Raw genomic sequence first — 144,179 nt, 5'->3', positions numbered from 1 at the left:
ATGTTATAGTCAATGTATGATTCATTGGACCATCTACCAAGAGTACTAAGTACCTCCCAGGCGAGAGTCTCTAGACTACGCCCGCTGGTGCAGAGATCAACAAGCACTTCCCTCGAAGGGCTGGCACAGCCCAGAGAACACAACCTATACCCAACTAATTATAAGAATAATAGGGCACAAGGAGAGAAGCACTTTAACATGGACAAGGCCTGGAGGCATGAGGTGTGATGAGGAGCAGTGAATACGTCTATGTGGCTGGAATGCAGGGTGTGTGCTGGGAGATCTGGGAGTTACATTTGGTCTATTGGAACTGGAAGCTGTATATCAGTTCTGTATCGAAACTGGGAGTTATATTTGGTCTACATTATTTTCCTGCAGGACAAGGGTTTCTGGCCCCCAGAGAGAGTGAGTACCTTGCCTATCATGAGATCGATACTCAAATCCAGCTAACCCAAATGTCAAAACCAGCGCAGTGGCTCCCACCACCTCCTTCTACCTCTCCATGTTACCTGTACTACCAAGATGTGGCCTGTCCACCTCCAAGCTCTTCGAGGAAGGACGTTAGTCTTAGGAATCTTTGCGTCACATCCCTGACAGGGCAACACATATTCCTCATAATTATTGGGGAGAAATGTGTGCTCCCTGCACTCCATGTACGATTTAAGCACACCACCGAGTCTCCTTGCACTTAGGCTGGCTCAGGTCAGAGCCTCCCCTCCTCACTGCAGAGGGGATCCGTCCGCCCCCACACTTGCAAATCTCTGAATACACTCCTCATTCCTGTTGAGTTCCAATAGGACTAAATTCTTATAGAGGAGCAGTGGATCACGCGCCTCTGAATTGGTGCGTTCGCCTTCTCTGAAGAATGCACTTTGAAGAAGCGCTGGTGCGCTGGGGGTGGACTGTGGAGTACTGAGTTATGAGTCAGACGTGATAGAGTTTTCCCAGCACCCAGGACTGGGTCCCACCCGAGCTGAGCCTATTGGGGAGGATGCCAGAGCCGGTCACACACATGCCCAGGGGTGGTCCAGGAGATATCACAGTTCTGGGTGTCGTCCGCTCTCTAGGGAGGCGTGGCCACACTCTTGGTTCTGTGTACCCCATACTCAGCCTTTCCTCAAACACAGTACAGTCATCATCACCCCTGAAGCCTGGCATGACACCCCACATCCAGTCTAAATGCTCTGTTCTGAGGGGCCCAGGCCCTGATGTGTTGCACAGAAGGGCCAGGCACACAGGGCTAGCCAGGGGTTAGGGTTTGCCCCAGCATACACGGATGCAGCCAGCATAGGCAGGGAAGAAAGGTCCCATGAGGAAGAGAGGCCAGGGCAGAGCAGGAGGCACCCAAGGCAACTGTCCAGAGTTGTCCCAGCAGAGCCTCATTGGGGGGTGACATCAGGTGCCAGTGCTGGGTGCTTGCTGTGGGCCAGGCTCTGGGCTGGAAGCACGTGTTTAAACCGAGTCCGGGTCACATTTGTCTTTAGGAACTTCCTGATAAAATATCCTCCACAGGAAGGTCCAGCTGGACCCTGTTCACAACCCACAGTGGGGTGCAGTTTACGTGAAGACCAGGACCCATAGCAGGTCTAAAGAACACAGACCCAGCTCCCTCATTTCCCAAGTGAGGAACTGAACAGAGGTTGTGCAAGAAAGGCTGGAGCCGGGTCAGACCCCAGGGCCCGCCATTCCATACTAGCAACACACAATAACTGTGGGACAGTCCACACTGCGAGGAAGCTGGGGTTACGGACCAGGGAGGATATCAAAAGAGCTCCTATGGCCTCACCAAGCTGTGCGGGCATCTGGAAAGAATTGCGGTCTCAGCTGGAAACGGTGTTTAGAGCAACAATTCCCGGAACATCTCCCTTTCTAAATAGCACATCATAGCGGTTCCAGTCTGATTTCAAGGTCTGAAATTTGTTGAAATTCACACTCACTTCGGAAGAAGGAAAAAATATTGTGGGAGGGAGCAAACTGTGCAGGGAAGTGCAGGCTGTCCCCAGACCATCCAAACAGCGAGTGCAGGGGCACGTCCAGTCTTCCCAGGAAAGGCAGCAGGGGCAGGTGAGGGTTTGTGAAAGGGCCTCCATGCAAGCCCAGCCCTCCCCAGAGGGCCCACGTGTAAACACAAACCCCGTGCACTGGGTCTTCGCGCCTTTGGGTAAGGAAAGGTGGCTTATATTCCCTTTTTCCATCCTGGGCAAGGCAGAGAAAGTAGCAGCTCTGGAGTCAGAGAAGCTTCCAGCCTTGAGGCTTCGATGTCACCAAAAGAAAACCCTATAGAGATTCAGAAGACAGTGTTAAATGGGTTTTTACTTTTCCTAATGAGCCATCTGTCTCTGGTAGAACACACAGGCTCACGTCTCTGCTTTCTCCTTGTTTGTCTCCTGAGGTCCCCAAAGTCTATAAGAGAGAAACCCCACTGAATTTCTCTCTCCTCCTTCAGAAACCAGCACCACCTCATCCTCCCCTGTGACTGACACCTTCAGGAAGATCATCTGGGGGAGAGAAGGAAGCCGGTCCCTGTCCACTAGTGACTCTTGTTTTGCAATTTGTGGACATGGTTTAACGCTCCCAGGTTTGCCAGGTACGGTCGCTCATGCCTGTAATCCTAGCACTTTGGGAGGCTGAGGTAGGCAGATCACCTGAGGTCAGGAGTTTGAGACCAGCCTGGTCAACATGGTGACATCCTGTCTCTACTAAAAATACAAAATTAGCTGGGTGTGGTGGCGCATGCCTGTAATCTCAACTCCTCAGGAGGCTGGGGCAGGAGACTCGCTTGAACCTGGGAGGCGGAGGTTGCAGTGATCTGAGATTGCACCTTTGCACTCCAGCCTGGGCAAAAAGAGCAAGACTATCTCAATAAAAAAGCTCTCAGGGTTTCTGTCTCTAACCTCAATTTTAGCAAGTACCAGCCACAGTGGGGGGAGAATCATGCTCTGTTTCACTCTCCCCTAGTGGATATCTCAGCATCCCAAAGGGAAGGACCCTTTGCTTACCCCACCTTAGAGAGTGAGAAGGAGCATGTGTAAATGGGAATGGCAGGCCCCCACCTCACAACACACATCCTCCTTTCTCCTCTGTGCGCCTCTGCATTGGGGCGGGCACTTCAGAGTTCTTCAGTATACTTCTCTAGGTGTTGACATTTCTACGCTTCCACCCGCATGCCCATACACGTGTGCATGCATGCGTGCGTGCACACACACACACAGACACACACACACACACACACACACACAAACACACACGGTGGGCACTCTTCTCTCCTCCCACATTGCTCCCAGGAGTCATGTATTCATCTTGGACATGTCTGAGTCCCAAACTTTTGACCCTAATATCTGCTGGAGAAAATATATTGTGTGCCAATGTGGGCATGGATGCGGCCCGAGGCTGTGTGTCTCAAAACCTCACTCCCCAACTTCTTTGTCTCCCTTCCTAGGAGGGCATGCAAACACCTCTTTGGCCCTGGTTGGAACACCTCTGCATGCTCCGGGCCTTGTGCTGCCATCAGCGGCCCAGGCTGGGCTTGGCCCCGTCTCCAGTCCTCTCAAGGGTGAGATGCGGTTGTGTGAGTTGCCCTCACACCTCTGGCTGTGGTCTCCACTTGCACTTAATACCCTGTCGAGGATTCTGATGGGGCTACTGTAGAAAATTATGGCTTTTACAGTCAGCCCCTAAGCTATGTCTAGCTGGTACTCCTAAATTTTGTAGTCATATTCAGGTCAGGCCTCTGCTACTGCCATTGAACCCCAATGTCAAGGTGGTGGACTTAAATCAGAAAAATAGATGCAACCATCCTACACTTCATGCTGTTTCTTTTTTTTCTGATTCTCAATAGCCTTGGCTTTCTTCTCTTCTAGTAAATTAACTGAAATAAATCCAGGCATCCCCAGGGAGCTCCAGCCACCCAGGATTTGCTAGTGGGAGCTGGATGAAAGCATTTTCCACCAACACGGTGTGAGTCTTGTCTCCCTCTTATTCCATTATTTCCTCTCCACTGATTTACATAAAGATGTTTTTAATCTCTTCATAAGACGGATTTTATTTTTATTCTCATTTTCTTATTCTCTCTTAGACTCAGGTCAAACAGTTACCACATGTTTTCTTATCACATCACATCACATTCTACCCCATCAAAGACCTAAAGGAAAGCCCTCGGTTAGTCAAGGCCTCCATGCTCCCTTGCCCTGTGCAACCCTATAGGGTCCCTGCGTGGTTCACATTCTGTGTTTTTGTCCAGGGCCCCGTTCTTGCACATTTCCCTAGTGTGTCCCATCCGTGGTTGAGTTCTTCCTCCCTGGCACCTGTTCTCAGCTTCCCTCCCTGGGACCAGCACCTATTCCCGTGCCGTTCATGGGCTGTCCGTCTTAGGCCGGTGTGTGGTGTGTGGTAGCGCGGTGGGATAAGATCTTGTGTCAGCAGGGACTCTCCCATCAACCTCCTCTGTTATATATTTACAATACATCTTTCTTTCCTCTAAAGGAACAGCCCAACTTTATTAGGGTGTGCAGTTGTGTGAGGTCCCTAAGCTAAATCTCACCTATCATGTAAGCTCTCATGGCCCATTGTGACTCCACCTCTCTGCCCGAACCATGCATTCTCAAAGCAATGCCCTCTGCAGGAGAGAGATCCTGGTCTTCACCACAGTCCCCTCCTGTTGAAAGCAGCGGCTCTTGTTGGTGCCATTGAGCAATGCTGGGAAGTTCCTCAGCTCCATTGAACTCTAGGGGACACTGAGGAACTGCAGCTTACCATCTCAGACGGCAATTCCCAAAATGTTCTGATTCAGTTCCTGCAAAGTCGTTGGCAATTAGCAGAGAGAAAATATCACTGTTGGACAGTCAGAAACCCTCAAAACCCCTACAGTGATGTTAACCTGCCCTCTTCTTATCAAATCACAGAGAGTTCTTCCCTGGGCCTGAGATTTAGTTTTTCTCTGGTCTCCATTTCTGTTTCCCATCCATTGCAACCCCCAGGATATTTTTACTTATCTGTCTCTGGAAAAGGTTGGACAGCCTACTTCCAGTTTTCTCCTTGGTGAAACTAGAGGGAGAAGTTTGCTATTCCAGATCCTTTAGAGTAAGTACTGTGTAAAGTAAAGGAATCTTTCTCATGACTATCAAAAGCTTCCTCTGTCCTACCCTGGGAATTATTTGTTATTTCTGTGTCTTTTCCCTGCTTTTCTCTCAGTTAAGAGCTTATGGAGAGAGAAAAATCTTACCCTACTCTTAAGTATAGATTTCAATCCAAGCTCCACCACCTCCTAGATCTGAGAATTACATAACATAGGAAATGAGAACACTCCAGATTTTGCCACTCCACAGTGCAAATTAGGTCCCATTGACATGGATACCACATTCTGAGAGCTCTGAGGCACTCCCTGTTTCTGCAGGACCTTCGGCCCTTTGAGGCTTCCCCTCAGGCATGCATGGAGCAGTCTTAGTGCTGGGGTGCTGTGGAGCTGCCCATCTCTACCCTGCAGGCCACACCTTCAGCCTCTGTGAAGCCGCCTGACCCTGACCTCTCTCAGCACCATGGGAAGACCCCGCCTCCCTCTCCTCTATTCCTAGTGTTCTCCACAGGAATTCAACAAATGTTTTTGAAGCTTTTGACAACATCGTGCTCAGGGTGCATATAGTAGGAGGCGCCAAGGCACAAGGAGTGCCTCTGACTCTGTCTGTGTCCCCTGTCAGTGCCACAGCCTAGGCCTGTAGTCCTGTCCAGCACTCACTGTCCCCCATCCTCTCCGGCCTGCCTCCCCATGCTGGACCCACACATGCCTGTGTTTAAGTGCTGTCAGAATTCAAGTTTGCCCTCCAAGGCCCATTTCTGTTTCACTTTGGTTCCTTCAGCATGGAGTGAGGGTCAGGCCATTGTGCCCTTCCTGAGGTCACCTGAGGCTTAGTTCTTGAATCACAAGAGTATTCAAAGCTTGTCCTTTGGCAATAATTGAAATATATTTCCAGGTTCAAAATGGTTTTTTCCACCCAAATACTATCAGTGCTATGCTCACAAAAAGAAAACAGAATAAACAACAGTAACCAAAAATGGTAAGTAAAACAAAAATCATATGCAGCCTCATATAGAAGAAGGTAAACCATGTTTACCTTACTTGAAAGAGCAAGGAACTTATTACCTATGTTTAAAAATAATTAAAAAACAATGTGGAGGAGGGATCCAAGATGGTCGAATAGGAGCAGCTCAGGATTGCAGCTCCCAGTGAAAGCGCAGAGGGTGAGTGGATGCCACATTTCCACATGGATTTTTATTGCCCACAGACCAGGAGATTTCCAGGTGGAGGAGCCCCATGGGTCACCAGAGTGGCTGGTTTGGCTGGTGCAGCTGTTTTGGCTGGCGGGGCTGTTATGCCAGCACTCCGGGGCGGTGGTTCTCCATACAAAATACACAGGTCTGAGCATCATTTTAGCTGGTGATTAGAGCTCCAAGAAAGTAGAGTTGCCCATTCATCTGATTAAAAAGGGGACTAAAACAAGGAACCAGGCCGGGAGATTCCCGGGCAAAAAAGCGCCATGAATCTCAGTGCTGCTGTTTCTGCCAGCGCAGTGGGTCACTGCATAAGAAATCACACATATCCCGGCACCTTTTCAACAGGGTACTGGAACACCTGGGAGGGAGTTGACCGTCCAAATAAAAAAAAGGCTCTGAGGCAGGGAGCCAGGTGATCAGGCTCGGCTGGTCCCATCCCCACAAAAAAAACAGCAATTGGAAATGCTCTGGGTTGAGAGTTTGATGGCAAGCACAGCTGAACTCCCAGAAGGTCCAGCTCTGTTTGGTAGGGGCATCCACCACTATGGAGGTAGTCTGCCATTGCTGAGGCAGCCCACCATTGCCAAGGCAGCCCGTCATTACAGAGAGAGTCCACCATTAGAGGTGGGCCACTATTGCTGAGGAAGTTCAAACTACATCTGTATAAACAAGACTGCAGGGAGGTTCACGCGGTAGCTGGGCAGAACCCACAGCAGCTCAGCAAAGCCTCTGCAGGCAGACAGTGACTAGGCTACATCCTGACTGGGCAGGGCAGCCCTGAAAAAAAGGCAGCAGCACAATGGAAACTCATAAATAAAGCCCTAACTCCCCGGGACAGAGCACCTGGGGAAAAAAAAGGCGGGGGGGGGGGTTCATGAGTTCTGCTGCAGCAGACTTAAACGTACCTACCCAGCAGCTCTAAATGAACAATGGAGCTCACAGCTCCGCACTTGAGCTCCTATAAAGAACAGACTGTCTTCTCAAGCAGCTCTCTGACATCTGTATATCCAGAGTCACCTCATAAAGGAGAGCTCAGACTGACATTTGGTGGGTATCCTTCTGGGACAAAGATAGCAGAAGAAGAAACTGGCAGCAAACCTTACTGTTCTGCAGCCGCTGAAGGTGATCCCCAGGCAAGCAGGGCCTGGAGTGAACTTTAGCAGTCCTACAGCAGAGGGGCCTGACTGTTAGAAGGAAAACTAAGAAACAGAAAGAAATAACTTCATCATCAACAAACTGGAAATGCACTCAGAGAAAGTCAATCTGAAAGTCAACAACTACAAAGATGACAGGTGGATAAATACACAAAGACGGGAAGAAACCAGTGCAAAAAGGATGAAAACACCTGAAACCAGGACACTTCTCCTCCTACAAGGAATCACAACTCCTCACCAGCGAGGGAAGAAGGCTGGATGGAGAATGAATGTGATGAATTCACAGAATCAGGCTTCAGAAGGTGGGTAATAAGAAACTTCTTTGTGCTAAAAGAACATGTTCTAACCCAATGCAAAGAAACTAAGAACTTCGAAAAAAGATTTGATGAAATGCTAATGAGAATAGACAACTTAGAGAGGAATATAAGTGAACTGATGGAGCTGAAAAACACAACACGACAACTTCGAAAAGCATACACAAGTTTCAACAGCCAAATTGACAAAGCAGAAGAAAAATCAGAGGTTGAAGATTAACTCAATGAAATAAAAAGAGAAGGCAAGAACAGAGAAAAAAGGGTAAAAAGGAATAAACAGTCTCCAAGAAATATGGGACTATGTGAGAGACCTAACTGACGTTTGATAGGTGTACCTGAATGTGTCAGAGAGAATGAATCCAAGCTGGAAAACACTCTTCAGCATATTATTCAGGAAAACTTCCCCAACCTAGCAAGGCAGGTCAATATTCAATTCCAGGAAATACAGAGAACACCACAAAGATATTCCTCAAGAAGAGCGACCCCAAGACACATAATAGTCAGATTCACTAGGGTTGAAATGAAGGAGAAAATGCTAAGGGCAGCCAGAGAGAAAGGTCAGGTTACCAACAAAGGGAAGCCCATCAGACTCACAGCAGAAACCCTACAAGCCAGAAGAGAGCGGGGGCCAATATTCGACATCCTTAAAGAAAAGAACTTTCAACCCAGAATTTCATATCCAGCCAAACTAAGCTTCATAAGTGAAGGAAAAATAAAATCCTTTATGAACAAGCAAGTACCCAGAGATTTCATCACAGCCAGGCCTGCTTTACAAGAGCTCCTAAAAGAGGCACTAAACATAGAAAGGAATAACCAGTACCAGCCACTCCAAAAACATACCAAATGGTAAAGAGCATCAACACAATGAAGAAACTGCATCAACTAATGGGCAAAACAGCCAGTTAGCATCAAAATGGCAATATCAAATTCACACATAACAATATTAACCCTAAATGTAAATGGGCTAAATGCCCCAATTGAAAGACACAGACTGGTAAATTGGATAAAAAGCCAAAACCCATCAGTGTGCTGTACCCAGGAAACCAATCTCACATGTAAGAATACACAAAGGCTCAAAATAAAGGGGTGGAGGAAGATTTACCAAGCAAATGGGGAGAAAAAAAAAAGCAGGAGTTGCATTCTCATCTCTGATAAAATAGACTTTAAAGCAACAAAGATCAAAAGAGACAAAGAAGGACATTACATAATGGTAAAAGGATCAATGCAACAAGAAGAGCTAACAATCCTAAACATATATGCACCCAATACAGGAGCACCCAGATACATAAGGAAAGTTCTTAATGACTTACAAAGAGACTTAGGCTCCCACACAATAGTAGTGGGAGACTTTAACACCCCATTGTCAATATTAGGTAGATCAACAGACAGAAAATTAACGAGGATATCCAAGACTTGAACTCAGACCTGGACCAAGCAAACCTAATAGACATTTACAGAACTCTCCACCCCAAATCCACAGATTATACATTCTTCTCAGCACCACATAGCACCTACTTTAAAATTGACCACATAATTGGAAGTAAATCACTCCTCAGCAAATGCAAAAGAATGGAAATCATAACATACAGTCTCTCAGACCATAGGGCAATCAATTTAGAACTCAGAATTCAGAAACTAACTCAGAACTGCAAAGCTCCATGGAAACTGAACAACTGGCTCTCGAATGTTGACTGGATAAACAATGAAATGAAGGCAGAAATAAAGATGTTCTTTGAAACCAACAGGAACGAAGACACAAACATACCAGAATGTCTAGGACACATTTAAAGCAGTCTCTAGAGGAAAATATATAGCAATAAATACCCACAGGAGAAGCAAGGACAGATTGAAAATTGACATCCTATCATCAAAATTGAAAAAACTAGAGGAGCAAGATCAAAAAAACTCAAAACCTAGCAGAAGACAGGAAATAACTAAGATCAGAGCAGAACTGAAGGAGATAGATACATAAAAAACCCTTCAAAAAATCAATAAATCCAGGAGCTGGGTTTTCAAAAAGATCAACATTCCAATGGAGAAACATTCCATGTTCATGTTAGGAAGGATCAATATCATGAAAATGGCCATACTGCCCAAAGTAATTTACAGAATCAGTGCTATCCCCATCAAGCTACATGTGACCTTCAGAGAACTGGAAAAAACCATCTTAAACTTCATAGGGAACCAAAAGAGAGCCCGCATAGCCAAGACAATCCTAAGCAAAAAGAACAAAGCAGGAGGCATCACATTACTGGACTTCAAACCATACCACAAGGCTACAGTAATCAAAACAGCATAGTACTGGTACCAAAACAGAGATATAGACCAACGGAACAGAACAGAGGCCTTGGAGGCAACACAACATATCTACAACCATTCAATCTTTGACAAACCTGACAAAAACAAGCAATGGGGAAAGGATTCCCTGTTTAATAAATGGTGTTGGGAAAACTGGCTAGCCATGTGCAGAAAGCAGAAACTGGACCCCTTTCTGACACCTTACACTAAAATGAACTCCAGATGGATTAAAGACTTAAACATAAGACCTAACACCATAAAAACCCTAGAAGAAAATCTAGGCAAAACCATTCAGAACATAGACATAGGCAAGGATTTATGACCAAAACACCAAAAGCATTGGTGACAAAAGCCGAAATAGACACATGGGACCTAATCAAACTCCATAGCTTCTGCATGGCAAAAGAAACGATCATTAGAGTGAATTGGCAACCAACAGAAGGGGAAAAAAAATTTTGCAATCTACCCATCTGTCAAAGGGCTGATATCCGGAATTTACAAAGAACTAAAACAGGTTCACCAGAAGAAAACAAGCCCATTCAAAAGTGGGTGAAGGATATGAACAGACACTTTACAAAGGAAGACATACATAAGGCCAAGAAACATGAAGAAATGCTCATCATCACTGGTCATTAGAGAAACGCAAATCAAAACTACATTGAGATACCATCTCATGCTAGCTAGAATGGCAATCATTAAAAAATCTGGAGACAACAGATGCTGGAGAGGATGTGGAGAAATAGGAACACTTTTACACTGTTGGTGGAAGTGAAAATTAGTTCAACCATTGTGGAAGACAATGTGGTGATTCCTCAAGGACCTAGAAATAGAAATTTCATTTAACCCAGCAATCCCATTACTGGGTATATAGCCAAAGGATTATAAATCGTTCTACTACAAGTACACATGCACACGAATGTTCATTGCAGCACTGTTTACAATAGCAAAGACTTGGAACCAACCCAAATGCTCATCAATAATAGACTGGACAGGGGAAATGTGGCACCTATACACCGTGGAATATTATGCAACCATAAAAATCAATGATTTCGTGTCCTTTGTAGGGACATGGGTGAACCTGGAAACCATCATTCTCAGCAAACTGATACAAGAACAGAAAATGAAACACCGCATGTCCTCACTCATAAATGGGTGTTGAACAATGAGAACACATGGACACAGGGAGGGGTGCATCACACACTGAGGTCTTTTGGGTGAAAAGAGGGGAGGGACAGCAGGGGGTGGGGAGTTAGGGGGAGATAGCATGGGGAGAAATGCCAGATATAAGGGAAGGGGAAGAAGGCAGCAAATCACACTGCCATGTTTATACCTACACAACAATCTTGCATATTCTTCACATGTACCCCCAAACCTTATATGCAATTTAAAAAAAATGCATATGTGGAAAAATGCAAATTTCTACTCATTAGAGGAGACCTCTGCAACTACCCAAGAGACACAAACTTGGTGTCCTTTATTCCATCAGAATGTCATCAGAACATGGCAGGAAAAGGAAAAAAGAAGAAGCTTTAAACAACTAGCAATAAATCGTGGCATTTCTGTTCCATGTGTTAGAAGTGCAGCTCCCCAGACCCTCCAAACCCAGGCTAAGCCTGCCAGCCCTCCCTCCAGTGCATGAGGTCTCTGTGGAAGAGGAAAGCTAAGAGCAGCTGTCAAAAAAAGATCACTAATTTACTTATTTGACATCTTCTTCCATAACAACAAAAATAAGCCTCGTGGCAGAGAAGGAGTGACTGGGAGGATGAACTCACAATGCAAGGATGTAATGAGCCATGCTCACTCACCAGGCCGTCAGCAGGGCTGTGTGCAGCGGGGAGGAAGGGATACTGAGTGCCAAACTGGTGTTGCGTAGGCTTCATTTGATCATTTGAAAAATAAAGAGCTTTGCTGAAAAACAAAAACAACATATTGTTTTAATTGAGACAAACCTTTTTCCCATTTTTCCTCTGCAATTGTAATGCTTTGTGTGCTTAAATGCCAGTGTTTGTTATTTTTCCTACACTTGAAAAATGACGTCTGGAGAACAATCATGTTCTCAATACTTAATGTAGAATTATTATCAAATTAAGTTGAAACAGGTTTTCACCAGCTTCATTTTATCTTCAGTAACAATAATCTTTTCCCCTTTGTTGTCTGGTTGAGGATGGATAAAAATTATGTGGTGTCTCATGGAGAACAGCAGAACTTGGGGGCTGTGAAGAGAACAGGGAAAATGTCCTCAGAGGAAGGGAAAATATTGAGAGGAGCCCCTTCTGAAAAGAAAGTCACCATGAGTTAAACAATATTAACCACCTGCACAAAAGATTGTGCCATGATGGGAATAATGCTAGCATCCACAAAATCTCTCCAGGGAAAGCAAAATGCATATAAAATAATAAATGTATACTTTACAAGGCATGGTTTAAAAATGCTTTCAGAGTTTTTAGATCATTTAATCCTCATAACATTCTCAGAGGTTGGCAATATTCTTTCCTTTTTTAAACAGAGGACAAAGAGTAAGAGGACAATTGTTTATCCATCAGGCAAGCTGGAGCTTGCACACAGATTTTGCCCTTTATTTGTTTGATCTCTCTACATCCTTCCAAATGAGAATTTCAATAATGACCTCACTGGACTGCTGTGAAATAAGTAAAGCAATTAAAACAACGCCCAGAACCTAATGCGCACACACACACACACACACACACACACACACACACACACACACACATGGCTATTTTTATAATAGATATGGAGAAAACTGAAGCCCAGAAGGTTAATTTAACTGGATCTAAACTATACTGAAAATAAGTTGCCAATGCAAGTGGTGTCTTTATTAAGGCTGAAGTCTGAGACCTTCTCAATATGTCAGTTACAACTTTCAAAAGAGTGGCTATGAAGAAATAGCAATATTACATATGCTTCGGTTATCCTTCCCAAATATAGTAAAAGTATGAAAAGATGAATGTGTAGGTGCAGCTATTCACTCTGGTACTATTTGTAGCAGAAAAAAAAGTGGACCGAACACTTATGGCTGCCATGTAATTGACAGAATAAACTTTGATTCAGTTACACAATGGAGTAATCTGAAACAACACCAAGAAATTAGGAATGACTCAACATATTGTTATTGTGTAGAAGTGAACCAAGAGAAAGGGGTGCTGTGGTGTGGCTACGGTTGTTTGTCTGCAGCAAATATGTAGAAGATTTATCCCAGTGTGGTGGTTCTGGGAGATGGGACAATGAAGCTACATTCTCACAAACCCATTGTAAGCTGAAATGCATTTAACACCGTGATAAACCTATTGTAAAGTTAAAAAAAAAATTCTGGCTGGCCACAGTTGATCATGCCTGTAATTCCAGCAGTTTGGGAGGGGTCAGGAATTCAAGACCAGCCTGACCAGCCTGGAGAAACCCTGTCTCTACCAAAAATACAAAATTAGTGAGGTGTGGTGGTACATACCTATAATTCCAGCTACTTGGGAGGCTGAGGCAGGAGAATTGCTTGAACCTGGGAGGCAGAGGTTGCAGTGAGCCAAGACTACACCATTGCACTCCAGCCTGGGCAAAAAGAGTGAAACTCCTTTTCAAAAAAAAAACAAAAACAAACAAACAAACAAAAAACTAAGCCAAATCATCATAAGTCCAGGGGCTTACTGATTTGTGATGGTGTTACATCCCAATAAACTCATTATAAAGTAAAATAAAAATCTTAAATTGAGTCATTGTAAGTCAGGGACAAGATTTCCACTTTGGGGAAGATGGAAGAGATATGCTTTTCTATACTGTATGTGCTAAATACAAATAAAAGCACTCAGTGTTATATACAAAATAAATATTAGATGACTCTGAAGGGTAGAAAAAAGGAAGACTAGAAGGAAACTTGGGAACCAAGGATTATGTCATTGTTAGCTCCATGGATTTTCTTTTTGTCTTGTATCTTTCAAACATAGAACTGAAAAGGTCAACTACCTATAGATACTGGTATTCACAGACAAAAAGAACCCAAACAAAAGTCTGTTCTCCTGAGTCTGAAGATCATGCAAAGAGCAGCCTAGCAAGACAGAAGAACACCCGGGAGAAAACTCTGGTCCCACTCACACTTAACCAGCAAAGTCCAGGTGAGTTCCAACTTCACTAGTTTGTAAGGAGGCATACAACAAGCCTATTGGTGTGGTGTCAGAGAATGCCCAGTGGGAAGCCAAGACTTTCATTCCTACCAGACAATAAAGAGTCCCCTCTCCTCCTGCCTACTGTCAGTGGAGACCCTAGGGTAAACCTGGACTTCTATCACCACCTCTTGGTAATAAGACATCTTTCCCCTCCTTAATGGGGTGGCATCAGAGGAGGCCTCTTGGGAAGTCTGGCTTCTCACCACTCTTTTGTGGTAATGAGGCTGTACCACCTGTGGTATCAGTGGAATCCTAGACGGGGAATATAATTTCTATTCATGCCCATCAATTAAGAGAAGCTTTCCTTCCACCTTGAGTGCCAGTGAATGAAAGTGGGGAAACGAGACTTTGAACTCCATCTGACCATAATGACACAGTGTCAGAAAAAGACAGCTGAAACAGAAGGCCTCAATAAGCTGCAGAGTTGCAAATCATAATGCAAAAAATTAAACAGTTTTAACTTAAAAAATTACTAATTATACCAAAACTTAGATTTTAAACTGAATGAAAAATCAATAGAAGGCAAAATAGGGATGAGAAATATTTTAAAATAGTCATCATAAAAATGCTTTAATGAACAATTATGAACACGTTTGGAACAAACAAAATAAGAGTAAGTCTTGGTCTCAACAAAAAAAGAAAAATTCAGGCCAATATCCATGATGAACACAGATGCAAAAATCTTGAATGAAATACTGGCAAACCAATTGCAACAGCACATCAAACAGAACCAAAGACAAAAACCACATGATTATCTCAACAGATGCAGAGAAGGCCTTTGACAAAATTCAATAGCCCCCATGCTAAAAACTCTCAATAAACTAGGTATCAGTGGAACATATCTCAAAATAATAAAAGCTATTTATGACAAACACACAACCAATATCATACTGAATGGGAAAAAACTGGCAGCATTCCCTTTGAAATCAGGCTGTAGACAAGGATGCCCTCTCTCACCACTCCTATTCAATATAGTACTGGAAGTTCTAGCCAAAGTAATCAAGCAAGAAAAAGAAATAAAGGGTATTCAAATAGGAAAGGAGGAAGTCAAATTTTCTCTATTTGCAGACGACATGATTGTATGTTTACAAGACCACATTGCCTCAGCCCCAAATCTCCTGAAACTGATAAGCAACTTCAGCAAAGTCTCAGGATACAAAATCAATGTGCAAAAATCACAAGCATTCTTAGACCCCAACAACAGACTTAAAGAGAGCCAAATCAAGAACGAACTGCCATTCACAATTGCTACAAAGAGAATAAAATACCTAGGAATACAACTAACAAAGGATGTAAAGGACCTCTTCAAGGAGAACTACAAATTACTGCTCAAGGAAATAAGAGAGGCACAAACAGATGGAAAAACATTCCATGCTCATGGTTAGGAAGAATCAATACCATGAAAATGGCCATATTGCCCAAAGTAATTTACAGATTCAATGCTATCCCCATCAAGCTACCTATGACTCTCTTCACAGACCTGGAAAAAACCACCTTAAACTTCAAATGGAATCACAAGAGAGCCCACATAGCCAAGACAATCCTAAGCAAAAAGAACAAACCTGGAGGCATCATGCTATCTGACTTCAAACTATACTACAAGGCTACAGTAATCAAAACAGCATGATACTGGTATCAAAACAGAGAATAGACCAATGGAACAGAACAGAGGCCTCAGAAGCAATGCTACACATCTACAACCATCTGATTTTTGACAAACCTGACAAAAATAAGCAATGGGGAAAGGACTCCATGTTTAATAAATGGTATTGGGAAAATTGGCTAGCAATGTGCAGAAAGCAGAAACTGGTCCCCTTCCTGTCACCTTACAGTAAAATTAACTCCAGATGGATTAAAGATTTAAACAAAAAACCTAACACCATAAAAACACTAGAAGAAAACGTAGGCAAAACAGAAATGTCCATCCAGGACATAGGCATAGGCAAGGACTTCATGACTAAAACACCAAAAGGAATAGCAACAAAAGCCAAAATAGACAAATGGGATCTAACTAAAATTCAAAGCTTCTGTACAGCAAAAGGAACCATTATTAGAGTGAATTGGCAACCAACAGAATGGGAAAAAAATCTTTGCAGTCTACCCATCTGACAAAGGGCTAATATCCAGAATCTACAAAGAACTAAAATAGATATACAAGAAAAAACAAGCCTATTCAAAAGTGGGTGAAGGATATGAAAAGATAATTTTTAAAAGAAGACATATGAGGCCAACAAATATATGAAAAAATACTCATCATCACTGGTCATTAGAGAAATGCAATTCAAAACCACATTGAGATACCACCTCATGCCAGTTAAAATGGTGATCATTAAAAAATCTGGAGACAATAGATGCTGGAGGGGATGTAGAGAAACAGGAATACTTCTACACTGTTGGTAGGAGTGTAAATTAGTTCAACCATTGTGGAAGACAGTGTGGCGATTTCTCAAGCATCTATAAATGGAAATTCCATTTGATTCAGCAATCCCATTACTAGGTATGTACCCAAAGAACTATAAATTATTCTACTATAAAGACACATGCACATGTTCATAGCAGCACTGTTTACAATAGCAAAGACCTGGAACCAACCCAAATGCCCATCGATGATAGACTGGACAAAGAAAATGTGGCACATATACACCATGGAATACTACACAGCCATAAAAAAGCGACAAGTTTGTGTCCTTTGTAGGAACTTGGATGAATTTGGAGACCATTATTTTCAGCAAACTGACACAAGAACAGAAAACCAAACACCACATGTTCTCACTCATAGGCGGATGTTGAACAATGGAACACGTGGACTTAGGGAAAAGAGCATCACACACTGGGGGCAGTTGGGGAGGGCTGGAGGAGGGGCAGCGTGGGGTGGGAAGGGTGGGGAGGGATAACATGGGGAGAAATGCTGGATATAGTATGTACCTATGCAGCAACCCTGCATGACCTGCACATATACCCCAGAACCTAAAGCAAATAAATAAATAAATAAATAAATAAAAAATTAAAAATAGAAAAAAGAAATCAGGCAAGAAAGTAGAGAGAAGAATTAAATATTTAAAGTGTTGAGGGGAAAGATCTTAACAACCTAGAATTCTGTACTCTGCAAAATTATTCTTCGAAAGTAAAGGAAAAATAAAGACCTTCAATAACAACAGCCAAAAAAAAAAAAAAAGGAAAAAGAAAATATCATTCAGAATTAAGGGAAATAGAGATATTCTTAGGCAAAACAAACAAACAAACAAACAAACAAACAGACAGAAAATGCTCCACGTTTGTTACCAGCAGATCCAGCCTAAAAGAATGACTAAAGGAAGTTCTCAAAACTGAAAGAAAAAAGGGACCTCAGTATATCAGGGAGAATTAACACATAAGAAAAAATATGTAGATAATTATAACAATTTTTCTTCTACTCATGAGGTCTCTACATTATGATCGATGGTTGAAACAAAAAGTATAATACTATCTGATGTGGTTCTGTGTAGAGAAATACTTATTAGGGTTATAAATGGGAGAGGATAAAGAGGCATAAAGGAAGATAAAATTTGCATATTTCACTTGAATTGATAAAATATGAAACCAGTAAACTCTTACATATGTTAAGTGTAATACCTATAACAACCAGTAAAACAGCTACACAAAGATATGCACTCACAGACACGATAGAGATATCAAAATGGAATTCTAAAAAGTATTCAAGAAATCCACAGGAGGGCAGAAAAATAAAGAAGCAAAATAAACAGAGAAAACAAACAGAAAACAAAAAAATAAAATGGCAGACTTAAACCTTATAACATATCAATAACTATACTAAATGTAAATGGTCTAAACACATCAATTAAGACAGAGACTGGGAAAGTGCATTAAAATATATCACCTAACTGGATTCTGTGTTTAAGAAACTCATTTCACATGAAATGATACAGGCAAATTTAAAGTCCATAGTCCATGACTGATGATGTTTTAACTTAACAGTTTTTCTGCTTTACAATGAGTTTATCAGGGTATTAAATTTCAACTTGCAATGCTTTTGACTTATGAAGTGTTAATTGGGAAACAGCCCCATCATAAGTCAAGAAAACATCTGTAAAATAATTTTCAAAAACATGCTAATATTAACCAAGAGAAAACAGAAATGATTTATTGATATATAGATATCAGGCAAACTTCAGAGCAGAGAAAATTACAACACATAGAAATCGACATTGTGTAGTGATAAAAATGTCAATCCACCAGAAGATGTAACAATCCGAAAGTGTATGCAACAAAAAACAGAGCTGCAAAATACGTGCAGCGAAAGCTGATGTGTGCAGCAAAAGCTGATAGAACTCAAAGGATAAATACACAAATCTACAATTATACTTAGAATCTTCCACACCCTTCTCTCAACAATTGATAAGACTGCTAAATAAAAAATTAGGTATAATATAAAAAACTTATCAACACCATTAACCAACAGAATCTATATGACATATATGGAACATGCCACCCAAAAACAACAGAACACACGTTGTTTTCAAGGACCTACCTAGGACAAATACATATATTCATATATGCCACACCTGGGCAATAAAACCTATCTAAATACATTTTTTGTTTTAGCTTTTATTACTGGTGTTGAAACCTGGTCTTATTGTTTTGCTCAGGCTGGTCTTGAACTCCTGGCCTTAGGCAATCCTCCTGGCTTGGCCTCCCAAAGTGCTGGGATTACAGGCAACTGGCCATGAGTACATTTTTTTGAAACTGAACTTATACAGATATTGTTTTCTGATTCCAATGAAGTCAAATTAGAAGTCATTTTTTTAAAATTATGAGAACATTTCTAAATAGTTGGAAATAAAAAAACACACTTTTAAATAATACATAAAGAAGAAGTCTCAAGAAAAATTTTAGAAGTATATATTTAGTTGAATGAAAATGTGAATACAACATCTCAAAATTTGTGAGGCACAGCTGAAACAATGTTGCAATAGAAATGTATAGCACTAAAGGCAACATTTAAAAAGAGAAAAAGTCTCAAGTCAATAATCTAATCTTATACATCAAAGACCTAGAAATACAAGATCAGTATAAACTAAAAGCCAGTGGGAGGGAAAAAATATACTAAAGGTAAGAGTAAAAATTATAAAAATGGAAAACAGGAAAATAGTAGAGAATGTAATGAATTAAAGAGCTGGTTCTTTTAAAGATCAGTAAAATTGACAATCCTCTAATAAGACTGGCAAAGAAAAAAGAGAGAAGACAAATTACCAGTATCAGTAATGAATCAAGAATATCACTGCAGACTCCACATACAAAGGAAAGATAATATGGAAGTGTCATAAAAAAACACTTTGTCTAAATTAGAAAACTTAGATGAAATGAACCAATTCCTTTAAAAGAACAGACTATTATAGCTCATTGAATAGAAAATAAGTTGAGCCTTGAAACTAAAGAAAATTAAATTCAAAAGTAAAATTCTACCCCACCCCCCAAATCTCTAAACCCAGATGGTTTTATTGGATAATTGCACAAAACATTTAAAGAATTGACACCAATTCGGTATAGTTTGTTCCAAGAAAATAGAGGATAAGACATCCTTCCCAACTCGGTTATTGAAGATAGCATAACTTGAATACAAAAACAAGGCATATAGCACTAAAGGAAAGAAACAGACCAATATTTCTCATGAATACCAACAAAATCATTAACAAAATGCTAACACAGAAAATCTGGCAATATATGCAAAGAACTATACACTATGACCAACCCAGAGTTTATTAAGCCCAGAGTTTACTCCAGGGATGCCAGGTTAGTTTAATATTAGAATATCAATCAATGTAATCCATGATATTAACAAGCTAAAGTAGAAAAATTAGATGATTATATCAATTAATGCAGAAAACTTAAGTGAAAATATGTAACACTTGTTCATATAAAAATTATCAATAAACTAGGAATACAGGAGACCTTTCTCAACTTGAAAGTGAGAATCTGCACAAAAAACATACAGCTAGCACCATACTTAATGGTGAAAGACTAACTACTACCTCTGTAACTATGGGAACAAGGCAGGAATGTTCCATCTCACTACTCTTATTCAACATAGTGCTGGAAGTTCTGGTAGTGAAATATGGCAAGCAGAGAAAGTAAAAGAAATACAGATTGGAAATAAATAAAATGCATTACTATTTTCAGACAGCATGATTTTTTTTACAGGGAAAATCTCCAGAAATCTACCATAAAACTTTTAGAAGTAATAAATGAGTTCAACAAGGTCACAAGATACAAGATAAATATGCAAAAATTAACAATTAGTATTTGTAAATCAAAACTTAAAATATATTACCATATAAAATTGCTCAAAAAATAAATACTCAGGTATAAATCCAACAAAATACATAGTTTTTATGCTGAAAACTACAAATCTCTGATGAAATAAATCAAAGAATATCTAAATAAATGAACAGCTATATTAAGTTCTTAAATTGAAAGATCTTACCAGAAAAAAATCTCAGTTTTTGCTAAATTAGTATGCAGATTTAACATTATTCTTATTAAAACCACAACAAGAGTTTTAGAGATAAGAAAAGCTATTCTACTAATTATTTGGAAAGGCAGAGAAACTATAGTAGCTGAAATAATTTTGAAATTGAAGAATAAAGCAGGAGGAATGTGCCTACCTGTCTACTTTCAAGATTTATATAGCTCACATAGTCAAGACCCTGTGGCATTTGCAGAGAAACAAACATACAGGTTAATGGAATAGATCAGGTAGCCAAGAAATGTATCACCACAAATATACTCAACTAATTTTTGACAAAAGGTCAAAAGCAATTCAATGGAGAAAAGATAATCTTTTTAATAAATGCTGCTGGAGCAAAAAGGTAAAACCTCAACATACACCTCAGACCTTACACACAAAATAACTCAAAATGGATTGTAGACTTAAATATAAAATGTGCTAAGCTATAAAACTTAAAAAAAAAAAAGTGACAAAACAGAGGACTGGAGAAAATCTTCAGGATCTGATACTATGCATGGAATTGGCACCGAAAATACAATCTATAAAAGAAATGAAATTTATTAAAATGAAAAACCTTTTCTCTGTGAAAGACTTTGTTTAGATTATGAACAGACAAGCTGTAAACATATTTGCATATCACATGCCAATAAAGGACTAGTGTCTGAACTCTGAAAATTCAACAGTAAAAAAGCAAACAATCTTTTTATACCAGATCAAGTATAAAAAATTAACACCAAGACAAAAGCCAAATTAACACCAAGACAAAAGCCAAATTGCAGGGTCTTTATTGCCGGTGGCCACAGAGGATTCACGTCTCTCCAACCCGTGGCCCCGAGTTCAGTGGGAGCAGGATTTTTAAATTGAAAAACCACATCCTGGTTTTAGGACCAAGAGGGTGAGGGGATGCAGGACAAGCAACTTTACAGCAAGCTAGCTGTTTTTATTTACAGAAGCCAAGGTCAGCAGTTATGGAAAGGAAAACGGAGCAGCAAAGAGTTATTAAAAAGGAAATGGGGCAGCAGTTACAATTTATTTTTGGGAAATAACAGGTTTTCTTGGTGCTTGCAAGGTACAGGGTTTAAGATGGCGTTGCTTAAGTTCTAACTCTGGGTTAGCTATGGCACAAGCTGATTAGAAAATTAGCAGAAGACATGAACATTTTAATAAAAAACATGAACAGATGAAAAATAAGCAAATGAAAAGATAATCATTGCTAACCACATTAGGGAGATTATTCAGGTAAAAAACTAACAAAGAAACTCTGGACTTAAACTCAACACTTTACCAACTGGACCTGATAGACATCTACATGACACTCCATCCAGCAACCACAGAATATACATACATTCTTCTCATCTGCACATGGAACGTATTCTAAGATTGGCCACATGCTCAGTCATGAAGTACATCTCAATAACTTCAGAAAAACTGAAATCATACCATGCACACTCTCATATCACAGTGTAATGAAAATAGAAATTAATATCAAGATTTTTCAAAACTATTTAAATACATGGAAATTCAATAACTTGCTCCTGAATAAGTCCTGAGTGAACACTGAAATTAAAGCAAAATCATAAAACAATTTGAAGTTAATGAAAGTAGGGATACAATTTGGTAAAATCTCTGGGAGGCAGCCAAAACAGTTTTAGGAGAAAAGTTTATAACCCTAAATGCCTTCATCAGGAAGTTAGAAGGATGTCAAATTAACAATCTAACATGGCACCCAAAAAAGCCAGTGGAGAAAAGAACAAACCAACTCCAAAGCTAGCATAAGAACAGACATAACTAAAATTAGAGAAGAACTAAACAAAACTGAGATGAAAAAAATTTATACAGAAGATCAATGAAACTGAGATTTGGTGTCTTGAAAAAATAAACAAGATTGATATGCCACTAGCTAAATTAACAAAAAAGGGCAAACATCCAAATAAGAGCAATCAGAAATAATGAAGATGACATTACAACTGATTCTAGAGAAATACAAAAGGTCCTTGGAGAATACTATGAAGAACTGTATGCACACTAATTAGAAAATCTAGAGGAAATGAATAAATTCCTGGAACCATACAATCTCCCAAGATTGAATCAGGACAAGATTGAAAACCTATATAGACCAATATTGAGCTCTGAAATTAAAACTTTCCAACCAAACAAGCCCTAGACCAGGTAGACTCACAGCTGAATTTTGCTAGATGTACCAAGAAGAACTGGTAGCAATCCTGCTGAAACTATTCCCAAAAAATTGAGGAGGAGGGACTCTACCCTAAGTCATTCTACATGATCCTAATACCAAAATCTGGCAGATACACAACAAAGAAAGAAAACCGTTAAGCCAATATACCTCTTAAACATATATGCAAAAATTCTCAACAAAATACTAGCAAACTTGATCCAGCAACACATCAAAAGTTAATTTACCATGACCAAGTGGGCTTTATTCCTGAGGTGAAAAGTTAGTTCAACTTATGTAAGTCAATAAATGTGATATACCACATAAACATGGATAAAACAAAAACCATATTATCTCAATAGATTCAGGGAAAGCTTTTGATAAAATCCAACATCACTTCATGATTAAAAAAAAAAACCTCAACAGATTAGGCATTGAAAGAGTGTACCTCAAAATAATAAGAGCCATCTATGACAAACCCACTGCCAACATCATACTGAATGAATGAAAGCTGGAACCATTCCCCTTGAGACCTGAAACAAGGTAAGGATGCTCACTCTCAGCACTCCTATTCAATATAGTACTGGAAGTCCTAACTGGAGCAATTAGGTAAGATAAATAAATAAAAGTCATCCAAACAGAAAAAAAAAAGAAGAAGAAGAAGAAGTCAAAACATCTCTCTTCACTGATGATATAACTCTATTCTTGGAGAAATCCTGAGGATTCTGCCGAAAGGTTGCTAGAACTGATCAATGGTTTTAGCAAGGATTCATAAAAAAAAAATAAAAAAATCAGTGTAAAAAAATTAGTAACATTTCTATACACCAATATCACCCAGGCTGAGAGTCAAATCAAGAACACAATTTCATTTACAATAGCCACACACACACACACACACACACACACACACACACTAAATTTCTAGGAGTACAGTTAATCAAAGAAGTAAAAGATTTCTGCAAGAAGAACTAAAAAAAAAACAGTGCAACACTGCTGAAAGAAATCAGAGATGTCACAAATAAATGGGAAGCTATCCCATGCTTATGGATTGGAAAAATCATTATTATTAAAATTACCTTCCTTCCCAAAGCAATTTACAGATTCAATGCTATTCCTGTCAAACTACCAATGCCATTCTTCACAGAACTAGATAAAAACTATTCTAAAATTCATATGCAACAAAAAACAGAGCCTGAATCGCCAAAACTATCTTAAGCAAAAAAGAACAAAGCCAGAGGCATCACACTACCCAACTTCAAATTTATACTATAAGTCTATAGTAATGTAAATGGCATGATACTGGTATAAAACCATACACATAGACCAATGGAACAAAATAGAAAACTTAGAAATAAGGCTGCACATCTACAACCATCTGATCTTCAACAAGGCTAACAAAAACAGGCAATAGGGCTAGAACTTCATATTCAATAAATAGTGCCGGAATTCCTGGCTAGGCAGCTATACCTTTACCCTTCATTACAAAAATTAACTCAAGATAGATTAAAGATTTAATTATAAGATTTCAAACTATAAAACTCGTAGAAGAAAACCTAGGAAGTACCCTTCTTGACATTGGCCTTAGCAAAGAATTTGTAGCAAAGTCGCCAAAATGATTGCAACAAAAACAAAAATTAACAAGTGGGACCCAATTAAACTAAACAGCTTCTTCACAGCAAAAGAGTAAACAAACAACCTACAGAATAAGGAGAAAATATTCACAAACTATGCACCCAAAAAAGGTCTAATATCCAGAATCTACAAGAAACTTGAATCAACAAGCAAAAAGCAAATAACCCCATTAAAAAATAAGAAAAAGGCATGAAAAGACACATCTCGAAAGAAGACACACACATGGTGAAAAAACATATGAAAAAAAGAATGCTGATCATCACCTATCATCAGAGAAATGAGTCAAAACCACAAAGGGATACCAGTCAGAATGGCTATTACTGAAACTTCAAAAAGACAACAGATGGTACTGAGGCTGTAGAGAAAAGCAAATACTTCTGCTTGGTTGGTAGGAATGAAAATTAGTTCATTCACTGTGAAAAAGCATTTCAAAGATTTCTCAAAGAAGTTAAAGCAGAGGTACCATTCGGTCCAGGAATTCATTGTTGGATATATAGCCAAAGTAATATAGATTATTATACCAAAAAGACACATGCACTTGCATGTTCATTGCAGCATTATTAATAATAGCAAAGTCACGGAATCAACTTAGGTGCCCATGAATGGTGGATTGAATGAAAAAAATATGGTACATATACACCAGAAAATACTACACAGACATAAAAAAGAATGAAATCATGTCCTTTACATCAACATGGATGGAGCTGAAGGCCATAATCCTAAATGAACGAACACAGGAATGAAAAGCCAAATACGGCATGTTCTCACCTATAAGTGAGAGCTAAACATTGAACACACATGGATATAAATGTGGTAATAATAGACACTGTGGATAACTAAGCGAGAAGGGAAGAAAGGGGCTGTGTGTTGAAAAACTGCCTATTGGGTACAATGCTCATTACCTGGCTCCAATATATCCATGTAAGAATTCTACATGTGAATGCTCTGTATCTGAAATAAAAGCTGAAACATTTTTTAAAGATATGAAAATGAAAATCACAGGGTTATTATGCCACTCCTATCAGAATGCTAAAATGAAAAATAATGGCAACACCAAATGTCAGTAAGGATGCAGAGAAATCAGATTATTACACATTGCTTGTGAGGATATTAACGTAAAACTATGCTGGAAAGCAGTTTCACAGTTTTATTATGAAATTAAACATGCAACCATGATACAACCCGGAAACTGCACTCCTGGGCATTTATCCAGAGAAATGGAAATTTATATTCATGCAAAACTTGTATATGAATTTTCATAGAACCTTTGTTCCTAATAGGCAAAAAAAAACCCTGGAAATAGTCCAGGTGCCCTTCAATGGGTGAATGGTTAACAAAGTGTGGTATATCCATACCATGGAATACTACTCACCAACAAAAAGAAATCTACTAGTGATACATGTAAAATTTGGATTTATCTTAAGAGAATTATGACAAATGGAAAAAGTAAATCCGAAAACATTACTGTATGAATCCATTTGTATAATATTCTTGAAATGACAAAATTTTAGGTGTGGAGACAGGTTAACGATTCCCAGGGACAAAGAAGGAGTGGGAGCAGGAGGAACACATAAAACAGTTGTGTGAGGCATCCTTGTGGTGATGGAACCCTTCTGAATCCATGCCAGTATTCTGGTTGTGATATTGTAGTGTATTTCACTGTAATTTACATGCTGTGTGGTATTGTAAATTACAGTTCCATATTGCACATATTGCACTGCACTGTATACCAGTTGTGATTTGCAAGATGTTACCTTTTGAAGAGCCTAGAGAAAGGGTACACAGGATTTCTCTGTATTATTTCTTTCTTTCTCTTTTATTTATTTATTTTTTGAAAGAAAGAAAGAGAAAGAGAAAAGGGGAGAGAGAACAGGAGTCTTGCTCTATTGCCCAGGCTGGAATGCAATCTAAAAATAAAAAAAGAGGCATTAAAAACCTCTTTTATGCCGATAATTGTGCTTAACAGTGGAGACAGGAAGGAATAAGGGAAGAAAATAACAAACAAACAGCCAACCAATATTTCATTTAAGTCTGTGAAATGCTATGCAAATGCTGAAGAGTAATTTATTTTCAATTATATGGTCACTTTCAAAATAGGTGTAATATGATACTGAGAAAAACGTATGTTCTGTGGGCCTGGGGTGAAGAATTCTATAAATATTCACTGAGTTTACTTGTTCCAGGTCTGAGTTCAAATCATAGATGTCCTTGTTAGTTTTCTAGCTCGTTGATCCATCGAATATTAACAATGTGGTGTCAAAGTCTCCCAATATTATTGTGCGGGAGTCTAAGTCTCTTTATAAGTTATTAAGAACTTGCCTTGTGTATCTGGGTGTTCCTATATTGGGTGCATATATATTTATGATCATTGACTCCTGTTGTTGCATTGATCCTTTTACCATTATGTAATGTCCTTCTTTGTTTCTTTTAGTCTTTGTTACTATTAAAGTCTATTTTGTCACAGACGAAAGTTATAACTCCTGTTTTCTTTTTTTTTCCCCCTCCATTTGATTGGTAAGTCTTCCACCAACCCTTTGTTTTGAGTCTTTGTGTGTCCTTGCTTATGAGATGGATCTGGAATCTGGATACAGTGAATGGATGGGTTTTGACTTTTGATACAATTTGCCTGTCTGTGTCTTTAATCCATTTAAATTTAGGATTAATATTGATATTTGTGAGTTTAATATTGTTGTTTAATGCTAGCTGGCTATTTTGCCCATTAGTTGATATAGATTCTTCATTATGGAGATACTCTTTACCTTTTGGTAAGTTTTTGGGATGACTGATACTGGTTGTTCCTTTCTGTGTATAGTGCTTCTTTCAGAAGCTCTTGTAAAGCAGGCCTGGTGGTGATGAAATCTCTGAGTGCTTGCTTGTTTGTGAAAAATTTTATTTTTCCTTCATTTATGAAGCTTAATTTGGCTGGATATGATTCTGGGTTGAAAATTCTTTTCTTTGAGGATATTGAATATTGACTCCCACTGTCTTCTAGTTTGTAGGGTTTCAGCTGAGAGATCTGCTGTGAGTCTGATAGGCTTCCTTTTATGGGTAACCTGACCTTTTTCTCTAGCTGCCCTTAGAATTTTCTCCTTTATTTCAACCAGGGTGAATTTAACAATTATGTGTCTTGGGGTTGCTCTGCTTGAGGAATATCTTTGTGGTATCCTCTGTATTACCTGAAGTTGAGTATTTTCCTGCCTTACTAGATTAGGAAAGTTTTCCTGAATAATATCCTGAAGAATATTTTCCAGTTTGGATTCATTCTCTTCATGACATTCAGGTACACCTATCAAACATAAATTAGGTCTTTTCACATAGTCCCATATTTCTTGGAGACTTTGCTCATTCCTTTTTACTCTTTCTTCTCTAACCTTGTCTTCTTGTTTCATTTCATTAAGTTGGTCTTCGACCTCTGATATCCTTTCTTCTGCTTGATCAATTCCACTGCTAAAACCTGTGCATACTTTGTGGAGTTCTCGTATTGTATTCTTCAGTTCCATTAATTCACTTATATTCCTCTCTAGATTGTCTATTCTCATTAGGATTTTGTCAAACCTTTTTTCAAGGTTCTTAGTTTCTTTACATTGGGCTAGAACATGTTCTTTTAACTCACAGAAGTTTCTTATTATTCACCTTCTGAAGCCTAAATCTGTTAATGAAACACACTCGTTCTCTATTGGGCCTTGTTCCCTGAAAGGACACCACACTATCAGACAAATTTTTGTTGCTTACAGACCAGGAGATTTCCAGTGGAGAAGCCCCATGAGTCGCCAGTGCGACTCTTGTGGCCAGCGCAGTGGTTTTGCAGGTGCCCTGGCACGGCAGTTCTTGGTGCAGAGTAAACTGGACTGGGTCCCCTTTTGGTTGACGTTTGGAGCTCCAGGAAGGCAGAGTCGCCTATTAAGCTGATTGAAGAAGGGACTCAAGAAGGAAGCCAGACCAGAGATTCCTGGGCAGAAAAGCACCACGAATCTTAACGCCACTGTTTTGGCTGGCACGGATGGACCCACATTACCACCAGCCACTCACAGCAGAAGCACAGGCACAGACTGGATGGGGAGCCCCATTTCTGTTTGCCACCCAGTGGCAGTGGGCTGCTCTTTCTGCTGGAGGTAGTGGCAGGTGAAGACTGGGTGCAGAGTACCATCTTTCACATACCCATCCACTAGTGGCATAAGCAGAGACAGAGCAAGGAGCACTCTCTTCTGTCACCTGTGCAGTGACAGCAGGAGCCCTGCTCCCTACCACTACCAGTTCCACCAGAGGAACCAGCAAGCCTAGAATCTCCTATTTAGCAGTAGAAAGTGACCCAGATGGCTGGGCACCTTGGCTCACACCTGTAATCCCAGCACTTTGAGAGGCTGAGATGGGTAGATCACTTGAAACCAGGAGTTCGAGACCACCCTCGCCAACATGGTGAAACCCCATCTCTACTAAAAATACAAATACAAGCACATGCCTGTAGTCTCAGCTACTTGGGAGGCTGAGGCAGGAGAATCGCTTGAACCTGGGAGGTGGAGGTTGCAACGAACCGAGATCATGCCACTGCACAAAGCCAGACTCCATCTAAAAAAAAAAAAAAAAAAAGAGAGAGAGAAAGTGACCCAGACTTGGTCTCCCTCGATCTCCCAATCTTCTACCTGCAGAAGATAGCAATCTATTCCTAGTGTCTCCTGGCCCTTTGCCCTTTGCAGAGGGTTAGCTAGGCTTAGGATCTTCTGACTTCCATCTGCAGTGACAGAATGCATCCTGAATGGGCACTTTCCTCCCTCCGGTAGTGGCACCAGCAGAGATCAGGCAGAAAGCCATTAGCATAAGAAGAACCAGAGAGTAGGTCCAAGGAAAGGACACCTATCCTGCAGGACTGGCTTTCCCCAACTCCTGTCTAGCAGCACTGGAGGCCCAGGGAAGCACCTTCCATGCCTACAAGCAATGCCATAGTGGTCAAGTGAGATTTCCACCAGCCCAGAGGGCAGACTGAGAAGCCCAGAGGGCAGACTGCAGGAATTGCTCTCTGCTTTGGTTACCTGGTGACTTCTATACTCAACAAAGCAACACCAGATCCGGGGAAGTGCCCTCTGCTCCCATCCCATAGAAGCCTCCATGAAGAATCAAGCAGTAGCCCCACTGGTGCCAGATGAACAAAGCAGACCAGAATAGGAGTGGAAGAGCTCTAAAAGTCAAATTGTAGCCACAACTTCAGTGTGCTAAAACTAAGCAGGGAACCTGACTGCTAAAATAGAAGATTTAAATGAGATTCAGAATTTCCCCTCATAAACCCCAAAATGTCTAGTGTACAACAGAGAATCATTCATCTTGCTAAGAACCAGGAAAACTCATCTTGAATGGGAAATGACAATCAAATAATATTAATACTGAGATGAACCAGATGGTGAAATTATCTAAGATTTAAAGCAGCCATGATCAATTGCTTCAATGATCAATTGCAAATTCTTTTGAAAGAAATGCAAAAAATAGAAAATTTTAGCAAACAAATGGAAGTTATTTTAAAATAAACAAATAGAAGTTATAGAACTGAAAATACAATAACCAAAACAAAAAAAATGTTGATAGATGGGCTCAAATGTAAAGTGGAAGTGACAGAGGTTGGAATCAGCAAATTTTAGGACATATTGACAGAATCTGCTCAATTTGAAAAAGAGAGAGAAAATAGGCTGGAAAAAATAACGAGCCTCAGGGACTTGGAAAACAGTAACGAAAGGGTTAGCTTCAGTTTATTGGGATTAAAAGAGTATTCAACAAAATAATAGATACAACTTCTTAATTTGGCAAAATACATAAACTTATAAATTCACAAATCTTAGCGTATCCCCAATAGGATGATAAATGCAAATAAATCTATGCCAAGACACATAACAACACTACAATTAAGTTTCTGAAAACCAAAGACAAAGGGAAAAAACCTTCAAGGCAACCAGACGAAAGTGGTGAATTACTCATAGGGGAACATCAATTCCAGTGACAGTGGACTTCTCATTTAAAACCATTTATATAAGAAGGAATTGGCACAGCATGTTAAAGCACTGAAATAATAGAACTGAACACTTTAAATTTTTTATTTGGCAAAAGTCTTTTTTAGGAATGAAGAAGAAATATAGCCATTATCAATCAAGGAAAATCAAGAGAATTTGTTCCCTCCTGGACTACCCATAAAGAATGTCTACAGGGAGTTCTGTGAACTTTAGACAGCTGAAAAAGCTTAGATAACAGAAAAAGCTTTGGAATTTCAGAAAAGAAATAAGAACAATGGAATGGGTAAAATTATCTTAAATATAGTAGACATTGTTTTCCTCATGAATCTTTAAAATCATAATTAAAGATTGAAGCAAACACAAAATGACAGCAATCATCTTATGTGGTGCTCAGAATGTGAAGAAGAATTACGTACAACACTTATATATAAAATGTGGATAATTTAGAGGGACCTGGATGGAAGTGAGTTATCTATACTTTATTCAAAGTGGTGAGACATAAATAATGGTAGTATGTGGTACAATATTAAACAATATTATAATACTTAAAGTAGGCAATAAGAAAAGTACACAAAGACATATACTCAAACTGGTGTGAATAAATTTATCAAATTCTAAAACATGGTACAGTAATCCACAAAAAGGCAAAAAGGGAGAAAGGAGGGGTGAACAATAGAACAATCAGAAAACGAATGATAAAATGACAGAATCAGACCTAAACCAAGTGATGATTACTTTAAATGTTATTCATCAAAACACTCCAATCAAAATACAGATATTGGCATAGTAGATTAAAATAACATGAACCAACTATGCACTGTCTACAAGAAACTCACATCAAACACAACATAGGTAGATTGAAACTGAAGGACTACAAAAGATATATCATGCAAATATTAACTTGAAAAAGCAGGCATGCATACATTTTATCAGATAAAGTAGACTCATAGCAAAGAAAGGAATTTGGAACAAGGAGAGACATTACATAACGATATCTCTGTCACTCCACGAAGAAGACATAGGGAACCTGACTGTGTATTCATCTAATAGCAGCACTTCAAAGTATATGAAGCAAAAACTCATAAAGCTTACAGGAGAAATCGGCAAATCAACAGTGAAAATTAGGGGCTTCAACATCAACCTATTCAAAATTAATAAAACAGTGAGACAGAAATTCAGAAAAGAAAACATGTAGATGATCTAAATGGCGTAATCTGCCAACAGTATCTATATCGATCCATAAGAATATTTTGTCCAATAGCAACAGAATATGCATTGCTTTCAAGGACCTTGGAAGATTAACCAGGATCTGCCATATCATTTGTCATTAAAGACAACTGAAAAGGCCAAGCGCAGTGGCTCACACCTGTAATCCCAGCACTGAGACCAAGGCAGGCAGTTCACCTGAGGTCAGGAGTTTGAGACCAGCCTGACCAACATGGAGAAACCCTGTCTCTACTAAAAAATACAAAATTAGCCAGGTGTGGTGGTACATCCCTGTAAACCCAGCAACTTGGGAGGCTGAGACAGAAAAATCGCTTGAACCCAGGGGGTGGAGGTTGTGGCAATCTGAGATCGTGCCACTGCACTACAGCCTGGGCAACAAGAGCAAAACTTGATAAAAAATATATTAAAAAAAAAAAAACAAAAATAAATAAAAATAAAAAAAGAAGAAGAAAGAAAAAGAAAAACGAAAAAAAAGTAAATAATTAAAGTCATAGAGTATCTTTCTCTCCTTCTTCAAACTTGATCGTTTCAATTGTCCTCTATTCAAGCTCATTGAATCTTTTCTCTGCCTGCCAGGTATTAGTTTGAACTCCACTAGTAAATTTTTCATTCCAGTTAATGAAATTTCCAGAATTTCTATTTGATTCTTTACATTGTTCATCTTTACTGATACTGTCATTTTGTTTGTATGTTGTCTTTTTAGTTTACCTAAGTTTTTGGCTTGTGCTTTACTTTAGCTCTTTAAATATATTTAAGATAGTTGACTTAACATCTTTTAGTAAATATAATATCTGGGTTTCCTTGGGGGTCATTTATATCAATTCATTTACTTTTTCTCTGAAGGGCCCATACTCAGTTCTTTTCTGAGCATGTGTCCAGTCCTAGGCATTCATATTGCACTTTCTTTCCTTCCAGTATGTTATTGCCCTTCCACTTATTTCTACAAGAGACCTCTTTCTCTGCCTCCTTTGTTCTCAATTTTTATGTTTGCCTCCTGCCCCATATACTGTCTCCTGCCATAGGTGGGCACAGATAGCATATTCTTTCAATCTTTCTACAGACACTGACACTGCCAGGGAGGCTGCTCCAGGCTAAAGGGAGGACAAAGAAAAAGACAACTTCTGTCTTCATTCCTCCGGGAACCACCAGGTGGGTCAAAGGGCACAATCACAGTATACTAAGACCTGGATAGCTCCCTGGCACCAGCAAGCCATATCAGAATCAAATAAAGTTTCTGAGAATTTAACAAAAATAAAAAATTTACTAAAGAGTTTTAACCATATGTTTGTGCAGTCAGAAGAAAGAATCAGTGAAGTTGAAGATAGGGCAATTGCAATGATTAAATCTGAAGAACAAAAAGAAAAGAGAATAAGAAAAAGTAAACAGAACCTAAAGGAACTGTGGGACACTACCAAGTTGACCAACATGAAAAGTATAGAAATTAAAGAAGAAGAGATAAACAGAGAGAAAAAAGTATTTTACAAAAACAATAGTCAAAACTTTCTTAATTTGATGAAATAAATTAATCTATAGATCCCAAAAGATCAATTAATCTCAGGTTGAATAAACTTAAAAAGAGCCACATTAACATAAATCATAATGAAACTGCCAGAAGACAAAAGCAACAATAATCCTGAAAACATTAGGAAAGAAGTGATTTTGTTCATATGTTGTCTTTCTAGTTTAGGAGAAAGCATTAAGAGAGAAGTGATTTGTTGTTTACAAGGGATCTTATATGATTTGGATGCCTATTCCTTCCTGACCTCATTTTGAATCATGGTCACCACTGTTGGAGGTGGGGCCTACTGGGAGGTATTTGTGTCATGAGGGAGGATCCTTCATGAATGCTTGATGTCATCCCCACAGCAATGAGCTCATGTGAGATATGGTTGTTAAAGTGGCTGGGACCTCTATCCTCCTTCTTGCTACCTTTGCCAACATGTGACATGCCAACTCCCCTTCCCTTCTGCCATGAATAAAAGCTTCCTGAGGCACTCACCAGAAGCAAATGCCTGTGCCATGCTTCTTGTATAGTCTGCAGAACCATGAGCCAAAATAAACTGCTTAAAAAAAAATACTCAGCCTCAGGTATTTCTTTATAACAGTACAAGGCAGATTAATATGGGATCCTTAGTGAGAGTTTAATTTATCATCAGAAACCATGGAGGCCAGAATGCAGTAGAATAAAACACTTGAAGTGCTAAAATTAAAAAAAAATGCAGAATGATATATATAGTCAAACCACTTGTTTTATTTCATACATAATTAAAAATGAATAAATAAAAATAATCTAAATATATGTTAATGGACAAACAATAACTAAATATATAATTTATGACAATACTGAAAAGGATTGGTAAAGAGCTGTGTAGATTGTTAAAAATGTAGGATGTTAATTTGAATCTCCATGTTAACTCCTAGGAAAATACCCTAACAAGTATATACAAAAGGAAATGAGAAGAGAATGAAAGTGGTACCCTGCAAAAAATCAAACACAAAAAAGGCAGTAATGGAAAATCCAAAAAAATGTATAAACATACAAAAAACAATTAGCAAATGGCAGAAATAAGTCCTTTCTTATCAGTAATTACTTTAAATATAAATAGATTAAATTTCCAATAAAAGACATAGATAGGCTGAGTGGATAAAGAAAACAGAACCCAACTAGTCTTCAAGAGACTTGCTTTAGATTTAAGCACTCTAATAGGCTAAACAAGAAAGATGAAAAAGGATATTTTATGCAAATAGTAACCAAAAGAGAGCAGCAGTGGCTACACTTTAATCATAGGGATCATAGGGACAGATCCCTCATGAATAGTTTAACTCATTTTAGAAAGTGTTGTTTAATTTTTATGTATTTATGAACTTTCCAGTTTTATCTTCAGTATTCATTTCTGGCTTTATTCCACTTTGGTTTAAGAAGATACCTTGTGTTGTTTCAATCTTTTAAAGTTCCTTAAGACTTGTTTTGTAGCCTAAAATGTAGTCTATTTTGAAGAATGATTCATGTGCACTTGAAAAAAATGTGTGTTTTCCTGTTGTTGGGTGGAGGGTTCTTTGTTTATGTTAGGTTTAGTCTATATGTTCTGTCCACTATTGGAAACCTTGGTGACAAGTGAGTTCTCTCTGTTAGTTCTCATGAGATCTGGATGTTTAAAAGATTCTGGAACATCCCCCTTCTCTCTCTTGCTTCCTCTCTCACCATATGACACGCCTGCTCCCACTTTGCCTTCTGCCATGCCTAAAAGCTTCCTGAGGCCTCCCCAGAAACCAAGCAGCTGCCGGAACCATGCTTCCTACATAGCCTGAAGAACCATGAGCCAATTAAACTTCATTTCTTTTCAAATTAACCAATCTCAGGTATTTCTTTACAGCAACAGAAAAATGATCTAATATGACAGAATTTAAGGTAGAAATAAATACTTCTACAGTAATAGTTGGAGGCTTTACCACATGGCCTCCGATGTGGACAGAACATATAGACTAAACCTAACATAAATGAAGAACCCTCAACCAACAACAGGAAAATACACATTCAAGTGCACATAAATCATTCTTCAAAATAGACTATATTGTAGGCTACAAAACAAATCTTAATGAACTTTAAAAGATTGAAACAACACAAGGTATCTTCTTGAACCAAAGTAGAATAAAGCTAGAAATGAATAAAAGAAGTAAAACTAGAAAGTTCACAAATATATAAAATTAAACACCACATTCAAAAATTAGTTAAAGAAATCACAGGAGAAATTAAAAAATACTTAAAGACAAATCAAAATGAAAGCACAACATATCAGAAAATATAGGATGCAATAAAAGCAGTGATGAGGGGAAATTTATTGCTATAAATGGCTACTTTAAAAAGAAGAAAAATCACAAATCAATAGCATTACTTTACATTTTAGGGAACTAGAGAAATAAGAATAAGTTAAATCCAAAGCTAGTAGGAGGGAAATAATAGTGATGAAGTAGAGATAAATGAATACAGATAGAAAAATAATAGAGAAAAACAATTAAATTAAAAACTAGTTCTTTGAAAAAATTAACAAAATTTGCAAGCCTACAACCAGAATGAATAAAACGAAAGAAAGAAGTCACAAATAAATAAAATCAGGAGTAAAATTGGAGCTATTACTACTGGCCTAATAGTAACAAAAAGGATTATAATGGCAGACTGTGAACAAACGTGCACCCACAAACTTGAAGACCTAGATTAAACTGATAAATTCCTAGAAACAAATTGTCAAAACTGACTCCAGAAAAACAGAAAATCTGAACAGATCTACACAAGAGATTGAATCACTAATCAAAAGCTTCCTAAAAAAGAAAATTCCAGGACAAGATGGTTTTATTGGTGAATTCTACCAAATATCTCAAAGAAATACACCAATCTTTCTCAAACTCTTAAAAAAATGAGATAGGAAAGAACACATCTTGACTAATTCTATGAGCCCACTACAATCTTCATACCAAAGCCAGATGAAGACATCACAGCCAAAGAGAACTACAGGCCAATATTTCTTATGAATACAGAATAAAAAATCCTCAGCAAAATTCTAGCCAATCAACTCCAACAGCATATTATACACCATGACTAAGTTGAATTTATCCCAGGAATGGAAGGATGGTTTGACATAAGAAAGTAAATCAATGTGATATACTACATTAATAGAACAAACAACAACCAAAAGGATCATCTCAATTGATGCAGAAAAAAAAAAACTTTAATAAAATCCAACACTCTTTCATAATAAAAACACAGAAAACTAGGAATAGAAAAATCATCTCAGCATGATAAAGGTCATTTTAAAAGAACCCACAGCTAGTATTATATGTAATGGTAAAAGTCTGAAAGTTTTCTTCCTAAGAGCTAAAAGAAAAAAAGGATGTCTCTTTTTTGCACTGCCATTCAACATTTTACTGGAAGTTCTAGTCAGAGCAATTGGTCAAGAAAAAGAAATAAAAAGCTTGCATATTTGATAAAAAGAGGTAAAACTATTTCTGTTCACAAATGATATGATTTATATGTAGAAAATTCCAGAAAAAAAAACACACATACACAGCCAATAGAACTAAAATTAATTCAGCAAAGTTGCAGAGTACAAAATCAATAAACGAACATTAGTTGTGCTTCTGTACATTAGCCATAAACAATATGAAAATAAAATTAAGAAAACAGTTCTATTTGCAACAGCATAAAAAGAGTATAATATCTAGAAATAAATTTAACCAAAGAGATGAAAGATTTGTATGCTGACAACTAGAAACTATTTCCATAGGAAATAAAAGAAGGCCTAACGGACTTTAATTATTGGTTTGAATGTGGTAATGTTGCTTTCAATTGCTTTGCATTGAAAATTTAAAGGCTTGATGCTACATGGTAGGTTGCTGTATTATAGCTTAAGGCCTTAAATATGTTGTCATTGGCAGTAATTGATTTTAAAATTGTTGTGTGAAACAATCATTTATAATTTGGGGATTGCATAAACATTCCTTCCCTGTGGAGAAATATTTGCATACTGAAAAATCAGGTCTAAATGAAAGTGCCATTCTGAATTAATGATAAAAAAATAAAAAAAACAAATGCAAAGCCATCTTATGTTTGTGGATTAGAAAATTTAATCTTTTGGTTGGGCACAGTGGCTTATGCTTGTAATCCCAGTACTTTGGGGAGGCCAAGGTGGGTAGATTGCCTGAGATCAGGTGTTCACAACCAGCCTGACCAACATGGCAAAACCCTATCTCTACTAAAAATACAAAAATTAGCCAGGAGAGGTGGCATGTGCCCATAATCCCAACTGCTAGGGAGGCTGAGGAGAAGAAAAAAAGAAGAGCAAATTTGGAGGACTCACACTTCCAATTTCAAAACTTCCTACAAAGCTACAGTAATCAAATCAATGTGTAATATGCTCTAAGGATAGACATAGACTAATGGGATAGAATTAAGGTCTAGAAAAAACCCCATACCTTTATGGCCAATCGATTTTCTACAAAGGTCCCAAGATGATTAAATGGTGGAAAGAATAGTCTCTTTAATAAGTGGTGCTAAAACAACTGGATATTCATATGCCAAAATAAGTGAATTTGAATTCCTACCTCACACTGTACATAAAATTACCTAACAACGGAACAATTGCCTAAATAGAAGAGCCAAACTCACAAAACTCTTAGAAGAAAACATCAGGGTAAATCTTCATAACCAGGGATTTGGCAATATAATTTTAGACACAACACCAAAATCACAGGCAACAAAAGAAAAAAATAGGTAAATCAACTTCAAAACATTGAAAAAGTTTATCACCTAAGACATTATTTTAAAAGCTAATAGGTAGTCCATAGAATGGGTGTAAATATTTGCAAATCATGTATCTAATATGGATCTAATACCCAGAATATAGAAAGAATTCTTACTACTCAACAACAAAAACACAACAACGCAGTTTAACAATGGGCAAAAGACACAAAAAAGATATAAATGGCCAGCAAGTTCATGAAAATACACTCGACATAGTTACTAACTAGGCAAATGCTAGCCAAAGCCACAATGAAGTAGCACTTTATACTCAGGACGATGGCTATAAAAAGAAGAATGATAAATATTAAGTGTTGGAAAGAATGTAAAGGAATTGTAACGATTTTACATTACTTTTGGGATTGTAAAATGGTTAAGCTACTATAGAAAACAGTCAGCAATTCCTCAAAAAGTTAAACAGGGATTACCATATGATCTAGTTATTTCACTCCAAGGTATATGCTCAAAAGAATTGAAACTGGTCTTTAATAAAAAAAAAAATGCATGTATCTATATATTAATTGCAGAACTATCTATAGTAGGCCAACAGTGAATGCTGCCCAAAAGCCCATTAACAGATGAATGGATAAACTAATTAGTATATCCATGTAATGGAATACTATCAAGCTGCAAAAATGAATGAAGTACTGATGCATGCCACCATGTTGGTGAATCTCAAAAATATTGTGCAAGTAAGAAGTCAGACACAAAATATCACTTAGTGAATACCTTTTATGTGACATGATTAAATTAGATGAATCTAATTTCATTAGAACACAGGTGGTTTCTAAGGGATGGGGGTGGAACTGTTAATGGGGAAGGGGTTTCCTGTGGGATGTAGAAATGTTTTGGAACAACACAGAGGTGGTGGTTGCACAATATTGACCCTAAATTATTCCCTTAAAATGATTGATTTTATGTTATATGAATTTCACTTCAATAAAGAAAAAAATAAGTTAAAAAAATTCAAATTGATCTAATTAGAAAAGGGTAAAAAATGTAAATGAATATTTTAATAAAAATACAAATGGTAAACTAACACATGAAAAGATATTCAACATAATCAGCCACTAGTAAAAATGCAAATTAAAACCAAAATGATATATTACTACTTGTCTATCAGAATGACTGAAACAAAAAATAATAATTAAAAAATCCTTATGCAGATGAGAAGAAACTATATCGCCCACGCATTCCTGGTGGGAATGTAAAATGGTACAGACACTCTGAAAAAACTTGTCAGTATCTCACAAAACTAAACACACACTCACCGTGCTACTCAGCAATTGTACTTGTGGGCATTTGTTCTAGAGAAATGAAAAATTTGTCCACACAAAAACCTGTACTCAATTGTCCACAGCAACTTTACTCATAATAGCAAACACTGGAGATATCCCAAATATCTTTCAGTGGGGTGATGCCTGAACAAGCCATGATCAGTATATATCATGGAATATTCATCATCTATAAAATGGAAACAACTACGGATACACATTACAACACCTTAGATGGATCCCAAGAGAACTATTCTGAAAGGCAAAGCCAAGCTCAAGTGGTTGCATACGTCATGATTTTCTTTAGATAACATTCTTGAAAAAAATTCTAGAAATAGAAAATATCAAAATAACCTATTGGTTGTCAAGAGTTAGGCGTAGGGGGTGGGGAGAGAGGAGAGATGAATGTGGCTGTAAAGTGGTAGCCAGCACAGGGTAGCCCTATGGTGATGGAACGATTCTGTGTCCTGATTTTTGTGGTGGTTACACAAATCTATATATAAGGTAAAACAACAAAAGCTATACACACACATGCAGGTGCTTATAAAACTGATGAAATATGACTGTTTTCTTGATTGTACCAATATCAATGTCCCAATTAGTACAATGCACTATGATCATGCAAAACATTGCCACTGGTTGAGGCTGGGGAAAGGTTGCAGGGGACCTTGCTATGCATTTTTTTAAATAGCCTGTGAATCTATTATTTCAAAATAAAACCTTTTTTCGAACCTTGTATTAACAGTTCTATATCTTGGCCAGGTGCAGTGGCTCACCCCGGTAATCCCAGCACTTTGGGAGGCTGAGGCAGGGGGATTGCCTGAGCTCAGGAGCTCAAGACCAGCCTGGGCAACTGTGAAACCGGGTCTCTACTAAAATACAAAAAATTAGTTTGGCGTGGCAGCGTGTGCCTGTAGTCCCAGCTTCTTGGGAGGCCGAGGCAGGAGAATTGCAAGAATCCAGGAGGTGGAGATTGCAGTGAGCTGAGATTGTGCCACTACCCTCTAGCCTGGCAACAGAGTGAGACTTCGTCTCAAAAACAAACAAACAAACAAAAAACAGTTCTATATCTTAATGGAAGCATCTGTGAATTATGACATGTTTTATGATTACATACACACTTACACACAGGTGTACTGACAAGTTCTTTCCACTGGAAAGAAAGGCCTCTTAACAACTATCATGCCAGGAGCAAGGAGCACTCTTGCACCCAGGCTGCAGCCTCACCGTCTCACAGGAAAGGAAACTGGTCACAGGCAATAAGCAAGTCCTGGTTTGGGGCAGGAAGAGCCCAGAACGCAATTCAGCTCTCAAAGGCTACTTGGGTTGTGTCAAAAGAATTCAGAAACTAACCTCAAGAATCTCTGAATGGCCAAAGAAGGAAAACTTTGAGGTTCAGTAAGAACAATAACTGCAATGGATTGAAACACATCAAATAGGTCAATAATCCATGATGTCTCTCAGCACCCATATCTTGGTTTTTAAATAGCAATCTCCAATAACAGAGGTCAAAGCTTCTTTCAGACAATGGCAGGTCCTAGGTCTGGGGCCAGTTAAATGCAAGATGAGACTGGAGTATTTTTACAGTGCCCCAAAGCAGGAAAGAGCTCAAATAACAAGAGGAGGCATGTGTGTCGACAAGGCGTAGAAACCAAGTTGAAAGAAAATCCGGGGGCCCAGTCTGAAACAATATGAGCAACAAAGCAAATAACAGAGTGCTGAATTATAACCCAAAATACAAAATAAATATCTCTGGATCCACAAGGATATAAGTAAATGATTAAATAAATAAATACATCGAGAAAAGAGACCAATCTTATTACAGAGTAATTCTAAATAATTCATGCAGACGATCCTTTTCCAAAAGAAGCAGCTTAATCCTCCCCCTACTGTACTCTAGAATGAGGGCTGGATTTAGCTTCCAGCAAGTGGAATATTAAGTGAGAGGTAACTTTACAGTGGAGACCGCAGGAAAACATGACCAAGTGATCAAGGTTCACATCACTAGTAACAGCATGATGATATGACAAGAGCACTTTGCCCATGCAATATTTTTTTTCCCCCAAACCCACAACATCAATGTAATAATAAGAAAAAACATCAGACAAACCCATACTGAGTGCTATCCTACAAAATACCTGACTAGTACTTTTAAAACTGCCAAGGCCATGGAAAACAAGGAAAGACTGAGAAATCATAACAGCCCAGAGAATAAGATACGTGACAACTTTACTAATTTGCTAGGGCTACTATAAAAAGTACCAGAAGCTGGGTGGCTTAACCAACAGAAGTTTATTTCCCTACAATTCTGAAGTCTGGAACCCAAGGTCAAGATGTCAGCAGGGTTGGTTTCTTCTGAGGACTCTCTCCTTGGCTTGCAAACAGCCACTTTCTCCCTGTGTCTTCACAGGGTCTTCCCTCTGGGTGTGTCTGTGTCCTAATCTCTTCTTATAAGGATGCCAATCATATTGAATTAGGACCTAATGGCCTTATTTTAACTTAATCACCATTTTAAAGATCTATCTCAAATACATTCTGAGGCACTGCAGGTTAGGACAGTGACATGAATTTTAGGGGGACCTCATTCAGCCCATAACGACTACTAAAAGTCACATGATGGTGGTATGCTAGATTAGATTCGGGAATAGAAAAAGATCACTAGTGGGAAGAATAATGAAATCTGAATAAAGTCTGGAGTTCAGGCAATAGTCCCGTACTAATGTTGGTTTCCTGCATTAATTAGTTTTGACAAATGGACCATGGTTATCTAAGATATTGAACACAGGAGAAGCCATGTGTGCTTTCTGAAACTATACTATCTTGGCAAGTTTTCTGTAAATCAAATTTATTCCAAAATGAGAAGTTTATTTAAGAAATTTGAAAACTCTTCTCTTTCTGCATAAATTTATGTTGCTCCGTAGTTAAACACTGTTATGTATGGACTTTGAAACACTTTGCTGGCTCAAAACATGTTGGTAATTGCACGGGGGAGGCTGGGGAAAGGATGGCAAGAATTTTACATGAGGCTCCCAGAGTGAGTCATGGACCCTTACTGACATAGAAAAAAAGCACGTTCTAAAATCTCACAGTCCTTTACTTTTGCTCACTAGTCCTCAAAAGGACTGTGAGTGCTACACTAAATAAAGATTGTCGAGGTCAAAATAGCTGTACTTTCTACTGTCCTCCTTTTTCAACTCCATTTCTTCCTTTAAAAAGAAAAAATAGCACAGTGCTTACCAACAGGTGTAGAATCAGAATGACTGTACTCAAGTCTTAGCCATGGGAGCCTAGGCAAGCTGTTTAGTCTCTCAAAGCCTCAGTTTCCTCATTTGTAAAATGGAATAGCTTCACTAATTTTAAAGATTTATTGATGGAATTAAATAAGGACATTTATGCAAAGTATTGTGCTTAAGTTGGCACTGTACTTAACTTATTATTTCAAAATAATTATTTTAGATGTTTGATGGCTTCCTTTGATTCTGGCATGTGATTGATCTTCATCATATATTTACTGGTACCAACAAGTGCCCTGACAGTTCCTTGAAACTTAATTTTTACCAGGTCTCCTTTCATACACAGTATCTTACTTATTCTACAACAACCAACCACAAAAGATAAACATCATTAGCCCTACAATACAAAAGAGGGAATGGAGACTCGGAGATTAGGCGGCTTGTCCAAGGTGACAGACTTGGTGTGCCTGAGACAGGCTCTCTGTTTACTCACTCTTCCTCTTTCTGGGCACATATTTCCCAGCTGTCCTTGAAGATAATTTGGGGCTATGTAAAAGGGGTCTGGACATTGGGATGTGGGCGGAAGTGATGTACGCTACCTCCCAGGCTGGCTGTAAAACCCACTGCATAATCCTACAACCTACCTTTTTCCTTTCTATGCCAACTCTGGAGGCCATGAGTTGAAGACAGCATCATAAGGAATGTTCCTGAGCTCTGAGCCATCATTTGAAGATAAGCTGCCTAGGAGAGCTGCCTGACCCAAATCTAGCTGTGACATAAACAAAACATAAGCGTTTACATTTATTTATTTGGATTTCAAGGCTGGGCCTCCCAGCTCTGTCATCTCCTCCACGGCTTCCCAGCGGACGAGCCCACTGGCTCCTCCACAGAAACACCCTCCCTTCCACTCATCTGCTCATGCCTCCCACTTTGTGTGGTCTGCTCTTTCTTGACAGAGAAGGTCCAATCAGTCGCATGCCTGCTTGCCAAAACCCTGCTTATCTTCTAATAGGGTCTTATCTATGCTTATGTTTTCATATTTTTCAAGTTATTAATGCATATTGCCATTGAATTTTAATACCCACATGACAAATATTTATAATAGAAGTATCCATGGTAAGAGGGAAAATTAAAACATAAGAAAATGAAAATATTATCTTTTCCATTTCAGTCGCCCTTTTTCAATAACTCCAGTGAGCATGCGCCTGACATTCATGACCTTGTGAAGTTTTCATCCATTGTCCTGTCACTGGGCCTGAGACCAACATAACACAACAGAAGTGATGTTGTGCCAGTTCTGAGGATGGCAGTGATTTGTCTGCTAGCTTCTCCTTCCTCAGCCTTGGGACACTCCTGCTGGGGACTCAGCCATCATGCCCTGAGGTAGCCCAGGCAGCCGCAAGGAGAACGAAGGGCCCCAGCTGAGAGTTCCTGATGAGCTCAGATGACTTTCGGACCCAGCTACTTGGAACAAAAGAGCCATCAGATTTGCCCACAGAATGGCAAGATACCATCAAATGGTATTTTAAGCTATTAAGTTGGTTTGCTACCCAGCAATAGATAATGGAAATATTCTCCTACAGGGCACTCCTATCAAGCCCCAGTGCTTATAACTGGCACTGAGGTCTTTCTCTGCACCATGCCATTGCACATTATCAATACTGCCATATTATAGTTATTTCTTTTTTTTTAAATGGTACTTTGGGCTCTGGGGTACAGGTGCACATCCTGCATCCTGCAGGATTGTTACGTAAGTACATACATGCCACATCTCCCCGCCTTACCATCACTTACATTAGGCATTCCTCCTGGTGTTATCTCTCCCCATCTGCCCTGTCCCCGGCTATCCTTCCCCTCCCCTCCGCTCCACTTCCCCACCTAGCCCAGTGAATATTATTCCCTTCCCTGTGCCCAAGTGTTCTCATTGTTCATCACCCACCTATGAGTGAAAACATGCAGTGTTTGATTTTCTGTTCTTGTGTCAGTTTGCTGAGAATGATGGTTCCTGGATTCATCCATGTCTCTACAAAGGACACAAACTCATCATTTTTTATGGCTGCATAGTATTCCATGGTGTATATGTGCCACATTTTCCTTGTCCAATCTATCATCTATGGGCATTTGGGTTGATTCCAGGTCTTTGCTTTTGTAAACAGCACTGCAACGAACATACATGTGCATGTGTCTTTATAATAGAACTATTTATAATCCTTTGGGTATATACCTAGTAATGGGATTGCTGGGTCAAATGAAATTTCTATTTCTAGATCCTTGAAGAATCATCACACTGTCTTCCATAATGGTTGAACTAATGTACACTCCTTTTTCTCCACATCCTCTCCAGCATCTGTTGTCTCCAGGTTTTTTAATGATCGCCATTCTAACTGGTGTGAGATGGTATCTCATTGTGGTTTTGATTTTCATTTCTCTAATGACCAGTGATAATAAGCATTTTTTCATATGTTTGTTGGCCTCATAAATGTCTTCTTTTGAAAAATGTCTGTTCATATCCTTGACCCACTTTTGAATCGGTTTGTTTGTTTTTTTTTCTTGTAAATCTGCTTTATTTCTTTGTAGATTTTGGATATGTCCTTTGTCAGATGGGTAGATTGCAAAAAATTTTTCCTATTCTGTGGGTTGCCGGTTCACTCTAATGATTGTTTCTTTTACTGTGCAGAAGCTCTGGAGTTTAATTAGATCCCATTTGTCTATTTTGACTCCTGTTGCCAATGCTTTTGGTGTTTTAGTCATGAAGTCCTTGCCTACGCCTATATCCTGAATGGTTTTGCCTGGGTTTTCTTCTAGCCTTTTTATGGTGTTAGGTCTTATGTTTAAGTCTTTAATCCATCTGGAGTTAATTTTAGTGTAAGGTGTAAGGAAGGGGTCCAGTTTCAACTTCCTGCATATGGCTAGCCAGTTTTCCCAGCACCATTTATTAAACAGGCGATCCCTTCCCCATTGCTTGTTTTTGTAAGGTTTGTCAATGATCAGATGGTTGTAGATGTGTGGCGTTGCTTCCAAGGCCTCTGTTCTGTTCCATTGATCTATATCTCTGTTTGGGTATCAGTACCATGCTGTTTTGGTTACTGTAGCCTTGTAGTATAGTTTGAAGTCAGGTAGCATGATGCCTCCAGCTTTATTCTTTTTACTTAGGGTTGTCTTGGCTATGTGGGCTCTCTTTTGCTTCCATATGAAGTTTAAGGTGTTTTTTTCAGATCTGTGAAGAAGGTTAATGGTACCTTGATGGGGATAGCATTGAATCTATAAATTACTTTGGGCAATATGGCCATTTTCACAATATTGATTCTTCCTAACCACGAGCATGGAATGTTTTTCCATGTTTATGTCTTTTCTTATTTCCTTTAGCAGTGGTTTGTAGTTCTCTTTGAAGAGATCTTTTACAGCCTTTGTTAGTTGTATTCCTAGGTATTTTATTCTCTTTGTAGCAATTGTAAATGGGAGTTTGCTCATGATTTGGCTCTCTGTTTGCCTGTTGTTGGTGTATAGAAATGGTTGTGATTTCTGCACATCGATTTTGTATCCTGAGACTTTTCCGAAGTTACTTATTAGCTTGAGGAGGTTTTGGTAGACAAAGGGATGTGTTATCTACCTCACCTCTGTCACAAAACATGAGCTGCCAAAAGCAGGACTTCTAGATACCAGATGCACTATAAATATGTGTAAGAATTCTAAGTCAGGCTGCTTGGGTCGAATTTGGGCTTTACCATTTACTAGCCATATAGTCTTGTCATTTAACGTCTCTTCACTTCCATTTTTCCTGGTTTGTAAAATGCGTCATTACAAGAATGAAATGAGTTACTATATGCAAAGCACTTAGATCAGTAACTAGCACAAAAGAAACAGTAAACATGAGTGCTATCGTTTCCCCTATCATTCAGCTCAGTGTCCGATACATTGTAAGGACCCAGTGAGTTCTGAATACAGAAATAGATGATGGCTGTGAAGGTGCGTGCAGTGGACTCAGGATGCCTTTTGTGCTCCTCCTATTGAGAGGGGCTCTCTGCTGCCTCCATTGAGCCCAGCCTGGCCTGTGACTGCTATGTCAGATGGAGGAAGGTGTAAGTAACACAGTACCAGTTCTGGAAGACTGAAGCCACTGCATAACATGTCCAACTATACTGTTGGAGAGGGAGAGGAATATGGCCAGACCCACCCTTCCATCTGCCTCTTCCAAGGTACCACGCATGTGAGGAAAGGCATCTGGAACCCTTGAGCCTCTCCGGCCACCAGCTGAGGGCCAAGTGAACCCAGTCTATGTGATATAAAGTAGATTCGACATGTAAGCTCTGAGCAAATTTTTGATGCGCAACATCACAAGATGTAATAAAGTGGTTGTTACCTTAAGCCCAAGTTTCTAGGAAGCTTGTTATGGAACAGCAGCTCTCTTGGGCACACTACTTCCTTTTTCAGTGACCCCAGGAGCCTGCTGTGGGGGTCCACAGCGCATGGACCAGTGCAGAGGAGGTGTGGCTGTGCTCATGTGTTCCTCTAGCAGGTGCCACCGGGGACTGATGATGATGATCTCCATGATCTGTAGCTCAGGGTCTGCTGATGAGAAGTCACACCTCCAATGGCATCAGAGCCTATGAGCTGTTCATCCATAAGTTGCTATAGGAAAAAACCCTGTGCAAGCAAGCCTGAAGGGCACTCTGCCCACAGCAATCACGCCCTACAGGACCTTCTGCCAGTGGTCCTCAGGGCCATCTGTGTTTGCAGCCCAGCCTGCTCTGGCTTCCCCAGAGTTGGTCATGCCACAAACCATGTTGTCTGTGCTGTGGCCTTTGAAGGAGCTGCTGCTGGAGGCCAGCTGCATTCTCACTTGGTCACTCCGCTGCCTGAAGGACTCACTTGGTCACTCCGCTGCCTTGGAAGGGAGTGTAAAGGGGATGAGGACAAGGGCTAACAGGGTGCCCAGAGCACTTAAGAACAGATGGAGACGGGGGAGACAGAATCAATCACAGTATCCAGTGAGCTGTCGCTGACAGCCGATTCTCCTGCTTCACTCAAACAGGCTTTCAAATCTTACTTTATGGGATTCTGTGGTCTGCAATACTTCATAAATCTCCAGGAACATTTCAGACTCCCGCTCTGTGTTTCATTCACACATCCTGACAGTTCCTGCTCAAGTAAGGAGTTGGGTTCAGACAGTGGCCTCAGCCTGGCTGGTCCCCTGTGCTCTGAGGCATAAATCCATCAATAGCCATGTGGGACTATGTCCCTTCCCCGAGCTCTGAGACTTGTGTACAGGGTTAAGGCCTAATATGATCAAAACTCTGGGAATGTTTAATGACACCAACACTTTCCAAAAGCATGAGAAGAGGGTTATGTTCCAGATTTTCCCCTTGCATCTTTAAGATAAACATTGGTTGCAATGATAATGGTAAAGAAATGGACATTTTCTTGGCTCTCATTCAAAGTTTGGTATTCATACAAGCAGGCCTAAGACAAAAGGCCTAGCTGGAGACATTGTTAGACAATGCAGGTTCTTGAAGCTGGCATCAAGCTGAGGTCCAGGGTGCAGGTAGGGTGGGTAGAGATGGCTCTGGGATAGGTAAACACAGCCTGCGCCCCTACCACCTGCTGCCACCCCCTGGAGGACATGTGCCTTCCATGGACTCATCTTATCCTGCCAGCTGCTTCCTTCCGAAATCCCTGAGACAGAGGACGTCTGTTTTCGCTCACGGGCACAGGGTCAGAAGGTAAGTAGCTGCCCCCACCCCCACCTGTATGTGCTGGATTCAGGAAGACGGGCTCTGTGGACAAGAGAAAGCTGCAAACAGATAGGCTGGAGGTGTTAGGTGCCTTCAGACTCCCAGACATCTATGTGAAAGTTTTCCTGGGACTCATGGGACATTTATTTTCTTCTTGCTTCTCTTGATGACCCAGAAAGACTACAGTGAATCCCTGGTGAGCTTTAAATAAAAGCCGCTCTGACCCTTCACTTTCTCTTCGTGTTTCTTTCCAACCTCTGCCCTGGGCTGGAAATCCTAAACATGGCAGCACAAGGGCTCCTCTGCTCCAGTGTGGAATGACCAATGCTTCTTTTCATGTGATCTTTAAATAACATGGAATATGCTTAGAGATTCGGTCTTATTTTTAGTGAAATGAATCTGTTTCTAAAGGTAGAATGTCAGATGCTGTAGTAGTCCATCTGAAGATGTGTTGAAACTTCAAATCACTTAAAAAGACAGCTTGTATTCTAAGTAGAGATTGGCCCTGCTCTCCTCCCTCACATAGTCACATGTACTATTTCCTTATTTCCTAGAAGCCAGGTTCCTCCAGCAAGGCGTCATTGTGACTTCCCCCAGAAGACATCGAATTCACGGCTACCCTCACCTTTGTCCTGTCAATGTCTGGTCTTTCCTCTCAGTTACAGCATGGGGCTGGGGTTCCAGTTCCCAACTGTATGGCCTGGAGCACCTTGTATAACTTGTCTGTTCCTCAGTTTCCCCATTTGTAAAATGAGTCCAATAAGAGCACGTGTCTTCAAGACTCATTGTGATGGTGAAATGAGAAAATGCTCTAAACGGGGTCAATAGTGCCGCCACAGCAGATGCATGTGACTGATGTCAGTTCCTGACTCACGGTGGAACATGCCAGATAGACATGTCACCCTCTGGAGTCACAATCCTCACCCAGATGATCATCCAGTGTTAACTCTATCCTGCGGGAGCACGGTTTCCCAAACTGTGTTCCGCAGAATACCGCTGAGCCCCAAAAGGCTCCCCCTTCATCATGTTATATGCCAGGCAGGTACGCACGCCCTAGCTGGTGTTACACCATCAATGTTCAAAACAGTGCATTTCATCCCCTTCCTGAAAAAGTCTGCAGTAAAGACTGCTGAGCTTGGTTTAAACTTGTATTTCTAACTTTTAACGTCCCATAGAACATGTTCTGTGAAACAACTGCTATGATCATAGAGAACGTTAATTTTGTTAAAAGCAGAGATTGACAAATATCACTTCATGGGCTTTGCTTCACGTGCCTAGGCAGCTCACCCTCCAATACTTGCAGTGCCGGAGACTCACTGCTTTCTAAGCGGACGATGCTTCCCACAGGTGGTGATGTCCTTGGAATGCTCTTCGCGTTCAGCAGCCTCTCTGTAGCCTCCACTCGGTGATCCTAATTCCACACAATTGGTCCTCACTGCAGACGCCTTCTCTCTCTTCCACGTTCATACAGCCACCAGGATCCCTCAAGCCCTAGCCAAGTCAAAACAAAATTATGTGAGTAAACTCCCACCACCACTTTCATGGGTCTCTAGTTTGGGGGGCTGGTGTTTCGGTTGGTTGGTTGGTTCCATTTGTCAGTTTGTCACTCAGAACTCATGTGACATGAGTTTTAGTCCCCTGACCCATCCCAGTCACTCTCTTAGATAACATTCCAGTGGATCTGTATCCTCAAGTGTGTGATTTGAGCTATTGCCTCCTCTGTCCTGAATCCCATCATTTTGTGAATGCAATTTTGATGTGATGGATGCAGTTGCAACAGCAGTGTCACAGCTGTTACATATCAAACTGAGCTCTCTACAACCATCTAATACTCCAAGTCATAGGGAGCCACCAAGGCAGATTTCTCCTACTGTATTCTTCCATGAGTGAGCACAGTGAAAATCCATGGCTTTAGGGAAAATCACTGTTAAGTTCTACCTTGCTCTCCAAGGTAAAGTGTAACACACTAGTCAAAAAAGAAAAAAAGTACAAAAAAGAATTTCAGAAATATGCTCTCATTTGTGTAAAAAAAAATTAGAGATGCCTATACATATATACATTTATATATTTGTATTTGCATATGCATAAAAATAGAAGGGTACACAAGACACTGATATAATAGTTCTCCCTCATCCATGAGGGATATGTTTCAAAAACAAACCCTGTATACATTATGTTTTTTTCTATATAGAGAGACCTAAGATAAATTGCATTTATTTTAGAGTGAGATTTACTAACTTACTTACTTACATTAGTAAATAATCTCTTACTTAATCTCAGTAAGAGACTGGCAATAATAATCAATAATAAAATAGAACAATTATACCAACATACTGTAATAAAGTTCATAGGAATGTGTTCTCTTTCTCTCTTTCTCTCTTTAAGTTATCTGATTATACTGTACCTGCCTTTTTTCTTGCGCTGATGTGCAATATAGAGGAAGTGGGTGGGATGCGTGATGTAGGCATTGTAATGCAGTGTTAGTGGACTATTGACCTGACAAGTTATCCGAAGGAGAATTATCTGCCTCAGATGATCCTGGATCTTTGTGCTGTGAGCATGTTGATGACTGGGTGCCAGGAGCAGACAACATCAGAGACCAACAGCAGGGCGCGTCTACAGCGTGGAGACGCTGGATGAAAGGATGATTCAGGTCCCAGGTTGACAGAGCAGTACAGCGAGAAATTTCATCACACTACTCAGAACGGTGTGCAATTTAGAACTTATGAATTTCTTATTTCTGGAATGTTCCATTTAATATTTTTAGACCTCAGTTGACCCGGATAACTGAAACTGTGGAATGTGAAACTGCGGATAAGGCAGGACTACTACTGCAATTGCTGCCTCAGGCAAGTACGATTAGGGAATCTGGGATTAGATGATATTGTGTCACTTTAATACTATTAGAATATGGCTAAGTGCACAGATTTCTTTTTCGGCAAAAAGAGAACTAGAAAAAAATATTCCATTTGTTGGTGTCACCCCATCAGTCCTGCCTATCAACTTTGCTTCCTTCCCATGCACAGCTTGATGAGCTTGCCTTCTCAACCTTCCTGCAGCCCTTTTTCTTTTACAGCAGATGTTCAACAAAGGCGTCCGGAGAGTGCGTTGTGGAGAAGGGAGTGTGACTCCTCCATGCCCACCCTTACTAGGGCTGCAGCCTCACCTCATGGACTCTGTTGCCCACTAAGCAGATTACTTTATTTCCTGATTTGCATTTCACTCAGGATCCTTTCAGTTCAGGAAATATTAAACACTGACTCCAGCTAAGGGCCATTTGGGTACAAAATGTCACCTTACTTGCAAAACACAACAGGTAAAATCTGTATTTGGAAAGAAGCAGCATTTGGGGAGAGATCCTAGCGGCATGGCCTAACTCAGGGGTACCTGAGACGGGTATGCCAGACGGCTGCCAAACCCCAGGCAGCGTGAGCTTACCACTCAGTGCTCATCTAGTGGCAGGGGGCCACTTTCCTCTCCAGCCTTCCCTACACCCTTCAAATCTCCTACACTGCTCCCAACTCTATAATAGATTAATCTTCCTATTCTCAGCAAGTGGCATTGAGCCCAGTGGCCACAGGTTTATGAGCACTGAGGGAATCAGTGAATATTCTCTAGCATGGATCATTCCATATTATTTCTGCCTTGGAGATGGTCCACGATTGGCTCCCAAATCCAGCCCCATTAGGCTCATCCATTCCACAGCTTCGATGTAATAATCTCCAAAGAACTCCCCTGAGACGGGTTTGCTATGCATTCACTCCTAATTACCCTCAGCATCACAGGACACGTTATACGGGGTAACGTAAAGTCCTGCACTGGAAACACTCATCACATAGACAAAATTTATACCAAAATGTTGCTGCAACACTGGTGTTATTTGAAAGTAGGAGACTTGGTAGAATTTAGTGAGAGTGAGGCTATATATAACTTGTTTGGATGGAGTTAACCTCTGAGCAGACTTCCTTGGGGACCTGTTGCATTTATCACACACCAAAGCTATTAATGCCATGGCAGATTGTTGTAATGTAGCACACACATGCTGTCATCATCTTGCAATAACACAAAACCAAGATGTTAACTTGGACTAGTGTGGACCATTCATTTTGACAGTTCCAGCTCAGTGCCCACCGAATTTGCAGTGCAAATCCACATATTATTTCTAGATTTGATTCACATTTGCAACTACGTGAGCCCAAATATCCATGAGAAAACTGAAAAGCTCCATTAAAAATCTTGCTTTATCTAAATAGCCAGATGTTTGACTTTGTCTAGCAAAAGCATGTCAAATTTTCACTACTTTTTTCTTAGTATTTAACCTCTACTTGGAAGCCTACAGCTTTATGTAAGACCACTGGCTGTTCACAGCTCAGACTTGAAGTTTAAACTTGAAAATGACCAGTAGACATCTCCAAGGCTTGTGAAACTACACCTTTCTTAGAGAAATTTTCATGAACCTAGATATGAGTTGGACATGGCTACCTGGAGGAGCAGAGCTAAGCAGCCTCAGGGGTGTGAGATTCAGGTTCATTGTGAGATCTCAGCAACACGTGTGGGCTATTCCTAAACACTGTGTGACAAAGCCTTATTTTCAGATGATTTTTAACGCTAACCCTGTGCCCGACACATAGAAGGTCATGCAGGAAAACTCCAGGCTGGCGTAGCTGGCCAGTTGGTCAGATTCTGTTCCTCTAACACCGCGTGATGATGAGGAAGTGCTGCCTCCAAATTCTACTTCCATGATGCAACCTCACTACCCAGGAGACCAACCATTTCTCCAAGGTGAGCCTTCGCTCCACGCCCCTCCATGTCCTACCACCTCCCCGCATTGTGCTCTGGTCTACAGTTGCCTACACCACCTTACCTGGAATCCTTTCTTCACAATGGACCTTACTTGCTCCATCTGTAAAATGGGGAAGCATTTACATAGGTTTTTCTAAAAACTCCAACTGACTGCTTCATATGGTTTGGCTGTGTCCCCACCAAAATCTCATCTTGAATTGTAGTGCCCATAATTCCCACATGTTGTGGGAGGAACCTGGTGGGAGATAATTGAATCATGGGGGCGGTTCTCCCCATACTGTTCTCGTGGTAGTGAATAAGTCTCATGAGATCTAATGGTTTCGTGAGGCATTTTCCCTTTTTCTCGGTTCTCATTCTCTCTCTTGCCTGCTGCCATGTAAGATGTGCCTTTTGCCTTCCACCATGATTGTGAGGCCTCCTCAGTCACATGGAACTGTGAGTCCCATCAAACCTCTTATTCTTTATAAATTACCCAGTCTTGGGTATGTCTTCATGATAACAAACTAATACACTGCTTATGTAAGAGGCTCAGCCTTGCACATGGTTGAGTCCTAAGTAAAATGCCCATTGGTGCCCTTTATGGGCCAATTCAAATCAAATCAGAAGTCAGGCTGAGTCTCTAGCTGTGTAACCCTGAGCAAATTAGAAGCCTACTACATAGGATGTTTAAGTGAGTTAGTCATGTAAGCGCCTTAGACAATGTCTGGCACCTAGGAAACGCTTGCTAAATGTTAGTCATTTGGATTACTATACAGTAAAGTACTCTCCAAGGAAACCTTGCTCTCTCTCCTTTGCCATGGATCCCTCACCAGCAGTGTTAGTCTGGCAGGCTGACTAGTTCTTCTGGGATGACATCATTTGGCACCTATCTGTATCTTGTTTCCTGGGTGGTTTTTTTTTTTTTTTTTTTTTCACTTTGAGAAAAATCCATCCCTTACCTTTCCAGTAGGCACCCAGATGTATTTGAGAACCTCATTGACAGCTGATGGACTGTTGCTACCCACTCTGGGTGACCAGCATGGGGGTGGGGATTTTCCGAAGGTACTGAGGGAAGGCAGACCCAGACAGTTGCAGTGCAGAGTGAAAGGCCGGGCATGGGGAAGGCTTAGCATGTGGTGCCAAGCCCCCCATTCACTGGGGCTGTGCCCAGGCAAACCTCATTTCCTCAGGAATGTGGTCTCTGTGGGATGACTGTAACAAGGTACCGTCGTCCCTGCCCCAACAAGGTCGATGGGTGAGAAGACATCCTCAAAAGTGCCACTAAACTGCGAGCCTTCTCAATCTGTGATTATTTGGGGTTTTTCCCATTTTTTTGAGTTACAAGTAATGTATTGGTTGATATAGAAATCATTTTCTAAGTTGCCAGGGAAACAGTCTCATTTACTTTTGTTATTCTTTTTTTCTGATTTATTTATTTTTTAATTAACAAAAAGTTGTACATGTTTATTATGTACAACATAGTATTTTGAAATATATTATACATTGTGGAATGGCTGAATTGAATGAATTAACATAAGCTTTACTTACTGTGGTGATAATACTACTCTCAGGAATTTTCAAGAATACAGTGCATTATTAACTATAGTCACAGTGTACACAACAGAGCTCTTGAACTTAGTCCTTGTATCCAGTGAAAATCCTCCTTCCCCATCCCAACCCCTGGCAGCCACCATTCTACTCTCCACTTCTTTGAGTTTTCACTCATGTTTAAAATTGAAATACAGTTACATATTTATATTCCATAAGTCCACCCTGGCCATGCACAGTAGCCCACCAGGACACTGTGAACTAACGCCTGCAGTGAAGTGGAAGAAACAGCTCACTTAGAAGAAGCTGAGCCGTCCACAGGAGTAGAAAGGCCTGTAAAGAGTTTGAGGCTATTCTGTGCTTTGACATGACAAATGCCTCTATCTCTGAGCTATGAGGAGAAAGGGGGACCACCATGCTGGCCTGCTGAGACCCCTGCATGTGCACCCCTCCTTGCCTAGGGAGTCCTGGCTGTCTCCACCCTCGAGGAACCTGCTTTGGCTGGACAGTGAGCTCCCTGTGCAGGCACCAGAGCACCCATCACTTTCTAATCACTTGTTTTCTCCTGCCGAATCCCAGGTCTGCTGTCTTTACCATGCTGAATATTAATGAGAGAAAGAAGAAATGCTAAAAGTCTTGGAGCTCTTTTCTTGTGGAGCCTCAGCCCAGCAGAAACGCCAATGGGAAGCTAGGAAAATAGCCCTTGGGGGTGGTTATGTGGTCTCCTCTCAGCCTGATCATGCCCAGGGCCCCCATCATCCTTATGATCCCTGAGGGCAGGTGAGGCAGGGGAGCCCAGCCCCCACCATGCACCGCTCCCCACCAGGTCACCCAGAACCCAGCCCCCATCATGCACCCCTCCCCACCAGGTCACCCAGAGCCCAGCCCCCACCATGCACCCCTCCCCACCAGGTCACCCAGAGCCCAGCCCCCACCATGTACCCCTCCCCATCAGGTCACCCAGAGCCCAGCCCCCACCATGCATCCCTCCCCACCAGGTCACCCGGAGCTCAGCCCCCACCATGCACCCCTCCCCACCAGGTCACCCGGAGCCCAGCACCCACCATGCACCCCTCCCCATCAGGTCACCCGGAGCCCAGCCCCCACCATGCACCCCTCCCCACCAGGTCACCCAGAACCCAGCCCCCACCATGCACCCTTCCCCACCAGGTCACCCAGAACCCAGCCCCCACCATGCACCCCTCTCCACCAGGTCACCCAGACCTTCCTCTCTCCCCACTAATTCCTGCTTCTCACGGTTTCTAAATCCCACCCAGGGCAGCATTTCTCTCTCACTCCCAGCACCTATGACCCGGGTCGCTCACACCACCTCCTCTCTAACTGGGACCACAGTCTTGGATTTAGTGTCTGAGCCCCCATGGGCCCCTTACTCATGCCGCCACCAGATCTCCATCCTATGACCGCTTTTCATGGAGGCAGAGGTGCCTGGGCTGCTCCCTAATTGAGGCTGAACCCCTGATAAGGCCAGAGAGCCCCAGGTCCCCTCTGGGTGGCACCATCTCAATCCACCCCAGAGGCAGCCTGAGTGCCCACTGCACAGGTCACTGCTGCTGGGTGCCCAGCTGGGGGCCTCTCCCCCCATCCGCACGTCACCTCTGCATCCTCTGAGGTCTGCCCCATGCCACCTTCTCCAGAAAGCCTTCCGTACCTCCCCTGCTTGTATGCTTCCTCTATTAACCTCTCAGCGCTCAGTTCATAGCTCATCGGATCCCCTTCTCAACTGTGCAGTAATTATTTCTGACCCCGTCTTACCTTCTCAGAGATACGGAACACTTTTTGAGGTCGAGGACTGAGACTTTCTATTATGATCCCTCACTTCATCCCTTCAGTGAGAGGTAATCCTGCATCAGCTGCCTTCACCCCAGCCCACACAGGCTGACCTCTCATTAAAGGGATGTTTCTACTGGGCGCAGTGGCTCAAGCCTGTAATCCCAGCACTTTGGGAGGCCGAGGCGGGTGGATCACAAGGTCAAGAGATCGAGACCATCCTGGTCAACATAGCGAAACCCCGTCTCTACTAAAAATACAAAAAATTAGCTGAGCATGGTTGTGCGTGCCTGTAACCCCAGCTACTCAGGAGGCTGAGACAGGAGAATTGCCTGAACCCAGGAGGCGGAGGTTGCAGTGAGCCGAGATCGCGCCATTGCACTCCAGACTGGGTAACAAGAGCAAAACTCCGGCTCAAAAAAAAAAAAAAAAAAGAAAGAAAGAAAGAAAAAAAAGGGATGTTTCAAAAGGGATGGGGCAGAATATGAAACATCAGCTGTCTCAGCAGGCTTGGAATACTGATGATGGTACTTACAGGAAAAAAACAAGACACATTTCCACAGGATGTCACTTCTCACCAGGTAACTAACTCCTCTGGGGTGTCCTTCCCCTAGCTCTACAGTGTTGAGATCTTGAGCTTCCACTTCGTCCCAGACACCAGCAGGGGGTGGTAGGCATCTCAACCAGCCATGGTTTCCCATGTATCTGGGCCAAGAATGTCCCTATTCTTGGCTGCATGAGTCCAGAGCTAGTGACAGTGACCAGATGCTGTGTAATAGGGAACTCGGCTGCAGACAAACCCTTATATCAGCCTCCTGTGGCTCCAGGGCTGACCCTGCCTTTCTCCTCACCAGATGACACCTGCCACTGTCCCTTGCTTACACTCAAATCAGACAGAGAAATCTCCAGCCTGGTTTCTCTGGTCCTGGTTGGTCAGTGCTAACCACACGGGAGGTTCACGTGGTGGGAATCGACCCTTCTGGAGGAGAAAAAGCAGACAGCCAGAGAGGAAGCCAGAGGGCAGGCCCGAGGGACAGGCCTGGGAAAGGCTGGAAGAGGTGCAAGCATGGGCAGCCAGGAGCATTGCCCAGGCACGTGTGGGGAAGAGGGATAGAGTCCAACAGAGCCCTTGAAGAAAATGTCAAGAAACCACAGCCTGCACATCCTCTCCTTCCTCACTCCCCTGCCCTTGTTCTCTGGGAAGAACACTTAGCTCTTATCTTTCGGGGTTTCCTCTGACTCTCCTCATTACTTCCTTGACTTCTTCTTGACAGTGGTTCCTGTCTCGCCTCCTGCAGCCTGCCCCGCTTCCCTTTTCTGTATCAGGGCTCCTCCTCAGTCACAACATCCATCATGCTCCTCTGCGGTTGTCAGCTCCCGTATCCCTTGCCCACTGGACTGCGAGCTCATTGCAGTTGTTCATGTCTGCCTCCTCAATGTCAGCTGTGCCTGGTTCATGCTGGCCTTTGCAGAGGGCTCACAAGCAAACAGAATGCATCTCTCCAGCTCCCTTCCCTGCTTCACTGATGCCCTAGCCCATGCCCATGTCATCTCCTGCCCATGGGGCTCCCTTAGTCTTTAATCTCCCCAACTCTTCTCCCAGCCTTCACCCCAGCTGATGTAGCCTTACCCCTTACCCCTCTCCCAAAGGAGGTTTCAAAAGAAACAGCATTCAAATCCCAGGTCTACCATTTGCCAGCCGGGTGACGTTTATAGTATTTCAAGTTTCTTGGCTCATGTGCCCCACATCCCTAATAGATGTGATATGAAGATTATGAAAGTGAGACAAGACATCACTTAAGGGCTGGGTGCTGAATCCTCTGTTCCATAACATGGAAAGTTAAATAAAACTGTAAGGCCCTCACTTCTGTTTCATGAGGAAGGAGAACAGAGCAGTCCTGAGCTGTATGCACCTGCCTTCTCCTCTACTAGATGCCGGGTGTCGGAAGGACAGAGATGAGATGCTATGGCTTTTCCAACTCCAGATGCCAAGCTCAGTCATGGCTTCCAGGAGCCACTGGGTAGGTGTTTGTGGAGGGGACAAATGAATCAACAGCAAAGCATGTACTTTAAGCCTTGGACATAGCATGCATCACATATTATAAGGCTTCAATACCTTAAGTGGGATTTTCCCATCTGGCCTTTCCCCTCACATGCTCTCCTGGGATGTCCCCTCTTGCCCCACTCTGGGCACAGATACAAGAGCCTCACCAACATCAGAGATCTTTGGTCTCCCAGGCCCCAGCCCTCTGCCGACACAGTGGAAGTGTAAAGGTAGTGGGGGCTTGTGGAAATGCTTTCACATGAACCCTCAAGCAGCTGCTGTCTGTAAGGGAAGCTCCCCAAAGAGGTTAACTGTGACCTGCACCCTGTCATGTAGGGGTAGCCTGTAACCATGCGAGGGTCGGGAGAGAAGACTAAAAGGGGAGGTATTAGGACTCAAAGCGGAAGACAACTCGGTGGGAAGATAAAAGAAGAACAATTCAGAAGGCAAAGCACAGAAACCTGGAGAGATGGGACAGCCCCCATCTGAAGCCCTGAAGCTTGAGGGCAAAAAAAAAAAAAGGTGGGAGCAAGCAGGTTGTGCAGAAAATAAGCCTGCGCATCCACCAGCACATGTGGATGTCACTCAAGTGATTTGGAAAGACAGGCTCCCAGGCATGGGCATCCCAAGCCCAGGTTCAGGGTCAGTGCCCAGTCTGGCTGCCCCTCCACTGAACTGAAGCCAGGGTCTGCTGCCTCCGTGGCTCCGATCTCCTTTTCAGAGCCCGGCCCTTCACCATAAGCCTCCTCCTAAGCCCCTCAGTTTACTGCAAGAACATGGCCACTCTGCCTATGTGAGCTATTGCAGCCACCCCATGGCTCAACCTCTAAGTACAACTTCTTGTCCTGTTGGGCTTCACCCCTGGCCTGTCTGCCCATGGCCCAAGGAAATACTTCTCCACTTGCACCCCTGATTCAAGCTAGCTGTGAATTGGAGGTCAGAAATCATTGCGTCATTCCCACCCAGTTTAACTGAGCCTCTGTGCCACAGTAGACATTGACCTAAGCATGTTACAAGCCATTTGAGCCAGATCCCATCAGTCTCCTCATCTCGCAGATCAGCCATGAGCACAGGGGGGAAGTGAGAGACCCAGGGGTCCCCAGGGGGCTGACTCCACAACTCGCACTCACCACTGCACTATACCACCCAGATCCAAGCCCCAGGAGCCTCCCTGCTGTCCTCGTGCCTTACCTATGGCTTTGTCTAGGACTTTACTGTTCCCAGAGCAACACTAATGCCACCCCAGAGATAAAATCAGTCTCAAAAGGGACAGGAGATAAGGCCAGGCCTAACCCCTACCCCTGACTCTGTCAAGGGCAGTGTGGCCAACCCAAGGTTCAGGGTCACATTGGTGTAGGTGGGTAATGTAACCATGCTCTCTTCCTAGGTGTTTTAGAAAGAAGCGGGACTCAGGCATATCACTTTTCTTTATTGCAAAGCCAGACCTGATCCTCAATATCCAGTAGAAGGCTGACCTTGCTGGTAGTTCACTTAAGACTGGGCATCCTAGGGAAGTGACATGGAAGGTGACCATGGAGGCCAGAGGTCTGCATTTTCATAAATGCAGGGAGTGAATTTCCCTCAAATTTTGCCCCATTCCTAGGTGGCAATTTTTCTCTCCCAACTTTGCAGGGCTGGAGGGCAGGGTGTGCCACCTGGACCCCTCCATGGCCAAAGGAAAGTAACAAGGTACAGTGAAGCCGTGTGGGACTGAGCTCAGAGTTGGTGGAGGTGAGAAGCATGACCTACATTCTTCTCTTTTTTGTGGAAAGACTTCTTGTCCTCTTCATCTTCTTAATTGCCACTCCCTCTGCGTTCCACAATTTCTACCTCCCCTCGGTCTCTTTTTTTTTTTTAAATAGAGACTTTCAAAAGTCTTCATATTAGATTCACATGCAGTCAAAGAAGCAATACAGAGAGGTCTCAAGAACTGTTGACCCAGTTTTCCCCAATGGTAACATTTTGCAAAACTATATAACTATGTAAAGTTGCATAACTGTATAACAACATCACAACCATGATACTGACATTGACACACTCCTAACTTTGCTGAGATTTCACCAGTTTTCCCTTATACTCATGTATGTGTGGATTTCGTTCTATACGGTTTTATCACATGTGTAGGTTTGCTTATCCATAGCTACAGTCAAGATGCAGAATAGTTCCATCACCATGAGAAACTTGATGTGGCACTTTTATAAGCACACTTACATCTTTTCCCATTCCATCGCTATCCACAGGCAACTCCCAATCATTTTTTCATGCCTACGATTTTATCCCTCTATTGTGTCATCCCTGTAATTGCATCACTGCAAGAATGACATACAAATGGAATCATATGGTATGCAAGTTTCTGGGATTGACTTTCCTTATCCAGCATAATTTTCATAAAAGCAGGAAAGTCTTTGCATATATCGGTAGTTCTTTCCTTTTATGGCTGAGTAGTATTTCATGGTATGGATGTACCACAGTTTGTTTAGTCATTCACCCCTCGAGAAGTCTGAGTTCTTTCCAGTTTTTTACTATTATAAATAAAGCCGCTATGTACATTCTTGTAAAACTTTTTGCATGCACATAAATTTCCACTGCTGTGGGATAAATGCCCAAGAGGGTAATTGCTGAGTTGTACAGTGATTTCATATTGAGTTTTATTGGAAACTACCAAACTGTTTCTCAGAGAGGTCGAACCATTTTACATTCCCACAAGTAATGTTAAGAGTGATGTAGTTCCTCCAACTATTCACCAGCATTTGGTGTTATCAACATCAGTATATTTTTTATTTTAGACATTCTTATAGGTGTGTGATATCTTACCATGGCTCTAATTTGTATTTCTTTGAAGGCTAATCTTTTAATGTGATTATTTGTATACCCTCTTCAGTGAAATGTCTGTTTGCATATTTTGCCCTCTTTCTAATCAGATTATGAGTACTTTTTGAGTTTGGAGAGTTTCTTTTTTATATATTCTAGATATTAGTTCTTTATCAGATATGTGGTTTGCAAACATTTTCCCCAATCCGTAGCTTGTCTTTTTATCCTCAAAAAGAAAAAAAAAATTGTGTTGGAAAAGTTTAATGTGTACATTTTTAAAAAGATTTCTCCTTTTATGAGTTTTGCACTTGGTGCCAAGTCTAGGAACTGAAGATTTTCTCCTGTATTTTATTTTATTTCAAAAAGTTTTATAGTTTTGCATTTCACATGCAAAACCTGGTCTGATTTTGAGTTAATTCTTGTGGAAACTGAGGTTTAGGTAAATGTTCACATGTAACTGCAGATTTGTCTATTTTTCTTTTCAACTCTATCCATTGTTGCTTCATGTATTTTGAGGGTATGTTGTTCAGTGTTTAGGTTTGTAATATCTTTCTGGTAGATATCTCTTATCACTATGTATTACTGGAACTTTTCTTGTTTTCAAAGTCTATTTTATCAGATATTAATATAGCCACATTTACTTTTTATTAATATTTGCATAGAATATTTTTTCATCATTCACTTTATCTGCATATGTCATTTGAAATTTAAGCAAGTTGTTTCAAAACAGCATTTTCTTGGGCAATGCCTTTAATTTGTTCCATCAATCTCTGTCTTTTGATTGGTGTTTTTAGAGATTTGTATTCATGCTAATTATTGTTAAGTTAGCAATGAAGTCTTCTATCATTTTAACAATTATTTTCTGTTTGCTTCTTCTGGTCCTATGTTTTAATTCCTTGCTTTCCTGCAAGTCACTTTAATATTTTTCAGGGTTCAATTTTTATTTATTTGTAATGGATTTTGACTCTATCTCTTTATATAATTTTCAGAATGGTTGCTTGAGTATTGCAATATACATATGTGACTTATCATAGTCTACTGATAACAACATGTTACCACTTCAAGTGAAATATGGATATTTCACTTCCATTTAGGTTGCTTTACGCAACCTACTTTAAAATACCATTTTCTTAACCCTACTTTAAAATACCATTTTCTTAACTATCAGATGATGTCACAATCTTTCTTTTAATAATCAAATATGATTTATAAAACTCATGTAAAATAGAATAACTTCTTGTATTTCTGCTCTTTTCATTTTGCCTTCTTCCTAATGCTACAAGATTTTCTTATCATTTACTTGTTTGAAGAATTTCTTAGATCAATTTTAATGAGTAGTACTGCTAATGGCAAATTCTCTTAGTTGTACCTGAAAATTTCATCCTCAAGGATAGTTTAGCTGGACATAGAATTGCCAGCTTAAAGGCATTTGCTTGTTTTCTGAACTATAGACATGCTGTGCCCTTTTCAGATAAAAACACTCCACATATGAGGAATAGAAGTGAACTTCCTGATCAGGGAAATCTATGAAAAACCCTTAGCTAATCTTATGTGTAATGACAAAAGACTAAATGCTTTTACTCTAAAATTAGGAAAAAGGCAAGAATGTCCACTGATACCACTCTTATTCTACATACTTCTGGAAGTTGTGGACATTAGAATAAGTCAAAGAAAGAAAGTAAGAGAAATAGATTGGAAAATAAATAAATAAAACTTTTTCTATTTTCAGATGTCATGATTGTTCACATGGAAAATTCCAAAAAATCTACTGAAAAAACCTCTAGAACTAATAAATGAGTTCCTTAAGGTTTCAGGATACAAAATTAATATACAAATATTAATTGTATTTCTATCTACCAGCAATAAAAATATCTGAAAATCATATTAAGAATACAATCAATTTTATAATAGCATTAAAAGATAAAATAATTCCAAATAAATTTAATCAAGGTATGAAAGACTTGTACAACTACAAACTACAAAACATTGCTGAAAGAAATTATAGACCTAAGTGAATAAAAAGGCATTCTGTTTTCTTGGATTGGAAGACTTAATGTTGGTAAATGGCATGTATTCAATGCTATTCTTATCAAAACCTAACATTTTCAAAATTTTCGCATAAATAAGCAAATTTATTCTTATTCTCTAATTCATCTGGAAATACAAGGGATCCATGACAGCCAAAACAATCCTGAGAAACAGCAATTTTGGAAAATTCACTTTTCTGTTCTCCTATTTCAAAACTTACTAAAATGCCATATTGGCATAAGGATAAACATATGAGTCAATAGAATAGAACTAAGAGTGCAGAAATAAATTCTCACATTTACTGCCAATTGATATTTCACAAGGGCAGCAAAACCACTTGGAGGGAAAAAAGTGATCTTTTCAACAAACAGTGCTGGGACAACTGTAGGTTCACCCGCAAAACAATAACATTGGATACTTACTTCACACCTTATACAAAATGTAACCCAAAATGAATGAAATACCTACATGTAAGAGCAAAAACTAAAAAAAACTGTTACAAGAAGACACAGGTATAAATAATTATGACTTTGGATCAGACAATGATTTTCTAAATATTGCACCAAAAAACAAGCAGTCAGAGTAAAAATGAATAAACTGTACTTCATCAAAATAAAAATTGTGTTCCAGAGAACACTACCAAGAAAGGATAAGAAAATTCTTATAAAAGAAAAAATACTTGTTAATCAGATATCTGACAAAGAATTTGTATACAGTATATATAAAGAGCACTTCCAACTCAAAAATAAAAAGAACAATAATTCAATTAAAATAGTCAAAGGATTTGAGTAGATATTTCTCCAAAGCAAATATATAGATCATCAATAAACACATTAAAGTTCAACATCATTAATCATTAGAGAATTGCATATCAAAACCAAAATGAGATATTGCTTCACCAATTAGGTGAAAACTGTAATAATAAAAGAGATAGACATTAAAAAGCACGCATTAGGAAAACCATAGTAATAAAAGAGATAGACAATAAAAAGCACTGAAGAGGATCTGAAGAAACTGGAAGCTTTATCCATCACTGGTGGAAATGTAAGTTGTATAGTCACTTAAGAAAAAACAGTTTGGCGATTCCTCAGAATGCTAAACATAGAGTTACGTATAAGCCAGAAATTCAACTCCCAAATTTATACCCCAAAGAATTGAAAATATATGTTTACATAGGAATTTTTACATGAATGGTCATAGCTGTGTTATTTATAATAGCTAAAAAGTGGAAAAAAACAAATATTCATCAAGCAATGAACAAACAAATGTGATACTTCCAGACAATGAAATATTATTCAGTCACATCAAGAAATAAAATGTCAACAAGCTACCACAGGAATGAACATTGAAACATTACACTAAGTGATAGGTAAGAATACAGATAAAAATGATATGTAATTCTATTTATACAATATGTCCTTTATGTGTAAATACATAGAGACAAAAAGTAGATTAGTGATTGCCAGAAAGTGGGAGGAGGGGAAAATGTTGGTGGGCGGATGACTGCTAAAGAGTAGGCGGTTTCTTTTCTTCACACTGAAAATGTTCTGGAATTAAATAGTTGTGATGGTGATGGTGAACAACCTCATAGGTATATTAACTACTGAATTGTATACTTTGAAAGATTAAAATTTTCTGGCAAGTAAATTATATTTCGATTTAAAATAAAAAAATAAACATTTAAAGTAATTAAAATGTTACTTTATTCTGATCTCTGTTGTTTCAAATGAGAAATACACTGTCATTACAATTACCCTCTGGATAAAGTGTTATTTGTCTCTGACTGCTTTGAAGATTTTTGTTTTTGTTTTAATTTTCTGAAGTTTAATTAGGATGCATATGGCATGGATTTATTTGGTTTATCTTATTTTTTTGTTTGCTCAGTGCTGTAGACAATGATTGTCCCATGAAAATGTATATGCTGAAACCTAACCCCCAATGTGATTTTTGGAGGTGGGGCTTTGGGAGCTGTCTTACTCCATCTGTGCTGCTATGACAGACTGCGTGGGACTGGATAATTTATAAGGAACAGAAATTTATCTCTCACAGTTCTAGGCCCTGGTACCTCTAGAGGGAGAAGAGTGTCACCCCCACAGGGCCAAAAATTTTCCCAGGCATACCACCAATTGTGGGCATTTTCCTCTTGCCAATGCCACCTGGCAAGGCCTCTCAGCGAAGGAGGGAAGTCTCAGGCCCCAGAGGGCAGGGAGGAGAGCTCTCCCCCTTGCTGCTTATTGTTAGTGGAGCCCCAACTGATTACCATGCAGGTAATCTTGTCATAGGAACTCTTCTTCAGTCTAGGTAGGAAAAAGCCCAGTTGGGTGACTTCTGTTGCTGGGTGGGATGGAAAACACTGGGTTTGAATCTTTTCCTTCTGTAGAGTGGAAAACCTAAGACATCCTTCTACTGTGCTCTTTACAGTCTGAATTCAGCTTGCCATCTTCTTACTACCTCTTAAAATTCCACTTTGTTGCCTGCTGTGTTATTTCCAAAGTCTGGAGTCATAGTTCATGAGGAGGGGCAGGGAGAGATGAATCCATACCAAAATACAAGTACTCTCCTCGGTCTTGTCCATTTCCTCCTTTTCATCCATGACTCTTTTTTGTTCTCTTTAGAAATATAATTCACTTACTGTAAAATATAGTATTTTAAGGTCTTCTGTGCAGTGTTTTTTTCATATAGTCACTAGATCCTGCGACTAACACCACTATTAAATTTAAAATAATTTTTCATCACCAAAAAAAGAAACACCCACTAGTAGTCACTCATTCTCACTCTTCATTCCTGTCTCCCCCTACCCCCTGGCAATCACATTAATCTATGTTCTGTCCCTACAGATTTGCCTATTCTGGGCATTTTACATACAATAAATTATATAATAAATTATTTTTTTCACTTTGCATAATGTTTTCAAGATTTGTGTCATAGCATGTATTGTTACTTAATTCTTTTTATGACTGAATAGTACTCCATTAACTAGATTTACCACTTTTGTTTCTCCATTCATCCCTTGATAGGTATTGAAGTTATTCAAACTTATTTTTTTCTAATTTCTCTTATAATTCCTTCCTTGACACATTCATTTAGGAATATGTTGGTTGATATTAACATATTTGAGGATTTCTTTTTTTCTGTTATTCATTCTAATTTCATTCCAATAAGACTGAAAAAACACTTTGTATAATTTCAAGCCTTTTAAACTTATTATGATTTATTTTGTGGCCTAGAATATGGCCTATTCTGGAGGATAAATTACATCCTCTTAAGACAAACATTCTATTGTTGTTGGGTTGTTTTACCTTTAGTTTGGTTAGATTTTTCTTCATGTACTTTGGGTCTCTGTTGTTAAGTACATATATATTCATAATCGTTACGTTTTCCTGATGCCTTAACCCTGATGTCATTATAAAATGTCCCTCTTTGTCTCTAGGGACAATTTTTATCTTAAAGCTCTTTTTTGTTTACTTTCTGTATGCTATATTTTCCCCTTTTAACATGTGTATCTTTGAATATAAAGCATGTCTCTTGTAGACAGTATACAGTTGGATCATTATAAAGTCCATTCTTCTGTCTTTTAATTGGAGTAACTAATTACTAATAAAGTAGGATTTATATTGGCCATTTTGCTTTTTGTTTTATCTATGCCTTATATCTTTTTTTCTCAATTTCTCAATTTCCTGCCTTTTTTGTATTAAATAGAGATTCTCTACTGCATTTTTTATTCTCTTATTTCTTTTACTGCACTTTTCTGAGTTATTTTCTCAGTCATTGTCCTGTAGATTACAAGCACCTTAACTTAAACAAACTAGTTTAAATTACACTAAGTTAATTTCATGTGTCCTAATATTTTATTTCACAATAATTTTTTTCTCTCCTGTTCCTTTGTATTAGTTTCATAAAAATATTAATATATCTTTATATAACTCTATCAGCATAATTTAATAATTACCTTTCATGCAGTTTTCTAAGACAAGTAAAGAAAAATGTATTAGCAAATAAAAATGTTTGTACTATGTTTTTTAATATACAATTAGTTGTACCTTCACTAGTGTTCCTTGTTCCTCTATGCAGATTTGAATTACTGTTCAGACTTCTTTTATTTTAGCTTGAAGGACTCCAAATAGTATTTATCTTGGGTAGGTCTGCTAGCAACAGATTATTGCCATTTTTGTCTGTATGGAATTCTTTATATTTTTCTTTCATTCATACACACACACACACACACACACACACACACACATGCACATACTTTATTGCACTTTAGGTTCTGGGGTACATGTGCAGATCATGCAGGATTGTTGCTTAGGTACATACATGACAATGTGGTTTGTTGCCTCCATCACCCTATCACGTATATCTGGTATTTCTCCCCATGTTGGCCCTCCCCAACCTCCCTACCTCCCACTGTCCCTCCCTTATTCCCCCACAACAGACCCCAGGGTGTGATGCTCCCCTCCATATGTCCATGTGTTCTTATTATTCAGCATCTGCCTATGAGTGAGAGCATGAGGTGCTTGATTTTCTGTTCTTGTGTCAGTTTGCTGAGAATGATGGTTTCCAGATTCATCCATGTCCCTACAAAGGACATGCAATCATTGTTTTTTATGGCTACATAGTATTCCATGGTGTACATGTGCCACATTTTCCTTGTCCAGTCTATCATTAATGGGCATTTGTGTTGGTTCCAGGTCTTTGCTATTGTAAGCAGTGCCTCAGTGAACATACATAGGCATTTGTCTTTATAGTAGAATGATTTATAATCCTTTGGATATATACCCAGTAATGGAATTGCTGAGTCAAATGGAATTTTTATTTCTAGGTCCTTGAGGAATCACCACACTGTCTTCCACAATGGTGTAACTAATTTACACTCCCATCAGCAGTGTAAAAGTGTTCCTTTTTCTTGACATCCTCTCCAGCATCTGTTGTCCCCAGATTTTTTAATGATCGCCACTCTAACTGGCATGAGATGGTGTCTCAATGTGGTTTTCATTTGCATTTCTCTAATGACCAGTGACTTGAATGTTGGTCTGCCTTGCTAGGTTGGGAAATTCTCCTGGATAATATCCTGAAGAGTGTTTTCCAGCTTGGATTCATTCTCTCCATCATATTCAGTTACACCTATCAAACATAGATTAGGTCTTTTCACATAATCCCACATTTCTTGAAGCTTTTGTTCATTTTTTTTTACACTTTTTTCTCTAATCTTGCCTTCTCGTTTTATTTCATTGAGTTCATCTTCAATCTCTGATATCTTTTCTTCTGCTTGGTTGATTCAGCTGCTGAAGTTTGTGTATGATTCGTGAAGTTCTCATGTTGTGTTTTTCAGCTCCATCAATTCATTTATATTCTTCTCTAAGCTGTCTATTCCCATTAACATTTTGTCAAACGTTTTTTCAAGGTTCTTAGTTTCTTTGCATTGGGTTAGAACATGTTCTTTTAGCTCAGAGAAGTTTGTTATTACTCACCTTCTGAAGCCTGTTTCTGTCAATTCATCAGACTAATTCTCCATCCAGCTTTCTTCTCTTGCTAGAGGAGTTGTGATCCCTTGGAGGAGGACAGGCATTTTGGTTTTTGGTGTCTTCATTCTTTTTCCATTGGTTTCTTCCCATATTTGTGGATTTATCCACCTGTGATATTTGTAGTTAGTAACTTTTGGATGGAGTCTCTGAGTGGATATCGTTTTTGTTGATGTTGAAGTTATTTCTTTGTTTTTTTAGTTTTCCTCCTGGGTCCAGCTGCACTTGCTGTGAAACTGTCAATCCAGAGCATTTCAGATTGCTAGTCTTTGTGTGGGTGGGACCCGCCAAGCCAGATGACCTGGCTCCCTGTTTCAGCTGCCTTTTTTTCAGTTGAATGGACAGCTCTATCTCCCAGGCATTCCAGGTACCAGTTGAAACGGCCACCCAGATTTTTGTAAGTTTTTGTGCAGAGACCCACTGTGCTGGCTGAAACAGCCATGAGGAAACCCATAGCGATTTTCAGCTCAAGAATCTCCTGGTCTGTGGGCAGTAAAATCTCATTTGGAAATGCAGTGATCACTCCCCTTTTGCTTTGTTCTCACTGGGAACCACACTCCAGAACTGTTCCTATTTGGTCATCTTGGATCTGTGTTCTCTCTTTCTTAAAGGAGATTTAGCTAGGTATAGAATTCCTGTCTGACAGGTTTTTTCTTTTAGTATTCCAAAGATGTCATCCTGCCATTTTCTGGGCTCTGTGGTTTCTGATGAGAAGTCAACTGCCAGTCTTTTTCAATGTTCCTTGTACTGGATTAATTCCTTTTTTCTTGCTGCCTTAAGAATTTTTTTATGTCTTTGACTTTCATCAGTTTGACTATGGTATGTCCATGTGTGGATCCTTTGGAGTTTATTCCACTTGGGAGTTCACTGAGCTTTGTGAATACGTAGATTAATGTTTTTCATCAAACTTAAGAAGTTTTCAGACATTATTTTATCAAATATTTTTTCTGCCTCTTTCTTTTCTCATTCCTTCTGGAAGTAATGTGGCAGTATTATATGTATGCTGATACGCTTGCTGAGGTTCTGTTCACTTTTTTTCCCATTATTTTTTCTTTCTGCTACTCAAAGTGGATTTATCATTAAGTTAACTGATTCTTTTGCCAGCTCAAATCTGTTGATGAATTTCTCTAATAACTTCAAGTCAAGTCCAAAATTTTGGAGGCCAAAGCAGGAGAATCACTTGAGGCTAGGAGTTTGAGACCAGACTGGGCAACATAATAAGAACTTGTCTCCACCAAATAAATAAATAAATAAAAATTAGGCATGCGAGCATATGCCTGTAGTCCCAGCTACTCAGGAGGCTGAGGTGGGATTGCTTGAGCCCAGGAGTTTTAAGCTACAGTGATCCATGATCACATTGTTGTCCTTCAGCCCAGGCAACCAAGTGAAAGTTGGGAAAAAAAGAAAATAAAAGAAAACAAGGAAAGGAAGAAAGGAAGGAAGGATGGGAGGGAGGGAGGGAAAAAAGGAAGGAGAGAAAAGAAAGAAAGAAAGAGAAAGAAGAAAAAAGAATGAAAGAAAGAGAGAGGGAGGGAAAGAAGGAAGGAAAGAGTTCATGGAAATGCATATTATGAAAAACTGTATGTGGATTTTATTTTTGGCATTAAAATAAACTCATGCTAATTTGTTAGAACATGCCTAGTGTACTGTGAGGCACTGAGAAGAATTCACTGTGGGTTTGAAAAGAGCCCCTGTCAAGGCAACATGAATTCTGTTAAAACTGAAGCAGGAAAAAAACGTCAAATTGATGGTGAAGCTTGGGTGAAAGCAGAGTGGAATTATTGATGCATTACTTATGGGGACAATGCCCTGAAGAAATGAACAATTTAAAAATGAGTAACTCATTTTAAGAAACAGTGGGCCGGGTATGGTGACTCACGCCTATAATGCCAGCACTTTGGGAGGCTGAGGCAGGTGGATCACGAGGTCAGGAGTTTGAGACCAGCCTGACCAACATGGTGAAATCCTGTCTCTATGAAAAATACAAAAATTAGCTGGATGTGGTCATGCACTGCTGTAATCCCAGCTAATCAGGAGGCTGAGGCAGGAGAATCACTTGAACCCGGGAGGCAGAAGTTGCAGTGAGCCGAGATTGCGCCATTGCACTCCAGCCTGGGTGACAGAACAAGGCTGTCAAAAAAAAGGAAAAAAAAAAAAAAGAAAGAAAGAAAGAAAGAAAGAAGCAGTAAGGTAATGTAGAAAATGAAGCCTATAACAACAAACCATCCACATCAATTTGTGAGGAAATAATTCATTTTGTTCATTCCCTAATTGAAGATGATTGGTGATTAACAGCACTAACAGTAGTCAACGCCATAGACATCTCTATTGGTTCAGCTTATACAATTCTGAGTGGAAAATTAAAGTTCAGCGAACTTTCCACTCTTGGGTGCCAAAATTGGTTCACCCAGATCAGCTGCAGACAAGAGCAAAACTTTCCGTGGAAATTTTAAACAAGTGAATCACGACTTTTTCAGTACAATCCCGAAGACAAAGCACAATCAAAGCAATGCCCATCCGAAGGTGGGATGAGCCAGTTAAAGCAAAAGTGGATTAGTCAAGAGCAAAGGTCATGGCAACAGTTTAGGGGGATGCTCAAGGCATTTTGCTTGCTGACTTTCAGGAGGGACAAAGAACGATAACATCTGCTGATTAAGAGTGTGTTTTGAAAAGGTTAGCAACAGCTGCAGGAGAAAATGCCCAGGAAAGCTTCAGCAGAGAGGTCTTTTCCACCACGATGGTGGTCCTGCTCATTTCTCTTATCAAACAAGGGCAATTTTGTGAGAGCTTCAGTGGAAAATCATTAGACATCCATCTTCAATCCTGACTTGGCACTTTCTGACTTCTTTTCATTTCCTAATCTTAAAAATCTGTAAAGCGCAATCCATTTTTCTTCAGTTAATAATGTAAAAAACACTACATGAACATGGTTAAATTCCCGGGACCCTCAGTTCTTTAGGGATGGACAAAATGGCTGGTATCATCACTTGTAAGAGTGTCTTAAACTTCATGGTGCTTCTGTTGAGAAATAAAGTTTATATTTTTTGTTTTATATTTTAATTCCATTTTTCCACAAACTTTTGGAAGGTCTTGCACGTGTGTGGGTGTGTGTTTATGTGTATATGTATAAATTTATCTCTCTTTATTGATATTCTCTATTTGGTAAGACATCCATGTCATACTTTCTTTTGATATTTTGGACACGGTAGGTGAATATAAATATTTATATTATATAAATATTTATTCACAACATAGAAGTATTTGCATTTATATTATAAATGTTTATCTTTGAGCATATATATAAAAATTGATTTAAAGTTTTTGTATAGTAAATCCAGAAGCTGCCTTCTCAAGGATATTTTCTCTTGCTTGCTTTTGTTCCTACACATGTGTCACACTTTCTTATTTCTTTGCATGTCTCATAATTTTTTGGTTGAAAGATTGACATGTGAGTTGACATTATGTATAATAACAACTGTGATATGAGACTCTGTCCCCAAAAGTTACTTTTTGTTACTGGTTTATTGTTACTGTTTTTCCTCGTTGCTAATTACTGCTTTAGTGAATTTTCTGGACTAAATTTGTAGATTCTATATTCCCTGTGGTGTGTGGCTATGAAGTTTTTGTTACTTTTTTAAAGTCCTTCTTGCTATTTTGGATTCCTAGGGTCATACCTGGGTCAGTATAATTTATTGGTCAGCCAGTGATTGGGGGCGAAATTTTCTGAAATGCCTTGCCTGCATGTCTTTCACCCTTTGCCAAGGAGATTTGTGTACGAGAAGACAAATCTTCACACTTCAGGCATTTTTCAATGTAGCATTAGCTTCCATTTCCTCCTTGTGCAGGGCCTTGTGATCAGCCAAAGGTAAGACACTGGCAACCTCTCCTTTCCAGATCCTTCCTATGCATGTGTACAGCCTTGGGGATGTGTATAGCCTGTTAGATCTCCAGGACTATGCCAGAACTTTTCAGTTTCCTGGGGTAGTCTAGTTGTCCAGGATTTCCTTTTCATTTCCCAGTTGGACTCTTGTTTGCCCTAAATAAAATCACAGGCTTAGGCAGCTAAGATGTTGCCAGCAGCTTGCTGTTGGTTCATCCCTTGCTGGGAATAGGTTTCCTCCCTTCCCCACTGCCCACCCCCACCACCCCCACCGCTTCCCCAGCTGAGCTGAGCTGAGCTCTGATTTCAATCAAACAGTCACCATACTCAGAACAGAGATTTACCAGGGAGTTGTAGGTTCCTTTAACAAAATATTGACTGCCCTATGGGGAATGCTTCTCTCAAGGATTGTTCCTCCCCCACCCATCTGTTCACAGTTCCGTCTTAGGACGTGCTTTGGAACTGTCTTAGGACTTTTCTTCTCACTGGACCTTGTTTCTGGATTCACTTGTCTACTCCCATTTGTGGGTCATACATGTGCTGATAACTTTGAAATGTACATCTCCCTCCCAGTGCTCTCGGAATTCAAACTGGAAAGCTCCACTTAAATGTTCCTTTGGAAACAAAACCAATGTGTTCTGAAGCTGGACTCATTCTCTTCCCTGCCCTGCTCCTCCAAATAACCTGCCCTCTTGTCTCTTGTAAGAAGGACAGGGAGCCCTTTCACAAGATAGCCCCAGCAGGGTCCACCTGCAAATTGCCCTCCCACAGCATTGCACCCCACATCCACACAGTCCAGAGTCCAAGCAGCTCTGCTCCCTAAATTCTCTCCCATGTTTCTTTTCCTCTCTACATCCCTCTTGCTGCCTCAGCCTAGGCAACTCACCCCAACTTCCCAGGTCAAGGTTGAGACCCCCGCACACGCTCCTGTAATGCCCGGTAATTAAACCACTCAGAGTCCTTTCCAGGCTGAATTCTACTTGCCCTTTGCTGACCCACCTGTCACCCCAGAAGATAATCTCCAGGAAAGGGCCAGGTCTTCTTTGTCCTCATCCCTGTGGCTACAGAGCTTGGTAGGTACTCAAAAAGTATATGCTGCATAAGTACGTATTTGTGGCAGCAACTTCAAATTCTAATGATGCTCAGGTGAAACTGCATGTTTGGGTTATCCAGGGTGAAAAAATGGATGAGAGCTAATAAAAACAATGAGTGATGCTGAAAATGCTTCGACACTAATCAGACGTGCACTCCCGGAGGAGTCTCACCATTCGCGTGTGGAGGAAGGAGACGTGAAAACACCGTGAGAAGCTTGGCAATCGTTCATTCTGTAGAGTAACTGTGACTCAGGTGTAATTTAAGGAAGATGTGACTAGACAGTTCAAGACCACCATATTTCTGAACTCTAAATCCTTGTTACTTGGCTGGAAACCCCAGAGTGAGTTGACTTCAATTTTTTTGAGGTTAGAAATGTGTTTCTTCCAGTTACTGGCAGGTCAAAGTATTTCTTTGTAAGATTTAAGCAAACTCTGCCTTAACTATAGCCAAAACAACAGATAACGTTGACCACTAGGAACTTTGTTTTTGAATTTAAATTGAAGTCATTGGACAATCAAATATTTAAAAGGCAAACACCTTTAGAAAGTATCTATCTCCAAACCTGTAAATTGCAGACAGACTCTCCCACAGCTTGTGTCCTGGGCTGGCCTTCTGTTGAGGCCTGGGAGTGATGCACGTATGTATCCCACTGTACTGAGTTGAACAGTGCCCCACAGACACACCAAAAATTCATGTCCAGCTTCAGAAATGGAACTTCATCCTTACCTTTGAAGATTCTGGGTATCCCACCTCTAGATATATCTCCTCTTCTATAACCAGAAGACCAATATGAAAGGAAGAAAACTCCGTAGAAATGCTGGCTGTGGGCAGGCGCCACTGCGAGGCACTCTCTCCTTGGAGTCCTAAGGGACCAGACAGTCCTCTCTGCACACAGTTGTCATCCAGCGTGCAGGCAGGTGAAGTAAATTTGGCCACTCAGTCACTCCCACGTAGTATCTTAAATCCAGAGAAAATGACGCAAATGTTTAGGAACACTTGAAAATATATTCAAGACAGCTGAAGGCTCAGGAATGGCTTCCAAAAACAATGGAAACCATGGCTTATCTGAGGTGCTTTTCCTGTCGTCTGACCTCCCTTGGTTCCAAGCCTTGCTCACCAGCCTTCCCGAGTTGTGGGAGTATCTCTGTACACATTCACCACATCCTTTTGCTGCTTAAACTTGCAGCTACAGCTCTGTTCCCGTGCTCTCTCACAGTGGACAGTCCATTGCCATATGGCAGCTCCCAGCTGACTCATCCTGAGCTCCAGCTCCCAGCTGCAGCCCTGGACCAGGCTCAGAGTCAGCACTAGGAAATCTCTATTGACTAAATCAAGCCTTGGGATAAAAATAAGAAAAATCTTGGGACTTAGGCCTAGGGGATTTGGAAGAAAGCTTCCCGGTTTCAGGAACTCTGCCTGTCAGGAGAGACGCCATTGTGTCTATTCTTTGGATTATCTGGCATGAAGCAAGAAACACGAGTCACTTGTCTCTCTCCTCAGTAATGCTGAACAGCTGCTCTGAAGTGAGCACCAGATGAAGTGCCCATAACCCCCTTTTCTAAATTAAATGTAATAAAGATGACTTTCCCTTTCATAAAGCATGGTTAGGAAACATGCCAAGGGATCCTCGTCTTCTTCCTGCTCTCTGGCAACTCTCTGGCATTGGAGATGAGGCAAAGCAAGGGCAAATGCTCTCTGGGGACACCAGCCCCAGTCCAGAAGGCTGCCACTCACTCCCCTCTGAGCTTCGAGGTCAGTGTCTGTGGAGCGTGAAGCTCTCTGCTCCTCTGCAGAGGCAGGCTGGTCTCGTCCTGCCTGTTAATCCTTCCACAGGCATTCACGGAGGGCTCTTTCTGGGAATCTGCAGTCTAATGCATGAGGCAGACATAAGAACACATTCACCCAGCAGATGGCCAAGGCTTCTGTCTGATGCTTGCACTGAATGGTGGGGAAAAGAGGGGCACAGTGGAGGTGTTAGAGGGGTTTGGGGAAGATGCATGCCAGAGGTGTGCCTGGGGCCGGGACCGATGTCAGATTGGGGTTTGCCATTTGGAAATACTGGGTAGATGATGCAGACTGAAAAACCACATGAGTCAATGCATGATGGCCTGGAGGTGCAAGAAGGAATTTGAAGGGGGTGCCTTGCAGTGAGCCTTCCGGGAGGGCCAGAAGTGGGCCTTCGTTCCTGGTGGGATCTGGAGGACCAAGGCTGGGTCCTCACTGGGAAACACTGGAAAGCAGACAACACAGAGCCATGACCCTTCCCGGTGATTTCCCACAAGCCTGGGCACAGGCTCTTTCTTCCTTCACAGGGCCTGGCTGGATGAGTGGATGCTCCGAGAGGGACTCACCAGGTGTTGTAGCTTCCAGCTGGCCACACGGCTCTGTCCATTCATTCATCCAACATTCATTGAGCACCTATGACATACTGTGCCAAGCATGGGTTGTCCAAAAGTAACTGATACATTTCTTTTACAGAAATGTGATTAAACACTATGTAACCAGTAAAAGAGATGCAGAAAGAACATTTAATGCTTTGGAGAAGGAATATATTCTATAGGAAAAAAGCATGTTACAGATATGTTAGACATAGAATAATGTTATTTTCGATAAAAGCAAAACTTTCTGCTATAACGATATAGAGGCTGGAAGGACACGTGGGTAATACAGATACACATACTCACATATACACACAGACATATATTCTCTGAAGGTGGTGGAATTACAGGTGACGTAATTTATTCTTTATTACTCTTTATTTTCCAGATTTTCTACAATGTACATGTATCACTTTGCAACCTGGAAAATAATTGAAAATTTGAAAATACAACAAAAATACAGCCCTTGAGCCCATAGAGCTCATCATGGGACAGTGCAAGACTCGGTTACATAGAAGTGGGCTGATGGCAGATGCAGAGAGACTCTCAATTGTGTTAAAAATCTGTGATTTTGGCACCCGGTCACCCTGTTTAGTTTTAGCCCCAGGAACTGGCCTATTTTGTGGGCTGTGGTTCCAAAGGCAATTGAATTTTCAAAGCTTTTGCGCTGGCATTGTGGTCTGCTGATTCACACAGTGCCCCAGGGCTGCCCTTGGGCCTGCTGGTGTCACCTGAGGAGGGAGGGGGATTTTCCCCGTGGAGCACCTCTCTCTCCTGATGGGTAGGAGACTTTGAGGCCCAAGAGGGCCAGGGGTTTCTATAGCCAGATGCTTGTTGTGATGGAGTCTCTTTAACAGTGACTCCCAGCTTCCCTGGTGTCTCTGCTGGGAAAGAGTCTCAGCCCCATGGGGACAAACGGGCTTCCCAGGCCATGCCACTTATTGTGAGGGGTCCATCTTGTCCGTGCTACCTGGCCCAGCAAACCTCTCTGTGGAGGAGGAGGGTCTCAGGCGCACTGGTGTCAGGGAGGAGACCTCTTTCCTTCACTGTTTGTTGGCATCTGGGTCCCAGTTGATCACCGAGCAGGCCACACTGTCATAGGAACTCTCCGCCGCTGCAGGATGAAAAGCACCTAGATGGGTGCCTTCTGTTGCTGGGTGGGAGATGACAAACGCCCGATGTGGATCTTGTTCTTCTGCTGGGCAGAGGACCTGATATCTTCTACCACTCTTTCTCCCTCCAGTCCTGGGGTCTCCCGCAGTTCTTCTGACCGCTTTTCAGAATGCACTTGGCTGCCCGTCGTGTAATTTCCAGAGCCTGTTGCTGTGCTAGGGCAGACAGCAGGGAAAATGGGTCTATCTACACCATCTTCTCTGGCCAGAAGCGTTCTCCTCAATCTTCTTCAGGTCCTCCTTTTTCTCCATATACTCCTTTTACAAACTTTACATTCAAATGGAATTCATTTTCTATAAGACCCAGCCATTTGGCCAGGCGCGGTAGCTCACGCCTATAATCCCAACACTTTAGGAGGCTGAGGCAGGTGGATCACCTGAGGTCAGGAGCTTGATCATCCTGGCCAACATAGTGAAACCCTGTCTCTACTAGAAATACAAAAATTAGCTAAGCTTGGTGGAGATTATGCCTGAAATCCCAGCTACCTGGGAGGCAGACAGGAGAATTGCTTGAACCTGAGAGGCCGACGTTGCAGTGAGCCGAGATTGCGCCATTGCACTCCAGCCTGAGCAACAAGAGTGAAACTCCGTCCCCTCCCCGACAAAAAAAAAAAAAAAAAAAGATTCAGCCATTTAAGGTGTACAGTCATTGGTTTTTAACAGTCACCAGACTATGCAACCAACACCATTATTCATTTCCAGAATATTTTCATCACCCCGCAAAAGATTCCCTGTATCCATTAGCAGTCCCTGGCCCTCATTCTTCTTCCCTCAATCCCTGGCAATTACCAATCTTTCTGTCTGTATAGATTTCCTTTTCCTGGACATTACACAGGAATGGAATCATACAGTATGTGGTCTTTTATGACTGACTTCTGTCGCTTTGCATAATATCCTCAAGGTCTCTTCCATGCTGTACCACGTATCAGTACTTCATTCTTTTTATGGCCAAGCATATTCCGTGAAATGAATATGCCCCTTTTTATATATCCCTTCATCACTTGATGAATGATTTAGACCATTTCCACTTTTTGGATCTTATGAATAACGCTGCTCTGAGCACTTAAGCAAGTGTTTATGTGATATATATTTTAATTTCTCTTGAATATTTGCCTAGTAAGGAAATTTCTGGCTCATATGGAATGAAGTCCTGAGACATGCTACAACATGGATGAGCTTTATAAATATTGTATTAATTTGGGAGGCTGAGGTGGGTGGATCTCTTGAGGTTGGGAGTTTGAGACCAGCCTGACCAACATGGAGAAACCCTATCTCTCCTAAAAATACAAAATTAGCCAGGTGTGGTGGCACATGCTGGTGATCCCAGTTACTCGAGAGGCTGAAGCTGGAGCATCGCCTGAACCTCGTGGGAGGCAGAGGTTGCAGTGAGCTGAGATTGCGCCATTGCACTCCAGCTTGGGCAACAAGAACAAAACTCCATCTCAAAAATAAATAAATAGGCCAGGTACAGTGGCTCACGCTTGTAATCCCGGCACTTTGGGAGGCCAAGGCAAGTGGATCACAAGGTCAGGAGATCGAGACCAGCCTGACCAACATGGTGAAATTCCATCTCTACTAAAAAAAAATACAAAAATTAGCCAGATGTGGTGGTGGGCGCCTGCAGTCCCAGCTACTGGGGAGGCTGAGGCAGGAGAATCACTTGAACCTGGGAAGTGGAGGTTGCAGTAAGCTGAGATCGTGCCACTGCACTGTAGCTTAGCGACAGAGTAAGACTCTATCATAAATAAATAAATAAATAAATAAATAAATAAATAAATAAATAGTATATTAAGTGAAAGGAGCCAACCACAACGGCCCATGTGGTGTATGATTCCATTTCAGAAGTGTCTGCAGCAGGCAAATTCATAGAGAGAGAAAATGGCTGCCTGGGGAATGGAGCCAAATGGGCACAGATGGTTCCACAAATCTGTGTATATATAGAACCCACTGAATTTTGTACTTTAAATAGGTTACTTGTGTGGTATGTGAATTATGTCTCAATAAGGCTGTTATTTTAAAAGAACAGGTGGGAGGGAGAGAGCCCTGTTGGGAGGAGGCCGGCCCTGGCCCGCTTCCCTTCCCCCAGGGCGACTTGTTTTTGTTCCGAAAAGCTCAGGCCTTTCTGCCTCTCTGACCAGGCTGTAAATCACAGGCCCTGGAATGGCTCTGTAAACTCATGCCCCACAGGCCTCAGGGCTGCTGCCCTTCCAGAGATGAGCTGTGATTCCTGCTATATTGATCCGCAGATGTCGTCTGGGGATTGAGTTGCTTGGAACTTTTGTATCTGCTCTGTAAATGTGTTAGTCTTCGGTTCTGTTCCCCAGCCCGGGATTCCTAGTGACCCCAATCTTCCTGTTGTAAATGTCAGAGATGATAAACTGGGGACCAATCTCCTGGAGGAAATGGGGGAAATCCTACCTCTGAAAGGAGGAAAGCAGGACCGGACAGCCTCCGGGGAGCTCACCGGGCCTGCTGTCTGCACAGGTGCACCAGCATGGGGAGAAGGTCGGCAAGAACGGAGACTGGACTGGGGGCTTGCTTTCTAAAGTCTCCTCCCCGAGGGTTGGCACCCACTGCAGACAGACGCAGCAGAGAGAAGTGAACGATTTTATTATGAGTTAAAGACTCAGAATAAAAGAGATGTCTGCCTCCTTTACAGAGAGATGCTTGTCACGTTGAACTGATGTGAAGCCCGCCCCAGGGGTGGGGGGAGAGTGGGGTTTCAGGAGTCACAGATCCTACGGATTTGGGGGCTGGCCCATGACACCACAGCCTCTTTAGGTGCAACATATCAGCAATGCACACTCTCTTTATATGTCAGCTTAAATGAAGCCATTCATAAAATAACTTGGCTACAGTAGATCAAAATTCATAGTAATGATTCTCATTTCAAATGGAAATGGTTTGAAGCCGCACGACCCTTTGAATTTATCTGGCCAGCTCCGCAGAGAGGCAGAGGAGGAAATGTCCTGGGAGATATTTTGGAATCTTCAAAGTGCTGGAGAAATACGGACATTATGCCTTCTACTTTTGGGAATTTCTTATTCGGGAGCCCACCTGAAGATACACAGGAGAGGACCAAGGACTGCTGCTGGCCTTGCATCCTGCAGAGGGAAACAGACCGGCCCTGCAGGCTGTGCCCACTTCCCTTGGCCCTGACTCGGTACAAGCCCCACATTCAGACCCCTGCTTTCCCAGGAGTCACCCTCAAAGGCAGAATGCACCAGCTTTCCTAGTCCTCTCGGGCCTCTCTCATTTGGTGAGGTTGGAAGGAGAAAGGCCAGCATCAAAGGATGCAGAGAGAGGCCGGGCGCAGTGGCTCACGCCTGTAATCCCAGCACTTTGGGAGGCTGAGGCCGGTGGATCAGGAGGTCAGGAGTCTGAGACCAGCCTGGCCAACATAGTAAAAACCCATCTCTACTAAAAATAGAAAAAGTAGCCAGGTGTGATGGCATGTGCCTGTAGTCCCAACTACTCAAGAGACTGAGGTAGGAGAATCACTTGAATCCAGGAGGCAGAGGTTGCAGTGAGCCCAGACCACATCATTGCACTCCAGCCTGGGTGACAGAGTGAGTCCCTATCTCAAAAAAAAAAAAAAAAAAAAAAAAAAAAAAAAAATGATGCAGAGAGAGAAACTGAGCCTCAGAGGTGTTTGGGTCCACACTAGGTCTTACATGATGTTGCGTCACAAAGGTTACTTTGGTGGCTCGTCATAGAGGCCCAGCTTCCCCAGCCCCAGTGCTGAAGCCATTACCCAAGCTGCCCTGAGGCTCTAGACACTTCCTGCCCCAACTCTCTGCCCAGGCTGCAAGTCCCAGCCCCCTCGGCTCTCCACAATGTTGCCCAAGGTCTGGGTGCTACTCCATGAGTCAGGCTCCCAGTGATCCAGAGGGCTCAACCTGCCCACTGAGGGAGCCTTAACATCCCAAGGCTGATGAAGACTGATCACATTCCCTGAGTGCTGCAGCGTCCCAGCTGTGCAGTAAGTGAGAAATCTGCAGGAAGGAAAGAAAAGTCCCAGCAATCATAACGTGCTCCTGGACACGTGGGGATGCTCTTCCTTTCCACAAAGAAGGAAACTACCATCACTTTTTTGGAAACACACATCTCTTTTAACTTCCTACTTTTGATAGCAATGTAAAGATAGATAATTTCCCTACTAAAGGGGGAAAGCACGCAAGTATGATGATAAGGGAACAGCAACCCTCCGCCCCTTAGCTGAGGACATGGAGGCTGCAGTGGAGCTGAGGGCACCCACATGGGGCTGCTTCTCATGTCTGCATCATCGTCTTCACACTGGAGGGTGTGCCTGGTTTTGTAAGATGTTCTGATTCTTCAAGAAAACCTGGAAATGTGAACTTTTATATATCACCTCCCAGTTGTCATATTGTTTTCTCCTGAAACTCCATGGAGACCAAGTGTACAAAATGCACTGGTGGCCAAATTTGCCTTCCAAGTTTAGATATCTTCTGCCTTCTGTTTTATATTGCATAGACTGTAAACCTTTCCCTGGGAAGGTCACACTGCCTCTCAGATAATAGGCTGACATATCCCCCTGCAAACATGGCCCAAGACCTCTCTGTCTCTCTTCTCCCTACCCTGAGGAGCAGCCACATAAATATACACTGATTGTTTTTTATGATACAATAATAATGGGTTAACTGATCACGCTCCTCTGCATTTTTGGCTTTATGATAAGGAAATCAAAACTCCTCATCCCCAAAGACTCAAGAATGGTTTAATAAATTTTGTTCAAATGACCTGCCCCATTAAGTTGGCAACATAGCTTTCTTAACAGACACAGGTACTATTTAATGGGAAGTTTAAGCTCAGTTTCTGAGAATCCCAAGTTTAGGGGCTTACATCTTAATATAAACAGGCTGTAAGCATTTGACTAAGACAGGTAAAGTAATGACAAATCATGATGCAATGAAAATTAATCAGAGAAGAATAGTTTTTTGAATTTTCTGGAAAAGCCAGCTAATCCTGGAGGAAATGACATCACTCCACAGCCACGCAGCCTCAGTCCACATGGAGCCCCGCAGATGCACCGGGATCCCAGGTTCTGCGTTCATCACCTGCTCCAAACACTGTTGGTGCCCATGATCCGTGGGGAAGCCCTGGCCAGCTCGCTTGGTTTTCTACCCAAATCCTCCTGTCTAACTGACAGCTACTCTTCTTCTGGCTCACCAAAGAGCTCCATTCTTCGAGTTCTCCTTGGCGCTCCTGCACAACCATATTTTTTCCTCCTTGTTCACATCATCACAGAATTCATTTTTTAAAAGACAAATTGAGGAAATGAGGACTGGCAAAACCGAATCTGAACACATTCATTGCTGCTTTCTTCAGTCCATCCTCCACCTAGCAGCCAGAGTGATCCAGTTAAAATTGGAAGACTCCTCTGAGCTGCTGCTCAGATCCTGCAGTGGCTCCCTATTTCTCTGATGAAAGCCAAAGTCCTTCAAATGGCCTTGGCAAGTTTATGTTGTGCCCCACCCACCATTCCCTGACTCCTGTCTGTGGCCTCACCGCCTGCTCTCTCCCTCCCTCACACGCTCCGTCAGCCACGCTGGCCCTCATGCATGCCAGGCCTGCCCTTTGCACCTGCTGCCCCTGTGCCTGGACCCTTCCTCAGACAACCACATGGCTGGCTTCCTTGCTTGGTTTAGGTCTTCACTCAAACGCCACCTCGCTGAGGCCTTCTGCGGCCACACTGCCTAAAACTTCAGTTCAGCGCCACCCTATACCTCCTCCTTCACGCATCTTCCCCTCCACCCCTGCAATCTGGTGTGCCATGTGTTTTACATATTACCTCGTTTGTTGACTGCATCCTTGCCTGCCTGTAATGTCCCTGAGAGCAAAGATTTTGGTCTTTGTGCCTGACTCATTAGGTAGGCTGTTCATAAATGTTACGTTTTTATTTCTTTTTTCAAAACTAACAGATACTGAGTAGAAAAGTTTTCAACCCTGGCCAGGAGACGCTAAAGGAGCTGGCAGTGGAGAGAGACCTGCTCCCATGTCCTTCGCTCTGTGGGCCTCACTTGCCATCTCTGAGCCTTGGCCCTCTGTGAAATGGGCACAAGGATAACTACCTGTCTTAAGTCACAGGGCATTTGTGAAAGGCCATTGAAAGAACAATTCTAAAGGGCCTTGCAAAAGCTAACAGGCTCTGTCGCTGGGTTTCTCAAACCTGGCATTGTGAGCTTTCAGGGCCAGCCCCTTCTTGGCTGTGAGGAGCTCTCGGGGGCTATGCTGTGATCGGAGGAGGTTAGCAGCAGCTGGGCTCCAGTACACTGGGCACCAGTATCAACCCCCTGAGCTGTGACAACCCACCGTGCCTGAAGACACTCCCAGATGTCCCTGGGGCAGGGGCACAATTGCCCCTAACTGAGGATCACTGCTCCCCAATAGTCTGTTGCTTTCAGTAGGAACTATCATATTCACAATTTAATTCTTTAACTAGTTGGTCTGGTTTTCACTGAAACTCAAAATTCATGTTGACAGCATCTTTGATTATTTAGGTCTTATTCCCGTGACAGTGGACTAGAAATTCTCCTGCATCAGGCAGCCCGCATACGGCTCAGGCCCTCACATCAGTTGTCCTCCTCCACCTGGAGGGAAGTCCAACATTTTAAGAGTTTGCATGGCAATTCCAGAGCTTCCCATGGGATCCCCAGAGAGCCGGGGAGTCTCTAAAGGTGTATCCATGGGTAAGTGATTGGGCAGGAAACACTTCCACTCCCTAGGAGCCACCAGAGCCCACGTCCACCAAGAAGCACTCCAAGGCCTCTGCGGGAGGCAGCTGTGCACTTAGCTAGTGACCCGGTGGCCACAGCCAACCTAATCTCAGCGGGAGCTGTGGGAAGAAAACATACCATAGGCTGCTGCACCTCCCTGGGGGCCCTCGACAAGTGTGCATCAGGCTTAGGGTGATCACTGGGTCCCACATTTAACTCACCGCCCTCAAATGTGCAGAGATCTTTTGGATGCTTGTTTAAATTTTCCCACAACTGCTTAGTCTTCCACACAAATCCTGTCGGCTGGGGATTGGAATTAGGGAGCAAGGGAAGGCAACTATGGTTCCCAGCGAGCACATGACCATTTGTTTTTGACTTGAATTATCCCTTTTGATGAACAGTCAGTTCCAAGTACAGCTGTCCATTGGGTTGTCGCTGCCTCCCTCTTTCTCCAGATAGGGATCTGGGTGTAAGCCCTGGGCACAGGGGAAGCAGCAGCCCATCCATGGTCAGTGTGCAGCCCTCTTGCTGGTCTGTGAGGCCTGCCTGGGCTGTGGTCCAGACACAGAGGCAGTGATGCTCCCAGCGGCTCTCACAGCAGGGAGGTACCATCCACTGCCGCTGCTGCTGGCCCCACCTCCCCTCTGGCTCCTGCAGCTATCGGTGCTCCCCTCTTCCAGACCCCAGATTGCGTCCGGTTCACATTGCATTTTGCATGCTCTTATGTGACAAGTGGGAGCTCCTGGGCCCCATGCATGCTTGGCGTAGGGCCAGGAGGATGGCTCAGACCTGATCATTAGACACCTCTCAGTGCTCCCAGCCTGTACTGAGGCTGACACGGAGCCAAGGCAGAGCTTCTCTCATGAACCTGGAGCCTGGTTTACTCGTCAAGGGATCATCATGCCAGGCACTGCTGCAGGCACAGGGGATCCAGTAGCACACAAAACAAATTCCCCTGCCCCATGGGAGCAAGAAGGCACTAAGTCAACAGTACAATCCACTGCACACCCGAGGGTGATAGGTGCTGTCAAGGAAAGCATGTCCCTGAAGGGTGATGGAGGTTGTTGGGGAAGGAGCGTGCTGTTTTAAATACACTGTGAGGGAAGCTTTCTCAATACAGTGATATTTGAAAATATTTGCATGGAGACTTAAAATTGAAAAGAGGTGAGCCGTGAGAATATCTGGTAGAAGAATCTTTTAGTCAAAGGGACCAGCTCATGCAACAGTCCTGAGGCAAGAATGTCTCATCTGCTTGCAAAACAACGTAAAGGCCAAGTGGTCAGAGTTAGAGAAGGCTTCAGAAGCATCCAGGCAGATGTGAGTGGCTGCCTTCCCTTGGTGCGAATAGCCTCCCTGCCTGCTCCTGACTATGCCCTAAGTGAAGGCCAGCCCCTCCGTGATGTAGGCTACGGAGCCAGAGGCGGCTTCCCTGTCTTCCCTCTGCATCCTGTTCCTTCCTCATCAGCTCCTGGCCCAGGCCCAGGGTAGGCAGGGTACGGCCTTTTGTTCCTCTTTCAGTCTGGTTGGAGAACTCTCTCCCTTTATGGCCCCAACCCTCTCTCTCTGCAGTATGACTTGCAGTAACATTCTATGATCAGAGCCTTGGAAAACCGAAGTCTTTATTGTCTAAATCTGGTAGATTGGGAGTTTTAAAACCCCCTCTTTCTTCTTTAAAAAGCCATTTTCTCTGCTGACCAACAAGAAACCTTTGTGAGAACAAGAAAGTGCTTCTCTCAGAGGATGCAGTGATACACCAGGACACACCACTTGGCAAGCCAGTTCCAGGCTGAATTGCTGTTCCTTCCCTGGGACCTCAACAAAAATTCCATGGCCTGCCCCTGGGCGAAGGCCTAGCTGGCCGTCAAGACTAATGCACCCCTAAATACTTGAGAAAGTTACCTTTGAGACTAACATTGTTCAATGGCCTATGTGTTCTAGAGATACCAGTGCTAAACTTTCCTGGGAGGACACACCTCACGCATGGCCCTGGACGGGTAAGACACCTGGAGAATGAGATTTAAGTGGGAAATGAAAATATTATTCCCATTACCAGTCAACATTTCCAGAAGAGCTCACAGAGTCCATTTCATCCTCAGAATAACTTTCTCCCTTCTCTCTTTCCTCATGACCAGGCCCAATGCAGACATGTGTAGCCTGGTCCCAGCAGCCAGCGCTGGACAGGAAAACAGACATGGTGGAGAACAGGTACACGTGGAGAGCACTTGACCCAGGACCGGGCAGAGGAAGGCAGCATGAAGAGAGGATCGAGGCAAAACTAGTCGACATCTTATAAAACTGGCATCAGTGTATATCATGAATCAGGAAGGGTCTGAGGTGTGAGATTTTACCCTGTTTACGCAGTAACAAGTTAGCCTATCACAGTTTCCTGGATGATGGCAAAATATATGAGACTCCTGGGTCAGAGACAAAAGACTTCATTACTTACAATACAGCAAGAAGCATCACATTAGAATCCATTCTTTTTGCGCGCCCCCCCCCCACCCCCGACAAAATTCCATCAAGAGGATATGGAGGGGACTGGGCAGATACTGCATATTCAGTGAGTTTGCTTCACAGCTGAGAAGCAGAGTTCAGAGAGAGTGAGTATTTTATAGTATGTAGGAGGCACACCTGCCTAACCTTTGCTCCAGAGGGAGACTTTATTTTTATTTCACTAGACAGCAAACAAGCTTGCCCTTTGCTCGGTAGGGGGTATACTATCTTCCAGGCTGCTCTCTCTATAAATATCCTGGAAACGGCAGTCTGGGACAAAAGCAGCCAATACCTCTGTGAGGAGAAACAGGAAAGGCACTTAGAGAATTGTATTCCAATGTGGTAGGTCAGAACTCAGTCAGAGATACTGGAAGTTCAGGAACTGGCCACTGTCACCCCAGAGCTCCTGTTCTTGGTGGGAAAGAGTGAAAATTACAAAGCTGAAGACTGTACTTGTGTCAACAAAAGAGGAGCTTCTGGCCTTTCTGTCTCTGATATTGACTCAAAACTAAACAAAAGTGTACTCAAATAACAAAACGGTCAGGCCCCTCGAGCATGCTTCCCCACTGGGCACTTCTGTAAGAAGTCTTTGGCCCCCCGGCTGGCGGGGACAGCAAGCAGCTCTATCCATCACTGCCAGGCGGCTCTTGGCAGCAGCCAGCACAGCGGGGCCTCTGGAGCCCTATCTTCAGGCAGGGACCCGTAATTAGGTGCTTAGATTCAAATCAACATTTAAAACAGCCTTGGGGAAGTTTTCCTTATGCTAGGAGATCAAGTAAGCTACCGTCAATAAAATCACATGAACTGAAACTGCACACAGGGATGTTTGTAAATTCTCCTGCAAATAGAATTATTTTGACAAGAAAATTTAGTTTGTTTTTCTGACTACTTCCTCTGCTCATAGAAGAATATTGCATAGTCACTAACTCATTTACTTTAATTAATGAAGTTTATTAGAAAAATCATTGTTGAGCATTTGCTGGGTTGGTCTTGACTGAGTGCTGAAAATCCACAGACTGGTAAGTGACCCTTCATTTCCCCCAGAAGCTCACAGACCTCCCAGCAATGAAGCCGCTTGAAGCAGCAATCATGGAGGCCAGCAGACAGCACCAGAGTCCTGGGTGGGAGTCCGCATCTGACTCACAGATATGGGGCACTGATCACAGCACTCAGTGTGGGAAGGAAGAATCCCTTCATCCTTTCTCATCGCCCCTTACTGCCTCTTCCTTCTCGACTTCTAATTGTGCTGTGTTCTACAAATACCCAGTTGCAGAAATTGTTAGGATGCATTGATCAGAAATGTGAAAATCCAGAATACTTGGCAGAGTGCTGAACAAAGGTTGGGCAAGGTGGTCAGATAACCCTACTCTAGTTTATGATGGCTCAAGAAATTAGACATCAAATGCATAAATGAATGATCATGTAAAAGTAAATTCTTGCAACACTTGAAAAAGAAAAGGTGAACTTCACACGCTGGTATGGCTGTTAGCAAAAACCAAAAAATAACAAGTACTGGTGAGGATGGGGAGAAACTGGAACCCTTGTGTGTTGCTGGCGGGAATGTGGAATGCAGCGCCTGCTGTGGAAAACAGTGTGCTGGTTCCTCAAAAAACTAAAAACAGAATGACCATACAATCCCGCAGCTCCACTTCTGGGTATAGACCCAAAAGAATGAGAAGCAATCAAGGACTTGACAGATATTTGCACACACATGTTCAGAGCAGCAGTGTTAATAAAGCCAAAGGTAGAGCAACCCGAGTGTCCATCAACAGATGACAGATAAATAAAATGTGGCATAAACACACAATGGGATAGTATTCACCTTGAAAAAGGAAGGAAATTCTGACACATGCTGCAACATGCATGAACCTTGAAGATACTATGCTAAGTCAGTCATTAATGAAAGAATACATACTGTATGATGCCGCTTATATGAGGTACCTAGAGTAATCAATTCACAGTCGCAGGAAGGAGAATGGTGGTTGCCAGGGTCTGAGGGGAGGGAGAAAGTGAAAGTTGTTATTTAATGGAAACAGAGTTTCTGCTGGGATGATGAAAGTTCTGGAAATGAATGGTGAAAATGGTTACGCAGAGGTGTGAATGTACTGAACACAACCAAACTGCACACCTAAAAACAGTTAAATAGTAAACATTGTGAGTATTGTACCACAATCAAAAAAGGAAAGGTAGAATATGCAATGAGTCATGAGTTGAAAAATGGATGGCATTTTTCACTTTTTAGCCAGATGTCTTGGTGTTCTATAGACACAGCCAAAATGAAATGATGAAGGATTGGGGAATTGAAGCCAGGACTCTGGAGTCTCAAGTGACGGCCATAATTACTGCATTTCATTTCCTGTACATAAGGCAAACTGAGTTCAGGACCAAAAGCAATATTCCAATGGGCTGTGATTAATTGCTCCTCCCGTGTTTAAATGGACCTCCTCGTGGCTTTTGCTATTGTTCTGCACAAGTAATTAGGGAAGTTTGCACTGCAGAGGTCATTCTTGTGCATGTCCCAAACAAAGGGCAATTTCTGCTTAGCGTTTATGAGACTTCAGACTGGAGTGCTCTAATTCACAGTTACATAACGAACATGTGGGTTTAACTGGGAAAGGGAGAGGCAGCCCTGCAGCTTGCTCCAGGCATTGCACAGCCTCTCATTCACCCGCACCAGCTCACTTCATGTTCTTAGTGCTTCTATGGCGAATGTATTATCATCTCTTTTTTACAGATGAATCTCAGAAGTTAAGCGATTTTTCCCTGAGTCACACAAACAGTAAACAAAAGAGTGAAAAGTCCCACTTTCCTCTGATTCAAATATTTTTATGCTTTTTTGAACTCTGCATTGTAACAGCAATAGGAACCTTGGCTTTCCCTGAATCGGTTATTCATCCATCTACTTATTCACTTACCTAACAAACGCTTGTTCTTCACTTCCTTATTCCAGCCATAGTAATAGAGGGGCATGGAGGAGGGGCATGATCCAGCCACTTACAGGTGATGTAAGGATGAGAAGTCAATGGACAGAAAATAAAATGCAGGCATTTCTATCACAGAAAAAGAATCACAGACTTTCCCATAGTACATTTGGAACATAAGTTAGAAATGAGAGTGAGGCAGAGGTAAGGGGTTTGGGGATTTTATTCTGAGACAATCAGCGAATGGGGGGCCCCTTACACCCTTAAATGAGAAAATGACTGGGGAAAATTTGCAATTTAGAAAGATCAACCTGATAGCTCCATGGAGGATGCCCAGGGTGGCAGGCAAATGCGGGGGCAAGAAGACCAAATTCCTTTCCTGGGGCTTCCCAACAAATGACACAAACAGGGTGGCTACAAACCACAGAAATTCATGTTCTCACAGTCGCAGAGGCCAGAGGTCCAAAATCAAGGTGTTGCAGGTCCATGTTCTTCAGAAAGCTCTAGGGAAAATCTATCCCAAGACTTTCTCTTAGCTTCTGATGTTGCTGGCAATCTGTGGCATTCCCTGGCATTCCTTGGCTTACAGACGCATTGCTGAGTCCTGTCCCATCATTGTGTGGTGTTCTCATGGTGTCTGGTTCTATGTCTTTCTTTCTGCATGTAACGACACTAGTCATATGAATTTCAGTCATATCAAATTTTGTTTGAATGTCTGTTTCAACATGACCTCCACCTAACTTGATCACATTGCAAAGATTCTATTTTCAAGTAAGGTCACACTCACAGGTTCCTGGGTTAGGACATGGACAGACTTTTCTGGGAGACACAACTCAGCTCACAACAGAGACCAATTAGAAGACATTTGCAATTGGCCAGCTGAGGAAATGAGGTGCTGACCAGGAGCACAGACGTGGAGAAAACGAGATGATGAGGAGGAAGACCCACCAAGCCCGGCGATGGGAGGAGAGGTGTGTGCGATGGAGCTCTCCAGGACCCCGCTTCAGACTGGGGGCCATAAAGGAGAGGAATCTTGTGGGAAAGAGGATGAGGGGTGGCGGGATATGATAACTTTGCCAATTCTGTCTTTCAAACTTGTAGAACAAGTGCTGACAGTAGTGATGTTGATTCTCCACTGTTTTAAATGGCAGAACTCTCTATTGTCTACAAGAGAAACTTTAGATATCGATGCTCAAGATTGCCTAAGTCTTGTTCACAGCTCTCTCCAGCTTCACCACTCCCACTTCTCCTTTCCCTGCAATGAATTGCTGGAACTTGGGAGGCAGAGGTAGCAGTGAGCCGAGATTGCGCCATTGCACTCCAACCTGGGTAACAGACACCGGACTCCATATAAAAAAAAAAAAAAAAAAAAAGAAGCAAACTATAGTGTTTTTTGTTGTTGTTGTTGTTGTTGTTTGTTTGTTTGTTTCTTTCTTTCTTTCTTTTTTCTTGAGATGGAGTCTTGCTCTGTTGCCCAGGCTGGAGTACAGTGGCACAATCTTAGCTCACTGCAACCTCTGCCTCCTGGGCTCAAGCAATTCTCTGCCTCAGCCTCCTGAGTAGTACCTTACAGGTGCCCGCCACCACACCCGGCTGATCTTTGTCTTTTTAGTAGAGATGGAGTTTCGACGTCTTGGCAAGGCTGTGGTTCTTTAAGGGAAGTTGGAGTCTACTGCAGGGATCAAGTGCACAGGCTGTGAAGTTAGACAGACTGCATCTGAATCCTGGCTCTGATACTCAGCAGCTCTATTAACTCAGCTCTATTAACTCTTTTAGACTCAGTAGGCCTCCTATCCTTGCTTAAAAATGGGGATCACAGCAGTAGGGCTGCCATGATGCTTCAATGAGCTCACGCTAGGGAAGTATCCAGCTCATTGCCCAATACACAGGCTCAGAACAAGGCTAATTAGCATGGTAGGTCCTCAGGAACCAGCAGCCTTCCTGACAGCCTGCTCCCCTCCTGAGAACAGACCAAGAGGACCTGTGACTCTCTGTAGCCTCAGCTCCTCCTGTCATTCTCTTGACTCCAGGTAACCATAAAATCACGATGTAATCAAGGGAAACGTGCATGATTCTCCCTTCTTCTTTATAGCTTGGGTATTAAGCAATCAGGAGACACTGGAATGTCATCTAGAACCACTATTTCTAGAGAAATCCTCCAGGTTGGGCATGGAACCAAAAATATTCCTAGAGAGCGTGTGAGGAGTTGAACAATATGCTTTCCAGTTTGCAGATGGGAGGGAACTTGACGCTGTGGAAGGAGCCGGAGCTTTGCTCTCATAGTCCACTCCTGGCTCCCAATCTTGCAGGCCATGAGACTGGGGCCAGCTACTTAACATCTCCGAGTACCATCGTCTCAGCCTTCTCATGAGGCTGCTGTGAGAAGTGGAAATAATAAACATAAACCAAACAACCCAGTGGGTAGCACACAATAACTATGCAGAAACAGTACCTCCATGCTCTTCTGTCATTACTAGGATGGTTGCAGGGATGGAGAGAGGGAGCATAGGCCTTCAGTGGCCAATCAACCCCCTATCACCGTAGCCTCCCTCTAAGCTGACCCCAGGGTGAGCTCGAGTGTGTCAAAGAGAGCTCTGTGACCTGCCTCTGTTTGGAAAGCAGTGTCCCCTTAGAGATCAGAGGTGACTCACCTGGATCCCCACAGAGCAGAGTCCCACTCGTTGGTCCTGCTGGTTTGTCAGGCTCTGTCCAGGGACAACCAGCTGAGGCTGCGAACTCAGAGTCATCGTGGATTGGGGACTGGGGAGAGAAGCTGAGACCAAACTCAAAAAGGACCTGGGAGGACAACAAATGGGTGGATGTAAAGGCGAGTTTGGAAAAGGAGAGGGCAGGTCAGCCTAACCAACAGAGGGATGACTGTAGCTTTTATTTAGGCGTCCTTGGGAGTGTCTGCAGATCTACAAGGTACCATAAGCTGCACTGAGACGTCTTATTTTTAATTCTTATTTAAACGAGAACTGTTATCTGTCTAGGGAGGTCTTTTTACCTTGAGGTCATGAATTAGAGCTGAGGGACTTGGCCTCCGCTCCTGCTCTGGCATTTTGTAGTTGAATGACCTCGATGACACCCTTCACCTCGCTGGGGCCAGCACTGTTCCCATAAAAAGAAAGGATTGGAGAACTTGGTCTCTTAGGTTTCTGCTAACTGACATTTTGTAACACTTAGTTTCAGATTCTCAACCTCCCTTTTCTCCCCATTCTAACTTTTTTTTAAAGAAGTACAGGAACTAGAACTTAGAAAAAAAATGCACAAACTTTTCTGTATCATTTTCTAGACACACAGATCTGCATGCCAGGAAGCATATTAAAAATGCTTATCCCCAGGACTCTCCTTTGGGATGGGACTCAGGAACATCTGTAAATTTAACAAGCTCCATAGGTGACTTTTTTCATGAACACACAATAATTAGCCTAAGCTGTCTGAAAATATAAGCTTGTAAAGCAGTTGTTGAAAATTGAACCTGATTCAATGCTTAAAAGGCACATCTTTAAACCATGGTAAAAGCCAAGGTCTCTGCTAGGGAACTGAAGCCAAGAATCTGAGAAAAGTGCGATGAACGCCAGCCTTCACCAGCTGGGCCTGGGATGTCTGTGAACCACAGAGGCTGAGATGAGAGCAGGGCCATGGGGGCGCTGGTGGTGTGGGCTGTCATGTGACTACGTTTTTGGAATGCCTCTCCTTCATGCTGAACTGACATGCTCATCCACACTGCAGAGCACATGATCTTTGTCTCAGGATACAGGGCATGGGTGCTGGGTTGCTTTGCAGGAGCAGGAGAGAATGCACATCTGCCTCCATCCAGCAGTCCTCCATGGGAGGCAGTTGGCTGGGACCTGGGTATTCTCTGTGGCCTGGGCTGGAGCACCAGCAGCAGCCCACAGACCTGCACCATGGCTGCCCCAAAATAGAGCTCTGCAGTGGTTGATTTCCAGGAGCTTGCAGTCTGACTGGATGGCAGAAGCTCAGACCTTGGTGGCCTCCATTTCAGGATGCTAATGGCCTCGATGACTCACCAGAGGCAGAAACAGCCTCGGCCATCTGGCCCTGACTGCAGGAGAGAGCAGGGCAGAACAGGTGGCCCCTCTCAGAAGGTTTGGTGGATCTCCTCTGCCTCCTCTCCTCTGACATCTGGGTTCATCCACCCCATCCTCCACCAGGACACGGCCTTTCCTTGACACCTTCCCTCGGCTTGTTGGATGTAGTTTTGGGTGCCCTAAGTAAGAGGCAATGCGCTAACATTGCCTGTTGAAAACACAGTTTGGCTTGCTTGTGCTCAGTTAGTAGTATGGAAGTTGTCCACTGGAAGCAAAAGTAGTGGAAAATAATTTGCATTTTTAAGAGCAGTAGCACTAAGTGTTGAAATCAGGCTCTAACAGTTCCTAAGCCCATGTTTTTGAAGAACTTCTATGGGCCAATCATTTTTTCTCTCCTCCTCTCCCCATCTCTCCCAGCTAGGGCTTTGCAAGCAAGGACCTCCCGCCTTTATTTTACTACCATTCCCTTCACTTCATTTGCATAATCTCGATTCACTTTTTCAAAAACAAACCTTGAATTTTAGAATAGGTTTGGATTCATAGAAAGTTGTGAAGATAGTAATACAAGAGGTCCACACATACTCCACACTCAGTTTCTCCTAGTGTTCAGATGCTACATGGGTAGGAGTCATCTGGCACAAGCCAGAAGCCGTTAGTGATTATTATTAGCTAAAGTCCATACTTCATGCATATTTCCTCAGTTCTTACCTCATATCCTTTTTCTCTACCAGGATCCCACCTCAGACACTGCGTAACATTTAGTCGTTGTGCGTCCTTCAGCTCCTCTATGGTTGTGACAATTTCTCAGACTTCCTTTGTCAGGATGACCTTGTTAGGATGAACTCGACAGTTTAGGGAGTTTTGGGGAAGACTTGTCAGCTCTTTTGTAGAAGGTCCATCAGGAGGACTTTGCCTGGTATTTTCGCCATGATCAGCCTAGGATTGCGGTGTTTGAGGAGAAAGCCACTGAGGAAAAGGCACATGTCACAGGCATAACTTGACTTTGTCTACCTTGCTCACCTGGCTGAGGGGTCTGTCTGGTTTCTCTACTGTAAAGTTACTCTTTTTCCCGTTTCCATCCAGTACTTTTTGGAGGTAAGTCGCCACATGCAGCCCACACTTAAGGGAGGGGGAGTTATATACCACTTCCTTGAGAGAGGGGTATCTACATAAATATTTTTTATTTCTTCTACATGAGACATTTGTCTGTTCTCCCTTATTTTTATATATTCAATCATATGTTGATAGCAATATTATCTCATGCATAATTATTATATATATTAGATTGTAATCTAATGCTACTTTATTTATTTTGTTACTCAAATTATTTTGCCTGTGACCACTAGGAGCTCTTTCAGTTGGTTCCTGTGTCCCTTTGACACACCCCATTGTTGAGTGTTTGTGCATTTATGTGTGCTTTGTGTAATTACTTACATTCTACCACTACGAGACACTCCAGTCTCTTCTATATGCCCTGCCCAGCCCTAGAATCCACCGTGTCTGCCAGGAGCCCTCGTTCCATTCCTTTCATTAGAGACTGATATTAGAAGTCAGGATCTGAGTGATGTGTGTGCTCCGTACTTTCAGGATGCCGTTGCTTCCAAGCCCTGCCAACTGACAGAACAAGGAAAGATATTTAAGTGTCTGAACCCAAGTCTATATGCGTATCTATAAATATTCCCCTAGGGATTCATTGCTATGTATATTAAGCTAAATAGGAGTTAATACTAAAATCTCCAACTCTAATCCAGGGCCACATGATCACTCTAACTTTCACAACCTCCTTCTCCTACAGTGAAAAAATTGGCTTCCATTAACTGCATCCATCAATTATTTGATTCCATTATCCTTCCGTTGTGGTTTCCAAATCATTAACACATACCCCTGTAGAAAGCAGCCTTACCCTGGTTCAACATACACAAATCAATAAACATTATTCATTACATAAACAGAACTAAAGATAAAAAACACATGATTATCTCAATAGATGCAGAAGAAGTCTTTGATAAAATTCGATATACCTTCATGTTAAAAACTCTCAATAAACTAGGCATTGAAAGAACATACCTCAAAAAAATAAAAGCTTTTATGACAAACCCACAGCCAGTATCATACCTAATGAGTAAAAGCCAGAAACATTCCCACTGAAAACTGGCACAAGACAAGGATGCCCTCTCTCACCACTCTTATTCAACATAGCATTGGCAGTTCTGGCCAGGGCAATCAGGCAAGAGAAAGAAACATAGGGTATTCAAATGGGAAGAAAGGAAGTCAAAGTGTCTTTTTTTGCAGATGACATGATCCTGCATCTAGAAACCCCATTGACTGATCCCAAAAGCTTCTTAGGCTGATAAGCAACTTCAGCAATGTCTCAGGATACAAAATCAATGGGCAAAAATCACAAGCATTTCTATACACCAACAACAGACAAGCAGAGAGCCAAATTATGAATGAACACCTACTCACAATGGCCACAAAGAGAATAAAATACCTAGTAATACAGCTAGCAAGGGAAGTGAAGAACCTCTTCTAGGAGAACTACAAACCACTATTCAAGGAAATCAGAGAGGGCACAAATAGATGTAAAAATAGTCCATGCCCTTGGTTGGGAAGAATAAATATTATGAAAATTACCATACTGCCCAAAACAATTTATAGATTCAATGCTATTACCATTAAACTACCATTAAAGTTCTTCATAGAATAAAATGAAAATTCAATGAAACAAAAAAAAAAAAGCCAAGACAATCCTAAGCAAAAAGAACAAAGCTAGAGGCATCACACAACCCAGTTTCAAACTATACTACAAGGTTACTGTAACCAAAACAGCATGGCACTGGCACAAAAATAGGCACATAGATCAATGGAACAGAATAGATAGCTCAGAAATAAAACCTCTACAACCACCGGATCTTTGACAAACCTGACAAAAACAAGCAATGGGAAAATGATTCCTTATTTAATAAATGGTTTTGGGAAAACTGACTAGCCATATGAAGAAAATTGAAACTGGATCCCTTCTTTATACCTTATACAAAAATTAACTCAAAATGGAATGAAGACTTAAATGTAAAACACAAAACTATAAACATCCTAGAAGAAAATTTAGCCAATACCATTCAGGACATAGGCATGGGCAAAGATTTTACAATGAAATTACCAAAAGCAATTGCAACAAAACCAAGAATCAACAAGTGGAATCCAATTAAACAAGAGAGCTTCTGCACAGCAAAAGAAATGAGCAGAGACTATAAAACTAAAGGTATCAGAGTGAGTAGACAACCTACAGAATGGGAGAAAAATTTTGCAATCTGTCCATCTGACAGAGGTTTAATATTCAGAAGCTACAAGAAACTTAAGCAAATTTACAAGAAACAAAAAACACAAACAGCCCCATTAAAAAGTGGGCAAATGATATGAACAGACAATTCTTAAAAAAAGACATACATGTGGCCAAAAACATATAAAAGAAGCTCAACATCACTGATCCTTAGATAAATGAAAATTAAAACCACAGTGAGATACCATCTCATGCCAGTCAGAATGATGATTATTAAAAAGTCAAGAAACAACAGATGCTCGTGATGTTGCAAAGAAATAGAACACTTTTACACTGTTGGTGGGAGTGTAAATTAGTTCAACTATTGTGGAAGACAGCGTGGTAACTTCTCAAAGATTTAGAACCAGAAATACCATTTGACCCAGCAATCCCATTACTGGATATATACCCAAAGAAATAGAAATCATTCTATTATAAAGACACATGTGCATGTATGTTTACTGCAGCACTATACACAATAGCAAAGACATGGAATCAATCCAAATGCTCATCAATGATAGGCTGGATTTAAAAAATGTGGTACGTATACTCTATAGAATACTATGTAGCCATAAACAGGAACAAGATCATGTCCTTTGCAGGAACACGGATGAAGCAGGAAGCCATTATCCTCAGCAAACTAACACAGGAACAGAAAGCCAAGCACTCTGTGTTCTCACTTATAAGTGGGAGCTGACCAGTGAGAATATATGGACACAAAGAGGGGAACAACACTCACTGGGGCCTGTTGGGGAGATCAGGGGGCATGGAGAGCATTAGGGAAAAGAGCTAATTTATGCTGGGCTTAATAAATAGGTGATGGGTTGATAGGTGCAGCAAACCACCATGGCACATGTTTATCTATGTAACGAATTTGCACATTCTGCACATGTACCCTGGAACTTAAAAAAAAAAAAGAAATTTAAAAATAATAATAATAATAATAATAATAATAATAATAATAAGGCAGCCTTACCATCTAGCACACAATGCTTTTGTATAGTTCCTTTTGCCTTTAGTTTTATAGTCTCTGCTCATTTCCAATGTTCCTTAGGGTAGTACCTTTTTTTTTCTTCTTCTGCAGTGAAGTTTTTTCATACATTTGAAATACAATTATATTAGCTAATTTTTTGTCGTAGTATGAAATCCACTCTGGCACCCACTGACCAAGCAGTTGATTTTTAAATTTTTTTCTTACATTAAAGTTTACTTTTTATTCTGTATAGTTCTATGGGTTTTTACTTTTTATTCTGTATAGTTCTATGGGTGGTGCCATGTATGTACCATTACAGTATTATAAGGAATTGTTTCACCACCATAATAATTCACCTTTGCTTCATCTATTCAACCTTTCTTCCCACCCAAACTTTCTGTCAACCACTGATCTGTTTACACTTTGTCTTTTCCAAAATGTCATGTAAATGGAAACCAACACTTCAAACAGTGATAGAAAGCAATTGTGCCCTAGGAGGGATTATAACCAAAGCCTTACCCATACCTGACTTAGATGATTTTGATGACGGGATTTGGGAGTTGTGAGCTGATAAGATTTAAAATAAAATTCTGGACTTGGATTAAAGCTGTAGTGAATTGAGCCTATGGGAATGTTGGCATGGGGCAAATTTATTTGCTTGTGGAATAGATGTGTTTGAGGCCAGAAGGTGGACTGTTATAGGCAAAATATGTCTCCCAGAGATCCTGAAATCTGTTAAGTTTTTATTTGTTTGTTTGTTTGTTTGTTTTGAGACAGAGCATCGCTCTGTCACCCAGGCTGGAGTGCAGTGGTGCAATCTTGGCTCACTTCAATCTCTGCCCCCCTGGGTTCAAGCGATTCTCCTGCCTCAGTTTCCCGAATAGCTGGGATTACAGGCACCTGCCACTGTGCCTGGCTAATTTTTGTATTTTCAGTAGAGATGGGATTTCACCATCTTGGCAAGGTTGGTCTTAAACTCCTGACCTTGTGATCCACCCGCTTCAGCCTCCCAAAGTGCTGATTACAGGCATGAGCCACCGCACCTGACCAAGTACCTTATCTTACATGGAATAAGGGATTTTGTACATGCCTTATCCATAAACTGACCTGATTCATTAAATCAAAGTGATATGATTTAAGAAAAACTCAACTGGCCATTTCTGAGTTTGAAGACAGAAGGGAGTTGTATCCTAAAGAATATGGGCAGCCATATAGCTGGAAAAGGAAAGACAAAATGGAAAGAAAAGAAAAAACAAAGAAAGACAAAGAAAACCTTGTCAGCATCTTTATTTTACCCCAGTGAGACTCATTTTGGATTTCTGACCTTCAAAGCTATGTATAAGATAATAAATTAATTTGTGTTAAGTCACTAAGTTTGTGGTAATGAAGAAATAGGAAATTAATACAATGTCCATTTGAGTTAATTCTTGTGTGAGTTGTGTGTATCTAGTCTCAAACTTTTCATACAGCTGTCCAGTTGTTCTAGCACCATTGTGGAAAAGACTACCCTTTCTCCGTTGAATTGTCATTGTGTTGTTATCATCAGTTGACATATTTCTGTGGGTTTATTTCTGGGCTCTCTGCTATGTTCTGTTTTTTTAAGTGTCTATTAGTTTGCCAGTGCTCTATTATCTTGATTGCTATAGCTTTATAGTAAGGCTTGAAATCAGATAGGTGATTTTCCAACTTTATTCTTCTGCTGTAATACTGTAGTGGCTAGTCTAAGCCTTTTGTCTTTATATATAAATTTTAGAATTAGTTTGTTAATATATAAGAACAGATGCTGGAATTTTGAACAGGATTACACTCAGAACTAAACATGAATTTTGAATAGGATTACACTCAGAACTAAACATGAATTTCCCTTTTTTCTTGATCTCTTGAAACTAGAGATCAAGTTGGGAAGAATTAACATTTTAACAATATTGAGTCTTTTAACATAGAAGTCCCCAGCCCCCAGCCACAGACCAGTATCAGTCCTGTCCATGGCCTGTTAGGAACCAGGCTGCACAGCAGGATGTGGCTGGCGGGTGAGCTAGCATTTCTGTCTGAGCTTCACCTCCTGTCAGATTCCCAGCAGCATTAGATTCTCATAGGTGCACAAACCCTATTGTGAGCTATGCATGTGAGGGAGTTAGGCTGCACATTTCTTATGAGAATCTAACTCATGCCTAATGATCTGAGGTGGCATAGTTTCACCCCAAACCCATCCCCATCATGTGTGAAAAAATTGTTTTCCATGAAACCAGTTCCTGTTGCCAAAAAGACTGGGGTCTGCTGTTTTAATGCATGAACATAAGATACTTCTCCACATATTTTGATCTCCTTTAATTCAGTTTTGTAGTTTTTCACATATAAATCCTATACATTTTTTTAGATTTGTAGATAAATACTTTATTTTCTTCATTTTTGTTGTTATTGTAAGTAGTATTTTTGTTTTATTTAAAATTACAATTATTTATTGCTGGTATATAAAAAGGAAATTAATTTCTATATACTGACCTATGTACTGCTACCTTCTTATACTTGGCTATTAATTCCAGGATCTTTTTGTATATTCTTCAGTGTTTTTACCAAGATTACTATGCCATATATGAATAAATACCATGTTATTTTTATCCTTCAAATTAGCATACCATTTATTTATTTTTCTTGTCTTATTGCACTGCCTAGGACTTCTAGTATGATGCTAAATGGGAATTTTAAGAGACTACAATATTTGCCTTGTTTCCAGTCTCAGAAAAAAGCATCAGTCTCTCACTATTAAGTTGAAGGTTAACTGTAGGCATCTCATACATACCCTTTATTAGGACAGGGAAGTGTTCTGGTATTGCTAGTTTTCTGGGAGTTTTTATCATAAATGAGTGTTGAATTTTGTTGCATACTTTTTCTGCATTAACTGATATGATTGCATGTTTTTCTTCTTTAATCTGTTAATATGGTGAATTCTAATGATTAGTTTATGAATTTGAACCAGCCTTCCATTGCTGGTTTTAATGCCACTTGGTTGTGATGAGTTATATTTTTTGATCTTGCTTAACAAACTTTCTAATATTTTGTTAAAGATTTTTGCCTCCATATGCTTGAGACATATAGGTCTGTCGTTTTGTAACACTTTTCTCTGAGTTTAGTATTAGGGTAATGCTGGCCTCAAAAGTGTGGATTAGAAAGTGCTCTTCTGCTTCTAATTTCTAAAAAGATTGTGGAGAATTGATTTTATTTCTTCTTTAGTTATTTGGTAGAATTTATTAGTGAAACCACTGGTGTTTTCTAGGTGTGGTTCTTTCCTTTCCTTTTTTTCTCTTAGAGAATTTTTAATTACCGATTTAATTTATTTATCAAATTAGAGCCATTCAGGTTATCTACTTTTCTTTAAATTAGTTTTGGAAGTTTGTGTCTTTCAGGAAACTGTCCATTTCATTGGAGTTATTAAATTTGTGCACAAAGTGTCATTTATGGTATTCTGCTATTATCCATTTAAGATCAGTAGTGGTAACTTCCCTTTAATTTCTTACATTGTGCAATTTGATATTTTCTCTTTATTTTTTGGTGAGCTTGGCTAGAGGTTTATCAATTTTCTTGACTTTTTGATTTTGCTGATTCTGATTGTTTTTTTCTTCCTTTCAATTTCACTAATATTTGCTCAAAATTTCACTACTTTTCTTATGCTTTTTTTTAGGTATAATTTGCTCCTTTTTCTAGCTTCCCAAGATAGATTAGGTCATTGATTTTATATAGTTCTTCTTTTCAAATATATGTATTTAATACTATAAATTTTCTCCTCAGAACTACTTTTCTGCATCCCAAAACTTTGAAAAGTTATATTTTAATTTTTAGCTATTCCAAATATCAATTGCTATTTTTTATTTTTGAGACTTATTATTTCTCCCTTGGGTTACTTAGTTTCCAAATATTTGGGGATTTTCTGACTATCCTTCTGTGAATTGATTTCTAGCTTAATTCTATTGTGGTGTAAGAACATACTTTGCATAATTTTTATTCTTTAAAAGTTTAAAACTGTGTTTTATAATCTGAACTGTGTCTATATTGATGAATTTTGTACACAAGTGAGCTTGAAATGAATGTATAATTTGCTGTTGTTGGCTGGAATATTCCAAAAATGTTGATTAGTTCAAGTTGATTCTTAGTGCTGCTCAGGTAATCCTTGATTTGTGAATTACTGACAAGCATTTGAACATCTGAAGTCTCCAACTATAATATTGGGTTTTCCCATTTCTACTTTCAATTCAGTTTCAGGCAAAAAAGAAAAAAAAAAAAAAGAAAAAATTGCCTCATTTATTTTGATGTGCTGTTGTTAGGTACATGCTGTTTTAAGACTGTTATATCTCCTGATAGAATTGTCTTCTTTATCCATATAAAATTCCCTCATTATTCCCAATAATCATTCTTTTTCTGCTGTTTTTCTAGAATTAAAGTTAAATTAATATGGCTATTTCAGCTTCCTTTTGATAACCATGGACATGGTATGCCTTTTCTTTATCCCTTCACTTTCAGCTGGTCTGAGTCTTTATATTCGAAGTGGGTTTCCTGTGCACAGCTGTAATTGGTAGACAAAGTTTCACTCTGTTGCTCAGACTGGAGTGTAATGGCATGATCGTAGTTCATTGTAACCTCAGTAATTCACCTTTTAACGAGTGTGTTTAGACCATTCATGTTTAGGGTGTTAATTTATATCGTGATTTAATACCTGCCTTATGAACCTTATTTGCAACCTTTTTATTCTTTGCACTTGCCTTTTTTTTCCCTTTTTTCTGCCTTCCCTGTTTTTACATGTGCATTTTACATGATTCCATTTTAAATCCTCTCTTAGCATATCATTAATACTTCTTTTCAATATTTTTGTCATTGCCTCAGAGTTTATAATATACATTTTTAATAATCTAAATCCACATTCACATACTACTTTATATGTGGGCAGGCAGTTCAGAACAGGATACTCCTGATTCCTCCCTCCCATCTCTAAAGGGCAGCCATGGGCTGGGCACTGCAGACGGTGCAATGTTCATATACCAGTATGTGAGTGTTTGGGGGACAGGATATTCATTACACCTCTTTTACAGAAGACGAAATTGAGGCTTAGAGGAGTTCAGTTCCCATCATGGGTCACATCACTAATAAGGCCCAAGGTTGCCAGACTGCAGAGCACAGAAAGGCTAGTGGAGCCCACACAGTGCTCAGCACAGTGCTGAAAGAGCACAGGCTCATAGGTAAGGCGATGGCACCTACAGGATGGCAAATGTCTCAGTGAGGAACTGAGACAGAATGGTTTGCAAAGGGAAGGGTGTGGCCTGGCTGGGGTGGTAAGCCAAACAGGGGCTAATTTTTATTTATTTTTATTTTTTAAACTTAAATTAACAGAAGCGTATGTTCTGTTTTCTATGCCTTTGATATCCACAGACACTGTCGTGTGAGCTCTCTTTTGCTGAGACATTGCCAGCTCTTGCTTGACATTGCGGCGGCTGAGTCTTTGTGCCCTCCCTGTGACATGTTCTTCATGGCCACCCAGCAGGGGAGGAAACTGAGACTCAGAGAAGTAGAGGTCTTGCTCAAGGACACAGCTACTTAGAAAGGCCGAGCCCTGCACTTGGCCTGCCTACCTCCCAAACCCAGTTCCCCTGGCTCCCCTCACGCCTCAGGCCTGAAACAATTGCTACCATAGCCCTTCCTCTAACGGGATGAGCAGAGAGCCGCAGCTGGGGCTTCCTGCAGGGCCTGGGCTTCCTGGACCCCCTGCATCTGGGCCATCTGGCCAGTGGCCCCAAGGTCGCAGCAACAAGCTCACAGGTCTGAGTAATGAGCCATGCTTGGGCCTAGTGAGTCCCATTCTGAGGGTTAACGAGGTGCAGAGGCCTCAAGAATTCCTCTGGCAGAAACATCAGATGGAAGCGGGTACAGCTGGCCCAAACACCAGCCGGGGAACAGTTTATCAGACCACCCAAGAGGCAGGAATCCAAGCCTGCCGGAAAGGTCCTTCTGAGGGCTGTACCCAGCACTGCGGACCAGCCTGGGGCGCTCCAGCAATGCCTGGAGATGACACGCTGGCCATAGCCCTCGCAGTAAGGCTCAGGCCTTGGGGGTGTTTGGGCATGGGGTCAAAGGGAGGGCGGCTGGTGCAATTATGACCTGCATTTGCACCCTAGTAGCTCTTAGGAGAGCCTGCTTGGTCAGTCACTTGGATTGACTGTCCGCAGCGGTTCCTCCTGAAACCGGGGCAGAAGTCAGGGCTGGGAAGAGCACGCACGTGCCTTGGCCAGGGAGTCTGTGCAGACACCCTTGACTCTCCTCTATATCCTGGGCACTGTGTTGCAGTGAGTTGCTGGGTTTCTTGCTAATGAGGAGGTAGAGGGAGCTCGGAGCTCTGGGCCTGGCTGCAGGATTGTGCCTGCACATCTAATGCAGGGTCCTAGGAGGCTTTAGGAGAAGGAGCCAAGAGCTTTCAAATCCACATCGTTTTCCTGTGAGAAAGTGGCTTCTCCAGGAGGAGCATACTTCAGGGGTTCTTGACATCTCCCCTTCACTGCCACACACTCTTCCTGAGTGGGAGGAGTCCCACCTAACATTCACTCAGCACCTATTCCGTGCCTGGAGACTGTGTGCAGGGACACCCCACCCCTGTGGGCTAGGCACTGTGGCTCACCTCTGTTTCACAAATGGAAAAGACAGGATCAGAGGGTACATCAAGTGGCAGCCAGTGGGGCCCAGGCCTCTCATAGGCCAACCCCAGCTCTTCCCCTGCATAAACCACCCTAGACAGACACCCTCCCCAAAGCCCAAGCCCACCCTCCCTGACAGCCCACCCTTCCCCAGAGCCCACAGCCTCAGAAAAGCCAGAGCTGGGGCCTGGGAGCTCCTGGGCATCCCTGAGTGAGTGAGTGAGTGTGTGTGTGTGTGTGTGTGTGTGTGTGTATCACATGCATTGAGGGTGGGAGGAAGTTGACTAAGAAAACAACTGTTCACAAATAAATGAGCAACTTCCCAATTGAAGAAATTTGTCCTTAAGTGAGTGTGCTTTCACTTTACCATGTCACTGAACACTTTTCCTCTGCTCCATTTGCAGAAAGAAAACTGCAACTTGGAGAAAAGGCCAAATGTATTTCTGTGCAGTCAGCAGAAATAGCTTGGCCAAGCAGCCGGACACCTTCAGGTGATACAGACACACCCTGCAGGCTGCTGACCTCAGGCCCCCTCCACCAAAGACTCATGGCAGGGAAGGCTGGGCCAGACCCATGAGCGCCCTAGGGGCTGCACCAAAGTGAACCTGAAAATGCAAAGTGCGAATTCCTGAATGTCGTAAGAAATTGTTCTTTCAAAATATAAAAACAAGAAGTAAAGATCCTTGTCTAAAAATAATGCTGATAAAGCGACAAGTTCACCCAATCTGAATGCCTCATCCTCTGGCCAAAGTGACTTGTGAGTGATCCTGCTGGGGGAAAAGTATTGGAATATTGCGGAGCATCCAAGGCCATCTCTAGGCCTACTTTGAACCACCTATAGGAGCATAGCAGGCGAGCTGCTCCTAGGACATATTTCAGGGGCATCCCCCTTCTGTGTTTTTGATTACATTAAAGTATTTCATTTTCTTCCTCCAGACATCCCAAATGCTTCAGCTGCTAAAACTTCTCAAAGGTCTATACTTGAGATGCTTGGTGATGAGTTAAGTCCATGACAATCCCAGAAAGAATCATGGCAGTGGGGCAGGGCCCTGGGGTGCAGGGGTGCCAGGCCGGGTCCTGGTGCCAGAGCTCACAGGACCTCAGGAGGCATCAGAGCAAGCTATCCAGAGGAGGCTGCTCTGTGGCCACTGCCACTGTCCATGCCAGGGCACTCTGGCCTGGTTTCCCACTCATCACTCTACTCCAGCACTTACCACAAGGTCTCATACGTGGTGGCCTACAACTAAAACTAGTGGGTAACCTATCAGTTAAAATTTTCTTTTTGTATGAAGACAGTGTAAGGATGCAGGAAAAACAGAAGTTTATGGGTTTTCTCTCTCTCTCTCTCTCTCTCTCTCTCTCTCTCTCTCTCAGCAGAAAGTCATTTTTATCTTATATATATATATATATATATATATTACTTGCAGCCATGTATAAGCATTCTTTTATTAATTCCATGTTAACTGAGAGATTTTCCTTCTGGCCACAGTATTCCCAGCCTTGATGCAGAAGGCCAGCGATGGGCCATGTTGTGAAGCTGGGAGGAAACCCCAGTGCCCGTCGGCTCCTCCCAGTACCAGCCAGACCCTGGGCTTCAGTGATGAATAAGGCACATGAGGTCCCTGCCCATAAGTTTACATTTCCAGAAGAAGAAACAGATGATAAATAAGTTGACCATTTCAGATCGTGAGAAAGACTATAAATGAAAGGAAGCTTGCTGTGCTCAGGGAGCAGGAGAAGGCATGGCCCAGGGACTCCAGGTCCCGAGGTGCAGGAAGGCCTCTCTGAGGGGATACACTTGAGCAATGTGAAGGAGACACTCTGAGAAGAGCCTGGAAGTTTCTCCAGGAAGGAGCGGAGTCAGTGCAAAGGTCCTGGGGTGGGAAAAAACAGCTTCATGTTGTAGGAATCTCATGGTCAGTGTAGCTGGGGCAGGGCAAGCGAAGGCATGGCAGGAGGTGGTCAGGGCCTTACAGGCCATGATGTTGGGGCTGGATTTTCTTCTGGAAGCGACAGGAAACCACAGGTGGTTCAAAGTAGGAGCACGTGGAGATCTTAACCACAAGCACTGTGGGAAGTAGGGCAGGCCTCAGTAGGAGCTCCTGGGTGGGGAGGTGAAAAAGGACGATGGCAGTGCCCTTGGTGAGATGCAGACCTGCCTAGGTGGAGCAGAGTTGTGGCTGGAGCAGTGCTGGGGCAGAAACCAACATTTCGGTATCAGACATGCCACTTCTGCAGATATTCCTTTGGAGAGAAGCAGAGAAGTGGGAGGGTGGTTGCCGAAGGGATGCAGTCTAGATGACCCTGAGAAGACCTGCAAGGGGGCCGTCCAGGAAGGAGTAGGGTCAGTGCTAAGGTCCTGGGGTAGGAAACAAGCTTCATATTCCTATTTTTAAAGACCAAGCTTTCACTGCAAGTTGATGTGCTGTTGGAAAGCTGCAGTGGCAAGGCGAAACCTGCTGATGCTGGTGATGGAAGTGATTGTTGCAGGAGCAGTCAGAGATCTACACTTGAACCTTAAGGTACAGGACTCTACTTTATGCTTCTTTATTTCTCCAGCACGAGCAGAGTGCTGAGGAAGGAAAAGCCAGCACATGAGAACCTGCCTAAGGGACCCTGGAGAGCTTCCTGGAAGAGGCAACATCATGCTGAGAAGGGCAGGCCCAGCAGCAGCTTGCCAGTGTCAGGAGGGATACGATGTGCCAGGCAAAGAGCTCATGTGCAAAGGCCAGTGCACATGAGAAACAGCTGGTCATGGCTGGCCACAGGTACACAAGGAAGTTGGGAGCTGAGGTGGAGAGGAGGACCAAGCAGAGCTTTCAGGCTGCACCAGCAGGTTGGATTTTATCACCAGACAGATCACGTCAGCAGCAGCAGGGATTACATCTGACTTGAGGGGCAGAGGACAGGGAAAAGGCCAACCCTGGTGGGAGGGATGGCTTTGGGGAGGCAGCACCAGGTGTCCAGAGGGGAGGGTGGGCCAGGCGACAAGAGGTCATCAAGAGCAGCTTAACTGCATTCAGAGGCAGCTTTAACCCACTGGGTAAGGAGGGAATATACAGAGAAGGATGGGCCTGGGTCCCTTGTTTAGGTGAGGAGGGTGGATGAGGCTATTCATTGAGAAAGAACACTTCATGTGAAGGAGGATGCCAGGGCTGAGGGTGCCTAAACAGCAGTCAGATCCCTGAGCACCCTAGCCTGGAGGCCACAGGTGCAGGGAAAGACAAAGAGGCTAGGACAGTGATGGAGTCTTCCGCGCCAGGGCCTCTGCAGGGAATGGGCAGTTTGCTGCCTTCTCTCTGATCTATAAAGGCAGGTGAGATACGTGGATTCCTGTTTCTCCCTCAGAAACCATGAAAATCTTGTTAATGTTATTTGAGAGACATTGCATTTTCTCCCTAGAAAGTGGGGGACCCCAGCTGTGCCTTGGAAAGATCTCTCTCACTGGTCCGGGAAGGTGCACTGGTGGAGGGAACCTGGAGATGAGGGGTACACAGTCAGGTGCTCATCAAAATGATGAATACAGGAGGGACGTCACAAGGCTAAACTAGGCAGAGGGCAGGAGGGCAGCAAGGAGGGAAGGAGCTCTTGCTGTGGCAGAGGAGGCATGATCAGGATTTGATGAAAAGTGAGGCAAGGGGCAGAGGGAAGAGCCAAATACCACCATTTGGGTTCTGGCAGCTAAGGGCAAGATGGTGCCATTGAACTGTGAATCCACCATCCCTGCAGCTACTGGAACCAGGGTGCAGAGCAAAGTGGAAGCCAAGTGAAATTGATGAGCAGGCAGATCTCCACAGAAGATGGTGTGTCCAGCCTAGTCCCAGCTTGTCAAGGGCATGCATCACCATCACCTCTGCTATTCCACAGAGATTCTCACCTCGGGTTAATCAGTGCTTTGGAGACAGTGGACAGTGACCCATGTGGAAAAAGAAGCATCCCTCCTGACTCTTTGAGCTGATTCCCCACTTAGGGGTAAGAAGGTAAAATACCTGAGATGTTGCAACAAGCGAAGCTGAGCCTAGCCAGGCAGGCAGGAGGCTGAGGCTGAAAACCCTGGCCTTCAGGGCTGCTTTGGAGGAACAAAGAGCAAGTGTGTCTGTTGGTCCCACAGAGCAGAGGTCCCCGAAGGCCCTACCAGTGAGGCGAACAGAGAACAGGTGGGATGGAGCTCCAGTCTTAGTTGGCCAAAAGTCCCAAAGAACTAGAGACCCTGGTCAGGAAAACTGCATATCAGAGCACCCACTTCCCCTTCTCCTGTGCCTCCCCAGCCTAATACTGTGTAAAAGAACTCTGAAGAAATGGCAGATAGGAGGACTAACTTGCAGCTCCCATTTGAATGAACAGAGCAGTGTATGGAGACTCACATAATGAACTTTTGCTCCAAGAACTACGACAGCAGCATACCGGGAAAGCCGAGAAAATCCAGACCCTTTGAAGGAAGTGGATTGCTGCTGCAAGCCCCCGAAGACAGCCAAAAAACTCTGAAGACAAAGGACATAATCTCTTTGGAGCTCTAGGGCCCTGCCCACCACCTGATCCTCCCTATACTATGGCAGCTAATGCAGTCTTGAAATTGCCACCTGCTGGCTGGTGGTCAACCAACACAAAACTAATTCAATAAACAAAACTACAGCCAAGGACCTTTGCAGAGTCCACTTCATTCCCATGCCACCTCCATTGGAGCAAATGCTGGTATCCACAACTGAGATACCTGGAGACAGTTCATACCACAGGACTCGCTGCAGACACTCCCCAGTACCAGCCCAGAGCCTGGTAGCTCCACTGGGTGGCTAGCTCTAAAGGAGAAGTAAAAATTACTGCAGTTAAGCTCTCAGGAAGCCCTATACCTAGGGTAAAGGGGAGAGTGCCACATCAAAGGAGCACCCCATGGAACCAAAAAAATTCTGAACAGCAGCCCGTGAGCCGCAGATCTTCCCTCTGACATAGTCTACCCAAATAAGAAAGAGTCAGAAAAACAATTATGGTAATATGACAAAACAAGGCTCTTTAACATGCCCAAAAGATCACACTAGCTCACCAACAATGGATCCAAACCAAATATAAATCTCTGAATTGCCAGAAAAAGAATTCAGAAGATCAATTATTAAGCAAATCAAGGAGGAACCAGAGAAATGTGAAGTCCAATTTAATGAAATTAAAAAAAAAAAGAAAACTGAGATAAGCTATGAAGGGAAAAGTCATAAGTGAAATAAATAGCATAAATCAAAAACAATCACAACTTCTGGAAATGAAGGACACACTTAGAGAAATGAAAAATACACTGTAAAATCTCAGCAACAGAATTGAGCAAGCAGAAGACAGAACTTTCAAGCTCAAAGACAAGGCTTTCAAAATAACTCAATTCAACAAAGACAAGGGAAAAGAATTTTAAAAGATAAAGCCTTAAGAAGTTTGAGATTATGTTAAACCTAAGAATAATTAGTGTTCCCTAGGAAGAAGAGAAATATAAAAGTTTGGAAAATGTATTTGAGGGAATAATAAAGGAAAACTTCCCCAGGCTACCTAGATATATAGACATCCAAGTACAAGAAGCTCAGAGAACACCTGGGAAATTTATCACAAAAAGATAATCACCTGGCAGTGCACAGTGGCTCACACCTGTAATCTCAGCACTTTGGGAGGCCAAGGGTGCAGATCATGAGTTCAGGAGTTTGAAACCAGCCTGGCCAACATAGTGAAACCTGGTCTCTACTAAAATACAAAAATGTAGCTGGATGTGGTGGCCAGCACCTGTAATCTCAGCTACTTGGGAGGCTGAGACAAGAGAATCACTTAAACCCAGGAGATGGAGGCTGCAGTGAGACAGGATTGTGATACTGCACTCCAGCCTGGGTGACAGTGTGAGACTCCACCTCAAAAAAAAAAAAAAAAAAAAAAAAAAAAAAAAAAAAAGAAAGAAATAAAGAAAGAAAAAGAAAAGATAAAGATAACCTGATGCACTCTTGAAATTGCTACCTCCTAGTGGGAGGCCAACCAACCAAGATGAAGGAAAGAATCTTAAGAGCTGTGAGACAAAAGTACCAGGTAACCTATAAAATGAAATCTATCAGATTAACAGCAGACTTCTCAGCAGAAACCCCACAAGCTAGAAGGAACTGGGGCCCTATCTCTAGCCTCCTTAAACAAAATACTTATCCACCAAGAATTTGGTTTCCAGGAAAACTAAGCCTCATAAATGAAGGAAAGATGCAATCTTTTTCAGACAAACAAATGCTGAGAGAATTTGCCACTCCCAAGCCAGAACTACAAGAACTGCTAAAAGGAGCTCTAAATCTTGAAACAAATCCTGGAAATAAACCAAAATAGAACGTCTGTAAAGCATAAATCTCACAGGAGAGGCCTGCAAAACAAAAAACAATGAAAAATACAACAAATAAGGTGTTCAGTCAACGAACAGCATGATGAATAGAATAATACCTCACACCTTAATACTAACAGTTGAGTGCAAATGGCCTAGATGCTCCACTTAAAAGACACAGGATGGTAGAATGTATTATAATTTACCAACCAAGTATCTGCTGTCTTCAAGAGACTCATCTAACATATGAAGACTCTCATAAACTTAAGGTAAAGGAGTGGAAAAGATACTCCATGAAAATGGACACCAAAAGTGAGCAGGAGTAGCTCTTCTTATGTCACACAAAACAGATTTTAAAGCAACAGCAGTTTAAAAAGACAAATACAGACATTATTTAATGATAAGAGGACTTGTTCAGTAGGAAAGTATCACAATCCTAAATACATATGCACCTAACAATGGAGCTCCCAAATTTATAAAACAATTATTACTAGACCTAAGAAATGAGATAGATAGGAATACAATAATAGTGGGGGTCTTCAATCCTCCACTGACAGCACTAGACAGGTCACCAAGACAGAAAGTCAACAAAGAAACAATGGCTTTAAACTTTACTTTAGAACAAATGGACTTAACAGATATTTACAGAACATTCTATCCAACAACTGCAGAAAATACATTATATTTTTCAGCACATGAAACTTTCTCCAAGATAGACCATATGATAGGCCACAAGACAAGTCTCAGTAAATTTTTAAAAATTGAAATTATATCATGTACTTTAAGACCACAGTGGAATAAAACTGGAAATGAACTCCAAAATGAACCTTCAAAATGATGCAAGTACATGGAATCAAGATGGAAATTAGATAATTCTTTGAACTAATTGATAGTATTGACACAAACTACCAAAACCTCTGGGATACAGCAAAGGTGGTGCTAAGAGGAAAGTTCATGGGATTATGTGAAAACACGTAATGTACGTCTGATAGGTGTGCCTGAATGTGACAGAGAGAATGAATCCAAGCTGGAAAATACTCTTCAGGATATTATCCAGGAAAACTTCCCCAACCTAGCAAGGCAGGCCAATATTCAAGTCCAGGAAATACAGAAAATCCCACAAAGACATTTATCAAGAAGAGCAACCCCAAGGCACATAATTGTCAGATTCACCAGGGTTGAAATGAAGGAGAAAATGCTAAGGGCAGCCAGAGAGAAAGGTCAGATTACCTACAAAGGGAAGCCCATCAGACTCACAGTGGATCTCTCGGCAGAAAACCTCCAAGTCAGAATAGAGTTGGGGGACAATATCCAACATCCTTAAAGAGAAGAACTTTCATATTAGAATTTCATATCCAGCCAAACTAAGCTTCATAAGAGAAAGAGAAATGAAATCTTTTATGGACAAGCAATTGATGAGAGATTTCATTAACATAAGGCCTGCCTTACAAGAGCTCCTGAAAGAAGCACTAAACATGGAAAGGAACAAACAGTACCAGTCACTCCAAAAATGTACCAAATGGTTAAGACCATTGACACAATGAAGAAACTGTGTCAACTAATAGGCAAAAACAACCAGCTAGCATCAAAATGGCAAATCATATTCACACATAACAATATTAACCCTAAATGTAAATGGGCTAAATGCCCCAATCGAAAGAACAGACCGGCAAACTGGATAAAAAATCAAGACCTATTGGTATGCTATATTCAGGGAACCCATCAAGAACACACATAGGCTCAAAATAAAGGGATGGAGGAAGATTTACCAAGCAAACGGAGAGCAAAAAGAAGCAGAAGTTGCAATCCTAGTCTCTGATAAAATGGACTAAACCAACAAAGATCAAAAGAGACAATGAAGGGCATTACATAATGGCAAAAGGATCAATGCAAGAAGAAGAGCTAATGATCCAAAATATATATGCACCCAATACAGGAGCACCCAGATATATAAAGCAAGTTCTTAATAACCTACAAATAGACTTATACTCCTACACAATAACAGTGGGAGACTTTAACACTCCACTGTCAATGAGACACAAAATTAACAAGGATATACAGGACTTGAACACAGATCTGGACCAAACAGACCTAATAGACATCTACAGAACTCTCCACCCCAAATTCACAGAATATACATTCTTCTCAGCATCACATCGCACCCACTTTAAAATTGACCACATAATAGGAAGTAAATCACTCCTCAGCAAATGCAAAAGAACAGAAATTATAACAAACAGTCTGTCCGACCACAGTGCAATCAAATTAGAACTCAGGATTAAGAAACTAAGAACTGCACAACTTCATGGAAACTGAACAACTGGCTCCTGAAATGAAGGCAGAAATAAAGATGTTCTTTGAAACCAATGAGAATGAAGACACAGTGTACCAGAATCTCTAGGACACATTTAAAGCAGTGTTGAGAGAGAAATTTATAACAATAAATGACCACATGAGAAGTGAGGAAAGATCTAAAACTGACACTCTATCATCAAAACTGAAAGAGCTAGAGGAGCAAGATCAAAAAAACTCAAAAGTTAGCAGAAGATAAGAAATAACTAAGATTAGAGCAGAACTGAAGGAGATAAAGACACAAAAAAACCTTCAAAAAATCAATAAGGAGGAAGTCAAATTGTCTCCATTTTCAGATGACATGATTGTATATTTAGGAGACCCCATTGACTCAGCCCAAAATCTCCTGAAACTGATAAGCAACCTCAGCAAAGTTTCAGGATACATAATCGATGTGCAGAAATCACAAACATTCCTATACACCAATAACAGACAGAGAGCCATATCATGAACGAACTCCCATTCACAATTGCTACAAAGAGAATAAAATACCTAGGAATACAACTAATACAGGATGTAAAGGACCTCTTCAAGGAGAACTACAAACCACTGCTCAAGGAAATAAGAGAGGAAACAAACAGATGGCAAAATATTCCATGTTCATGGTTAGGAATAATCAGTATCGTGAAAATGCCCATACTGCCCAAAGTAATTTATAGATTCAACACTATCTCCGTCAAGCTACCAATGACTCTCTTCACAGAACTGGAGAAAAACACCTTAAATTTCACGTGGAACCAAAGAGAGCCCACATAGCCAAGACAATTCAAAGCAAAAAGACCAAAGCTGGAGGCATCAAACTACCTGACTTCAAACTATATTACAAGGTACAATAATCCAAACAACATGGTACTGGTATCAAAACAGAGATATAGACCAGTAGAAAAGAACAGAGGCCTCAGAGGCAATGCCACACATCTACAACCATCTGATCTTTGACAAATCTGACAAAAACAAGCAACGGGGAAAGGATTCCCTGTTTAATAAATGGTGTGGGGAAAACTGGCTAGCAGTGTGCAGAAAGCAGAAACTGGACCCCTTCCTGACACTTTACACTAAAGTTAACTCCAAATAGATTAAAGACTTAAACATAAGACCTAACACCATAAAAACCCTAGAAGAAAACCTAGGCAAAACTATTCAGGACATAGGCATAGGCAAGGACTTTATGACTAAAACATCAAAAGCATTGGCAACAAAATCCAAAATAGACATATAGGATCTAATTAAACTCCAGAGCTTCTGTACAATCATTAGAGTAAAACAGCAACCAACAGAATTGGGAAAAAATTTTGCAATCTACCCATCTGACAAAGGGCTAATATCTAGAATCTACAAAGAACTAAAACAGGTTTACAGGAAAAGAAAAAACCAAAGAAACCCATTCAAAAGTGGGCAGATGATATGAACAGACACTTTTCAAAAGAAGATGTATATGAGGCCAACAAACATATGAAAAATGCTCATCATCACTGGTCATTAGAGAAATACAAATCAAAACTACACTGAGATACCATCTCATGCCAGTTAGAATGGCAATCATTAAAAAATCTGGAGACAACAGTTGCTGGAAAGGATTTGGAGAAATAGGAACACTTTTACACTGTTGGTGGGAGTGTAAATTAGTTCAACCATTGTGGAAGACAGTGTGGTGATTCCTCAAGGACCTAGAAATAGAAATTCCATTTAACCCAGCAATCCCATTACTGGGTATATGTCCTAAGGATTATAAATCATTGTATAATAAAGACACATGCACATGTATGTTCATTGCGGCACTGTTTACAATAGCAAAGACCTGGAACCAACCCAAATGCCCATCAATGGTAGACTGGACAGGGAAAACGTGGCACATATACACCATGGAAGATTATGCAGCCATAAAAAATGATGAGTTTGCGTCCTTTTTAGGGGTGTGGATGAATCTGGAAACCATCAGTCTCAGAAAACTGACACAAGAACAGAAAATCAAACACTGCATATTCTCACTCATAGGTGGGTGTTGAACAATGAGAACACATGGACACACGGAGGGGAGCATCACATACTGGGGTCTGTTGTGGGGGGCTAGAGGAGGGACAGCAGGGGTGGAGAGGTTGGGGAGGGATAACATTGGGAGAAATGCCAGATATACGTGACGAGGGGATGGAGGCACCAAATCACATTGCCATTTATGTACCTATGAAACAATCCTGCATGATCTGCACATGTACCCCAGAACCTAAAGTACAATTTAAAAAAGGGAAAGAAAACAAATAACAATAATCAGAGAAGAAGTAAATGAAATTGAAACAAAATAAATGCAAAAGACAATGAAACAAAAAGGGTTATTTAAAAAGATAAATAAATCTCAGAAAATGTTAGTAAGATTACCAAGAAAAGAAGAGAGAAGATCCAAATAACCACAATTAGAAGTGACACAGGAGATATTACAACTGATATCACAGAAATACAAAAGATCATTCAAGGCTACATTCAAGGTTATTATATGAAAAAGATACTTTCACATGCATGTTTATAGCAGCAAAATTTGCAATTGCAAAAATATAAAACCAGGCCATCAATTAAAGAGTGAATAAAGAAATTGTGTTATATATATATAATAGAATACTACTCAGCCATAAAAAGGAATTAAATAATGAAATTCAAGCAACCTGGATGGAATTGGAGACGATTATTCTAAATAAAGTAACACAGGAATGGAAAACTAAACATCGTATCTTCTCACCCACAAGTGGGAACTACGCTATGAGGATGCAAAGGCATAAGAATGACACAGTGTACTTTGGGGACTCAGGGAAAGGGTGGGTGGTGGTTAGGGATAAAAGACTACACATTGGGTACAGTGTACACTGCTTGGGTGACAAATGCACCAAAATCTCAGTAATCACACTAAAGAACTTTTCCATGTAACCAAACACCACCTGTACCTCAACACCCTACTGAAATTTAAGAAAAGAAAGGACAGATGATCAGACGGTATGATTTGTATGCATTTGTGAGATTGGGGATAACAACTTCAAATCAAAAAAACGGCCACAACTTTATGGAAAAGCAAATTGGTGCACCCAGTTCAGGCAAGTGGTGGAACTAAGAAAAGTTGGGAGTAGCTGTGATGTCCCGGGGTCCTGGTCAGGAGCTCACTGATGCAGGCTCTGCTCTCTCAGCTCTGGCCAGTCTGCCCTCTTCATCTGATGACCAGTTTATTCACTGGCTTACAACTCTACTGGCCACCTCTTTGCTCTGGTTACTCACCTCCATGTGCATCTACTGGGTTTTCTGATCATTAGTCCCCTCCCACCCTTCCCTTCCTCCTAGTGGGTGCAGATGCAAACAGGGGCTGAGGGCCCTCTCCTGGCAGAGGTCCAGCCTCACGTGAGCAGCCCTTTCCAATCCAGGAGGGGCACAGCATAGCAACTGGAGCTGGGGTCAAGTGGACGTGGTCATACCTCTGTCTGCTTGCATCCTAGCAGCTGACCTTACCCTGGCAATTCCTTTACCTAGAATCTCAATTTCTCATATTTTAAGGAAGGGGTGACAATACGCGTCTAGTCTCTGGGCTGTGAAGATTCAAGCTAGACACATTCAGGGCCCCAGTTAAATGTGATTTGCTGGGACTGAAGGACTCACTGGGAGCCCTGTGGGCTGGGGCCACTCCTGCGTTCCTGTACCTGCTTCATCTTTCACCAGCAATCTCAGAGCAAATGCTTAAGGAAAGGACAGGAGGCTGCTGGCTCTGAGGGCGACCAGGAGGAGTCTCTGACTGCCCTCACAGAGGAATGACGGTGCAGCTGCAGAGCCAGCAGTGAACCCGAGTCCTGCGGCTCCAGAAAAGGGCAGAGAAGGAGGTCCAGTTGCTCACCAGAGAGGCTGAGGAAGCACCCAGGCCACACACGTGGCCCCAGCTCCCCTGGGCGTGGTGACCAGGCCTGCAGGCCTGTTTGTCTTTCCTCCCACTCTTGTCTCATCCCGAACTTCCCTGGGACTTCTCAGGCACCGGCCTATGAGGGGACCCAGGCTTGACCACCAACCACTTCAGGGACCCTTTGGCCTCCTCACCTGGCACAGTCTTGCAGGGAGCAGCAGGAGGTCCAGGACCTGGAGTTTGAGGTGGGATATTCATCCCCATCCCCAGAGCAGGTGAGAAACCATTTCCATCAGTCATCTTTCCTGGGACCCTTATCCCTTCAGAGGCTTCTAGGGCGGGGATTTCTCAGAGGATGTGCAGCTCTGAAACTGCCCTGCAGGAAATGGCCCCAGCCACACCCCAGACTGCAGCTACCTTCAAAGACCCCAAAGTTCCAAGTGGCACACCTTGAACGTGAGGCCTGCAAGCAGAAAGGCCTTCTGGGTCTTGGCTTAGACTCAGCAGCTCCCAGCAAGGGTTGGCTTCCTCACAGCAAGACCAACCTCTCTGACAGCACATAGAACCTGAGCCAGGTCCCAAGGGCCAGACAAGGGCCAGACGCCCTGAAGGCCAGGACAGCCGGGTAGAACAGGGCCAAGGAAACTGATATCTCTCCAAGGACCCTCCAGATGTCCCCAGGCCACTACAGGATGTTGGGTCAGCCTCTCCCTGCAACCATCATGGACGTCTCTGCTGCATCCAGGAGAGTGCACAGCATGTATAAGACAAGTGTACTCACCCACTGGGTGCTGAAGGATGATCTGAGAACACAGTGGCCTTTTCCGTCTAGCAGAACTGATGTTAGCTCAGCCCCTCCCACCCCCACCTGAGGAGCTGGGAAGCCCGAGTCCCCAGCCCTCCATGTACCCATCCCAGCGTGGCAGGCCTCCTATCTGCTCACAGTCCTGTGACCCATTTCCAAACCTTGGCCATAACCTAGGATGTGAGTGACCAAACTGAAGACAGGAATGGGGCCTCTGGGCTCTTTGGAGCCCCTCGGCCCACATCCCCACATAGCCTTCCCTGAGTGCCAAAGCCTGCTGTGGCCCATTTTCCAGTGGGTCGTGGGAGGAGGGAGAGAAGGAGACAGGAAGAGCCTAGAATCAGCCAAGATCAGAAACTTACAACAGGCAGACCAGACACCAGAAGACACCTGTGGGAAAGGGCCAAATACACAAAGCCAGCAAAGTGGCGTTCTCTCATTTTGGCCCCTGAAGTCCAGGCAGCCCCAGTGTTCCCAAAACCTGCTGCAAAGGCCGGCCAGGTGCCAAGATCCCACTTCCGACAGCCTGTGCCCTTTGCTGTCTGCTCAGGCATCCCCATGTCCACAGCCCCGCCTGAGATGCCTGACTAGGTGGCATGGTGGAGCTAATGCATCCCCCATGCCCCTTCTGGGCATTGCAGAAGGGCCTGGAGAGAAGCAGACAGCATCCCGCAGGGACTCAGGTCTCCTGAGCCTTCTCCACTGCAAGAACCTACAGAAGCAGACACTTGGCAGCCACAGGCTCTTCCTGGGATCCTCTTGTCTTTAGTCAAGAAAAACGGAGGTGAAATGCGGTGTGAGCCCAGTTCTGCTTCACCTCCCTGGGTGCCGGGGCAGGGTGGCTTCCCCATAGGCTCCTTGTGTGTCCTGCCTGTGCACAGACGCCTCACGACCAGACCAGCCACAGGAGGAGCCACTCCAATGGTCAGCCCTCCCAACCCCGGAGCCACTCTGGCACTGAACTCCTATTCCACCCCCACAGCTGGGTCTCTCTCTGAGGTGGACAAGGCCAACCTGGGGGCAGGGGCTCTAAGAAAAGTTGACAGGAGGATTCTGCACCTTCTAGTAGGACATCCATATGAGACATGGAGGAGAATGGATGCTATGAGGAGCCAACAGGGGTAGGATGGGACAGACATCCAAAAACGGAAGCCCCGTCCATCTATACTGCCCAGGTGCTAGAGACTGTGCCAGGCTGTGCCACAGGCACCATCTCATGCAGCCGCTGTGACAGCTGTAAGGTGGGCATTGCTCCCACCACATTCACAGAGGAGAAAACTGACACAGAGAGTTTGAACAGTCACCCAGGGTCGTATATCTGGTGAGGGCTGAGCCATGGCTCTCCACTAGGGTCCCTCAACCACAAAGCCACGCTCTTCCCTCCCCAGCTTGTACTCCTAGGGGGGATCCGGTGGAGGGGCCAGGGTGTGACCTAAATCCAGCTTGTCTCTGTTTCACACTCCTTCAGCTCTGTAAAAACCCACCTCGAAGACACTGTTCCAGGAGCCCCCCAAAACTGTGGAGAGCTCAGGTGCTCTTCTGGGTGTCACTTGCGAGCCACGAAAGGAGAGCGTCGATCTGAAATCAGGTTCTGATTTGGTGGGGTCCACAGCATCCTCTGTGCGAAGTCCCGGCATGAGAGGTGGACGAGAAATAACAGACTCTGCTTGTGGGTTGTTGTTGGACAAAAGCCACATTTGTCACTGGGCTTATGGCCAAAGTAATAATCTTTTTTTAAGATTGACCCTGACGGAGGGGAGCTGCTGTGGGCCACCAAGGTAGCGGTGGGTGTGCTGAGGAGTTTCTCCTCGGGCTCATCCATCAGCACCAGAGCTGGATAGGCGCTCGTCTGAAGGGGACACGCCACGCGGGGCTGACGCCAAGCCTTGTTTTCTTAATAAGCAGTGAGGTCGCAATAATAGGTCTTGGATAAACATTGGGGTCAGATGTCTCAGGGGTCATTATTGTTAAAATATGGAAAGAAAACTGTCTGGGAGTGCAACCAACATATAGAGTTCTTCTTTAGCACTGCAGAAGCAGGGCTCTATTTCATGGTGACTTTGATGGCATAGAGGACTTTGAGGTCTAAATGAGTTCCCAGAGCAGAAGCTTTCTCACTGTCCTGTATGCAAGATGCATGTTTAGGATTCTTGTGTCCTGGTCATTATGGGGCACGTTTGGGAGAGAGCAGGGCAGGTCATGGGTGGGAGAGAAATTTAGCGATATAGGGAGGTTCACTTGTCATCCCAGCTACTCGTCAGGAAGCAGAAGCCAAAGCCAAGGCTCGAAAAGCAGAAGTAAAGAGCACCTGGGAATGAGAGGGAAGTTCAGCACAAAGTGCTGGGATGCAGGAAGCTCAGGGACCTCAGGTGGCCAGGTGAGCAGAGACACGGGGAGGAGACCCACTGCCCATCCCTGGGTGCGCCTTAGGGGGTCGGTGGGAGCTTTGTGGAGTAGGCCGGCTGCTCAGTCCCACTAGGAAGCCTGCGTGGTGGGCCCTCGCCTGGCCTCCCCCAACCGCTCAGGAATCAAGCTGTGCTACTTTTCCAGGCCTTTGTTCACTGCCTCTTAGCTCCAGATGCCCTTCTCCCATTGTCTGTTAAACAAATCTCAGGCATCTCACCCTCCCTCCAGAAGCCCTTGGCCCCTGCCCAGGTGCCCTAACCTTTGCACTTCTTTGCTGTATTCGAGTTGTCTGTCTCCTGGGCTTCTGCCCTTCCGCTGGTGGCTCCTCAAGGGTAGGCATCAGCTCGTGGTAATTTACACATTGGGCCTGCAGTGAGGTCTCCATCTTCTCACTAAGATGTGACTCTTCTCCTCACTGTCCCAGCCCTTAACCAGTGAAGGGCCCAGCAAGGTCTGGTGGTAGACTGAGCTCTGCCCGTTCATGCTCTCAGAATGAATGAATGAATGAATGAATGGGGAAGGAGCAGTGGCTGGATTGCTGGCCCTGGCCCTGAGGGGAAGGGCTTGGACTTACATAACTTGCTTCTCTGAATGCTTGTGCCACATCTACAAAGTGTGATTATAAACTTACAAGTAAAAATGAAAATAGATTTCTAGGCCGGGTGTAAACTCCATTTTTTCATTTTTTTTTTTGAGACAGGGTCTCATTGTGTCACCCAGGATGAGTACACTGGTGTGATCTCGGCTTACTGCAACCTTCGCCTCCTGGGTTCAAGCGATTCTCATGCCTCAGCCTCCCAAGGTGTGCAGCACCACACCCAGCTCATTTTTTTGTATCTTTGGTAGAGACAGGGTTTCACCATGTTGGCCAGGCTGGTCTCGAACTCCTGACCTCAAATGATCTGCCCACCTCGGCCTCCCAAAGTGCTGATATTACAGGTGTGAGCCAGCACACTCAGCCTAAACTCCTTCTTTAACTGGTTAAATAAACACCTCGGACTTGAAAGCAGGCTCAGTGTCTCCCACAGAAAGTTTAGAGAAGTCAGTGGGGTGCACACAGTAGTCATCCAGTGTGCCCTTGAATCTGACTCCAGCTGGCTGTGTCCCAACTAAAGGACTCTCCTCCTTCCCCGTTACCTCACTTAGGCTACCCTGACCCCAACCTCAGTTTTCTGCTAGTTTTCTAACACAAATCCTTCTGTAGTAACTCTCACTGCGACTCACAGATAAGAAAATATGAGAGGCTGAAAGGCTGTTCATTAGGAAGGGAAAACATCCCTTCACTTACACTTGATAATGACTTTGGTTTTGAAACTGGGAACATGAAATTTCAACGACCGTTTGGCGACACATGGGTGGGATTTGCTGTGGGGTGAATGGCACAGATGCTCTTGACGGAAGCCTTGGCCCAGGCCCAGACGTCCTCCCACCACTCCCATCCCCCACACACGTGTGTCTTTGCAGGATCAGAGAGGGTGGAAAGGCCCCAAAAACCGGGACTCTGAAAGCTAAGTGCATTTATGCCTCATACACCAGGGAAACATCCATAGCTGCCTCTAAGCTGTATCCACCTCCCGCTGCCTTTGGCCACCTCCCACATGTTTGCCGGTTGATTTTGTTCAGTGGGTTCGTTCCACCTCTCTCGGCTGGGCTGAGTCCACGCTGACTTGCACAGATGCAGATACTTGTGTGCGTGTGAGCAGATCCTCATTCTGCGCCTCTGTCCAGGGAATTCTCAACAGAAAGAGGAGGGGCCAGGAGCCTTGACACTTGGGTGACTTGGTCTGGAAGGCAAGGGCTATTTAACCATGAGTGCAGAGAGCTGGCAGGGAAATCTTGAAGCAAAGATCCCGGGGAGCTGTCAAGATCTCTGTCAAAGCTGGATGATGAAGGCACTCTGTGTGTTCAGGGAGAAAAAGCTGCATAATTCAGCCCCAAAGGAGAAGGTTCAGAGAGAGACGCCTGAACAAATGACACACAAAGAGAGGAGACAGGCCTGAGGGACTGAGGTCATCTGGGTCGGGAGACAGGACTCGACCCTGGGAAGACACTCTGGCCCTAGGCCTGAGGCCAGCCTAGCTGCCCCTGTAGGGCCCTTGGCTTGCCCGTGGGTGGGTAGCAGCTGGTGGGCCCAGCAGCTCAGACACAGGCCCTGCTCACTGCATCTGAAAATGTCTCTTCTTCTAACTAAAGCCAGCTTGGCCGAGGCAGAACCCTGCCTTTTCTGACTATCTTGCCGGGTCAGCTATTCCAGACACTGGTCCTTTTCTCTGTCCAAAATCAATGGACAACTTCTCACCAATAATCACACATCTATTTTGCTTTATCTCTCATACCAAACCAATTTAATCACATAGACAAGATGTGTACACATAAAACATTTTAACAATTTTTTTTTTTTTTAATAGTTTCACTATAGACAACAGTGGTCCTACCAGGGCAACCAGTTGGGTAAACCAGTCCGTGGAAGGTCAACCTGGAGTCCACGTGCCTCCCACTCTGGAACCTGTAATGATTGAGGCCCCCAGAATGTGGGCACTGTTTACATGCGGCAGTGGGGTAGAGGAGAGGCCCTCAGCCCCTCCCTGTTCTGGACTCCCTGTTCTTGCTCAGTTCATGCGCACCCCATCAGCCCCTCCCGTGACTGGGGCCGATGGAATGCTCAACTGAGCAAGAGACTCTCAGCAGTCCTGACACTCAGGCCATGGCAGTGCAGGTCAGCTTCCTCTGACAGTGGCCTTGAGCCCTGTGTTTCTCTTCCACTTGCCTGACCTGTACAATTACAGTGTCAAATGCAGTTTTATGTGCAAAAACAATTCTATTTTGCTTTTGCTTTTATAGCTTTTCACCTGTAACCTAGACATAGTAAGCATTCAGAGGGGAGCGGAGCTCGGTCACGGTGTCCTGGGGAGCCAGCCATGACTCCACAAAGAACATGCTGCTGGTTTTGCCCATGAAAGGGGATGATAGGCAGGTGTGCATGGCTAGAGAGCCCACGGGGATCAGACCAGTGGAGAATGGAAGAGGAACAGAAGGGAAGAGAAATGCAGCATCAAAAACACAGAGCTTGGAAATACTCCTGTCCCCTCCCCACACATCTCTCTCCACTGCCCGGAGGGGCATTGTTTGAACACCGATTTGTGCATTTAGGTCATGAAATCCCTGACTCCCTACCTACCTGCCATGCAGAATGCCCTGCCATGGCTGTCATCTGGTTTTGTTATATGGTAGCGCTTTGTACCCTCAGTCAGCTCCCCTGGAGTCTGTGATTAATAATCCCTTCCTTTAAAGTTGAGGTGCCCAGGGTGTTTGTCAGTGTGTGTTCACCCCAACCCAGTCAGCAGCCTCTGCAGTGCTGAGCCACACTCCCGTGGTTTTCTGGGCTGGGGCAGACCAGACCACAAGTCCTGGTCCTGCCTTTAACGAGTAGGTGTGGTCTCGGGAAATTTGGACTCTCTGAGCCTTATATTCCTCATCTGTAATACAGGGAGAGTAGCAGTGCCTAAATTCAAAGTTGCCCCGAGGATAAGGTAAGATATGAGAGGTAGAAAGTACGAGAATTACGTAAGACGGCATGCCGAGGGTGAACCCCGCAGCAGTGTTGACCATGCGGCACTCTCGGGAGCTGCTAGTGGTGTGAACTGTCACAAAGTGCCTCGTGGTGCACGTGCTGACGGGAAACGATTGCTTTAGTAAGTCGGAGAAGACCTGCTGGAGAAACTGGGTTTCCAGAAGACTTTCGATGAATGAAAGCAATGGGAATATCATGCTGAAAGGAAGTGCGTATCATGGCCCTGCCTTCCAAATGCAGGGCAGTTTGTGGAACACAGCAGCCAATGCGAGTTTTATTAACTTCCTCCGTAATAGCTACTGTAGACAATACTGCAAAATAGAATACAATCACCACCTCTCTCTCTCTCCACTAGTTCCCAGAATATCTGGCAGATTAAAGACGTCTCCTGCAAAGCTACACAAAGAAGTTTCCCCAACAGAAACTGCTGTGTAATACAACGGCAAGTGTTAAGGGTGTAGACTTGAACTCTACTTCAATCTGCAAAGTTTATTCACTTCCCTGAAATCATCTGTACTTTTCCTAAGCTGAGCATGAAAGCCTGGCATGTATGAGCTTCTGTGTAAACCCCTGGGTGTTCCTGCGACCCCCACTGCACCCCACTCTGCTCCATTGCACAGGCAAGTTAGACACAGGCAGGACTTCCTGCTCAGCTCTCTCGGTCAAGCCTAATTCTTCTGGCTCTTCAGGCACAAGAGCTGGTGTTGCTCCTCTGCCTTTTGGCTAAGATTAAGTGTAAACATACAGGCTTGTGAGCTCCTCCCTGCCAGCCTTCAGGAAGCCTCCGGCCAAGCCCACTATGGCCTCCCTTTGCCATAAGTTGAGGCTGGGAGTGGCAGGGGCCTCTCCGGTGCGTGCCTCCCACAGGCGGCTTCCTCTGAGCCTTCCTCTCTTCCTGGTCCACAGAGAACATGCTTCCCTGGCTTACTGCCGTGGCGCCCCCTGCCCATGCCTAGAGCCCCAGAACAAATTTTCCCAGATGCATTTTTCCCAGCTACAGGAAAAACGGCCTTCTCCACACCCACGGCAAATTCCTACCGCAGCAACCCAACACTCTGCAGCCCAGGCTTCGAAAGATAAATAGACCATCCTCATTGCTCCGTGAGGACATGACTTCCATGAGACCAACAGCTCAAATACAGGTCACGGAGGCTGGAGCAGTTCCCAGAGGCACATCCTTGGGGAAAGCTAGTCAGAGGTCCAGGCTGAGGGTCCAGTATCACAATCAGTGACCCTGGGCTCACCCTTGGAGGGCAGAATTGCACCGGCATCAAAAAACAGGAGGCGGACAGGAGACCATCTCCTGACCTGGCCTAAGAACTGCCCTGGGGAAGAACATGGCGCTTAGACAAGAGGAGAATGAACATCTCTCCCTCCTGGGCTATGTGCCACGCCCTTTAGTGTGGCAAGGAACTGATACCTGCCCACGGCGCTACCAGGAATGACTTGGATGCCAGCTATACCTCAATGAGTCCCAACCTGTTCCTCCTCCCAGGGTCCCCAACGGCTCTGACACCCCCAGCATCACATGGCTCACTGTGGGGATAATTTGCAAGAGGGATGGGAGGACAGGGAAAGGCTGAAGTGTTCCCCTTTGAACCCACATCATTATCTCACTTAATACTCACAGAAGCTCATGAGGGAGGCATTGCGGAGGGGAGACCAGGGATCTGAGAGGTTCGATAGCTTTCCAGCAAGAGACAGAGCCAGGATTCCTGCTCGGAGCAGGCTGGTTCCAGAGTGCCAGCTCTGTGCAACACCCTTTCTAAGCTACAGCACAAAGAGGCAGCTCTGAGCTCACGCCTTCCAGGCTGTGGGGAAAAGGACAGTGGAGATAACTGGCTTGTTGTATTTCTCCTACCAAGAGGAAGCAGTCCACGCCAGGTTCCCTGGGAAAAAAGAAAGCTCTTCAAGGACTTGTGTTCATACTCAGCATTTAGACCCCTGGGACGTCATGGCAAAACATGGTGACGTCTGCTCTTTAAAGTAGAGTCAAGAAAAGAGGCTCAAGATGAGACTCCCCCTAACATGCAAGCTGGTTGGTGGGATGCAGCCAATAAGAGCTGATCCTTCCTGAGCATCTGTATCTATTGCTGCAGCAACCCAAGAAGGCAGGTGAGAGTCTCGTCCCCGTGGCGGATGTGAGTGCTCTGTCACCTGCCCATGTGGTTGATGTCTGTTGGAGCTGGGATCCAGGCTGCTTCTTCACCTCTGTCCTGCCCTGTCTTTGCATGTTACCTGAGAGTCACAGAAACTCCAGGTGTACTGCCTGGGAAGGCAAGACACCATCCCAGCCCTTGTGTGCACATGCACACACACACACACACACACACACACACACACACACACACACACACACCCCCATTCTACAGACGCTTGCCATGCCAACTTGAGCTTGCAATATGACCAAAGTATTTGATTAATAAGTACTCCCCTTCCTTCCTTCCCTCTCTCCCTCCTTCCTCCCTTCCTTCTTTTCTTCTATCCCTCCTTTCTTCTTTCCTCTTTTCCTTAAACACTGTCCCAGTCCTTAATCAGTAAGAGACTGAGCTCTAATCTAAGGCGTCTGCTTCTGGGAAAGAGGAGCCTGCACAGAACCCCTCCTCCTGGCAGGGTATAAAAGTCCAGGAGGGAGAACAGGCAATGTGGCTCACACCTGTAATCCCAGCACTTTGGGAGGCTGAGGTGGACAGATCACCTGAGATTGTGAGTTCGAGACCAGTCTAACCAACATGGAGAAACGCTGTCTTTACTAAAAATACAAAATTAGCCAGGTGTAGTGGCGCATGCCTGTAATCTCAGCTACTCGAGAGATTGAGGCAGGAGAATTGCTTCAACCCAGGAGGCAGAGGTTTCAGTGAGCCAAGATCACACCATAGCACTCCAGCCTGGGCAACAAGAGTAAAACTCTGTCTCAAAAAAAAATTTTTCTTTTAATCCAGGAAGGTAAACTGAGTGCTCAGAGCCAGTGGAGAAAGGACCTAATCTCTGACTGGGAAACCAAATGGAGTCAGCTCAGCAGCACAGCGGCATTCAGCCTGCGCCTAAAGGAGGCCTGAGGAGAGGTAGCATGTTGAGAGGTGGAGGCAGAAGAGGCTCAAAGGCCCTTGCCCTGCATTGGATATAGAGATGGGATAGAGCCATGGGCTTGGAGTCTAGAAGGAACCTTGTGGAACACTCTGTCCACCCATCCTTCCCCCCAATTTTTAGAGTGGGCTCCTTTAAAAGTAAATAAAGATAAGTACCAAATTCCGGTCCCTCCGCTGGCCCCTTCCTTCTGCCCCTACAAGCCTGCCTTACCTGGCTCCTGGCCCCTTCTCCGGCTCCTGGCCCCTTCTCCAGCCTTACCTCAATCTACGTTCCCTTGTCCATATCACTGCAGCCACACTGGCCTTCATTCTTTTCTCAAATGCACCAAGCATGTTCCTACCTCAGGGCCTTTGCACAAGATGCTCCTGTCTCTGGAACAGTTTCCTGCCAGGTGCCTCTGTGGCTGTCTCCTTTTCACAATCCAGGACTCACTGAGACCAAGCTCCCCTGGTTGAAGGATCTCCTTCCCAGCACACGTGCGGGTGAGCTCAAACTTGAGGTCTTTGGCCTCTTAGGATTTTCAAAACACCTGTTCCTCCCTGGAGTTGTCTTCGTTTTCTGTGGATGGTCTCTGTCTCCTCACTAAGATGTGACTCCGGGAGAGCAGGTGGCAGCTTAGACTTGACGACGGCCCTAGTTCCAGGCAGTGCCACATGTTGCCCTCCATAAATATCTGTTGTTAAATGCTCCATCACACTTCTCTTTCCTTCTGAGTCTCAGCAAGCCTTCTTTAAAATGAGGAATGGTGTGGGATGAACTGTGTCCCTCCCAAATCCAAGTGTTGAAGTCCTAACCTCTAGCCCTCAGCATTTGGCTTATTTGGAAGGAGGATCTCTGTAGATTAATCAGTTAACATGAGGTCATACTGGAGCAGGGTGGACCACTAAGCCCATATGCTAATACGGCTAGTGTCCCCATGGAAAGGGGACATTTACAGAGACAAATACACACAGAGAGAAGACCATGTGAAAAGACACAAGGAGGAAACTGCCGTCTACAAGACAAGGGAGGAGACCTGGAGTAGATCCTTGCTCACAGCTTTCAGAAGTAACCAACCCTGCCAACACCTCCATTTTCAAACTGCTTGCCTTCAGAACTGGGCAGTGGTAATTTTCTGTTGTTTAAGCCATATCGTTGACAAAGCTTTAGCAAACTCACAAGAGGAGTGTGTGAGATAATCGCCAAACTACCCTTCTGTGCTCCCCATTTTCTGCTCTCCTTGATCCTATAAGGAGGGCACTTTCCATCTCTTTCGGGGAGATCATTCAGCGAACAGCCTGCAGGCCCTTCCTGAGCTGGCCTATTTAACATTCTTCAGCAGCTGGACATATTCACTTTCCTCAGGTGAGATTACATGCCTTAGCTGGACAGCATCCTAATCTCCCCACACTGTTCCTTAAATAATATTTGTTCTACTACTTCCTACAAACAACTTTGCTGAGGGAGTTTACAACATGGCTTAAAAAGGGAAGTTTTCACTCCCTTTCTCAAATCACTGTTACCAGAACCTTGCCAGGGAGCCAGGAGCCCGGCTGCAGCCCAGCGCATGCACAGCTCTCCAGGGCTGGACCTGACATCTCAATGGCCAACTCAGTTTCTGCCTCAGCCCCATCCTTTTCATAACGATTCCTCCAGCTGGCACTCCTTTGGTTGGAGTACATAAGCCCTGGTTAAAACACATCTGAATCTTCACTCCTGTTTTCCAAAGCCTTTTCCAAAATGGGAAAGCTACAGTTCTCAGGAGACTCGCTGAACAACTTGAGGTTTCTGGCAAGCACAGATATGCGCAGATGTGTTTTTCAAAACAAGAACAGAGCCTTGCAAACCCGTTTATGTAAGTCTTCTCTCCAGGAAAAAGAGGGAAGCAGTAGTTCTGGCACAAATATCTGAGGAAACTTTGCTTTCTATGCGTTTAGACCTGAGGAAAGGGCTTCCTGTGTCAGCTCAGAATATGTGGAAGGTTAGAACAATGTATCCCTCTTATAACCAGAAAAAAAGGTAGACAAATTGCACATTAATGACTTTTCTTGAACCCATCAGAGTACTGAGGTCACAGGTCAACCAACTAATCCAAAATCCAGGGAGACACAGGTTCATGCCAAAAGAAACAAGATTTGAGTGTTTGTTCTCCTGGGCAATCACAACCAGGTGCCATATAAACTGGTAAAGAGATTCAGCAAAAATTTTTAAATGAATTAATTGTCAACATAAAAAATGTAAAGAGGTAAATCTCTAAATAGAAAGGTTTCATTTGGGAATAATAAACAAGAAGTGGGATTACAATCCAGGACATACACACAGACCAGGGTGGCCTCTGGTATGTCTAGAGAACAAAGGAAAAGGTGTTACTAAGGAAAGAGGAGATTACACAGTTGTTTTTTTAAAAGAAGTACCAGAGGGCTTAAAGACTTAAATGTGAAATCTAAAACTATGAAAACCCTGGAAGAAAACCTAGGAAATATCATTCTGGACATAAATGCTGACAAAGATTTCATGAAGACTCCAAAAGCAGTTGCAACAAAAACAAAAATTGACAAGTGGGACCTAATTTAACTAAAGAGCTTCTGAACAGCAAAATAAACTATCAACAGACACACAGACAACCTACAGAATGGAAGAAAATATTTGCAAACTATGCATCTGACAAAGGTCTAATAGCCAGAATCTAAAATAAACTTAAATAAATAAACAAGGAAAAAACAAACAACTCTATTAAAAAGTTGGCAAAAGACATGAACAGGCACTTTTCAAAAGAAGATATACATGTGGCCACCAAACATATGAAAAAACTGCTTAGCATCACTAATCATTAGAGAAATGCAAGTCAAAACCACCATAAGATACCATCTCACACCGGTCAGAATGGCTGCTATTAAAAAGTCAAGCAATAACAGATACTGGCAAGGTTACAGAGAAAAGAGAATGCTTGTACACTGCTGGTGGGAATTTAAATTATTTCAGTCACTGTGGAAATCAATTTGGAGGTTTTTTTAAGAACTTGAAACAGAACTACCATTTGACCCATTTTAATATATGCATGTGTGTCTTTATGATAGAACGACCCTTTGGAATACAAGGAATCCTTTGGGTATATTACTGGGTATACACCCAAACGAACAGAAGTCGTTCTACCATAAAGACACACATTCATACTTTTGTCACAGTACTACTCACAATAGCAAAGACATGGAATCAACCTAGGTATCCATCAGTGGTGGACTGGTTAAAGAAAATGTGATATGTATACATCATGGAATACCACATAGCCTTTAAAAAAGAATGAGATTGGGTCGGGCACGGTGGCTCAAGCCTGTAATCCCAGCACTTTGGGAGGCTGAGGGAGGTGGATCACAAAGTCAAGAAATCGAGACCATCCTGGTCAACATGGTGAAATCCCGTCTCTACTCAAAATACAAAAAATTAGCTGGGCACGGTGGTGCGTGCCTGTAATCCCAGCTACTCAGGAGGCTGAGGCAGGAGTATTGCCTGAACCCAGGAGGCGGAGGTTGCGGTGAGCCGAGATCGCACCATTGCACTCCAGCCTAGGCAACAAGAGCAAAAACTCCATTTCAAAAAAAAAAAAAAAAAAAAAGAGATCATGTCCTTTTCAGCAACATGGATGCAACTAAAGATGAATATCCTGAGAGAATCAATGTAGGAACAGAAAACCAAACACTGCTTAGCCTCATGTGGGAGCTAAACATTGAGTACACATGGATATAAGGAAGAAAACAGTATACACTGGGGCCTACCTGAGGGAGGAAGGTGGGAAGAGAGTGAATATCAAAAACTACCAGTCAGGTACTATTCTCACTACCTGGGTAATGAAATAATTTGTACCCCAAATCCTAGCATCACGCAATTTGCCCATGTAATAAGCCTGCACATGAATCCCCTGAACCTAAAAGTTGGAAGGAAAAACAAAATGGTTTCTCATAGATACGAAAAAGAAGACAGTTCATTGGCTTTTTATAAGAGCTGGAGAGTTCTGATTGGGGAGTGTTAGCAGTTGTTAGATAGGATTTGTGCTCTTGGAGTTCTGGTTAGGCCCTTGCAGTTTTGGGTTGGGCTTATGAGACAGTGTGTCAGGCAGGAGTTCTTGTATCTGCAGCTACTGTCCTTGTGTGACTCATGTAGTAAGCTGCGATTGGCAATAATTTTTTGCGATAGCTCCTGTTATCAGTAAAATTATGGGTAAGAGTTCTCCCTTCATGGACTTCCCCAGCTCCGTTATAAAGGATAGGAAGTATTTTGAGAGAGATGGAAGCAGAAGCTCATTATCCTGCACTAGATATAGACATGGGACAGGGCCATGGGATTTGGGGTCAAGTAGAGACCTTATAAACTATGCTGCCCACTCACCCTCCCCTGAACTTTCAGACTAATCTCTTTTAAAAGTAAATAAGATCAGGAAGAGCCAAATTCCATTTTCTCCACTGGTTCCCTTAGCATGATAACAGTTTCTTCCTTTAGCCCCCATGGGCCTGCACAACCTGACTTCTGACCCCTTCTCTAACTTCACCTCAGCTACTGCACACACAGTTTAGTCCAGGGTTTGACACAAGTGACTCTATTTTGAATCTTGTGCCTGTTGCATGGCTAACCTGAGAAGGTGGACATCTGAAGGGGAGGGAGGTGCAGGGGCATTCGCACTTCTTGCAGGCTTTTCCTCCATGAAGCCCGAAAGCCACTTCTAGGGAAGATCACTGAGAATGCGGAGGCAGCTCCCTCTCCGTGCTGCTTAGGGAAGGGAACAGCAGCCTTAATCTTCAGAGGAAGAGCAATGAACACTGCTGCCTGGGGGCATGGGTGAAAACCCACTGCGGCTGGGGTAAGGGGATAGTAAAGGAAACCTGCATGGCTGGGGAAGGCAGGGAAACATGGGAGACCACACATCAGAGCTGGAGCAGGTACATGGCACTTAGGAAAGCACCAGCTGCACTGAGCCTGCCTGAGTGCAGGACTACTCAGAACTTCTGAGGTACCCTACTCCCTTCGCCCTATACCATGCTAACAGACTTCAGGTACACATGGCAGTGGTGCCTAGCCAGGGGAACTACAAGAAGATTTTTCTCAGGGAGCAACACAAAGAGAAGACCCAAAACCACCCTGCCAGACTCCCAAGCCAGGAAAAATACAGATAGTGGGGAAAACCCTCTGGAAAAGTAGCTCATACCCTAAATATAAGGTATAATCAGAGGAATTGGAACTCTCTGGCTCTGAAGGTAATCAGAGCACAGCAAACTTCAAATGCAGCAGAACTTGTGACAGCATTAACACAACCCCTGACACTGAAGGCCTAGCAGAAGGAAAGGCATGCTCATGTTGTGATAAAAAAAAAAAAAAAAAAAAATTACTTCAGTATCCACCACCCTCCATAAGATGTTCAACTTCCAACAAAACAACAACAACAACATCAACAACAAACCAGGAGGCATGTGAAAGACAAGAAGAGCTCACAGCTCAGTTCAGGATACAAGGTAGGCATCTGAACCGGGATCCAACATGGCACCAAGGTTGGAACCGTCAGACAGGGGATGTGAAATGACTGTTATTAACACCTTAGAGGTTCTAATGTGAAAGGTTTAGTATGCAGTAGCAGACGGGTAATTTCTGAAGAGAGACAGAAATCCTACAGTCAAATAGAAACAGAAAACACAAAAGATGCAGTAATATAGATGAAGAATGCCTCAACATGTTCATCAGTGGATATGACACAGCTGAGGAAAGAATCAGTGAATCTGAAGATACAGCAATAGAAATCAGCTAAATGGAAATGTGATGAGAAACATAAAACAAACTTTAAAAACAGTGCATCCAAGAGCTGTATATAATATCAAATATTCCAAGACACATGTAGTTAGAATCCTAGGATAAGAGAAAGACAGTGGAGTAGAAGAAATAGTTGAAGAAACAGCATCTAAGAATTTTCTGAAATTCGTGACAGACACCAGACCACAAATCCAAGAAATGTACAAAACACCAAGTAGATAAACATGAAAACAACATAGAAGAAACAAACAGGCCAGGCACAGTGGCTCATGCCTGTAATCCCAGCACTTTGAGAAGCCAAGGTGAGTAGATCACCTGAGGTTAGGAGTTCGAGACCAGCCTGGCCAACATGAGGAAACCCTGTCTCTACTAAAAATACAAAGAATTAGCTGGGCAGGGTGGTATGCACCAGTAATCCCAGCTACCCAGGAGTCTGAGGCAGGAGAGTTGCTGGAACCCCAGAGGCAGAGGCTGCAGTGAGCCAAGATTGCACCACTGCACTCCAGCCTGGGTGACAGAGCAAGACTTCTTCTAAAAAAGAAGAAGAAAAAGAATAAACGAAACAAACAAACCTAGACATATATTCAAGTCTCTGAAAACTAAACGCAAAGAGAAAAATCTTGAAGGCAAAGAAAAATGACACATTACCTGTGGAGAAAAAAGGCTAAGAATTACAACAGACTTCTTGTCAGAAACAATAACAATGAAATGATATATTTAAAATACTGAAAGAAAAAACCATCAGCCCAGAATTCTATAGCCAGTGAAAATATCTTCCAAAAAAAAAAAAAAAAAAGACTTTCACAGGCAAACAAAAACGGACATAATTCATCCTAGCAGACTCCCTCCACAAAAAACTTTAAAGGGACTTATTCTGGAAGAAAGAATATGGCATTGGTTAGAAAACTGAATCTACACAAAGAAACAAAGAGTGTTGGCAATAGAAGAAGTGAAAGTAAATTTCTTCTTTTCCTTATTTTAAATTGCTCTAAAAGATAGCCAAAAATTTAAAACAGCAATGGCAACAATATATTGTATATTTATAACTTATGTAAAAGTAAAATAAGTGACAACAGTGGCACAAAAGATAGAATCAACAATTGGGAAGAAAGCTGTTTGCACTAGATGTAAAGTGATTTAATAGTATTTGAAGGTAAACTCAGATTATTTAAAAATGTATATTTTAAACCCTAGGACAATCACTAAATATATATGTATGTAGTATGTATTTATATGTGTGTGTGTGTGTGTGTGTGTGTGTGTGTGTATGTATATATTGGTGTGTGTGTGTCTGTGTGTGACGAGTGTATTTTGAGAGATAAAATAGACTAGGCAAAGATTTCTTTCAACTTAATCTAAACAGGCAAGGTAGGGATGGGAGATGCAAAGAGTAGGCAGAACCACCAGGTTAAATTCAAGTGTACTGTGTGAAACCAGCATCCACAACTATCTAATTTTTCCTTAGCTTGTGCAAGAATCCTTTGTTATTAGAAAGTCCACTTTCTAATGAATTATCTGAATAATTTCCCGTATCTTTCAGTTCTATCACTGGTCTCCTAAGTTAATAGTGGTCAAGCAGTTTCATCAAAAACACCAGATATATTTGGCAAAAGTTTGTTGACCAAAGCAAAACCTACATGATGTAGGATATTTATTAATGACAAGCTACAGTATTACACTGATGGCTTTTATCTGTTTAATCCATCTTCTGCTTCTAAACGATAAAAAATTACCAAGTATAGAAATAGACATGCACAAAATTATCTTCTTACTGATGCAACATTCACTTCTCTAAACTTACTAACTCATTGATCATTCACGACAATAAAGAAAAAGAGGGAGGGAGAAAATAAAGTGATTTCACCATCAGGGTTGTCAGAATTATTGAAATAGAAACTCGAAGTGCTCTTATCGAATTTGGAATAGCAATTTCCTTTAGAAGAAAATGGATATTTATTCATCAGGAGATTTCATCAACAGGAGGAACCATATACATATGGTCAAGGCATTGACTCCCTTATAATGAGAATTTGGAATTCTGGCTGCCATGTAAGCCATGTCCACATTTAAATAACTTCACCAAAAGAAGGAAAGTTCTCAAGAAAAACCAAACTGAAAGCACTAAAATACAACCATGCAACTGTAAATTTTTGCATGGAAACCACTTCTCCAGATGGCTGGGGCTCTTGAGTACTGTGTCATTGCTCCAGAGGCTAATTTACTGTCTATAGGAACTTCAAAATTGTTCTTCTTCAGTGAAAGTTAAACTTTCTCAACATTGGCTATTAATTATGTTTTCCAAGGAATTTCTGGCCTTTTAAAAATAATAAAATTAATACCAGAAGAAATATACATTAAATGTTTTAAATGCTTGCTTTACAGAAGCAAATTTTTAATTTAAATAAAACTTTCTAATCTAAAAAAAAAGTATGAAGAGATACAAGGAAAATGAAAGCTAACCAAAGGGCCACAGTGTCAAAACTGGGTACTTCTAATAAAGGAGGTATTCTATGTGCCTGCACCAGTGCCAATGGCCTGGCTGGTGGCAATGGTGATGGGAATTCGGAGCCTGGTCGTAATTATGTTCGCTGCAGAGCAGAGGCTTCCTTCCACTCCCTCATTCAGCCCTGCACACTGTTAAGAAAAGTTCCCACAAACATGTCCTGAAAATTCCCTGTCTGCCACACACTGGACTAGAGCCCCCACCATGAAAATGAAACTATTCTTGTTTTAAAGAGATTCCATCCTGGAGAAGAGGACAGACTGATTTAGAGGTGACAAAGGATTGCATTTTAAGTAAATGTCAACAAGTCTCCTGCCCATTACTTCTGTAATGAACCAAAAGAACTCAATATAGACAAAAGGAAAAATAATCACCTACATGGAACTAGAAAAGTCTTACCTCATTCCAAGGTCTCTGAAGACTCACCCTCAGATGCACCCCAGTTGAAACTGAGCTCAGAAACACAAGGTCAGCACAAAGTCAGCCGCCCCAGTGGGGTTGCGTTGTGGGGCTGACGGGGAGGCACCCTATGTGTCCAGTATCTCCCAGCGTGGATTGAGGAGGCCCAGAGGCTGGACCTGATTTGGAGCAGGAGAGTAAACCCCCTGCTGTAGCTTCTCCCATGGGCATGAGCAGCAAGACTGAAGCAGAAACTTTTTATCCAATAGTTTTTATCTTCACAGATGGGCTGAGGTCAGGAGACACCTCACTTTACTGGAATAGGTAACAGGCGACTCTATAGGGAAAAATATACTGAAGTCAAATCGCAGAAAGTTCAGAGCCACAGGCAGTGTTCAAATCTGACTTCTCACCAAGGTGCCAAATGTTATACAACATTGTAACATATCTCATTTCACCATGTGAAGTTTAAAATCAAAATTTTGGTTTAAAAACCAACATTCTTGCTTCTAAATTACTGGTGGCAGTTTTTAGGTGGCAGAACACAGACTTTAGTTCGAAACATAGAAAAAATTAAAAACCAAGGAAGCTTTAAACAGAATCACCAACGCTAAGTCTTACAGTGTATATCTTATGCAATAAATATGAGTGTATAAGCGTAACCCAAAGAAGAAGGGTTAGCAGTTAGGACCGAAACAAAATAAACTTATTAGAGGTTACTTGCATTCTACAAAATATGAAATTAAAATAAAGGAACTTAGAAAGACTGAAAGCAGAATGAAGAGCAAAAATATTCCAATTCAATGTAAACAAACAGAAAATCTGGGTGTCAATATTATACACAGGTACATTCATGACCAAAAAATATTGAAATTGTATTCAATATAAAAAACATTGTATTTGATATAGATGTTCAACATAAAATATAAAATATTTTATAAATTTATTGCTCAATTGATTTAAAGATATAGCTGTCAGGAACCTTTATTTACTACATAGCATCATAGTATTAATAAATGTAGCAAAAACTGAAGCATAAAATCATTAGAAGACTTTAGTGTCGCTCCCTCACCCACTCCTGTATGTCAAGAAATTAAGGAAGACTGAAAGATAGAGAACCCAAATAATCCCATTAAATAGACTAATCGTACGGATAACACACACATATTTATAAAACATGTATGACATTTTACACAGGTCCCCATGCCCTGTAAACAGAAAATTTGCAACCTTTTCTATTGCTCACAAAGAAAACCTCAAACTCAAAAGAAAAAAGGAAAAATGACAAAAACCACCTTCTTTAACATCAATAAAGGAAAACTAAGAATATATAATAAAAGTTTACTCATTGCAATAATAACACAGAACAATGCTGAAATTTTAAAATCTCTTCCCTAAACAATACTTTAGTGAAAGAAAAACTGAAAGTCCCTCATGAAATTTCCTTAAAATCAAAATTCCTTTTCAAAATCTTTGGAATACTATAAAGCTGTGTTCATAGAAAAATAGCCATTAATATTTAGTAAAAATATTTAGTAAAAATATTAATCAATAAAAACAAAACAATATTTTACATAAATTCTTTTGATTAAAGTCACTCAAAATAATATTAAAAATAGAATCAGAAGTGACAACAGAAAGGCCTCACGAATTGCCCGTGGTGTAAAAGGTATGTCTTTGACAGGGCAGGAGAATGGAATAGAATGAAACTGAATGGAGTACAACAAAATATTAATTAGTCCAGTCAAGGAAAACAAAAACTAGTAAAAGAACAAGGAAGAGAAAAAGAAAGGAAGGAGAGAAAGAGGAAAGGAGGCAGGGGGCAAAGAAACAGAGAATCAGAAAGCACAAATAACCGGAGAGCGAAAAAAAAAGAAAACAGAGCTACATAAACATATTAATGACTCTGATAACCTGAATGAAATGCCCTATTTTCTAGGAACATGCAAATGATCGAAATGGACTCAAGAAGAGAAAGGAATGCCTACATGGCAAATCAAACAGCTGTAAAACAACTGCAGCTCTGGAAAGCACTGGCTCCAACGTTTGCTGGATGGGGTTTTTCAAATGCTGAATTCTGTTTAAACTGACCCAGAGCAAGAATGTTGGATGGAGTGGAGAGTATGTGGGTTATTCTTTGGAAAGCTAATAGAATTCTGACATCAAAACCAAAGAAAATTGCACCCAAAAAGGAAACTCCAGATAGCTCTCACAAATGCTGAGCATTGATCCTAAGTTAAATATTGCCATAAATAAGAATGAAGGAATAAGAATTCTGAAACGTACCTATGGCTGTCGGTTCAATGAATATCTTGCTTGGTCAGTGGATCAGGCTGCATTCCTGCAGCTAAGTGTGGGACTTCTCTGAAGGAAATGGATGGTCCCACTCAATATGGCAAAGCAGGAAGGCGTATTCAAAATGAGGCAGAGGGTTTGGGGGCTTGAACACCAAGATGTGCACAAATTTGGGACTTTTGTAGAGTTTGGGGCTTGGAGGGCGATAGCAGATGGCCAGGTCAGAGACCCCAGGGTAGGTCCTGAGCCTGAGAGGTTGCAGACTCTTCAGTGAACTATTCTGCACCTATATCATCTGTTACTCTCTCGCAGAAAGTGGAGGCAGAGGTGGGGAGAGCTAAGCCTACTCCCAGGGGTGCAAAGTAGAATGAGGACTGTGTTCACACTCAGGGGACAGGAGTGCAGGGACAGTGCGGGTGGCCACCGGGGCTTCAAGGGGAGAATGCCGCAGGATCACTGGACCACCAGGAGCCTGGTTGAGCACACAGGAGGTGAGACTGATCCTCAATGGCTGGAAGGCACTTGGAGAAGAAAAAAAAGGCTGAAAAATGAAAACGTCAAAGCAGTGTCAAAGAGAACCGTGCCCTGTTCTGCTCTTCCGCTTTTACCAAGCTGCTTTCCAGCTTTCAGGCTGCTTTTCTTTTTTCTGTTTTCTTTTTAAGCAAGGTTCCAACAGTGACCACCCCCAGGGGCATGTCTCAGGCAGCCTGGGGGTTAGGGAGTCCACCCCTCCTTCCTGGGCTCCCACCCCTCATTGTTACTTGTCACTAAACAAGCCACATGCCAGACCCCAACCACTGGCCTGAACCAAGCCTGTCTTCTTGCTGGGCTTTCTAACCTGAAGTGCTTTCTTGGGGCCCTGTGGGTCCAGCCCAGCTAGGGAACGACCCAGTGCCCTATAGAAAGTGGTTTGTGTGAATGAAGCGGAAAACCAAGAAGGTTCCAAGGCAGAGCGTGATTGATTCCCTGGGGCTTTATTGTAAGAACTTTAATCTTCTGGAACTCATCTGGTATGAATTTAGGAGCTGGGCGGCATTTCGCTGAAATTCCCCATTAATGCAACTCTCGCTGCTCTGCCGGACTTGGTGGGTTGTGGGGTTTGCCATGTTTATGATTTTGCCCTGGCTCCTTATTAATCAGCCTTGAAAAGAGGGTGTGGAATATGTGAGCCCTTCAGGTGTGCTGCTTTCCTTGAGGAGGAAACAAACAGAAATATCCACCTTGAAGTGCATCTGGGCTCTGCCTTCCTGGAAAGAAAGTCAATCAGCTTGGGCTTCCCAGGTCTCATTATGGGTGGAGAGGCTTCTGACACTTGCATTGTCTCCGGCTCTGGGTGTTTACAGGTCAGGAGAGGGAGCAGGATTGCTGAGGTCTCCGTAACAGTAACTCAGGCCCTTCTGCCATGGCACCAACCAAATCCCATGCCTGATTTTTAAAAAGGTCGTGGGGTTTGGGGATCAGCTTCTCCTATTTTCACAGCTCTCCTGGCCAAATCCAGCCACCCTGGATGTCCTGGGTCACATCCCATCTCCAGTCCCTACTTATTTTGCACAGCTCCCTAACTCTCTGTTCACTTACACTCCTTGGTCCATTGAAGGACATCCAGGAGTGGCCTCTAAGGGTCCTCTGTGCTTTACATCCCTGGATGTTGGGGCGCCAACATGGAGTGAGCAGAGGCCCCGGGGGACGAGAGGTCTCACTCACCCTCTGAGCTTCAGGTTCAGAGCCTTGTTTGCAAAACTGCCTGCCTGCAGAAGAAAACTGAGCTGCATTCAGGGAGTGGGATGAGAAGCCATCTGTTCACCTTATTCTCTTATGCTACAGGGGTTTTTTAAATAAATGTAAAGCAAGCAGGGCTTGTCTTTCTCATCTTCATAGTCCTGTGTAGTGACTGAGAGGGTAAGCATCCTGACACCTCAGTGTGCCCCGTGCATCCACTTCACAGTTACGAGGCACCTTCACAGACACTTAATTTTTGCATCGAAAGGCTCCACTCAGCCCTATTTGCAAGTGAGGATGCAGGCCAGGCTCAGTGCTATTCAGTGACTTTCCCCAGAACACAGCAGGAGGAGCAGCCACCTGACAGAGGCAGGCAGTGTGGCTGTCACAGGCTCCGACTACACAGCCCAGATCCATCCCAGCCACTCACTAGCTCTGGGGCTGGGTTACTGATGTTGCTTAAGCCGATTTCTTTCTTAATTTAACAAATGTTGATAAAATCACCTGCTTCGTAGTGTTCTTGTGTCAATTACCACAAAGAGCATATACCTGTTTCCCAGGAGGGTGCAGACCATAAGAGATGCTCCGGAAACCTAAGTCCAATGCCCGCTTCTCTCCCTGACGGTGTTCACATGCTGAAAGTATTGTACCAACATTTCAAGACAGTGCTGAGAAAGAGAATGGCCAATGTTGGGCCTCGTAGCACATCCGCGTGCAGACCTGTGGTGCCCGTACCGAATGGTTGATGTCACCTGTGCCGCCTGTGTCTGGAGCTGCCTGCTGTGCGCTTAGGACCAAGGGGCTCCTGTGAACGTTGAGTTCCGGGACTTACAAGGCAGCCATGTGAGCCTCCAACGCCACTCTTCACCCACACTGGGCCTTGCCAGGCTGATAACTCAGAGGAAGGGCATGATTGCCTCTGCCCAGATGTCCCAAGTATCCTACTAGGTTTTGGAAAAAGCCGGTAGTAAGGACAGGGGAGCAGTGCTTGTCCTGGAGCCCCGTGGCAGCCCCCGGCCAGCTGCAAGAGCCTAGGTCAGACTTCAAACTTTGCTGGCCCCCAGCTGTTGCCCTACTCCATTCCTGCCCCCAGGCTTCATCTGCATCCATCCCAGAAGCTGGGTGGGAGAGGGGGAGTCAAGGGAGCTAAGTGCAGGGACCCTCCACCAGGACCAGACAGCAGCGGCCACATGACCCAGCTCTACTGAACTCCTGGCTGAGCCCTGGGCCATGCTTCGGGGTTCTCCTCCTCCACTTCAAGTATGTGAGAGGTGACAGAGAGGGGGAAGAGAGGAGATTTCATCTTATCTTCCCTCCCTTTCCCTGTCCGCACTCTCCCTTCCCTTTCTGTACCATCCCATCCTGGCCCATTCCTCCACCTGGGCCTAAGTTAATTTTGTTGGATTTTAGTCACTTGTGACTGTAAAACTGTTTGACTAATACAAAAGCCCTCGCAAAAGCTTTGTAGACACTCTGTTCCAACAAGCCGGTGGAATTTTTACATTCCTGCTATTTCCATCATAAAAAGCTCTTTAAAATACATTTCATCTTAAACCTGGCCCATGAAACTCCACCGAGTTCCCAGAGACTTCACAGAGGTCCCATCAGCTGGCCTGTCCAAGCCGGCTGCCCACACACAGGGGCCTCCTGCTGGCAGGGACTCCTCAAAGTCCACGTCTTCCCTGGCCAGTCTCCCCTTCTAACACAAAACCCTCCCAAGCAGGGGTTTGGCAAAGCAAGGGGTAGACTGTGAATGCTGTGATTCCCCATCAGGGCCCCCCAGGCCTGAAGGATGAGTTTCCCCTCAGTGCCGGGAGAGCTCCTGGCTGACAGCCACCAGCCAGCCCTCTGCTGGCCATTCATCGGAAGCTGCCCTCTACTGAAGGGAGCAGTCTTGCCCACAGTCCTGCCTGTTCCCGGGAGAGTAGCATCAGACATCCCATCAGGGCAGTACGTGAAAGCTACTCCCGCAGGGCTGGAGCTCCCCTGGGGTGGACAGGGGCCTTTCTAAGGCTACATCTCAGCCTGCTGACACCCCTGCCAACCCTACTCACTTCCCTCCCTCCCCAAATAAACTCGCTGCATGTTAAAAACCTAAATACACAGATAGTTTGTGATCATGGCTTCCCTGTGTTCGAGACTTGCCAGGGGCTCCCTCCTGCCCCCCAAACTCAGCAGTATCCTAGCTGTTGGCCACCTTGGCTGCCTAGGGGGCTTCAGGTCATCCTGGACATGTCCTGCCAGGCTTAACTGGTGATGTGGAGTGGCAGAAAGGATGTCTGGAGAGAAGGGCGTGGTGGCATGAAGCTGCAGTTAGCGGGACGGGATGGCTGTGGGAGGCATGCTGGCTCCTGGCCAAGCCTCTTTGCCTGAGTCTGAGATGGCCTAAAGGGGAACTGCAGGCAGGTGGAAGCTCTTCGGGGCAAGAGCAAGGCATGGGTGAGAAGGAGGGGCCCTCGCCACACTGTGCACAGAGAAGGGCACAGCTCCTGACCCGGCAGCGAGAGAGCAGGCAGCTTGAGAGGCCGGGGTTCAGCCAGGGCCCGACTGTGGCTTAGCCCCAGCAGGGTGACCACAGTCATGTCCTCAAATGGCAGTGCAGGCCAGACATGAAAGAGCAGGCATGAGCAGACAGCCCAGGCACTCCACGGACATGCTCCAGAGCAGGACACTGGGAAGTGCGGGCTCCAGCGAAAAGGAGGGTCCTGCGGATGAGGACAAGTGGATACAGAGGCCAGAAGGGCAACTGTCTACTCGTTGGTCTGACTGACATGCAGGCCTCAGTGACCTGTCACCACCTCCCTTCCCTGTGAAGCCTGCTGATGGCCTCTCAGGCACCTGCTACTCACCAAACTGCTCTCCTCGCTGCCCCCAGCACGAGCCCAGTGGCCACACCCTCATTCTTTGCTCCCGAAACCCTCTTGCTCACCGGCATCTCTACTTTTAATCTTTGCATTTAGCTCAGGTGCCCTCCTTCATCAAACCTGTCAAATTGCCCCAGGGGCGACTCTGTCTGCTTTGTCACCCCTCCCTGGCTCTTGTCCTGGGACTCCTGCAAATTTTAGTTGTAGCCCAAGACCCAGGCCCAGCTGAGAAGCAGCCAGTCCTGTGAAGAGGCCTCTTCCCTCCTGCCCCCAGCATGACAGGGAACGTTGGGATTTGTAGCTGACTGTGAGTTCAGGTCCCGTCTTTTCCACTCACTGGTGACAAACTCCCTGAGCCTCGCTTTCCTTGTCTGCAGCATGTAGGCACCGGGGTGCCAATCAGGTCACTTGGGAAAAGCAAACGCAGTGAGTATGAAGAGGGGGCAGGGAAGCTGTTGAGCTGAGTGTTCCAGGACAGGAGTGGCCCGACTTTTTAGGTTATTTCCCCAAACTGATCCCAGGACGCAGGGCTTACTGGATAGGCGTGCAGAGCCAAGACACGGCTGCTGGCTGGCCTGGCTCACCACTGACCCTCTCTCTTCAAGCTGACCTGCTAAAGGTGGAAACGTGGCCTCCGAAGGACCCCAAATCCACTGCCAAAAAGCCCAAATGAGCTCTGCCCTAGAGGCCTGGGTGTGGGGTGGAGATGCCCAGCCCAGCTCTCCCCTCCGTGGTTAGGATCTGAGCTACACTTGGCATCTGCTGAGCAGCTCCCTCAGTCCTGAAGAGGACACTGCCATCCAGGCCAGGCTGGGAGGCAAAAGCTCTTCCTAGGGGCACCCATTGGCGCCTCACTTCTCTTGGCATGGACAGGGACCCTCTGAGCCCAAAGTGAGGAGCGGGCCACTGTGAGGCTTGACTGCTGGCTCTCCATCCAGTTTCTTCCTTTTCTTGCATACAAACTAACCACACCCACCATCTGGCAACCTGGGGAGATGAAGGTCAAATTTTGCACACGTGAAACATTTCCGCCTGAATAAACAAGTTCCTTTTTTTTCCTCTTGGTCCTCTGTCATTCCCGGAATCGGTCCAGCTGTTCACCGCCTGGGTACCTACTGGCCCCAGATGTCCTCTGAAGCAGGAACCAGCACACACCTGGGTTGAGGGGGCAGGGGAAGGGGAAGAGGAAGGACTCACTTCTATGGACTGGGAGGGAGGGAGGATCAGGTGGCAGCCTACCCCAGCCTGGCCCCGCCCTCAGCTGCTCCCCCTGGGCTCCTGGAGGCAGAGGCTTGTCCAACCATGAGGATGGACGCAGACACAGACACACACGCACACCCTCTGCCTCCCACTGCAGGGTTGCTCCTGGAAAATGTATTCCTTCCCTGGACCTCGTCTCAGCCCTCTCCTCTTTCTTCCCTACTCCCTGCTCCACCTCCCCAGACTCTTCCCTTCTTCACCACTCACAAGGGCTGGCCCCTGGGTAAAGAGACCAATTTACCTTTGCTCTCATCTTCCATGGTTCCTGGGCCTGCAGACAGGCTGGTTCCCACAGAAACTGTGACTGCTCAGATTCCACAAGGTGGTGATTACAGAAAACAAACTCCCGTTTAAGGCCCTGTTCAGGGGGCCGAGCTGAAGGCAGCAACGGCATGGGGGCTTCCCACTTGTTTTCCTTGACACTCAAGAGTGCCTCAGGCCTGGCTGTGTGCAGACACCTGCTGAAAGCCCCCTGT

The sequence above is a fragment of the Saimiri boliviensis genome, chromosome 12, assembly GCF_048565385.1.
Source record: "Saimiri boliviensis isolate mSaiBol1 chromosome 12, mSaiBol1.pri, whole genome shotgun sequence".
Lineage (NCBI taxonomy): Eukaryota > Metazoa > Chordata > Mammalia > Primates > Cebidae > Saimiri > Saimiri boliviensis.
The sequence above is the reverse complement of the archived record's forward strand: the minus strand, read 5'-3'. Positions refer to the sequence as shown.